We start from the raw sequence: 144,179 nt of genomic DNA on the forward strand, positions 1-144,179 counted from the left end.
AAAAGTGAAAATGCTGCCCCCTATCCCAAACAGGTAGCACTGTTGGTTAGAGCCTGTAAGTAAGCATTTCACTGTAAGGTGAAACACCTGTTGTATTCGGCACACGTGACAAATAAACTTTGATATGTTCTATACAATATTTGATTGGAGTGTTCCTGGTTACCGAGATTTACAACCCAAAACCACTCCTTTTTCCAGGGATAATTATTTTTGAGAAACTGGTAAATTGTAATACATTATTTAAATGAACAGCATGGCGTGAACTGTATCTGTTCAGTTATATGTCTAAATCTGGCTTCTCAACGGCTTCTGCATGATAAATCAACGCTCAGGGTGGGGAGAGACAGCCCATCTCAGGGTGGGGACAGACAACACATCTCAGGGTGGGGACAGACAGCCCATCTCAGGGTGGGGAGAGAAGGCCCATCTCAGGGTGGGGACAGACAGCCCATCTCAGGGTGGCGAGAGACAGCACATCTCAGGGTGGGGAGAGACGGCCCATCTCAGGGTGGGGACAGACAGCCCATCTCAGGGTGGGGACACACGGCCCATCTCAGGGTGGGGAGAGACGGCCCATCTCAGGGTGGGGAGAGACGGCCCATCTCAGGGTGGGGAGAGACGGCCCATCTCGGGGTGGGGAGAGACTGCCCATCTCAGGGTGGGGACAGACAGCCCATCTCAGGGTGGGGACACACGGCCCATCTCAGGGTGGGGAGAGACAGCCCATCTCAGGGTGGGGAGAGACGGCCCATCTCAGCGTGGGGAGACACGGCCCATCTCAGGGTGGGGAGAGACGGCCCATCTCAGGGTGGGGAGAGACGGCCCATCTCGGGGTGGGGAGAGACGGCCCATCTCAGGGTGGGGACAGACAGCCCATCTCAGGGTGGGGAGAGACGGCCCATCTCAGGGTGGGGAGAGACAACACATCTCAGGATGGGGAGAGACGGCCCATCTCAGGATGGGGACAGACAACACACCTCAGGGTGGGGACAGACAGCCCATCTCAGGATGGGGACAGACAACACATCTCAGGATGGGGACAGACAACACATCTCAGGGTGGGGACAGACGGCCCATCTCAGGGTGGGGACAGACGGCCCATCTCAGGGTGGGGAGAGACGGCCCATCTCAGGATGGGGACAGACAACACATCTCAGGGTGGGGACAGACAACACATCTCAGGATGGAGCAGCAGCTCACACTACATGTAGACCTATCATCTCACCATTGTAACTTTGTTTCTGCTGACAGGTAGGCCTACATCTTCTGCAGCAGTCTACGCTCCAGTAATATAAAGACTGAATGCACTAATTTACCCATCTCCCATCTGGCTTTCAGGGGTCACCTTGTTTTTTAATTGTAAAGATTATAATTGTTTTAATTGCAGCCCCCCCCCCCCCCCCACACACACACACACGCACACATACGCATACATCAACTCCATTCAAATTGCATCCAAAATAGATAATCCTGTTCTAGATTGATGTATAAATGCCCTAGCCTGCCTCTTTCAAGTAATATATTCAGGCTATAGCAGTTATTTATTCAGACCCCTAACCATTCAATTTTCATTAAAGGAATTGTAAGCCTTCTGCATCTAATTATTGTCCTATATTATTCAAGGATGTCATTAGAATGATGAAGATAAGGACAACGGAATGTATTTCATTTAACTGTTGAAAGCGAGAAAGAAATGAAGCAACATTAGAGAGAGAGAGAGGAGGCAGGCTAATAACATTAGGGGAAATATTATGCAAGGTATATATGCGTCAGCCTACTAATTATGCAAATAGGCCCAATTATATTTAAAAATGTCAATCAATCTAACTAGCCTATACTTGTAATTTTGTAGGCCGCAAGAGCTGCACCAGAAACACATGTTCTCCTCTGCTTCATCATGGTTTGAACGAGGTGCCTAATTCCAGTCCTTATAATACAGTATAATACGGTACAGTATTACAGTTCGCACTCCAAAAGATTAGCCTGCTGGAGCTAGTTTCATTTATTTACCCAAGAGAGCTTATAGCTAGCTACATAAATGGGCTTTTAATGCTTTTCTGTTGTGCGCAATGTGCAGTAGTCTATATCATATAGGTATTGGGCACATTAAATTTATTTAATATATAGTAGCATCGGGTTTGAATTTTCGTGCTGATCAAAGCTCTAATGAAATCCAGACATATGTATATTTATAGTTAGTTATATTTATATGAATGCCACTGTTGGTTTTCGCGGGAAATATCGGTTTACCAGGGAGAAAAGTGATTTATTCTCAGGATGGAACATTTGTAAAATACTAGGATATTTTTTTAACCCTATTCTATACAGTTGTCAACATTCTACAAGGAAAGAGTCACTCAAATCAATTATGTAATTATTACCCAGAATACCAGGCTTCAATGAGTGATAACTCAGTTCTAGAATGTTGTCATTTGATGAGAAGTAATCAAAAATATCTATTTGACATCCAGCCTGTATTATAGTTTCATGACCAGAGACACATCTTCAAAGGCAACGTATTTATTGATTATTGATTGGTACATGCATTCACATAGTCTTGATCTATTTTAAGTTATTTAATTAAACAATTATGGAAAATCTACACTTGTCCTCATGTGAAAATTTGAGTTTATTAAATATTCTACAGCTGTAATGTCATAAATCAAACTTCATTTATATAGCACATTTCTTACAAAAAAATAAATTTCAAGGTGTTCTAAATCATGCATTGAAAGACACGTAACACTTAACCTCCTTCCTGTTGGCAGGTCTCTACAGGTGACCACTTCCTGTTGGCAGGTCTCTACAGGTGACCACTTCCTGTTGGCAGGTCTCTACAGGTGACCAGGGGATTCTCTCTGCAATATATGACACTTAACCTCCTTCCTGTTGGCAGGTCTCAATGGGTGACCACTTCCTGTTGGCAGGTCTCTACAGGTGACCAGGGGATTCTCTCTGCAATATATGACACTTAACCTCCTTCCTGTTGGCAGGTCTCAATGGGTGACCACTTCCTGTTGGCAGGTCTCTATAGGTGACCAGGGGATTCTCTCTACCACACGTAAAAGCCTCCATGGAGCTCATCAGTGTAGCCATGCAACCTATTTTGGCGGTTTACAATATCGTCCGTACGGATGAGGAATGCGAGTGGAGGAAGCCAGCTGTTCCCAACCAGGTGCATTCAGAGGAGGACCTGTACCAGACTGAAGACTACAACCCTCTGTCCCAAGAGCCCACAGAGGAGGATCTCTACCAGACTGAAGATTACATCTGTCCTGAGAGCCCACCGTGGAGGACCTGTACCCGGCTGAAGGCTACAACCCTCTGTCCCGAGAGCCCACCGTGGAGGACCTGTACCCGGCTGAAGGCTACAACCCTCTGTCCCGAGAGCCCACAGAGAACGATCTTCCGTGGCTAAGGAACCGTCTCTGGGGTAGGTTTAGTGGAATGGCATGTCTCCTTGACAACCGCTACCCTCCCTGTCATCCCTGTCTGTAACGGACATTGTTAAAAAAACAAAAAACAAGGGCACCTTGAGCATGCAGGCATCCTGGCAGGCATCCTGGCAGGCATCCTGGCAGGCATCCTGGCAGGCATCCTGGCAGGCATCCTGGCAGGCATGGCACTATCGGTGGAGCAGCAGGAGGCTATACGGCAGGCAACAGTTGGACAGCGCCCCAACCCTCAACTAGCACACCATGAGAAGAAGGAGCTTGAAGGCCAGCAATTAGGACCAAGTGGTTAGGTCCTAGCAGTGGTTAGGACCAAGTGGGATACTCCTCCGTCGCTGCTAAAAGGGTCCTCAGATCACAGTGGTTATATGGGGTGTTGTCTGTAATGTGGGGAGGAGGGCATCAAGGCATCAAACATGTGTACAGGGATGGATGTGCAGGAGTCAGGGCTTTGAGTCACGGGGTCTGAGATCCTGGGATACTCACCGGATGGTCTGGTTTCCATGACAGCAGTGGTGGAGGTCAAGTGTCTCTATGGTGCAAGGGATATTACCATTTGAGGCAGTGAAGTCGAAGGATTTCTATATCAAGGAGTCTTACAGCCTCCGTGTAGACTATCCTTACTGGCACCAAGGACCTTACTGACACCAAGGACCTTACTGGCACCAAGGTCCTTACTGGCACCAAGGTTCTTACTGGCACCAAGGTCCTTACTGGCACCAAGGTCCTTACTGGCACCAAGGTCCTTACTGACACCAAGGTCCTTACTGGCACCAAGGTCCTTACTGGCACCGGGTCCTTACTGGCACCAAGGTCCTTGCTGACACCAAGGTCCTTACTGGCACCAAGGTTCGTACTGGCACCAAGGTCCTTACTGGCACCAAGGTTCTTACTGACACCAAGGTACTTACGGGCACCGGGTCCTTACTGGCACCAAGGTTCTTACTGGCACCAAGGTCCTTACTGACACCAGGTCCTTACTGGCACCAAGGTCCTTACTGACACTGGGTCCTTACTGGCACCAAGGTTCTTACTGGCACCAAGGTCCTTACTGACACCGGGTCCTTACTGGCACCAAGGTCTTTACTGGCACCAAGGTCCTTACTGGCACCAAGGTCCTTACTGGCACCAAGGTTCTTACTGGCACCAAGGTCCTTACTGGCACCAAGGTTCTTACTGGCACCAAGGACCTTACTGGCACCGGGTCCTTACTGGCACCAAGGTTCTTACTGGCACCAAGGTTCCTACTGGCACCAAGGTCCTTACTGACACCAGGTCCTTACTGACACCAAGGTCCTTACTGACACCGGGTCCATACTGGCACCAAGGTCCTTACTGGCACCAAGATCTTTACTGGCACCAAGGTCCTTACTGGTACCAAGGTCCATACTGGCACCAAGGTTCTCACTGGTACCAGGCTCCCATCAGCAGCCTCCACCGGTAACTACAGTTAGTGGTTATCTAGCTAATTTTCAAAAGCACCTTAGCTAACCACAGATCTTTAACCAAACCAAAATAGTTTTTTAGTAGCTAGCAAACAGGGCTTACCTTAACCTTAATCTCGCTTACAGAAGTCGGAAAAGTCACACTTATCCATGAGGTGACATCAAATCAAATACAATTTTAGCCAGTTAGCTACAAAGGCCAGGGTACTTATTTTTTTTTAATAGTAAATAAATAATGGTAAATAAGAATACATATGAGAAAAACGCAATATCAATTATTTACACAAGAAACTAAAAAGGCTATAATATATACGTCAATGAGAGTTTGTATGGAGAAATGTTGGGATTTTATCCACTCTGCACCTTGATGGATTACGTCAAAGCTATTGACAGGATGTGTAGTACCTGTAGGATAGCCGCATTAGCGGCTAATTAGCATTTCATTGTGTTTGGGGGAAATTACAGGCATATACTGTGTATTGATAAAAGTTACCTTCTCTGAGAGTGTAGACCAGGGTAAGCCTACACGAAACAAAGACCTAATATGCAGTAGTTATAAAATTAGTAGTTATAAAATTGTGGAAAAATAAATGTTGGATTTAAAAAATTTAAAAATATAATTTCGTGGTTTTACCGCTAGGTTTTTATGGGTATTATGACTCATACTGTGGTACTCAATAGATTAATGACAAAGAGGAATGGTTGCTCAAAACAATACTATAATATCCACTTCCTGCTAAATTGGGATGCAATGAGCAAAGAAACTGAAAAGTAGTCTATATGAGAATAGGATTTAATTGTCGACGAGTAACATGCGTTCCCTTTTACTCAGGTTCTGAGTCTTCCAAGATTCACATAGATTTAAGTCCTTAATGAAATGTTGTAATTTCTTTCTACTCTGCTAGTGGGAAGAGTCTAAACCAGAGGAGCGATCTAGATGAGGATCAAGAATCCATTTAAAATTCCCTGCCAATAAGACTTTACCAGAAGGGGAGGTTATCAATATAAATACATGATCAAATAATTTGGGATTATCATCATTAGGACCATAAACATTAACCAGATTAATACGCTCATTAATATGCTCACTGTTTCAAAATGTATTCTCCAGATTCATTAGTTATAATATTATCCACTTGAAATGGAACAGATTTGTGAATTAAAACCATAACACCACGAGAATGAGAGGAGAAACAGGATGCTATTACTTGTCCGCTAGACTGTAAACTGTCATGGTCAAAACATATTGAAACAACAGTAGATAAGAAGGGAGAGAAGTCTGTCCATAATAAAACGCTACTCTGCCTTCTTAACAACACAATCAACAAGGCCGGTCCTACAGGCCCTAGTTTTGTCACACCTGGAGAGGGACTTGACAGAACAGGTACCTCCGGATCCGATCTTGAATGGGACGCCCCCAAGGAAGAAGGCGCTGTAACCTCTGGATCCAGGGCGGCAAAGCTGTTACTGGTCTGTGTCAGGTCCGGGCTCAACATCTCCATGGAGACCCCCGTTGCCAGAGGACGCTTTCTCCGACTTCCACGGCGAGTGACGTACATCCATGGCTGGTTGGTTGGGTCGAGAACAGCTCCGTTCTCCAGGGAAGGGGGAGACCCCTACGGGGATGGAACCCTGCTGAGCACCGGCCAGTCGGCTGTGGAGTGCCGACACAGCGGCGACACTTCCACCAGACCAGAGTGGCATCCGGATACTGGGGTGGAAGACACGGAAAAATTAGGCGGGCGTGGATTCCCCAGTAGGGGAATTCTGTAGCTTCTGTAGGTTCGCTACTTGCTTGCTAAGAGTAGCCATTTCACTCCTGTAGTCCTCCGCAAGCAATCAGTTGCTGCATTGAAAGTCAGTGCGGTCCACATCGTCCCGGAACAAAGCAAAGTAAACACAGCTCCTGCAGTGCTGGAAACGTTCAACAGCGACCTCCATTTGAGACCGCTGAGCCAAGTAGGACAGCTGGGCTTCCGTATCTCTCCCCCTATGCAGAATCTGTCAGCATCTCGGGACAGACAGCAGCGCTCACAGCAACTAATCCCAACAGAGACGCAGGATCCAAAATAAAATAAAAGTACTTAAAAACACTGTCAGCTTTAAAAATAAATAAAAAAACAATAAACCAAGGTCTCTCGTTCAGCATTCCGGCGTTCAAGAGCGTTTCAACAAAAAACTTATGTCGCTCTTGGATGCTCTCCCTGTCTCCCTTACCAAGACATCCAAAACTTCCCCTCCCACCTCCCCCTAATCATGAAGTGCATTCTGGTGGACGACTGATCTTGTAAAGGAAGCGGTCTAACCTAAATGACGCTAAACAAACAAAGTCTATTCCATAGGCAATGTTGAGGGACCTGAGCTGGCGTTTGACCCCATCGTAGCGTTTTCTTTTTCGGGAGAGGTCCGCGGATAGGTCAGGCATGGTCTCAGCCACCGTACATCACTTTGTCGTTGGCCCTGGCTTTTTGCATCACTCTGACTTGTCTTGAATGTTGAGAAACTTTATGGTAAGGACTCGGAGAGAGGGGTGGCTTCTCGGGCATGTAGGATCTGGAAGCCAATGGGCACTTTCAATGCACAGTGGGTCCGGAAAAATGTTCGGCCACAATGCTTCAGGCAGCCATCTCTCTCAAAGCAACTGCGTCACCATTTTCCTATTTTTAGGGTAAATTAACCAGTCTTAAGTTTGATCTCTTGCGCTGGTTCTCGAGCGAGTTTACTTTTGAAGTTGGCCAACTGTTTTTCCAAATTTTCGGTTGTTGTTTTGACAGTGACAACAGTATCTTCCACCGTGCTAATGAGTTCCTCTGCTTCGTCCAATCACGAGGAGTAGGCCTGAAGGACACGTTTAACTTCACTAATCCCTGGAAGGACACCTTAGAGTTTGGTAGAAAAGTCCACCCTCATGTCAGAGATAGCTTCCAACACAACTTGGTTGGTTGCCGTGACAGACTCTTCATTGTGTAAGGGGCTAGCTGAGCATGCAGGACTAACTGGCCTAGCCTGGAGCACGTTGTCATGGCGAGTTGTTCCTCTTGAGTCAATTCACAATGGTTGTAGATACAGTACACCTGAAATTGACCAATGGGAATTGCTGTTTGTGTTACAACGATTTACATGGAGAGAACAAGAATTTAGTTAAAGTTGGCAGGAGAGCACCAAAAACAAGTTCAGTTCAACCCCATAACCATGCCCCCTTCCATTTTATTTTTACCCCAAAAATCTCCCTAGTCCTTGACGATGACAAGCATACCCATGCTTGAAGATATGAAGAGTGTTAATCAGTGATGATGTCCTGTTCCTCAACACTGACTCCTCAGAGCTGACATGTCCTGTTCCTCAATACTGACTCCTCAGAGCTGACATGTCCTGTTCCTCAATACTGACTCCTCAGAGCTGACATGTCCTGTTCCTCAATACTGACTCCTCAGAGCTGACATGTCCTGTTCCTCAATACTGACTCCTCAGAGCTGAAATGTCCTGTTCCTCAATATTGACTCCTCAGAGCTGACATGTCCTGTTCCTCAATACTGACTCCTCAGAGCTGACATGTCCTGTTCCTCAATACTGACTCCTCAGAGCTGACATGTCCTGTTCCTCAATACTGACTCCTCAGAGCTGACATGTCCTGTTCCTCAATACTGACTCCTCAGAGCTGACATGTCCTGTTCCTCAATACTGACTCCTCAGAGCTGACATGTCCTGTTCCTCAATACTGACTCCTCAGAGCTGACATGTCCTGTTCCTCAATACTGACTCCTCAGAGCTGACATGTCCTGTTCCTCAATACTGACTCCTCAGAGCTGACATGTCCTCTTCCTCAATACTGACTCCTCAGAGCTGACATGTCCTGTTCCTCAATACTGACTCCTCAGAGCTGACATGTCCTGTTCCTCAATACTGACTCCTCAGAGCTGACATGTCCTGTTCCTCAATACTGACTCCTCAGAGCTGACATGTCCTGTTCCTCAATACTGACTCCTCAGAGCTGACATGTCCTGTTCCTCAATACTGACTCCTCAGAGCTGACATGTCCTGTTCCTCAATACTGACTCCTCAGAGCTGACATGTCCTGTTCCTCAATACTGACTCCTCAGAGCTGACATGTCCTGTTCCTCAATACTGACTCCTCAGAGCTGACATGTCCTCTTCCTCAATACTGACTCCTCAGAGCTGACATGTCCTGTTCCTCAATACTGACTCCTCAGAGCTGACATGTCCTGTTCCTCAATACTGACTCCTCAGAGCTGACATGTCCTGTTCCTCAATACTGACTCCTCAGAGCTGACATGTCCTCTTCCTCATCAGTAATTGGACAGATGTGTAGATCCTTTGGGATGATTGGATCTTTGTGCATGATGCGGCTCAAGTAATGGACCATTGTGATTCACCGGCTACTCATTGTCTGGCCTTTCATAAAGAGTTTGATCTGAATTGACAAAAAAAACTGATCTGGAGAGAGTTTGTTCCGGGCTAAAAGACCACTGATCTGTAGAGAGTTTGTTCCGGGCTAAAACACCCGTGATCTGGAACGCACATTGCGACACCTGGAATAATGGGTAAAGATTGGCTCCAAAATATGAGGCCACCAGTCAGAGAATTAACCCTATGAGAACTATACATTAGCCTTAAGGCCAAGCACCACAGGATAAAATCACCTTTTTGCATGTACTTATCAAATTAGATATATTTGTTTGGGGGGGGGGGGGGGGGGGGGTGTTCCATTAATATTAGTATTTTCAAAAGTCATAATAAAAACTGTCAAAAAGTGGATGACAATATGTATTTTCAGTAGTTAGTTCAAAATGTCATGAATTGTAACCACATTTAAATGGACACACAGCACATCCATTTTAAAGCCCATTTCATAGAGAATGTAACAAACTGGACTATATATTGTAACTTCCAAAAGATGGCGATTGGGTCTAAATAGTTGTTTCGTCTTTGTTATTCTAAATTCAGTGTACTTGACTTTAGTTAACTGCCATTTCCTGAAAGTCAGACTGTGGTTATATTTAGACATATTCTCAATTTTTAGATGACATTTTCTTCTGAAACTTGTGGCCAAAATTATTTTTTACATACCTTTCTTTAGTATTTTACAAATAGAAACATAATATAATATAATCTAGTTGTCTGGGTTACATGTACAATATTAATATAATCTAGTTGTCTGGGTTACATGTACAATATTATAATATAATCTAGTTGTCTGGGTTACATGTACAATATTAATATAATCTAGTTGTCTGGGTTACATGTACAATATTATAATATAATCTAGTTGTCTGGGTTACATGTACAATATAATCTAGTTGTCTGGGTTACATGTACAATATAATCTAGTTGTCTGGGTTACATGTACAATATTATAATATAATCTAATTGTCTGGGTTACATGTACAATATTATAATATAATCTAGTTGTCTGGGTTACATGTACAATATTATAATATAATCTAGTTGTCTGGGTTACATGTACAATAGTATAATATAATCTAGATGTCTGGGTTACATGTACAATATTATAATACAATCTAGTTGTCTGGGTTACATGTACAATATTATAATATAATCTAGTTGTCTGGGTTACATGTACAATATTATAATATAATCTAGTTGTCTGGGTTACATGTACAATAGTATAATATAATCTAGTTGTCTGGGTTACATGTACAATATTATAATATAATCTAGTTGTCTGGGTTACATGTACAATATTATAATATAATCTAGTTGTCTGGGTTACATGTACAATATTATAATACAATCTAGTTGTCTGGGTTACATGTACAATATTATAATATAATCTAGTTGTCTGGGTAACATGTACAATATTATAATATAATCTAGTTGTCTGGGTTACATGTACAATATTATAATATAATCTAGTTGTCTGGGTTACATGTACAATATTATAATATAATCTAGTTGTCTGGGTTACATGTACAATAGTATAATATAATCTAGTTGTCTGGGTTACATGTACAATAGTATAATATAATCTAGTTGTCTGGGTTACATGTACAATATTATAATATAATCTAGTTGTCTGGGTTACATGTACAATATTATAATATAATCTAGTTGTCTGGGTTGCATGTACAATATCATAATATAATCTAGTTGTCTGGGTTACATGTACAATAGTATAATATAACCTAGTTTTCTGGGTTACATGTACAATATTATAATATAATCTAGTTGTCTGGGTTACATGTACAATATTATAATATAATCTAGTTTTCTGGGTTACATGTACAATATTATAATATAATCTAGTTGTCTGGGTTACATGTACAATAGTATAATATAATCTAGTTGTCTGGGTTACATGTATAATATAATCTAGTTGTCTGGGTTACATGTACAATATTATAATATAATCTAGTTGTCTGGGTTACATGTACAATAGTATAATATAATCTAGTTGTCTGGGTTACATGTACAATATAATCTAGTTGTCTGGGTTACATGTACAATAGTATAATATATTCTAGTTGTCTGGGTTACATGTACAATATTATAATATAATCTAGTTTTCTGGGTTACATGTACAATAGTATAATATAATTTAGTTGTCTGGGTTACATGTATAATATAATCTAGTTGTCTGAGTTACATGTACAATAGTATAATATAATCTAGTTGTCTGGGTTACATGTACAATATAATCTAGTTATCTGGGTTACATGTACAATAGTATAATATAATCTAGTTGTCTGGGTTACATGTACAATATAATCTAGTTATCTGGGTTACATGTACAATAGTATAATATAATCTAGTTGTCTGGGTTACATGTACAATATAATCTAGTTATCTGGGTTACATGTATAATAGTATAATATAATCTAGTTGTCTGGGTTACATGTATAACAAAATCTAGTTGTCTGGGTTACATGTATAACAACATCTAGTTGTCTGGGTTACATGTATAACAACATCTAGTTGTCTGGGTTACATGTATAACAACATCTAGTTGTCTGGGTTACATGTATAACAACATCTAGTTGTCTGGGTTACATGTATAACAACATCTAGTTGTCTGGGTTACATGTATAACAACATCTAGTTGTCTGGGTTACATGCATAACAAAATCTAGTTGTCTGGGTTACATGTATAACAACATCTAGTTGTCTGGGTTACATGTACAATAGTATAATATAATCTAGTTGTCTGGGTTACATGTATAACAACATCTAGTTGTCTGGGTTACATGTACAATATTATAATATCATCTAGTTGTCTGGGTTACATGTATAACAACATCTAGTTGTCTGGGTTACATGTGCAATAGTATAATAATCTAGTTGTCTGGAGTGTAGACTAGTGTGGTTGACATCAGATGTAATTACTGCGTTCTGTTGGAGTCTTTCGGACACACGCGGACGCGCAAATAATGAATATTAATTAGGAATGGTACATTTCTCTCCAAAGAGCACTAATGCTGACGCACTTTTTAGACTGACGGTTACGATGATTTGGAGCCGAATCTAAAGCTCTAACGATTTGCTCAGAGTCAGTCATCCACTGCCCGTGCTCAACGGATAGACAAAGTGCAGCGCTTCCTCTTTCTGTCATCCTGCCCACGGTAAATAGTAGCGAAACGCGACTGCCACTGTACACACACACGCACGCACGCACGCACACACACACACACACACACACACACACACACACATTCATCCTAGAATCAGACCCACGGCTGCGCTCCCTCCCGCCCTCCCTCCCTCCCACTCACCAAGTTTCCGTCTCTGTCTCGTTCATTCCGGTTCCAGGGACCAACACGGTGTGCCATGACAGAAAAAGGCTCTGTGAATATTATCGGCAATGCCTTTTAACAAGCATTAATGGCAGTAGGAGACACGTGGTGCTGACCGGAGTTGTGATGGTCAGGCTGTTGCGCTAGTCTAGGGCGGAGAAGGCGGCATGAATGGCAGGGCTTTCTCTCCTCAGTGAAGTGATTTGTTAAATGTTCATTCCTCTACCTTTCACGAACATGCTTTATTTTCAGCTGGTGATCATGGCGGGGACGGTCATGCTAGCATACTACTTCGAGTACACGGACACGTTCAACGTGCACGTCCAAGGGTTCTTCTGCTATGACAATGCCTACGTGAAGCCGTACCTCGGACCGGAGGAGTCCAGCGCGATCCCACCGACTTTACTGTATGCGCTCGTGGCAGGGGTCCCTACAGTTGTGGTGAGTTGATCTATATTCACTATTTCTATGATTTGTGTGTATTGGAATAGACTGCAGAATAATATATTAAGGATCATAGATTCGTTTCTGTTACAGTAGAGTTTACATTTCGTGACCAATTACATGTTGATAGGAAACGAATTTGCATATGAAAATACACTGAGCTTGGACGATGAATCACAATACTTGCTGACAGCAATTGATTCCTATTCTCGAGTTGCCATAGCAATTACTGGATACATGTTGATTCAGACTGGCATTTAATGTTACTGACATCTAATGTACTCTGCATCTTTATGTCGGGGTTGATGAATTCATAGATATTAAAGTCATAGATCGAACATACAAATGAGTTATGAAGTCCGTGCACGGCTAGAAGTCTGAACTCAATGGTGGCACAACACACACTTAGGGCAATGCTTTCCTTTTAATCACATTTAGAAAGTTGCCCTGGGCTCAACTAGACCCCCCTGTCAGGTATGCCTTCTTTGACTTCAGTACAGCCCTGTTCTAGATGACTTCATTACAGCCCTGTTGTAGATGACTTCATTACAGCCCTGTTCTAGATGACTTCATTACAGCCCTGTTCTAGATGACTTCATTACAATGTCCTGTTCTAGATGACTTCATTACAGCCCTGTTCTAGATGACTTCATTACAGCCCTGTTCTAGATGACTTCATTACAATGTCCTGTTCTAGATGACTTCATTACAGCCCTGTTCTAGATGACTTCATTACAGCCCTGTTCTAGATGACTTCATTACAGCCCTGTTCTAGATGACTTCATTACAATGTCCTGTTCTAGATGACTTCATTACAGCCCTGTTCTAGATGACTTCATTACAGCCCTGTTCTAGATGACTTCATTACAATGTCCTGTTCTAGATGACTTCATTACAATGTCCTGGTCTAGATGACTTCATTACAAAGTCATGTTCTAGATGACTTCATTATAATGTCCTGTTCTAGATGACTTCATTACAATGTCCTGGTCTAGATGACTTCATTACAGCCCTGTTCTAGATGACTTCATTACAATGTCCTGTTCTAGGTGACTTCATCACAATGTCCTGTTCTAGTTGACTTCATTACAATGTCCTGTCCTAGATGACTTCATTACAATGTCCTGTTCTAGATGACTTCATTACAGCCCTGTTCTAGATGACTTCATCACAGCCCTTTTCTAGATGACTTCATTACAATGTCCTGTTCTAGATGACTTCATTACAGCCATGTTCTATATGACTTCATTACAGCCCTGTTCTAGATGACTTCATTACAATGTCCTGTTCTAGATGACTTCATTACAGCCCTGTTCTAGATGACTTCATTACAGCCCTGTTCTAAATGACTTCATTACAGCCCTGTTCTAGATGACTTCATTACAATGTCCTGTTCTAGTTGACTTCATTACATTCCTGTTCTAGATGGCTTCATTACAGCCCAGTTCTAAATGACTTCATTACAGCCCTGTTCTAGATGACTTCATTACAGCCCTGTTCTAGATGACTTCATTACAATGTCCTGTCCTAGATGACTTCATTACAATGTCCTGTTCTAGATGACTTCATTACAGCCCTGTTCTAGATGACTTCATCACAGCCCTTTTCTAGATGACTTCATTACAATGTCCTGTTCTAGATGACTTCATTACAGCCATGTTCTATATGACTTCATTACAGCCCTGTTCTAGATGACTTCATTACAATGTCCTGTTCTAGATGACTTCATTACAGCCCTGTTCTAGATGACTTCATTACAGCCCTGTTCTAAATGACTTCATTACAGCCCTGTTCTAGATGACTTCATTACAATGTCCTGTTCTAGTTGACTTCATTACATTCCTGTTCTAGATGGCTTCATTACAGCCCTGTTCTAAATGACTTCATTACAGCCCTGTTCTAGATGACTTCATTACAGCCCTGTTCTAGATGACTTCATTACAGCCCTGTTCTAGATGACTTCATTACAATGTCCTGTTCTAGTTGACTTCATTACATTCCTGTTCTAGTTGACTTCATTACAGCCCTGTTCTAGTTGACTTCATTACAGCCCTGTTCTAGATGACTTCATTACAGTCCTGGTCTAGATGACTTCATTACAATGTCCTGTTCTAGATGACTTCATTACAGCCCTGTTGTAGATGACTTCATTACAGCCCTGTTCTAGATGACTTCATTACAGCCCTGTCCTAGATGACTTCATTACAGCCCTGTTCTAGATGACTTCATTACAGCCCTGTTCTAGATGAATTCATTACAGCCCTGTTCTAGATGACTTCATTACAATGTCCTGTTCTAGATGACTTCATTACAGCCCTGTTCTAGATGACTTCATTACAATGTCCTGTTCTAGATGACTTCATTACAGCCCTGTTCTAGATGACTTCATTACAATGTCCTGTTCCAGATGACTTCATTACAGCCCTGTTCTAGATGACTTCATTACAGCCCTGTTCTAGATGACTTCATTACAGCCCTGTTCTAGTTGACTTCATTACAGCCCTGTTCTAGATGACTTCATTACAGCCCTGTTCTAGATGACTTCATTACAATGTCCTGGTCTAGATGACTTCATTACAATGTCCTGTTCTAGTTGATGTCTTATTTAACTAGGTGATGTCAAAAACAATTTTATTTGTCACATGCTTTGTGAACAACAGGTGTAGACTAACAGTGACATGCTTATTTATGTGTCTTTTTCCAACGATGCAGAGAGAAAGATTAATATATATTAGATAAATAAAAATGGAAATAGTAACACAAGGAATAAATACATAGTGAATAACAAACAACAATAAGGATTACAACTATCATGTTTATATACAGGGAGTACCAGGTAATAACATGGTTATATACAGGAATTACCAGGTAATAACATGGCTATATACAGGAAGTACCAGGTAATAACATGGTTATATACAGGGAGTACCAGGTAATTACATGGCTATATACAGGAGTACCAGGTAATATCATGGTTATATACAGGGAGTACCAGGTAATAACATGGCTATATACAGGGAATACCAGTATCAAGTCCATGTGCAGGAGGGTCACAAGGTAATTGAGGTAGCTATGTACATATAGATAGGGGTGAAGTGACAAGGCAACAGATGGATAACACACTGAGCTTTAGCTGCAGCAAATGTGGAGGAATAGCATTAGCGTGTGTGTGTGTGTGTGTGTGTGTGTGTGTGTGTGTGTGTGTGTGTGTGTGTGTGTGTGTGTGTGTGTGTGTGTGTGTGTGTGTGTGTGTGTATGGCGTCAATATCCATGTGTGAGCATGTTATGTGTGTGGGCAGTGTGTATGTGTGTGTTGGGGTGTCAGTGTAAGTATGTGTAAGGGTAGAGTCCATTGTGTTTAAGGGTAGAGTCCAATGTGCGTGAGTGTAGAGTCCAATGTGCGTGAGGGTAGAGTCCAGTGTGCGTGAGGGTAGAGTCCAGTGTGCGTGAGGGTAGAGTCCAGTGTGCGTGAGGGTAGAGTCCAGTGTGCGTGAGGGTAGAGTCCAGTGTGCGTGAGGGTAGAGTCCAGTGTGCGTGAGGGTAGAGTCCAGTGTGCGTGAGGGTAGAGTCCAGTGTGAGTGAGGGTAGAGTCCAGTGTGAGTGAGGGTAGAGTCCAGTGTGCTTGAGGATAGAGTCCAGTGTGAGTGAGGGTAGAGTCCAGTGTGAGTGAGGGTAGAGTCCAGTGTGAGTGAGGGTAGAGTCCAGTGTGAGTGAGGGTAGAGTCCAGTGTGAGTGAGGGTAGAGTCCAGTGTGAGTGAGGGTAGAGTCCAGTGTGAGTGAGGGTAGAGTCCAGTGTGCGTGAGGGTAGAGTCCAATGTGCGTGAGGGTAGAGTCCAGTGTGAGTGAGGGTAGAGTCCAGTGTGAGTGAGGGTAGAGTCCAATGTGCGTGAGGGTGGATTCCAATGTGCGTGAGGGTAGAGTCCAGTGTGCGTGAGGGTAGAGTCCAGTGTGCGTGAGGGTAGAGTCCAGTGTGCGTGAGGGTAGAGTCCAGTGTGAGTGAGGGTAGAGTCCAGTGTGCGTGTGGTTAGAGTCCAGTGTGCGTGTGGTTAGAGTCCAGTGTGCGTGAGGGTAGAGTCCAGTGTGCGTGAGGGTAGAGTCCAGTGTGCGTGAGGGTAGAGTCCAGTGTGCGTGAGGGTAGAGTCCAGTGTGCGTGAGGGTAGAGTCCAGTGTGCGTGAGGGTAGAGTCCAGTGTGCGTGAGGGTAGAGTCCAGTGTGCGTGAGGGTAGAGTCCAGTGTGCGTGAGGGTAGAGTCCAGTGTGAGTGAGGGTAGAGTCCAGTATGAGTGAGGGTAGAGTCCAGTGTGCGTGAGGGTAGAGTCCAGTGTGAGTGAGGGTAGAGTCCGGTGTGAGTGAGGGTAGAGTCCGGTGTGAGTGAGGGTAGAGTCCAGTGTGAGTGAGGGTAGAGTCCAGTGTGAGTGAGGTTAGAGTCCAGTGTGAGTGAGGGTAGAGTCCAGTGTGCGTGAGGATAGAGTCCAATATGCGTGAGGGTAGAGTCCAGTGTGAGTGAGGGTAGAGTCCAGTGTGCGTGAGGGTAGAGTCCAATGTGCGTGAGGGTAGAGTCCAGTGTGCGTGAGGGTAGAGTCCAGTGTGCGTGAGGGTAGAGTCCAGTGTGCGTGAGGGTAGAGTCCAGTGTGAGTGAGGGTAGAGTCCAGTGTGCGTGAGGGTAGAGTCCAGTGTGCGTGTGGTTAGAGTCCAGTGTGCGTGAGGGTAGAGTCCAGTGTGCGTGAGGGTAGAGTCCAGTGTGCGTGAGGGTAGAGTCCAGTGTGCGTGAGGGTAGAGTCCAGTGTTATATAAAAGGTCAAAGCAGTCTGGATTAGCAGTCTGGATTAGGTGTCTAGATTAGCAGCCTGGTTTAGCAGCCTGGTTTAGCAGTCTGGTTTAGCAGTCTTATGGCTTGGCTGTAGAAGCTGTTCAGGTTCCTGTTGGTTCCAGACTTGGTGCACTGGTACCACTTGCCGTGAGGTAGCAGAGAGAACAGTCTATGGCTTGGGTGGGTGGAGTATTTAACATTTCTTTGGGCCTTCCTCTGACACCGGCAGGTATAGAGGTCACCGGCAGGTATAGAGGTCACCGGCAGGTATAGAGGTCACCGGCAGGTACAGAGGTCACCGGCAGGTACAGAGGTCACCGGCAGGTACAGAGGTCACCGGCAGGTACAGAGGTCACCGGCAGGTATAGAGGTCACCGGCAGGTATAGAGGTCACCGGCAGGTATAGAGGTCACCGGCAGGTATAGAGGTCCTGGGTGGCAGTGCCAACACTTTACATGTTTACTTTATATTTTTGTTCAGTATAGATGAAAACCCTCTTGTTAAATAGTATGGTCTACAGCACATATGTCAGAGTCAAGGCCCGCGGGCCACATCCGGCCCGCAAGAAGGTTTTTTACGGCCCCTGGGATGATCTTGATTTATTATTAGAACCGGCCCGCAGCAAGCCGGCAGCCCGCAGATCTTTTACACGCACCATTACTACATTTCCCACAATGCAAAGGTGACGCACCGAGCAGTAGGCTGCTTCATTTCAATATTTATTGGCACAGCAGTCGTCAGCATCACAGTAAAATTAACTTTCAGATACCCATCAAAAATGGCAAAACGGAAGGTGGATACTGAGAACCGGGGGTTTCAAACAAGGTGGGAGTCGGAGTATATGTTCACGAAGGTAGCTGGAAAACCTGTGTGTCTTCTGTGTGGAGAAAGTGTGGCGGTACTGAAAGAGTATAATCTGAGACGACATTATGAAACGAAACACGCGGACACACACGCGGACGCAACTGTCAAGGCCAGTTTTATTTTGGCAGAAGAGATCGCTAAATCAGCCCGGCCATTTACGGAGGGGGATTTCATCAAAAACTGCATGATTAAAGTTTGTGACGAAGTTTGCCCAGAAAAAAGGCAACTCTTTTTAAATGTGAGTCTGAGCAGAAACACCATTGCCGAGAGAGTAGACCAGTTGTCCATCAATCTAAAAGAGCAGCTTGTGAAAAAGGGAAAAGATTTTATTGCATATTCCTTGGCTGTGGATGAGAGCACCGACATTTCTGACATTGCCCAGTTGTCAATTTTCATCCGCGGAGTGGACTCCAACCTAAGCGTGACAGAGGAGTTTTTGGCTTTACGTCCTATGCATGGCACAACTACGGGGCATGATTTGTATGAAGAGGTGTCAAGATGTGTAAATGAGATGGAGCTGCCTTGGGAAAAACTTGTGGGTTTGACAACCGACGGAGCACCTGCGATGTGTGGACACAGGAGCGGACTGGTGGCGAAGATACGGGAAAAGATGCAAGAGGAAAACGCGACAGGTGAGCTGACAGCTTATCATTGTATCATACACCAGGAAGCGTTGTGCGGTAAAGCCTTGAAAATGGAGCATGTAATGAGCATCATCACGCGCACAGTTAACTTTATCAGAGCCAAAGGTTTGAATCACCGCCAGTTCAAGGCATTTCTGACGGAGTTAGAAACGGAGCATGGTGATTTGCCTTATCACACAGAGGTGCGATGGCTAAGCCAGGGAAAGGTGCTTCAAAGATGTTTCGAGCTTCGTGAGGAGATTTGTCTGTTCTTGGACAGCAAAGGGAAAGACACAACACAACTCCGAGACGAAATGTTTCTGTGTGAAATGGCTTTTCTGTGTGACATTACGAGTCATCTGAATGCAATAAACTTGCAGCTGCAGGGTCGGGATCGTGTCATCTCTGATATGTACAGTACAGTGAAGGCATTTAAAACCAAACTGACTCTGTGGGAGACGCAGACGCGGAAAGAAAATTTGAGCCACTTTCCCAGCTGCCAGACCATGAAAGAGAAGCTCTCTACCAGTGCGTTCCCGAGCACACAGTTGGCTGATAAAATAGGTATGCTTGCCGCTGACTTTCGACGCCGATTTGCTGACTTTGAAGCACAAAAAAGCAGGTTGGAACTGCTCGGTAACCCATTTGCTGTTGACGTGGAAAGCTCACCACCAAACCTCCAAATGGAGTTGATTGACCTCCAATGCAATGATGCACTGAGGGCAAAATATGCGGCAGTGGGTGCTGCGGAGTTCGCCCGTTTCCTCCCCGGCACAATGCCCCAGCTGCGCATCCAGGCTGCTCAAACGTTGTCTATGTTTGGCAGCACATACCTGTGTGAACAACTGTTTTCTTTGATGAACCTGAACAAAACATCACACAGAAGTCGACTTACTGCTGAACACCTCCACTCAATTCTGAGGATTTCTTCAGCTCAGAGCCTTACCCCGAACATTGATGAACTTGTGGAAAAGATGGGACACCACCAAGTATCACCCTCAACCTCAAACAAGTGAACATTACTGTGCAATCACATATTTAGAGTTTTTACTCAGTTCAAGTTTAAAAGTTAAAATTTAATATTTGTTTTCACTGCATGTTACTTCTCCTTAAACAAAGTGTTGTTTTTGATTAATAGATTTTTGCACTTTATTTTTTTGTATTTCAATCCAATTATATTTTAAAAATATTTCAGTTGAGTGGATGATAGAAAATTGCTATTATTGTTTTTTCTTTGAAGTAAATTTAGCCCACTTTTGCTAAAATAGAAAATATAGTCTACTGATGGTGCCTTGAATACCGGTTTCTTTCATTTAATGTTCATGTTATGGGGATATTTATATAAAGAAAATTTGTCTTTTGTGTCTGTTGAAAATTAAAGATTACTGACAGAGCCATAAGAAAATATTGCTTTATTTATCTGATCATATTGTAATATATTTGTTAGGTTTTCAGTAGGTTCAATTAGGTTCACTAGACTATATGCGTCATTTAAAAATTTTTCAATGAACATTCGAACAGTCCGGCCCTCGTCTTGTAGCTGATTTTTTTATTTGGCCCTCCGTCCATTTGACTTTGACACCCCTGGTCTACAGCATATCATGAGCTATTCTAATTCAGGGGTGTGGAAACATCGAGACTTTAATATTTCATATTAGAGATGTTAACAGTTGTTAACAAAGTGACCACCCCATCCTTGAGTTTTACAAAACACTGCCGTTCTGTCCTGACGATGTGTAGAAAAAAACAGCTAGATTCATATTTACCTTGTCCTCGTTCAGCCAACTGGCTCTATATCTTGCAAGTCAGTGTAGAATAACACATAAGGTTTAACAATAATGAAAATACCTTGGTTATTTTTGACTCTTATAACCCCAGCTGCTGAGCGTAGGATGTATGTCTAATGATCACATTTTGTAGTATCTTTTGAGGTTTAATAATGCCTTTAGAAAATCACTTCGTCTTGCCTATGAGATAAGATGTTTGGTGTCGAGTTTCCATATTTGAAAACAGTTGAAAATGAAGAATGATGGTTCTTTCTGCAAGCCGAACTGTAAGCCAAAACATTATAATGTCTTGCCACTGTTCTCCACGCATAGTGACATGCATTCATGTCACTACAGATGACATTTGAGCATTTGATTGGCAGAACGCACAAAGGGGAAGTTCCCTCTACCCAACTGCGTTTGTTCCCTATTCAAGAAAGAGATAATCACTTTCACTGGCATGAAACAGACAGATTCTATCGACGTGGGTAAAATATAGTCGTTTTAGAGGCTGCTGCTGCTCCACATGATCCCCTATTGGACAGAGGGTCGAGGACCATATGGTTGTCAGTCATATCTAACTCCTCTTTCATGTAATGTTTCGACTGGGCATCTCCAGTCTCCATTCAGAGATGCGTTGTGAATTCATGGACATATTTCAGATCTCGTCAACCACATTTCAATTAAAAGACAAAAATAAAAAAATAAAAACGTTATTTTCACTCCGCCAGTGTTAAGCCATGGTGTTGTGATATAAGGCTACAAACATATCTACGTGTTGTATATCTAGTCATTATATGACACTGACAACATCGTTGGGTTTTGTTGGAAACGGCAACACCTGTCCACATTTACCAATAAACCATTAAAAACCAAAGGAAAGTGTCTGCTAGATGGAGGATGAGCTAAAACAGAATCACACGTTGATTTCCATCCCTGGTGTGCTCAAGATCTGTCTATCTGTCACATACAGTGTGTGTGTGTGTGTGTGTGTGTACGTGTGTGTGTGATCTATATAGTAGTGTTAGCAGAAAATATATATTGCCTCCTTAAAATGTGCTGTTTGGAGATTTCTTATTTGATTTACATTGCACATCGGGTTGCCTATATACAGTAAATAGACACTCTCAAACTGTTAGACGCTACAACCTTCCTAGGTTGATCAGGGCAGTCGCAGTGCATTATAATCGTCACATGTAACGTGTGTAGTTTTACATTCAATCTGTTCAATTAAGAAATTGGTCCATTCCAGAATATACAGGGTCAGTAGTTATATACAAGGTCAGTAGTTATATACAGGGACAGTTCCAGGGTCAGTAGCTATATACAGGGACAGTTCCAGGGTCAGTAGCTATGTACAGGGACAGTTCCAGGGTCAGTAGCTATATACAGGGTCAGTAGCTATGTACAGGGACAGTTCCAGGGTCAGTAGTTATATACAGGGACAGTTCCAGGGTCAGTAGTTATATACAGGGTCAATAGCTATATACAGGGTCAGTAGTTATATACAGGGTCAGTAGTTATATACAGGGACAGTTCCAGGGTCAGTAGTTATATACAGGGTCAGTAGTTATATACAGGGTCAGTAGTTATATACAGGGACAGTTCCAGGGTCAGTAGTTATATACAGGGTCAGTAGTTATATACAGGGTCAGTTCCAGGGTCAGTAGTTATATACAGGGTCAGTAGTTATATACAGGGTCAGTTCCAGGGTCAGTAGTTATATACAGGGTCAGTAGTTATATACAGGGTCAGTTCCAGGGTCAGTAGTTATATACAGGGACAGTTCCAGGGTCAGTAGTTATATACAGGGACAGTAGGGTTAAGCACCAGCTGTCAGAGCAGATCACTGCACGTTTGAAGCAGGGCTTTCCTTTTCCCTCCTTAATTCTTTTATCCTCTACTTTTGAAAGGGCCCAAGCTGGTGTGTGGTGGTGGTGTGTCTGGCCCTGTCTGTACGGCTGGTTCTGTCTGTACGGTTGGTTCTGTCTGTACGGCTGGTTCTGTCTGTACGGCTGGTTCTGTCTGTATGGCTGGTTCTGTCTGTACGGCTGGTTCTGTCTGTATGGCTGGTTCTGTCTGTACGGCTGGTTCTGTTGGACTGGCTGGCTCGGTTGGTCTGTCTGTCTCTGTTGGACTGGCTGTCTCTGTTGGTCTGGCTGGTTCTGTTGGTCTGGCTGTCTCTGTTGGTCTGGCTGGTTCTGTCTGTACGGCTGGTTCTGTCTGTACGGCTGGTTCTGTCTGTACGGCTGGTTCTGTTGGACTGGCTGGCTCGGTTGGTCTGTCTGTCTCTGTTGGACTGGCTGTCTCTGTTGGTCTGGCTGGTTCTGTTGGTCTGGCTGGTTCTGTTGTTCTGGCTGGTTCTGTTGGTCTGGCTGTCTCTGTTGGTCTGGCTGTCTCTGTTGGTCTGGCTGGTTCTGTTGGTGTGGCTGGTTCTGTTGGTCTGGCTGTCTCTGTTGGTCTGGCTGGTTCTGTTGGTCTGGCTGGTTCTGTTGGTCTGGCTGGTTCTGTTGCTCTGGAGACAGAGGCTGGCTGAAAACATTTTTTGGTCTTTGCTATTTCTCCACACATGCTACATTCAATAGAAACATGATAGAGTTTTAATCAATTTGCAATAGAATGTAGTGTTTTGAATTGGCTTTGAATGAATCGTAGACCGATCATACATATATGCAAAATACCATTTAGATGAGTGTGGAAGGAAACAATCTGCCTTACTGATTGTCGACTATGTGTGCATCTGTTCATTCAGCAACTCGTCATCAGGGAGCTGGATGACGCAGACAACAGGGAGGTGATGAGGCTGATGCTTCAGCGAGAGCCAGGGGTTGTTTTTTGTTTGTTGATGTCCTAGAGATTTTCCGACGGCGGCACGGTGAGCCACCACCTGCACATTTTTTTTTTACCAGGTGGTAACCTTGGTAACTGCAAGGGGGGGATGCCTACAGACACAAGAGAGGAAGTGTCACGGTCGGGGACGAGACTTCTGTGTAAACCAGCCGCCACATTTCCCCCCATTACTGCCTCAACAACAGATATTTGCGTTCTGCAGAAGCGGTATAGGTGTTGATGTGTTGGCCGTGGCTGATGCAACAGAGCTTGGAGATGACTCCCGGGTAGCACCGGCATGCTGACTACACACAGTTTGTGATGTGGCGGCATGGAGCCCCTTGGTGCAGGAAACCCGAGTTTGTCATCCCCAGTTGCTGTGTTTGGAAAATCAGGGACACTCGATCCCCATTCACAGAACACTGGGTTCCACCCTGGGCGCTTGGATTCTCAAAGAGTGTCACATGATGACATACTAGTGTTATGACCAAAGAGTGTCACATGATGACACACTAGTGTTATGACCAGAGTGTCACATGATGACACACTAGTGTTATGACCAGAGTGTCACATGATGACACACTAGTGTTATGACCAAAGAGTGTCACATGATGACATACTAGTGTTATTACCAAAGAGTGTCACATGATGCCATACTAGTGTTATTACCAAAGAGTGTCACATGATGACCTACTAGTGTTATGACCAAAGAGTGTCACATGATGACACACTAGTGTTATGACCAGAGTGTCACATGATGACATACTAGTGTTATGACCAGAGTGTCACATGATGACATACTAGTGTTATGACCAAAGAGTGTCACATGACATACTAGTGTTATGACCAAAGAGCGTCCGTTGCCAGACACTTATCGGCACAACGTTAGGTACTGACATGTCACCTGCTGTGAACAGAACACATCCTCTCCCTCAGTTTGAGTTCTCCGCACACAAACACCTACCAGGTATGTCTTCAGGACATCAGAAACCTTCTAAACTGGGCACAACATGTCATATCAAAGATTGAAAAAGGTTGTTAGTTTATTTCTCACGCAAAAGTATCACCACTGCACTTTCTCCCAGTACAACAAATGTTAAAATGGGAAAATGTCTGAACTTTTATTTTTCATCTGAAAGTGAATAAATCATTTGACATTAGTTTGTTTTGCATATGTTTTTCTCTGGATATAAAGTGTTAAAACACACAATTTTACACGTTTTAGACAGTGTTTGTCTATATTAGAAATTGGTTACCGTTGACATATAATTTGTTGAAACGTCACCCTCAAAACAACAGCTAACACCAATGACTTGTGCCGGGTCTATGCAGATAAATGAGAACTTACTCCAAACCTTGCTATTCAAGGAGACATGAGATATCCAATGAAATAAGACATAGGCATGAAATGATTAGGTTATGGTACCGATATTCCAGAGGGGTTTTCAACTGGAATATAAAACACATAACTAACCCTGGACAAATGAACTCAGTGACATATTTAACGTGGTAACCAACGAGTCGTCCATGTCTCTCCCGCCTCTTGTGTTGTTTATATATTACAACCTGTGGTCGTGAGAGAGCGCTTGAGGATGAGGGAGTGGGCATGAGCGTGTGTCAAGAGAGCTAGGATGTAAACAGCTTATTTAAAGGATGGCTAAAACATTTATTGGTTAGTTAAAAGGGTTAACTTGCTTTTGATCATGTTCACATTGTATCTTAATATCTGAGAGCTGGAATCAGCGAGTCGTCCGCGACGCAACTCTTTTGTTATTTCATTCGTAAGGAAACCCAACACTCTCTCCCTTTTTTTTTCTTTTGTCACTTCTCTTTTCGTGTCGAGTCGATCCAATACTAATGATGATGATGCCTCTTCAGTAGAACATGTCTGAAACATGCTACCACAACTGTTCATCTACAACTAGAGCTCTGGCAGCTGACTGCTGTTGGGGAGGGGAGAGGATCTGCTCTGTGTTGTTTCAATTGGCTATAATCACATTGTCACTCTTATTTTGTCTTCTAAACCAATGATTCGGTTTGCAAGTAACGTCACTTTTTTTGTGAAGAGGCTTTTGGGAGGAGCTGCTTGGCAAATTAAAATGGGGGTGATCACGTGATGCCGGTGGGTGGGCCTTTAAGTAATGCACTATAAAAAGTATGGCCATATTTACAGAGCAAAGTAAACCTATGAAAATGGTCTGGCACTGCAGGCCCTCTGTACAGCATTATATCAATGCTAATGTCATCCCATTTCTTCACTATGCTAGCTGTCCATGTGTAGGTTTCTGTCACAGGTCTGTGTGTGTGGCCTGGTACATGGAGAAAGTGCTGTGTTTTGGGGTTGGGACTGGGAGGCAGGCAGGGAGGGAGGTCTCAGCCCTAGTTGCTTGATAATGGAGGCTTCAGAACGGGTCTTTAGAGAGGTCCAGCAGCAGGGGTCTTTACTGTTAATCTAGAGATGTATTCCAACAGATATAGCAGAACAAATATAATTGTTACTATGAGGGGTAAAGAATTATGTAGCACAAGAAACCTAAATTAAACCGCTTCTTTCAAATTCTGTCATTGTAATGTACATTGTGTAAAATGGTTTGAATGTATGTGGGTCTTTACCTGGGTTTCTCCAAGGGTTGCTGAGCTAGAGAATGATTATGTAGCTCCCGTATGGTCTCCAGGTTCACCTGTCTTTAATCTGTGGTTGACTTCCTCCTTCATCGACAGGAGGAGTTCTGCCTTTAATCTGTGGTTGACTTCCTCCTTCATCGACAGGATGAGTTCTGCCTTTAATCTGTGGTTGACTTCCTCCTTCATCGACAAGAGGAGTTCTGCCTTTAATCTGTGGTTGACTTCCTCCTTCATCGACAGGATGAGTTCTGCCTTTAATCTGTGGTTGACTTCCTCCTTCATCGACAGGAGGAGTTCTGCCTTTAATCTGTGGTTGACTTCCTCCTTCATCGACAAGAGGAGTTCTGCCTTTAATCTGTGGTTGACTTCCTCCTTCATCGACAGGATGAGTTCTGCCTTTAATCTGTGGTTGACTTCCTCCTTCATCGACAGGAGGAGTTCTGCCTTTAATCTGTGGTTGACTTCCTCCTTCATCGACAGGATGAGTTCTGCCTTTAATCTGTGCTTGACTTCCTCCTTCATCGACAGGATGAGTTCTGCCTTTAATCTGTGGTTGACTTCCTCCTTCATCGACAGGAGGAGTTCTGCCTTTAGTCTGTGGTTGACTTCCTCCTTCATCGACAGGATGAGTTCTGCCTTTAATCTGTGGTTGACTTCCTCCTTCATCGACAGGATGAGTTCTGCCTTTAATCTGTGCTTGACTTCCACCTTCATCGACAGGATGAGTTCTGCCTTTAATCTGTGGTTGACTTCCTCCTTCATCGACAGGATGAGTTCTGCCTTTAATCTGTGGTTGACTTCCTCCTTCATCGACAGGAGGAGTTCTGCCTTTAGTCTGTGGTTGACTTCCTCCTTCATCGACAGGATGAGTTCTGCCTTTAATCTGTGGTTGACTTCCTCCTTCATCGACAGGATGAGTTCTGCCTTTAATCTGTGGTTGACTTCCTCCTTCATCGACAGGATGAGTTCTGCCTTTAATCTGTGGTTGACTTCCTCCTTCATCGACAGGATGAGTTCTGCCTGGCCTTTAATCTGTGGTTGACTTCCTCCTTCATCGACAGGATGAGTTCTGCCTTTAATCTGTGGTTGACTTCCTCCTTCATCGACAGGATGAGTTCTGCCTTTAATCTGTGGTTGACTTCCTCCTTCATCGACAGGAGGAGTTCTGCCTTTAGTCTGTGGTTGACTTCCTCCTTCATCGACAGGATGAGTTCTGCCTTTAATCTGTGCTTGACTTCCTCCTTCATCGACAGGATGAGTTCTGCCTTTAATCTGTGGTTGACTTCCTCCTTCATCGACAGGATGAGTTCTGCCTTTAATCTGTGGTTGACTTCCTCCTTCATTGACAGGATGAGTTCTGCCTTTAATCTGTGGTTGACTTCCTCCTTCATCGACAGGATGAGTTCTGCCTTTAATCTGTGGTTGACTTCCTCCTTCATCGACAGGATGAGTTCTGCCTTTAATCTGTGGTTGACTTCCTCCTTCATCGACAGGATGAGTTCTGCCTTTAATCTGTGGTTGACTTCCTCCTTCATCGACAGGATGAGTTCTGCCTTTACTTCCTCCTTCATCGACAGGATGAGTTCTGCCTTTAATCTGTGGTTGACTTCCTCCTTCATCGACAGGATGAGTTCTGCCTTTAATCTGTGGTTGACTTCCTCCTTCATCGACAGGATGAGTTCTGCCTTTAATCTGTGGTTGACTTCCTCCTTCATCGACAGGATGAGTTCTGCCTTTATCGACAGGATCTGTGGTTGACTTCCTCCTTCATCGACAGGATGAGTTCTGCCTTTAATCTGTGGTTGACTTCCTCCTTCATCGACAGGATGAGTTCTGCCTTTAATCTGTGGTTGACTTCCTCCTTCATCGACAGGATGAGTTCTGCCTTTAATCTGTGGTTGACTTCCTCCTTCATCGACAGGATGAGTTCTGCCTTTAATCTGTGGTTGACTTCCTCCTTCATCGACAGGATGAGTTCTGCCTGGCCTTTAATCTGTGGTTGACTTCCTCCTTCATCGACAGGATGAGTTCTGCCTTTAATCTGTGGTTGACTTCCTCCTTCATCGACAGGATGAGTTCTGCCTTTAATCTGTGGTTGACTTCCTCCTTCATCGACAGGATGAGATCTGCCTTTAATCTGTGTTTGACTTCCTCCTTCATCGACAGGATGAGTTCTGCCTTTAATCTGTGGTTGACTTCCTCCTTCATCGACAGGATGAGTTCTGCCTTTAATCTGTGGTTGACTTCCTCCTTCATTGACAGGATGAGTTCTGCCTTTAATCTGTGGTTGACTTCCTCCTTCATCGACAGGATGAGTTCTGCCTTTAATCTGTGGTTGACTTCCTCCTTCATCGACAGGATGAGTTCTGCCTTTAATCTGTGGTTGACTTCCTCCTTCATCGACAGGATGAGTTCTGCCTTTAATCTGTGGTTGACTTCCTCCTTCATCGACAGGATGAGTTCTGCCTTTAATCTGTGATTGACTTCCTCCTTCATCGACAGGATGAGTTCTGCCTTTAATCTGTGGTTGACTTCCTCCTTCATCGACAGGAGGAGTTCTGCCTTTAATCTGTGGTTGACTTCCTCCTTCATCGACAGGATGAGTTCTGCCTTTAATCTGTGGTTGACTTCCTCCTTCATCGACAGGAGGAGTTCTGCCTTTAATCTGTGGTTGACTTCCTCCTTCATCGACAGGATGAGTTCTGCCTTTAATCTGTGCTTGACTTCCTCCTTCATCGACAGGATGAGTTCTGCCTTTAATCTGTGGTTGACTTCCTCCTTCATCGACAGGAGGAGTTCTGCCTTTAGTCTGTGGTTGACTTCCTCCTTCATCGACAGGATGAGTTCTGCCTTTAATCTGTGGTTGACTTCCTCCTTCATCGACAGGATGAGTTCTGCCTTTAATCTGTGCTTCACTTCCACCTTCATCGACAGGATGAGTTCTGCCTTTAATCTGTGGTTGACTTCCTCCTTCATCGACAGGATGAGTTCTGCCTTTATTCTGTGGTTGACTTCCTCCTTCATCGACAGGAGGAGTTCTGCCTTTAGTCTGTGGTTGACTTCCTCCTTCATCGACAGGATGAGTTCTGCCTTTAATCTGTGGTTGACTTCCTCCTTCATCGACAGGATGAGTTCTGCCTTTAATCTGTGGTTGACTTCCTCCTTCATCGACAGGATGAGTTCTGCCTTTAATCTGTGGTTGACTTCCTCCTTCATCGACAGGATGAGTTCTGCCTGGCCTTTAATCTGTGGTTGACTTCCTCCTTCATCGACAGGATGAGTTCTGCCTTTAATCTGTGGTTGACTTCCTCCTTCATCGACAGGATGAGTTCTGCCTTTAATCTGTGGTTGACTTCCTCCTTCATCGACAGGAGGAGTTCTGCCTTTAGTCTGTGGTTGACTTCCTCCTTCATCGACAGGATGAGTTCTGCCTTTAATCTGTGCTTGACTTCCTCCTTCATCGACAGGATGAGTTCTGCCTTTAATCTGTGGTTGACTTCCTCCTTCATCGACAGGATGAGTTCTGCCTTTAATCTGTGGTTGACTTCCTCCTTCATTGACAGGATGAGTTCTGCCTTTAATCTGTGGTTGACTTCCTCCTTCATCGACAGGATGAGTTCTGCCTTTAATCTGTGGTTGACTTCCTCCTTCATCGACAGGATGAGTTCTGCCTTTAATCTGTGGTTGACTTCCTCCTTCATCGACAGGATGACTTCTGCCTTTAATCTGTGGTTGACTTCCTCCTTCATCGACAGGATGAGTTCTGCCTTTAATCTGTGGTTGACTTCCTCCTTCATCGACAGGATGAGTTCTGCCTTTAATCTGTGGTTGACTTCCTCCTTCATCGACAGGATGAGTTCTGCCTTTAATCTGTGGTTGACTTCCTCCTTCATCGACAGGAGGAGTTCTGCCTTTAGTCTGTGGTTGACTTCCTCCTTCATCGACAGGATGAGTTCTGCCTTTAATCTGTGGTTGACTTCCTCCTTCATCGACAGGATGAGTTCTGCCTTTAATCTGTGGTTGACTTCCTCCTTCATCGACAGGATGAGTTCTGCCTTTAATCTGTGGTTGACTTCCTCCTTCATCGACAGGATGAGTTCTGCCTTTAATCTGTGGTTGACTTCCTCCTTCATCGACAGGATGAGTTCTGCCTGGCCTTTAATCTGTGGTTGACTTCCTCCTTCATCGACAGGATGAGCTCTGCCTTTAATCTGTGGTTGACTTCCTCCTTCATCGACATGATGAGTTCTGCCTTTAATCTGTGGTTGACTTCCTCCTTCATCGACAGGATGAGTTCTGCCTTTAATCTGTGTTTGACTTCCTCCTTCATCGACAGGATGAGTTCTGCCTTTAATCTGTGGTTGACTTCCTCCTTCATCGACAGGATGAGTTCTGCCTTTAATCTGTGGTTGACTTCCTCCTTCATTGACAGGATGAGTTCTGCCTTTAATCTGTGGTTGACTTCCTCCTTCATCGACAGGATGAGTTCTGCCTTTAATCTGTGGTTGACTTCCTCCTTCATCGACAGGATGAGTTCTGCCTTTAATCTGTGGTTGACTTCCTCCTTCATCGACAGGATGAGTTCTGCCTTTAATCTGTGGTTGACTTCCTCCTTCATCGACAGGATGAGTTCTGCCTTTAATCTGTGGTTGACTTCCTCCTTCATCGACAGGATGAGTTCTGCCTTTAATCTGTGGTTGACTTCCTCCTTCATCGACAGGATGAGTTCTGCCTTTAATCTGTGGTTGACTTCCTCCTTCATCGACAGGATGAGTTCTGCCTTTAATCTGTGGTTGACTTCTTCCTTCATCGACAGGATGAGTTCTGCCTTTAATCTGTGCTTGACTTCCTCCTTCATCGACAGGATGAGTTCTGCCTTTAATCTGTGGTTGACTTCCACCTTCATCGACAGGATGAGTTCTGCCTTTAATCTGTGGTTGACTTCCTCCTTCATCGACAGGATGAGTTCTGCCTTTAATCTGTGCTTGACTTCCTCCTTCATCGACAGGATGAGTTCTGCCTTTAATCTGTGCTTGACTTCCTCCTTCATCGACAAGATGAGTTCTGCCTTTAATCTGTGGTTGACTTCCTCCTTCATCGACAGGATGAGTTCTGCCCTTAATCTGTGGTTGACTTCCTCCTTCATCGACAGGATGAGTTCTGCCTTTAATCTGTGGTTGACTTCCTCCTTCATCGACAGGATGAGTTCTGCCTTTAATCTGTGGTTGACTTCCTCCTTCATCGACAGGAGGAGTTCTGCCTTTAATCTGTGGTTGACTTCCTCCTTCATCGACAAGAGGAGTTCTGCCTTTAATCTGTGGTTGACTTCCTCCTTCATCGACAGGAGGAGTTCTGCCTTTAATCTGTGGTTGACTTCCTCCTTCATCGACAGGATGAGTTCTGCCTGGCTTTTAATCTGTGCTGTCTAGATATGATAATAATTGCAACACTGGAGCAACATCGTCGCATCAAAGAGTCAAAAAAATATATACATGTATACTGTAATATCTATAATTAAATACTCACTGCATGGAATTACTTGGCCAGGTTCTTGGCTCCACATATCGAGAGAATATTTCACTGTCTTTATAGGTTCCTTCCGCTGGGTCTGAAAAAAGATGAGAAATACACTAAATCAAATCAAATCAAATGTATTTATTTATATAGCCCTTCGTACATCAGTTGATATCTCAAAGTGCTGTACAGAAACCCAGCCTGAAACCCCAAACAGCAAGCAATGCAGGTGTAGAAGCACTAGTGCCGTTCAAAAGTTTGGAGTCACTTAGATATGTCCTTGTTTTGGAAAGAAAAGCAACTTTTTTTGGGCACATCAAATTGATCAGAACTACAGTGTTGTTAATGTAGCTGGAAACGGCAGATTTCTTTTAAATGGAATATCTACATAGGCGTACAGGGGCCCATTATCAACAACCATCACTCCTGTGTTCCATTGACACGTTGTTTTAGCTAATCCAAGTTGATCATTTTAAAAGACTAATTGATCATTAGAAAACCCTTTAGCAATCATGTTAGCACAACTGAAAACTGTAGTCCTGATTAAAGAAGCAATAAAACTTTCCTTCTTTAGACTAGTTGAGTATCTAGAGCAACAGCATTTATGGGTTTGTATACAGGCTCAAAATGGCCAGAAACAAATAACTTTCTTCTGAAACTCGTCAGTCTATTCTTGTTCTGAGAAATGAAGGCTATTCCATGTGAGAAATTGCCAAGAAACTGAAGATCTCATGCAACACTGTGTACTACTCCCTTCACAGAACAGCGCAAACTGGCTCTAACCAGAATAGAAAGAGGAGTGGGAGGCCCCGGTGTACAACTGAGTAAGAGGTCAAGTACATTAGAGGGTCTAGTTTGAGAAACAGCCGCCTCACAAGTCCTCAACAGGCAGCTTCATTAAATAGCTCCTGCAAAACACCAGTCTCAACGTCAACAGTGAAGAGGCGACTCCGGGATGCTGGCCTTCTAGGCAGAGTTGCAAAGAAAAAGCCATATCTCAGACTGGCCAATAAAAAGAAAAGATTAAGATGGGCAAAATGAACAAAGACTTTAGACAGAGATATGGCTTTTTCTTTGCAACTCTGCCTCGAAGGCCAGCATCCCGGAGTCGCCTCACTGTGGGCTGAGACTTCTATTTCCAGATGCAGTGACCTTTAGATCAGATCTGTAAGATAAAGACAGCATTCAATAGTTTCCATACTACCATATATATATATATATATATATATATATATATATATATATATATATATATATACATTTGAGACACAACCTGGATAAAATATATTATATCCAAATTATAATCTAAAAATACACACTATTACAGCTTTTGATTTTACAAATACATTTGTGCAAGAATCCTTACTTTTGGTGGATGCCAACCAATGTTTAAATAGCTTCAGGAAGATGAAAGATACAAGTCTGACATTCTTCATTGCATGTAGAGAAGTACAACAAACCCACGTTAGGATTGGATTAACTCACCCATTCAATGGTGCTCGCTGTGCGTCTCCAATTGATGTGGTCCACAAAAGGGTGGAAGGACGTGTCGATTTTTATCTGTTCCCCCGGTTGTGGAACGGGCACTGATCAACAGGCAGCACAAGAGAGTTAATCAGATCTATTGAACTGACTTCAGAAGGGATGGATGTATGCTTGCCAATGATGTCATCCTCGCAAATCACTTGATGTGGGTCAGGCGTGTCTGTGGCTGGAGTTGCGTCTGTCCATGGACGGAGGCGCGTCTGTCTGTGGACGGAGGGCGTTTGTCTGTCGATGGAGGGCGTTTTGTCTGTGGACGGAGGCGCGTCTGTGGATGGAGGGCCGTCTGTCTGTGGATGGAGGGCCGTCTGTCTGTGGATGGAGGGCGTTTTTCTGTGGATGGAGGGCCGTCTGTCTGTGGATGGAGGGCCGTCTGTCTGTGGACGGAGGCGCGTCTGTGGACGGAGGGCCGTCTGTCTGTGGATGGAGTTGCGTCTGTGGCAGAAGAGTCTTCTAAAAGGATGTAGTCGTGCACTGTCTCTTCCACGCTGATGACCGGTAGTCCATCAATGCGCAGCGGTAGATGGAGAGATTCACCCATTCCGTTTTAAACGGCTAGAAAATTACGTGGATACATTTCTTTCGAAAAACGGTACCGATGTAGCATAAAATGCAAATGTAAACATGTATACATGGCTAAAGGTATAGAATAATAATCATACCGGACACAACGTGAAGGAATGTATTCTTCGTCCGAGATGCTGTCCCCAGAATCTTCAAACTCGTCAAACTCCTCTTCATCAGTATCATAATTCACCTGTGAGTTATATGAGGGACTCCAGGTCTCATCAGCCCACTCTCATCAGCACCACAGCACCACTCTCATCAGCACCACTCTCATCAGCACCACTCTCATCAGCACCACTCTCATCAGCACCACAGCACCACTCTCATCAGCACCACTCTCATCAGCACCACAGCACCACTCTCATCAGCACCACAGCACCACTCTCATCAGCACCACAGCACCACTCTCATCAGCACCACTCTCATCAGCACCACAGCACCACTCCCATCAGCTCCACTCTCATCAGCACCACAGCACCACTCCCATCAGCTCCACTCTCATCAGCACCACAGCACCACTCTCATCAGCACCACTCTCAGCAGCACCACAGCACCACTCTCTGCAGCACCACTCTCTTCAGCACCACTCTCATCAGCACCACTCTCATCAACACCACAGCACCACTCCCATCAGCTCCACAGCACCACTCCCATCAGCACCACTCTCAGCAGCACCACAGGACCACTCTCTTCAGCACCACTCTCTTCAGCACCACTCTCATCAGCACCAATCGATGCAATCACAAATAAGACAGAATACTAATATAAAAGGTAAATTGTAAATACAAACAACAAAAGTACACTAGCACATCACAAATACTAAGAACAATGTTACACTTCCCCACTATTCATTAGGGCATTGATCTCATCTTCATTTACTTCTACGGTCTGTTCGGAGATGCTCATATTCATCAGGCTAAATAGAACATAGAACACAACAAGTTAATTCACTGAATAAGATATGGCAAAACACATATAGGGTGATAAAGTCTGGGAACAGTTAACTGAAAAAGACTGTAGTGTAGCCTGTTTCGCCTTCTGTTGCCTCCATGGTACTCCCATCTAGCTGAACCTCTCCCGGCTCCTCCACAGTGCTCTCCTCTATCTCATCCCCTCTAGGCTCCTCCACGGTGCTCTCATTTAGCTCAATCACTCCAGGGTCGTCCACGGTGCTGTCATCTAGCTCAATCACTCCCGGCTCCTCCACGAGGCTCTCATCTAGCTCAACCCCTCCAGGCTCCTCTCATCTGGCTCAACCCCTCCAGGCTCCTCCCGTCTAGCTCAACCCCTCCAGGCTCCTCTCATCTAGCTCAACCCTTCCAGGCTCCTCTCATCTAGCTCAACCCCCCTCCAGGCTCCTCTCATCTAGCTCAACCCCTCCAGACTCCTCCCATCTAGCTCAACCCCTCCAGGCTCCTCCCGTCTAGCTCAACCCCTCCAGGCTCCTCCCATCTAGCTCAACCCCTCCAGGCTTCTCCCGTCTAGCTCAACCCCTCCAGGCTCCTCCCATCTAGCTCAACCCCTCCAGGCTCCTCCCATCTAGCTCAACCCCTCCAGGCTCCTCCCATCTAGCTCAACCTCTCCAGGCTCCTCCCATCTAGCTCAACCCCGCCAGGTTCCTCCGGAAACTCATCCCCCCTTTAGAAAAAGACAGTCGGTTATACTCCAAGCATATAGTATCTTCATTACTGGCAAACATGTTAACTACTAGAGAGGGAGACATGACAGTACCAGAGAGATAAACCTACACATAGCCCATTCAATGAAGGCAGGCTCAAAGAAAGTAGAGAAACCAACCAGAAATGATTCACCCACAAGAAAGTTCACACTACCCAATAGCCATCATTGAAAGGAATAGGAAAAAGGTATCTAGCTATTCTCCTAATGAAATGAAGCATGTGTTCTCAACCTATCTGACAGCGTGATGGTGGACGCCACTTTAACGCTTGATAAAGCAGGCAGCAGTAACACTTACCTTGGAGTGGATTGTTGTGTGGTCTTTTAATAACTACATTTTTTATTTTTATTTTGGGCATGTCCCATTATTATATAACATTATATCTGTCACGTTCTGACCTCTATTTCCGTTGTTTTGTATTTATTTAGTATGGTCAGGGCGTGAGTTGGGTGGGCAGTCTATGTTTGTTTTATCTATGTTTTGGGGCATTTCTATGTTTTCGGCCTAGTATGGTTCTCAATCAGAGGCAGGTGTCATTAGTTGTCTCTGATTGAGAATCATACTTAGGTAGCCTGGGTTGCACTGTTTGTTTGTGGGTGATTGTCTATGTTAGTGGCTTGTGTCAGCACAGGTCTCATTTTGTAGCTTCACGGTCGAATTTGGTTTATTGTTTTTGTTACTCTTTTGTATAGTGTTCAGTCTTTCTTTATTAAAGATTTTACCATGGACACTTACCACGCCGCATATTGGTCCTCTGATCCTCCTCGCCTCTCCTCTTCAGACGAAGAGGAGGACGACCGTGACAATATCTAGCTAGCTAGCTAACTTGCTAATGTATGTCACAAAACCTAGCCAACTCGCTAATGTATGTCACAAAACCTAGCTAACTCGCTAATGTATGTCACAAAACCTAGCTAACTTGTTAATGTATGTCACGAAAACTAGCTAACTCGCTAATGTATGTCACAAAACCTGGCTAACTTGCTAATGTATGTCACAAAACCTAGCTAGCTCATTTGCTTGTCAACTCTCTACCAAGCCACATAATGTGAGCTAGCTAGCTAACCTTGTTTCTCAGTAATGTTCTGTAATAAAGTTATTCACTTGGAAGTCTCCAAAAAGACAAGGCAACATTACAGCCAAGCGCTATTCCAGTTCTATCACTCTCGAACAGAGAAATACACATGAAACGTTAGCGTAACGTTTAGCTAGCTTCCAACAAAACACAAGTATGTTCTAAATGATCATGACTCTCAAAAACACACATGCCGATGTCAATATCCTGACTGGTGTTATTTAATAAAGACAGCCATATCATTTAGAAAGCGTAAAGCTAACCCGGATTCTACATTTAGGACCCGCTGGTATGGACGTGGTGACAGTATTTAGGACCCGCTGGTATGGAAGTGGTGACAGTATTTAGAACCCGCTGGTATGGATGTGGTGACAGTATTTAGGACCCGCTGGTATGGACGTGGTGACAGTATTTAGGACCCGCTGGTATGAATGTGGTGACAGTATTTAGGACCCGCTGGTATGGACGTGGTGACAGTGTTTAGGACCCGCTGGTATGGAAGTGGTGACAGTATTTAGGACCCGCTGGTATGGAAGTGGTGACAGTATTTAGGACCCGCTGGTATGGAAGTGGTGACAGTATTTAGGACCCGCTGGTATGGATGTGGTGACAGTATTTAGGACCCGCTGGTATGGACGTGGTGACAGTGTTTAGGACCCGCTGGTATGGAAGTGGTGACAGTATTTAGGACCCGCTGGTATGGAAGTGGTGACAGTATTTAGGACCCGCTGGTATGTGAGTGGTGACAGTATTTAGGACCCGCTGGTATGGATGTGGTGACAGTATTTAGGACCCGCTGGTATGGACGTGGTGACAGTGTTTAGGACCCGCTGGTATGGAAGTGGTGACAGTATTTAGGACCCGCTGGTATGGAAGTGGTGACAGTATTTAGGACCACTGGTATGGACGTGGTGACAGTATTCAGGACCACTGGTATGGACGTGGTGACAGTATTCAGGACCCGCTGGTATGGAAGTGGTGACAGTATTCAGGACCACTGGTATGGACGTGGTGACAGTATTCAGGACCACTGGTATGGATGTGGTGACAGTATTCAGGACCACTGGTATGGAAGTGGTGACAGTATTCAGGACCCGCTGGTATGGAAGTGGTGACAGTATTCAGGACCACTGGTATGGACGTGGTGACAGTATTCAGGACCCGCTGGTATGGAAGTGGTGACAGTATTCAGGACCACTGGTATGGACGTGGTGACAGTATTCAGGACCACTGGTATGGATGTGGTGACAGTATTCAGGACCACTGGTATGGAAGTGGTGACAGTATTCAGGACCTGCTGGTATGGACGTGGTGACAGTATTTATGTGTTTTAGCAGAGCATAGCTGAGTGGTGCTGAATGTTTTTAAAACAGGGCTTGCTTCTTGACACACCACTCAGAGAGACAACATGAATAATGCATGGTAGAGATAGTCAGGGTAATGCTCTTTCTTCTGTTTTCTGGTGTACTACCAAAACACATAGCAATTCCTGCTAAACGGCTTTCCTAAACTAGTGCAAGTGGAAAGTTTTCAAGTCATTAAAGCTATATTCATTCAGAGAGAGTACTATGGTTCAGTTGTTGTTTTAGCACATTGTTTTATGTTTTGAATGATAAGTAGTAATCATTTTTCTCCCAAACCAATCAGGGATTCTGTTCGGTTACAAGTCCCTCCCTTCAACTCTCGGTGTTTGGTTGTGATTAAAACCCCTGGCCACTCAATCTCAACTGCAATCTTTAATTTATGACGAATATGCAAATCTCCAGCTTCTTCTACCAACAAGTGATTAGCTTTTCTGGGCACACAATGTTTTTAGTTTAGGATTCTGAGATGATGTGGTGGTGGTGTGCTTATAAAGTCAGTCATGAGGCAGAAAGGAAGGAGGAGGGCGGTGGGGTGACTTAGCCCGAGAGCAACACACAGCTAGCTAGATAACTTTCAAAGGATTCACATTCAGACAGAATATATCCTTCCTCATATGAAACATCATTAACCTCCACTGGTTTGCAAAGGGCGGCAGGTAGCCTACAGGTTTTAAGAGCATTGGACCCGTAACCGAAAGGTTACTGGTTTGAATGAACGCCAGCCGAGTAAAACGTCTTGAACGAGCCCAGTAAAGTCAGTCTAAACAGACACCAGGAACCAGCCCAGTAATGCCAGTCTAAACAGACACCAGGAACCAGCCCGGTAAAGTCAGTCTAAACAGACACCAGGAACCAGTCCAGTAATGCTAGTCTAAACAGACACCAGGAACCAGGCCAGTATTGTCAGTCTAAACAGACACCAGGAACCAGCCCAGTAATGCCAGTTTAAACAGACACCAGGAACCAGCCCAGTATTGCCAGTCTAAACAGACACCAGGAACTGGCCCAGTAATGCCAGTCTAAACAGACACCAGGAACCAGCCCAGTAATGCCAGTTTAAACAGACACCAGGAACCAGCCCAGTATTGCCAGTCTAAACAGACACCAGGAACTGGCCCAGTAATGCCAGTCTAAACAGACACCAGGAACCAGCCCAGTAATGTCAGTCTAAACAGACACCAGGAACCAGCCCAGTAATGCCAGTCTATACAGACACCAGGAAAATGCCCAGTAATGCCAGTCTAAACAGACACCAGGAACCAGCCCAGTAATGCCAGTCTAAACAGACACCAGGAACTGGCCCAGTAATGTCAGTCTAAACAGACACCAGGAACCAGCCCAGTAATGCCAGTCTAAACAGACTCCAGGAACATGCCCAGTAATGTCAGTCTAAAGAGACACCAGGAACAAGCCCAGTATTGCCAGTCTAAACAGACACCAGGAACCAGCCCAGTAATGCCAGTCTAAACAGACAGACCCTGTAGCAGAGCCTGGGCTCAGATCTAGGAGGGTTCTCAGGGTAGAGAGTCTCAGTGAAGGCAGAATTAACACTTCAAACTAAACTTAATAAACTTAACTTTTGTTAGTTCAAGTTCTACTTTTATCTTAAACAGAGAGTCTTTCAGCCTCAACATGGCTGCTGCTGTCTCCAGTACTCTCCTTCAAACGGGAGCTGCGGCAGCCTAATCAAATGTTGGAGCTGATCGTCCAGTCAATTACCCTCAGCTGGGCTCCATCAGCCTCCCAATAGGGAAGGCTTGTCTCCTCTAGAGCCACACATCTCCACTAATCACGTTTCCTCTTTAGTTCTCTATTGCTCCTCTGTTGTTCCTCAAGCAAGAATGGGGAAGGTTGATGATGTCACAATAGACCATCAGACCAATTCCATTATGTTTTCAGTTGTGTAATCATTAAAAAAAATTAAAAACATGTAAACGCTGTTTTAACGCAAAACGTATTATTGTACCCTTCAGTGTGTGTGTACTTTACTGTATTTATACCTGCGATATCGCTTTTCAACAGTGAAAGTTTTTAAGATTCTTGAACAGGACAGCGTAAGGACTCTTGGAAGTACCCATAGAAATAACATTAGTCATCCCAGGCTGAGATGTGATCGTTTTCACTTCGTGTGTCCTTTTGTAATGGTAGGGTGGTAACAACAGATGTTATTACCAAATGTGGTAACACTTTACTTGACACCCAGCGTGTCATAATGTCACATCATGTGACAGGGTCATAACCATGTCATATGTCATAACAGCTGACATTGCTTGTCATAACCGTTGGACTAGTCACCGAAAGGTTGCAAGTTCCTATCCGCGAGCTGACAAGGTACAAATCTGTCGTTCTGCCCCTGAACAAGGCAGTTAACCCACTGTTCCTAGGCCGTCATTGTAAAATAAGAATTTGTTCTTAACTGACTTGCCTAGTTTAAATAAAGGTAAAATAAAAAATGATGTGGTCATAACACTGTTCTGACCCATATTTACGCCACAAACCCTACCGAAAAATGCAAAACATTCCATGACATCATACTCCACTTGTCAACACTATGTTAAATAACGTTTTCTGAAATGTACCATATTAAATGATCGTTGTAATTGCGTACACGTTGATGTCAGACATGCACCTAACCCAATGCTCTGTTGCTAATGACTGGGATGAATGCAGGAGCAGACTTCAGGAGCAGGACAAGACGCCCTCTTTTTTGACGGATGCACATGATAGGCCTATCTGGCTAATATGATTACGATGGTCATAATGCCTCATGACAGTGTCGTGAAGTGTGTTTTCTTAGTCCAAGTAAAGTGACACAGGACGGTCATAATGCCTCATGACAGTGTCGTGAAGTGTGTTTTCTTAGTCCAAGTAAAGTGACACAGGACGGTCATAATGCCTCATGACAGTGTCGTGAAGTGTATTTTCTTAGTAACAACAACAACAACAACAACAACAACAACAAAGGATTGAAGAAACAAACTTTCAAATGAAAGTAAACTTCTTGGATTTTTTTGTTTGTTAAATAAATGTGGGGTTTTGACACTCTTATGTAGGTGTCATAACCAGCCATAAAATAACACTATGTCACAACAGGTGTAAATGTATGGGGTCATGACAGTGAAATGACCGTGTTATGTCAGCCGTTATGAGATATGACATGGCTATGACCTGTGTCATGACGTGTTATGACAGCCGTTATGACATGGTTATGACCTGTGTCATGACGTGTTATGACAGCCGTTATGACATATGACATGGTTATGACCTGTGTTATGACATGTTATGACATATGACATGGTTATGACCTACGTCATGACGTTTTATGACAGCCGTTATGACATATGACATGGCTATGACCTGTGTCATGACGTGTTATGACATATGACATGGTTATGACCTGTGTCATGACGTGTTATGTCGTATGACATGGTTATGACCTGTGTCAGCCGTTATGACATATGACATGGCTATGACCTGTGTCAGCCTTTATGACATATGACATGGCTATGACCTGTGTCATGACGTGTTATGTCAGCCGTTATGACATATGACATGGCTATGACCTGTGTTATGACGTGTTATGTCAGCCGTTATGACATATGACATGGCTATGACCTGTGTCATGACGTGTTATGTCAGCCGTTATGACATATGACATGGCTATGACCTGTGTCATGACGTGTTATGACAGCCGTTATGACATATGACATGGCTATGACCTGTGTCAGCCGTTATGACATATGACATGGTTATAACCTGTGTCATGACGTGTTATGTCAGCCGTTATGACATATGACATGGCTATGACCTGTGTCAGCCGTTATGAAATATGACATGGCTATGACCTGTGTCTGCCGTTATGATATATGACATGGCTATGACCTGTGTCAGCCGTTATGACATATGACATGGCTGTGACCTGTGTCATGACGTGTTATGACAGCCGTTATGACATATGACATGGCTATGACCTGTGTCATGACGTGTTATGACATATGACAATGTTATGACCTGTGTCATGACGTGTTATGTCATATGACATGGTTATGACCTGTGTCAGCCGTTATGACATATGACATGGCTATGACCTGTGTCAGCCGTTATGACATATGACATGGTTATGACCTGTGTCATGACGTGTTATGTCAGCCGTTATGACATATGACATGGCTATGACCTGTGTCATGACGTGTTATGTCAGCCGTTATGACAAATGACATGGCTATGACCTGTGTCATGACGTGTTATGACAGCTATTATGACATATGACATGGTTATGACCTGTGTCATGACGTGTTATATCAGCCGTTATGACATATGACATGGCTATGACCTGTGTCAGCCGTTATGACATATGATATGGCTATGACCTGTGTCATGACGTGTTATGTCAGCCTTTATGACATATGACATGGCTATGACCTGTGTCAGCCGTTATGACATATGACATGGTTATAACCTGTGTCATGATGTGTTATGACAGCCGTTATGACATATGACATGGCTATGACCTGTGTCAGCCGTTATGACATATGACATGGCTATGACCTGTGTCAGCCGTTATGACATATGACATGGCTATGACCTGTGTCATGACGTGTTATGTCAGCCGTTATGACATATGACATGGCTATGACCTGTGTCAGCCGTTATGACATATGACATGGCTATGACCTGTGTCAGCCGTTATGACATATGACATGGCTATGACCTGTGTCATGACGTGTTATGACATATTACATGGTTATGACCTGTGTCATGACGTGTTATGACATATGACATGGTTATGACCTGTGTCAGCCGTTATGACATATGACATGGCTATGACCTGTGTCATGACGTGTTATGACATATGACATGGTTATGACCTGTGTCATGACGTGTTATGACATATGACATGGTTATGACCTGTGTCAGCCGTTATGACATATGACATGGCTATGACCTGTGTCATGACGTGTTATGACATATGACATGGTTATGACCTGTGTCATGACGTGTTATGACATATGACATGGTTATAACCTGTGTCATGACGTGTTATGTCATTGAGTACCATTAAGGCCTGTGATAATGACGGATTGTATAGTAGATGTATAGTAGATTGTATAGTAGATGTATAGTAGATGTATAGTAGATTGTATAGTAGATGTATAGTAGATGTATAGTAGATGTATAGTAGATTGTATAGTAGATTGTATAGTAGATTGTATAGTAGATGTATAGTAGATTGTATAGTAGATGTATAGTAGATGTATAGTAGATTGTATAGTAGATTGTATAGTAGATTGTATAGTAGATGTATAGTAGATTGTATAGTAGATGTACAGTAGATGTATAGTAGATGTACAGTAGATTGTATAGTAGATGTATAGTAGATGTATAGTAGATGTATAGTAGATTGTATAGTAGATTGTATAGTAGATTGTATAGTAGATTGTATAGTAGATGTATAGTAGATGTATAGTAGATTGTATAGTAGATTGTATAGTAGATTGTATAGTAGATGTATAGTAGATTGTATAGTAGATGTATAGTAGATGTATAGTAGATTGTATAGTAGATGTATAGTAGATTGTATAGTATATGTATAGTAGATTGTATAGTAGATGCATAGTAGATTGTATAGTAGATGTATAGTAGATGTATAGTAGATGTATAGTAGATTGTATAGTAGATGTATAGTAGATTGTATAGTAGATTGTATAGTAGATGTATAGTAGATTGTATAGTAGATGTATAGTAGATTGTATAGTAGATGTATAGTAGATTGTATAGTAGATTGTATAGTAGATGTATAGTAGATGGTATAGTAGATGTATAGTAGATTGCATAGTAGATGTATAGTAGATTGTATAGTAGATGTATAGTAGATTGTATAGTAGATGTATAGTAGATTGTATAGTAGATTGTATAGTAGATGTATAGTAGATGTATAGTAGATTGTATAGTAGATGTATAGTAGATGTATAGTAGATTGTATAGTAGATTGTATAGTAGATTGTATAGTAGATGTATAGTAGATGTATAGTAGATTGTATAGTAGATGTATAGTAGATTGTATAGTAGATTGTATAGTAGATTGTATAGTAGATGTATAGTAGATGTATAGTAGATTGTATAGTAGATGACGCATAACGATGATTCAACATCATTGGATAGCATATATACCACTTTCCCAGTGGTGGAAAATGTACTTCATTGTCATACTTGATTAAAATGAAAAGATAACTTAATAGATAATGACTCAAGTAAAAATGAAAGTCACCCAGTAAAATACTACTTGAGTAAAAGTCTAAAATTATACACTTAAGTATCAAAAGTTAAAGTATAAGCCGCTTCAAATTCCGTATATTTAGCAAACCAGACAGCACCATCATTAAGTGTTTTTGTATTGACAAATAGCCAGGGGCACATTCCAACACTCTAGACATAATTTACAGATAGCCAGGGGCACGCTCCAGCGCTCAGACATAATTTACAAACTAAGCATTTTGTGTTTAGTGAGTCCGCCTGATCAGAAGCAGTAGGGATGACCAGGGATGTTCTCTGTTTAGGGAGTCCCCCAGATCAGAGGCAGTAGAGATGACCAGAGATGTTCTCTGTTTAGTGAGTCCTCCAGATCAGAGGCAGTAGGGATGACCAGGGATGTTCTCTGTTTAGTGAGTCCGCCAGATCAGAGGCAGTAGGGATGTTCTCTGTTTAGTGAGTCCTCCAGATCAGAGGCAATAGGGATGACCAGGGATGTTCCGTGTTTAGTGAGTCCTCCAGATCAGAGGCAGTAGGGATGACCAGGGATGTTCTCTGTTTAGTGAGTCCGCCAGATCAGAGGCAGTAGGGATGACCAAGGATGTTCTCTGTTTAGTGAGTCCTCCAGATCAGAGGCAGTAGGGATGACCAGGGATGTTCTCTGTTTAGTGAGTCCGCCAGATCAGAGGCAGTAGGGATGACCAAGGATGTTCTCTGTTTAGTGAGTCCTCCAGATCAGAGGCAGTAGGGATGACCAGGGATGTTCTCTGTTTAGTGAGTCCGCCAGATCAGAGGCAGTAGGGATGACCAGATATGTTCTCTGTTTAGTGAGTCCCCCAGATCAGAGGCAGTAGAGATGACCAGGGATGTTCTCTGTTTAGTGAGTCCGCCAGATCAGAGGCAGTAGGGATGACCAGGGATGTTCTCTGTTTAGTGAGTCCTCCAGATCAGAGGCAGTAGGGATGACCAGGGATGTTCTCTGTTTAGTGAGTCCACCAGATCAGAGGCAGTAGGAATGACCAGGGATGTTCTCTGTTTAGTGAGTCCACCAGATCAGAGGCAGTAGGGATGACCAGGGATGTTCTCTGTTTAGTGAGTCCACCAGATCAGAGGCAGTAGGGATGACCAGGGATGTTCTCTGTTTAGTGAGTCCTCCAGATCAGAGGCAGTAGGGATGACCAGGGATGTTCTCTGTTTAAGGAGTCCACCAGATCAGAGGCAGTAGGGATGACCAGGGATGTTCTCTTGATAAGTGAGTGAATTGGACAATTTTCCTGTCAAAATGTAACGAGTACTTTTGGCTGTCAAGGAAAATGTAAGGAGTAAAAAGTACATTATTTTCTTTAGGAATGTAGTGAAGTAAAAGTTGGCAAAAATATCAATAGTTAAGTCACGTACAGATACCACAAAAAAACAACTTACTGGACAAATTCTTATTTTCAGTGACGGCCTAGGAACAGTGGGTTAACTGCCTGTTCAGGGGCAGAACATCAGATTTGTACCTTGGGGGTTTGAACTTGGAACCTTCCGTTTACTAGTCCAACGCTCTAACCAATAGGCTACCCTGCCGCCCCGAGTATCTGCTACAGTATAAGCTTCTGTGTCCTCATGAATTTTATTCTTCAATATACTATACACCATTATTATCTATTTATGTCAAGAGGAAAAAAATAATGTGACAAAATGAAGCACGTACAGTATGACATCTTGCTGAAGTGGTTTAGTTGGAATTGAGTGTGGATCTCAATGTGTGTAACCTAGATTCTGGTGGCCGTGGTCCTCAGCAAGACCCTGGGCTGTTCTGTTCCCCTGCCTTACATAGAGAGGAGGAAGATGAGGAGGAGGGTGAGGAAGGATCTATATCACTGTATCCTCAACTTGGACCTGATGCATCAGACCTTAGGTTCTCTCTCTGTCTGTCTCTCTGTCTCTCTCATTGTCAAAGTATACATTTAACAAAAAATGGTGTGATCAACAGCAGTAATACTGGGATTACCATTATCAGCAACTACAACAACAATATTAATGAGAATAATAATACATTAAAGCAATAGTAGTAGACCAGTCTCAACCTGACTGAGAAGACACATGACCTGGTAGTAGACCAGTCTCAACCTGACTGAGAAGACACATGACCTGGTAGTAGACCAGTCTCAACCTGACTGAGAAGACACATGACCTGGTAGTAGACCAGTCTCAACATGACTGAGAAGACACATGACCTGGTAGTAGACCAGTCTCAACCTGACTGAGAAGACACATGGCCTGGTAGTAGACCAGTCTCAACTTGACTGAGAAGACACATGACCTGGTAGTAGACCAGTCTCAACCTGACTGAGAAGACACATGACCTGGTAGTAGACAAGTCTCAACTTGACTGAGAAGACACATGACCTGGTAGTAGACCATTCTCAACTTGACTGAGAAGACACATGACCTGGTAGTAGACCAGTCTCAACCTGACTGAGAAGACGCATGACCTGGTAGTAGACCCGTCTCAACCTGACTGAGAAGACGCCTGACCTGGTAGTCGACCAGTCTCAACCTGACTGAGAATACGCATGACCTGGTAGTCGACCAGTCTCAACCTGACTGAGAAAGCACATGACCTGGTAGTAGACCCGTCTCAACCTGACTGAGAAGACACATGACCTGGTAGTCGGCCAGTCTCAACCTGACTGAGAAAGCACATGACCTGGTAGTAGACCAGTCTCAACATGACTGAGAAGACACATGACCTGGTAGTAGACCAGTCTCAACCTGACTGAGAAGACACATGACCTGGTAGTAGACCAGTCTCAACCTGACTGAGAAGACACATGACCTGGTAGTAGACCAGTCTCAACTTGACTGAGAAGACACATGACCTGGTAGTCGACCAGTCTCAACCTGACTGAGAAGACACATGACCTGGTAGTAGACCAGTCTCAACCTGACTGAGAAGACACATGACCTGGTAGTAGACCAGTCTCAACCTGACTGAGAAGACACATGACCTGGTAGTAGACCAGTCTCAACCTGACTGAGAAGACACATGACCTGGTCGTAGACAAGTCTCAACATGACTGAGAAGACACATGACCTGGTAGTAGACCAGTCTCAACTTGACTGAGAAGACACATGACCTGGTAGTAGACCAGTCTCAACCTGACTGAGAAGACGCATGACCTGGTAGTAGACCCGTCTCAACCTGACTGAGAAGACGCCTGACCTGGTAGTCGACCAGTCTCAACCTGACTGAGAATACGCATGACCTGGTAGTCGACCAGTCTCAACCTGACTGAGAAAGCACATGACCTGGTAGTAGACCCGTCTCAACCTGACTGAGAAGACACATGACCTGGTAGTCGACCAGTCTCAACCTGACTGAGAAAGCACATGACCTGGTAGTAGACCAGTCTCAACATGACTGAGAAGACACATGACCTGGTAGTAGACCAGTCTCAACCTGACTGAGAAGACACATGACCTGGTAGTAGACCAGTCTCAACCTGACTGAGAAGACACATGACCTGGTAGTAGACCAGTCTCAACTTGACTGAGAAGACACATGACCTGGTAGTCGACCAGTCTCAACCTGACTGAGAAGACACATGACCTGGTAGTAGACCAGTCTCAACCTGACTGAGAAGACACATGACCTGGTAGTAGACCAGTCTCAACCTGACTGAGAAGACACATGACCTGGTAGTAGACCAGTCTCAACCTGACTGAGAAGACACATGACCTGGTCGTAGACAAGTCTCAACATGACTGAGAAGACACATGACCTGGTAGTAGACCAGTCTCAACCTGACTGAGAAGACACATGACCTGGTAGTAGACCAGTCTCAACCTGACTGAGAAGACACATGACCTGGTAGTAGACCAGTCTCAACATGACTGAGAAGACACATGACCTGGTAGTAGACCAGTCTCAACCTGACTGAGAAGACACATGACCTGGTAGTAGACCAGTCTCAACCTGACTGAGAAGACACATGACCTGGTAGTAGACCAGTCTCAACCTGACTGAGAAGACACATGACCTGGTAGTAGACCAGTCTCAACCTGACTGAGAAGACACATGACCTGGTAGTAGACAAGTCTCAACCTGACTGAGAAGACACATGACCTGGTAGTAGACCAGTCTCAACCTGACTGAGAAGACACATGACCTGGTAGTAGACCAGTCTCAACCTGACTGAGAAGACACATGACCTGGTAGTAGACCAGTCTCAACCTGACTGAGAAGACACATGACCTGGTAGTAGACCAGTCTCAACCTGACTGAGAAGACACATGACCTGGTAGTAGACCAGTCTCAACCTGACTGAGAAGACACATGACCTGGTAGTAGACCAGTCTCAACCTGACTGAGAAGACACATGACCTGGTCGTAGACCAGTCTCAACCTGACTGAGAAGACACATGACCTGGTAGTAGACCAGTCTCAACCTGACTGAGAAGACACATGACCTGGTAGTAGACCAGTCTCAACATGACTGAGAAGACACATGACCTGGTAGTAGACCAGTCTCAACATGACTGAGAAGACACATGACCTGGTAGTAGACCAGTCTCAACCTGACTGAGAAAGCACATGACCTGGTAGTAGACCAGTCTCAACATGACTGAGAAGACACATGACATGGTATGAAAGACAAAACAAAACTAAATTGGAAATATTATGGACATTACATTGCACTTTTCACTGGCTGTCCCTCAGGTTGTGGCAGGAGGACACATATTTGGCTTTTCACCCAATAAATATTTGATTTCTTCTTCAGCTTTAATAGTTTCAAATTCTTTGTACTCAATGATAGTTTTCGGAAAGAAAGATTATCTTAGGTCTGAGTATTTGTCACCTTGTAACAGAAATGCAGCTCCGTCTCTACATCTCTCCTAGAGCAGAGTGTGCACAGCCTGTTCTCTCTGGGCAGCCAGGTTTGTCTGTGACGACCGGTCTCTATGGCCAGACTGTGCTAACTGAGTCTGTACCTAGTCAGTGTTTTCCTCAGTTTTCTATCAGTCACAGTGGTCAGATAGTCTGCCACCATATACTGTTTGTTTAGAGACAAATAGCATTGAAGTTTACTTAGATGTGTCTTTCCAATAGGTGATATATTTTTATTTTTGCCTTGTGATGATATGTTTGGGCCAGATTTTCTGAGTGCTGTCCTGAGGCTCTATGGGGTTGGTTTGGGTTGGTGAACTGAGCCTCAGAATCAGCTGGCTGAGGGGACTCCTCTCTTGTTTCATCTCTTGACATTGTGGAACTGTGTGATGAAATGTTTTGGGGTCAATTGTTTTTAGATGGTTGTAACGTTTGAGTGCTCTTTTATCTATTTGAATGAGGAGGGTTTTGGCCCAATTCTGCTCTACATGTGTTATAAAGTTTTGCAGTAAATGCACATGTAAATGTACATGTGCAGTAAAGTTTTGCAAAACTCTGCATGCAGTAATTCGATTGGATGTTTCTTCCATTTGGTAAATTCATTATTAGAGAGCGGATACCATACTTCACTACCATATAGAGCAATTGGTTCCATAACTGATTGGAAAATGTATGTTAGAATGCAGTTCATTGATTATAGCTCAGCCTTCAGCACCATAGTACCCTCCAAGTTCATCATTAAGCTCGGGTACTGGGTCTGAAACCCGCCCTGTGCAACTGGGTCCTGGACTTCCTGACGGGCCGCCCCCCAGGTGGTGAAGGTAGGAAACGACACCTCCAGTAATGCTGATCCTCAACACAGGGGCACCTCAAGGGTGCGTGCTCAGCCCCCTCCTGTACTCCCCGTACTCCCTGTTCACCCATGACTGCGTGGCCACTCAATCATCAAGTTTGCAGATGACCCATTAGTAGTAAGCCTGATTAACCAACAATGACGAAACAGCCTACAGGGAGGAGGTGAGGGCCCTGGCAGAGTGGTGCCAGGAAAATAACCTCTTCCTCAACGTCAACAATATTAAGGAGCTGATCGGGGACTTCAGGAGACAGCAGAGGGAGTGCGCCTCCATCCACATCGAGAGGGTTTCAGTGGAGAAGGTGAAAAGCTTCAAGTTCCTCAGCGTGCACATCACTGACAATCTGAAATGGTCCACCCACACAGACAGTGTGGTGAAGAAGGTGCAACAGCACCTCTTCAATCTCAGGAGGCTGAAGAAATTTGGTTTGTCACCTAAGATCCTCACAAACTTTTACAGATGCACCATTGGGAGCATCCTGTCGGGCTGTATCACCGCCTGATATGGCAACTGGACTGCCCACAACCGCAAGGCTCTCCAGCGGGTGGTGCGATAAGCCCAACGCATCACCGGGGGCACACTGCCTGCCCATCAGGACACTTACAGCACCCGATGTCACAGGAAGGCCAAACATATCATCAAGGACGTCAACCAATCGAGCCACGGCCTGTTCACCCTGCTATCATCTAGAAGGCGAGGTCAGTACAGCTGCATCAAAGCTTGGACGGAGAGACTGAAAAACAGCTTCTATCTCAAGGCAATCAGTCTGTTTCAAAGTTATTACTAGTCAGCTGCCACCCAGTTCCTCAACCCTGCACCTCAGAGGCTGCTGCCCTATGTACATAGACATGGAATCACTGGTTACTTTAATAATGGAACACTAGTTACTTTAATAATGGAACACTAATCTCTTTAATAATGGAACACTAGTCTCTTTAATAATGGAACACTAGCCACTTTAATAATGGAACACTAGTCTCTTTAATAATGGAACACTAGTCACTTTAATAATGGAACACTAGTCACTTTAATAATGGAACACTGGTCACTTTAATAATGGAGCACAGGGCACTTTAATAATGGAACACTGGTCACTTTAACAATGGAACACTGGTCACTTTAATAATGGAACACTGGTCCCTTTAATAATGGAACACTGGTCACTTTAATAATGGAAAACAGGGCACTTTAATAATGGAACACTGGTCACTTTAACAATGGAACACTGGTCACTTTAATAATGGAACACTGGTCACTTTAACAATGGAACACTGGTCACTTTAATAATGGAACACAGGGCACTTTAATAATGGAACACTGGTCACTTTAACAATGGAACACTGGTCACTTTAATAATGGAACACTGGTCCCTTTAATAATGGAACACTGGTCACTTTAATAATGGAAAACAGGGCACTTTAATAATGGAACACTGGTCACTTTAACAATGGAACACTGGTCACTTTAATAATGGAACACTGGTCACTTTAACAATGGAACACTGGTCACTTTAATAATGGAACACTGGTCCCTTTAATAATGGAACACTGGTCACTTTAATAATGGAACACTGGTCACTTTAACAATGGAACACTGGTCACTTTAATAATGGAACACTGGTCCCTTTAATAATGGAACACTGGTCACTTTAATAATGGAACACTAGTCTCTTTAATAATGGAACACTGGTCACTTTAATAATGGAACACTGGTCTCTTTAATAATGGAACACTAGTCCCTTTAATAATGGAACACAGGGCACTTTAATAATGGAACACTAGTCAGTTTAATGATGTTTACAGGCTGTTTTACTAATCTCATATGTATATACTGTACTCCACAGTATTTTAGTCAATGCCACTCCGACATTGCTCGTCCTATTTATATTTTCTTAATTCCATTTGTTTACATTTGTGTGTATTGTTTGAATTGTTAGATACTACTGGACTGTTGGAGCTAAGAAACACAAGCATTTCACTACACCTGCAATAACATCTGCTAAATATGTGTATGTGATCAATACAATTGATTGATTTTAGGAGATGTGGGATGTGTGTGTGTGTGTGTTAGGGTGTGTTAGAGGAGATGTGTGTGTGTGTGTGTGTGTGTTACAGTGTGTTAGAGGAGATGTGTGTGTGTGTGTGTGTGTGTTACAGTGTGATAGCGGAGATGTGTGTGTGTGTGTGTTACAGTGTGTTAGAGGAGATGTGTGTGTGTGTGTTACAGTGTGTTACAGTGTGTTAGAGGAGATGTGTGTGTGTGTGTGTTACAGTGTGTTACAGTGTGTTAGGGGAGATGTGTGTGTGTGTGTTACAGTGTGTTACAGTGTGTTAGAGGAGATGTGTGTGTGTGTGTGTGTGTGTGTGTGTTACAGTGTGTTAGAGGAGATGTGTGTGTGTGTGTGTGTGTGTGTGTGTTACAGTGTGTTAGAGGAGATGTGTGTGTGTGTGTGTGTGTGCTACAGTGTGTTAGAGGAGATGTGTGTGTGTGTGTGTGTGTGTGTGTGTTACAGTGTGATAGCGGAGATGTGTGTGTGTGTGTGTTACAGTGTGTTAGAGGAGATGTGTGTGTGTGTGTTACAGTGTGTTACAGTGTGTTAGAGGAGATGTGTGTGTGTGTGTGTTACAGTGTGTTACAGTGTGTTAGGGGAGATGTGTGTGTGTGTGTTACAGTGTGTTACAGTGTGTTAGAGGAGATGTGTGTGTGTGTGTGTGTGTGTGTTACAGTGTGTTAGAGGAGATGTGTGTGTGTGTGTGTGTGTGTGTGTGTTACAGTGTGTTAGAGGAGATGTGTGTGTGTGTGTGTGTGTGCTACAGTGTGTTAGAGGAGATGTGTGTGTGTGTGTGTGTGTGTGTGTGTTACAGTGTGATAGCGGAGATGTGTGTGTGTGTGTGTTACAGTGTGTTAGAGGAGATGTGTGTGTGTGTGTTACAGTGTGTTACAGTGTGTTAGAGGAGATGTGTGTGTGTGTGTGTTACAGTGTGTTACAGTGTGTTAGGGGAGATGTGTGTGTGTGTGTTACAGTGTGTTACAGTGTGTTAGAGGAGATGTGTGTGTGTGTGTGTGTGTGTTACAGTGTGTTAGAGGAGATGTGTGTGTGTGTGTGTGTGTGTGTGTGTGTGTGTGTTACAGTGTTTTAGAGGAGATGTGTGTGTGTGTGTGTGTGTGTGTGCCATCTGATATTTTTGACTTCACATTTAAATGAAAACTCAAAACGTTCATCATAAGAAGCAAAATACATCATACAGGGATGATTTCTGTATTTTAAAAGTTACATATCTTAAAAACTTAACTGCTGACAAGTAAAACATGTTGGGACTGTGTCAACAATGGACTAATGAAACAAATACCAAAATATAGTTTAGGGTGGAGTTTTCCTTAAAGTGAGGAGACATGAATATCAGATTTTGGGATGATTTTTTTGGGGAGGGGTGGAATTTTTCTTTAAAGAAAGGATGCTTATTTGTTAATAATCTCTTTCTTTTCTTTTCTAGATGATGATCTCAGAGGCTGTCCTGTTTTTGATACAGTACTCCTCTAAAGAGCTGGACGGTCAGGAGAAGACCATCCAGACCGGAGACTGCTGCTATCTCAACCCACTAGTGCAAAGGACCTTTCGCTTTCTGGGTACGCCATAGAGTCATTATCATTATTATCTAAACATTAAATTAATATGTGTGTCTGGATACACCATAGATTCATTATGAAGGCCAGGCACCACAGGCAAAAAGGAAAGATTATGCTTCCATCTGTCAATTTTCTGTTTTTCGAACTATCACTTCCTTACTTTCATAAAATGTACAACTAAATCGTCAATAATGTATATAAATACTTGATTTGTATAATTTCATCCGTCAACTACACCTAGCCTATATTTCATTATTGTTAGCATGTTTCATGTGGAGCTTTAACGCTATTTTTAAAGTTTCCATGTTGAATCATATATCATTCAAAAGCTTATTTTTCCGGAGCATATCGATAGCTAGTCCATAAATGGGTATATCATTTGTAGACGTAGAGGCTCGTGCTGAAAGATGACTCGCTACCTGGTTAAATAAAGGTGAAATAAATACATGTTTAAAATAATTTCCTCACATCCGATTGGTTACTGGCATTAAAATACCCTTTCCGACAACCTGATTGGTTACAATACCTCACGTGTCGCGCAGCACTTCCTTGTTTGAAAATATCTCCTGCGAAGTATCCATGTAAAGAGAGACAAAATGAGAAAATCTCAAAGAATATACCTACAGTATGTGAATAAAAAAATTGGCGATCTCAGTTAGCCAATGCGAGAAAGACAATGAAGTGAAAAGATTTACCTGATCAGCCGATTGAGGCCGTACAGGTAGACGAGGACAAGGAGGTTGAGATAAAGAAGACAACTGGCAGCAATCAACCAGACAGCAGCCAGCCAACAGTGGCTTTTATTCCACATGTCACAAATAAAACAAAATTGTACAGAATTCCATTTCCCCCTACGTGTCTAAACACTGGACTAAAAACCACCATAGACCCCACCAACCAGGGATTCTGTCATTCTGAAGGAGATCGTGATGAATTTAGTAAGAGTTTTTACACTTCCTCCAGGCTGCAGGAGTGCTCCAGGGGATGATGTGGCATTTGATATAAATATCAGGATGGTTCCCCCAAAAAAACTGTACTTGGTTATGCAACTCTAAAGAAAATGGTGAAAGTCCTAGCGATTCCTTCCCTGCGTCTCAGCTCATATCAGAGACATGACAGGAGAGTGACAGGTGAATAGTAGCACGTTATTGTCAGGTGACTTGCTGTGTATAAATAATATTTATTTCCTGGCTCCGGCAAAACGTATTCAAAGTGAATAAACCAGAGCAACACAACGAGACTGTCACTTAGGCCTACAGTGTCATAGAGCTGTAGTCTACTGTGTTTTAGGGCTGTAGTCTACTGTGTTTTAGGGCTGTAGTCTACTGTGTCATAGAGCTGTAGTCTACTGTGTCATAGAGCTGTAGCCTACTGTGTCATAAGGCTGTAGCCTACTGTGTTTTAGGGCTGTAGTCTACTGTGTTTTAGGGCTGTAGTCTACTGTGTCACAGGGCTGTAGTCTACTGTGTCACAGGGCTGTAGTCTACTGTGTTTTAGGGCTGTAGTCTACTGTGTCACAGGGCTGTAGTCTACTGTGTCACAGGGCTGTAGTCTACTGTGTTTTAGGGCTGTAGTCTACTGTGTCACAGGGCTGTAGTCTACTGTGTCATAGAGCTGTAGCCTACTGTGTTTTAGGGCTGTAGTCTACTGTGTTTTAGGGCTGTAGTCTACTGTGTCACAGGGCTGTAGTCTACTGTGTCACAGGGCTGTAGTCTACTGTGTTTTAGGGCTGTAGTCTACTGTGTCACAGGGCTGTAGTCTACTGTGTCACAGGGCTGTAGTCTACTGTGTTTTAGGGCTGTAGTCTACTGTGTCACAGGGCTGTAGTCTACTGTGTCATAGAGCTGTAGCCTACTGTGTTTTAGGGCTGTAGTCTACTGTGTTTTAGGGCTGTAGTCTACTGTGTCATAGAGCTGTAGCCTACTGTGTTTTAGGGCTGTAGTCTACTGTGTTTTAGGGCTGTAGTCTACTGTGTCATAGAGCTGTAGTCTACTGTGTTTTAGGGCTGTAGTCTACTGTGTTTTAGGGCTGTAGTCTACTGTGTCACAGGGCTGTAGTCTACTGTGTCATAGAGCTGTAGCCTACTGTGTCATAAGGCTGTAGCCTACTGTGTTTTAGGGCTGTAGTCTACTGTGTCATAGGGCTGTAGTCTACTGTGTCATAGAGCTGTAGCCTACTGTGTCATAAGGCTGTAGTCTACTGTGTCATAGGGCTGTAGTCTACTGTGTCATAGAGCTGTAGCCTACTGTGTCATAGGGCTGTAGTCTACTGTGTCATAGGGTTGTAGTCTACTGTGTCATAGAGCTGTAGCCTACTGTGTTTTAGGGCTGTAGTCTACTGTGTCACAGGGCTGTAGTCTACTGTGTCATAGAGCTGTAGCCTACTGTGTCATAAGGCTGTAGCCTACTGTGTTTTAGGGCTGTAGTCTACTGTGTCATAGGGCTGTAGTCTACTGTGTCATAGAGCTGTAGCCTACTGTGTCATAAGGCTGTAGTCTACTGTGTCATAGGGCTGTAGTCTACTGTGTCATAGAGCTGTAGCCTACTGTGTCATAGGGCTGTAGTCTACAGTGTCACAGGGCTGTAGTCTACTGTGTCACAGGGCTGTAGTCTACTGTGTCACAGGGCTGTAGTCTACTGTGTCACAGGGCTGTAGTCTACAGTGTCACAGGGCTGTAGTCTACTGTGTCACAGGGCTGTAGTCTACAGTGTCACAGGGCTGTAGTCTACAGTGTCATAGAGCTGTAGTCTACAGTGTCACAGGGCTGTAGTCTACAGTGTCACAGGGCTGTAGTCTACAGTGTCACAGGGCTGTAGTCTACAGTGTCATAGGGCTGTAGTCTACTGTGTCATAGGGCTGTAGTCTACAGTGATTACTGACAAATTAGCTTCATATTAAGTAAATACATGCTGATATGCTGATATTTAAATAGGGTAACATTCTGATATTTAGGGTAACATTCTGATATTTAGGGTAACATTCTGATATTTAGGGTAACATTCTGATATTTAGGGTAACATTCTGATATTTAGGGTAACATTCAAATATTTAGGGTAACATTCTGATATTTAGGGTAACATTCTGATATTTAGGGTAACATTCTGATATTTAGGGTAACATTCTGATATTTAGGGTAACATTCAAATATTTAGGGTAGCATTCTGATATTTAGGGTAACATTCTGATATTTAGGGTAACATTTTGATATTTAGGGTAACATTCTGATATTTAGGGTAACATTCAAATATTTAGGGTAACATTCTGATATTTAGGGTAACATTCTGATATTTAGGGTAACATTCTGATATTTAGGGTAACATTCTGATATTTAGGGTAACATTCAAATATTTAGGGTAACATTCTGATATTTAGGGTAACATTCTGATATTTAGGGTAACATTCTGATATTTAGGGTAACATTCTGATATTTAGGGTAACATTCTGATATTTAGGGTAACATTCTGATGTTTAGGGTAACATTCTGATATTTAGGGTAACATTCTGATATTTAGGGTAACATTCTGATATTTAGGGTAACATTCAAATATTTAGGGTAACATTCTGATATTTAGGGTAACATTCTGATATTTAGGGTAACATTCTGATATTTAGGGTAACATTCTGATATTTAGGGTAACATTCTGATGTTTAGGGTAACATTCTGATATTTTTATATAGGGTACCATTCTGATATTTAGGGTACCACTCTGATATTTAGGGTACCACTCTGATATTTAGGGGAACATGCTGATATTTACACAGGGTAACATGCTGATATTTACACAGGGTAACAAGCTGATATTTAGGGTAACATTCTGATGTTTAGGGTAACATTCTGATATTTAGGGTAACATTCTGATATTTAGGGTAACATTCTGATGTTTCGGGTAACATTCTGATATTTTTTATATAGGGTACCATTCTGATATTTAGGGTACCACTCTGATATTTAGGGTACCACTCTGATATTTAGGGGAACATGCTGATATTTACACAGGGTAACATGCTGATATTCAGACCTACGGTGATGAATGTAATGTCGAACAGACATAATAATAATAATTACTCCCCCCCCCCCCCACACACACACACACTTTAGTTGCAGAGATTCAGAGAGGGAGGAAGTCATTGGAGAGTGCTGCAAAGATAATTAGAAGAGCAGAGATGCTGAAGGAGGAGGAGGATATAGACCCAGACATAACAGAGATACTGAAGGAGGAGGAGGATATAGACCCAGACATAACAGAGATACTGAAGGAGGAGGAGGATATAGACCCAGAAATAACAGAGTTACTGAAGGAGGAGGAGGATAAGACCCAGAAATAACAGAGTTACTGAAGGAGGAGGAGGATATAGACCCAGACATAACAGAGTTACTGAAGGAGGAGGATATAGACCCAGACATAACAGAGATGCTAAAGGAGGATGATGATGCCATCATAGACATTCATGTATTCTTCGATGGCACTTGGCACAAGAGAGGATCCACTTCCAACTACGGGATAGGTGTGTGCAGTGGTGCTGGTACCAGCCAGCCATAGAAAATGATAGAGATCCACCTTGTCACATAAAACCTTGGAGGACACACATGTTTTAATAGAGAGGTTGCACAGAAAATGGTACCGGTACATCGTAGGGTGTCAAATGATAACCTCCTCAAAAGAATGTAGCACGGAGGAACCCAGAATATGCAAATTAACTTGATGCCCCAAAACCTTCTTCGTGTTGCAACAGCCGCATTGACGGAGCAGCCAGTATGGCAGCAGCCACGTTCAATGAGGGAGCCACTGCTATATCAAATGTGTTGAACAAATGTTGGCTTGACAGCACTCTGGGTGACACTGTAAGCAATATCAGAGGGGAGTTGCGTGAGAGCTGATGCTGTGTCAAGCGCAGGCGAAGGTCCCATGACACAGGCCAGAAAGTAAAGAGGAGCCTTACATATGGGGCTGGCATAGCTGATTCATGTTCAGCACATTTCATCAGCCATACAAAAGCCTTTTGATCAAAGGGATGTGAGAATTTGCCCAAAACTGCACATTTGCCCCTACAGACCAGTACTCAAAGCAAATTCTCTATTGCTTGAAACTAATTTATTAAACTAATATATTAACCCTGCTAATGTATTAACCCTGCTAATATATTAACCCTGCTAATATATTAACCCTGCTAATGTATTAACCCTGCTAATGTATTAACCCTGCTAATGTATTAACCCTGCTAATGTATTAACCCTGCTAATGTATTAACCCTGCTAATGTATATGTCGAAGGTATATTTGATGTTTATTTGTCAGTTTAGAAGTGATATGTGAATAAGAGATTAATTAATGTGACATAAATTGTCATATTTATGGAAAGTACTTTCTCGAGTCATTTTCTCAAAATGAAATGGTTCCCCGTACGTACGCCAATTCATTTTTCTCAGTCTTTTTTCAAAGGGAAGTACATTTCACATTATTCCACACAGAGGAGGTTGGTGGCCCCTTAATTAGGGAGGACGGGCTCGTGGTAATGACTGGAGTGGAATCAGTGGGAATGTTGATGCCGTTCCATGTGCTCCGTTCCTGATTTTATCATGTGCCGTCCTCCCGTCAGCAGCCTCCACTGACACACACATATATAATATATAGACTACTTTGGATAACAGCATCTGCTTAGTGGCATATATTTTATGTATTAAATCCTCTGTGTCTTGTCCCTAGCCATAGTGCAATGCATGCTGGTTATTGCAATGCCTCTCTGTCTTGTCCAGAGCCATGGTGCAAATTCATGCCGGTTAGCCATGTTGCAATGCCTCTCTGTCTTGTCCCTAGCCATGGTGCAATGCATGCTGGTTAGCCATGTTGCAATGCCCCTCTGTCTTGTCCCTAGCCATAGTGCAATGCATGCTGGTTATTGCAATGCCTCTCTGTCTTGTCCCGAGCCATGGTGCAATGCATGCTGGTTAGCCATGTTGCAATGCCCCTCTGTCTTGTCCCTAGCCATAGTGCAATGCATGCTGGTTATTGCAATGCCTCTCTGTCTTGTCCCTAGCCATGGCGCAATTCATGCAAAATAGGTCTATATGGACAGTGTCTCCTCATATTTGATCACATGCATTGAAAGGAATGAATGGGCAGTACTGAGCCCTGAAGGAAGTGGTACAGTACTGAGCCCTGAAGGGAGATAATGGACAGTACTGAGCCCTGAAGGGAGATAATGGGCAGTACTGAGCCCTGAAGGGAGTGGTACAGTACTGAGCCCTGAAGGGAGATAATGGACAGTACTGAGCCCTGAAGGGAGATAATGGGCAGTACTGAGCCCTGAAGGGAGTGGTACAGTACTGAGCCCCGAAGGGAGACAATGGACAGTACTGAGCCCTGAAGGGAGATAATGGGCAGTACTGAGCCCTGAAGGGAGATAATGGACAGTACTAAGCCCTGAAGGGAGATAATGGGCAGTACTGAACCCTGAAGGGAGTGGTACAGTACTGAGCCCTGAAGGGAGACAATGGACAGTACTGAGCCCTGAAGGGAGATAATGGGCAGAACTGAGCCCTGAAGGGAGTGGTACGGTACTGAGACCTGAAGGGAGATAATGGACAGTACTGAGCACTGAAGGGAGATAACGGACAGTACTGAGCCCTGAAGGGAGATAACGGACAGTACTGAGCCCTGAAGGGAGATAATGGACAATACTGAGCCCTGAAGGGAGATAACGGACAGTACTGAGCCCTGATGGGAGTGGTACGGTACTGTGCCCTGAAGGGAGATAATGGACAGTACTGAGCCCTGAAGGGAGATAATGGACAGTACTGAGCCCTGAAGGGAGATAATGGACAGTACTGAGCCCTGAAGGGAGATAATGGGCAGAACTGAGCCCTGAAGGGAGTGGTACGGTACTGAGACCTGAAGGGAGATAATGGACAGTACTGAGCACTGAAGGGAGATAACGGACAGTACTGAGCCCTGAAGGGAGATAACGGACAGTACTGAGCCCTGAAGGGAGATAATGGACAATACTGAGCCCTGAAGGGAGATAACGGACAGTACTGAGCCCTGATGGGAGTGGTACGGTACTGTGCCCTGAAGGGAGATAATGGACAGTACTGAGCCCTGAAGGGAGATAATGGACAGTACTGAGCCCTGAAGGGAGATAATGGACAGTACTGAGCCCTGAAGGGAGATAATGGACAGTACTGAGCCCCGAAGGGAGATAATGGACAGTACTGAGCCCCGAAGGGAGATAATGGACAGTACTGAGCCCTGAAGGGAGGTAATGGACAGTACTGAGCCGTGAAGGGAGATAATGGGCAGTACTGAGCCCTGACGGGAGGTAATGGACAGTACTGAGCCGTGAAGGGAGATAATGGACAGTACTGAGCCCTGAAGGGAGATAATGGACAGTACTGAGCCCTGAAGGGAGATAATGGGCAGTACTGAGCCCTGAAGGGAGATAATGGACAGTACTGAGCCCTGATGGGAGTGGTACGGTACTGAGCCCTGAAGGGATTTAATGGACAGTACTGGGCCGTGAAGGGAGATAATGGACAGTACTGAGCCCTGAAGGGAGATAATTGACAGTACTGAGCCCTGAAGGGAGGTAATGGACAGTACTGAGCCGTGAAGGGAGATAATGGGCAGTACTGAGCCCTGAAGGGAGGTAATGGACAGTACTGAGCCGTGAAGGGAGATAATGGACAGTACTGAGCCCTGAAGGGAGATAATGGACAGTACTGAGCCCTGAAGGGAGGTAATGGACAGTACTGAGCCGTGAAGGGAGATAATGGGCAGTACTGAGCCCTGAAGGGAGGTAATGGACAGTACTGAGCCGTGAAGGGAGATAATGGACAGTACTGAGCCCTGAAGGGAGATAATGGACAGTACTGAGCCCTGAAGGGAGATAATGGACAGTACTGAGCCCTGAAGGGAGATAATGGATAGTACTGAGCCCTGAAGGGAGGTAATGGACAGTAGTGAACACTGAAGGGATTTAATGGACAGTACTGAGCCCTGAAGGGAGATAATGGACACTACTGAGCCCTGAAGGGAGATAATGGACAGTACTGAGCCCTGAAGGGAGTGGTACACAGGCCGAACACAGCTGCCTGCATTGTATTGTAGTGCACCAATACAGTAGCTCTTCAACCCATTACAGGTTAACAAAGACAGAGGTACTGTATCACAGAGACACAGCATCATTTTATTCTCTTGTGTTCTATAATGATACGGCCCTAGCTTTCCTGGAACCTTCTGATTGGCTGCTCTTGTTGTATAATGATACGGCCCTAGCTTTCCTGGAACCTTCTGATTGGCTGCTCTTGTTGTATAATGATACGGCCCTAGCTTTCCTGGAACCTTCTGATTGGCTGCTCTTGTTCTATAATGATACGCCCTAGCTTTCCTGGAACCTTCTGATTGGCTGCTCTTGTTGTATAATGATACGGCCCTAGCTTTCCTGGAACCTTCTGATTGGCTGCTCTTGTTGTATAATGATACGGCCCTAGCTTTCCTGGAACCTTCTGATTGGCTGCTCTTGTTCTATAATGATACGGCCCTAGCTTTCCTGGAACCTTCTGATTGGCTTCTCTTGTTGTATAATGATACGGCCCTAGCTTTCCTGGAACCTTCTGATTGGCTGCTCTTGTTGTATAATGATACGCCCTAGCTTTCCTGGAACCTTCTGATTGGCTGCTCTTGTTGTATAATGATACGGCCCTAGCTTTCCTGGAACCTTCTGATTGGCTGCTCCTGTTGTATAATGATACGGCCCTAGCTTTCCTGGAACCTTCTGATTGGCTGCTCTTGTTCTATAATGATACGCCCTAGCTTTCCTGGAACCTTCTGATTGGCTGCTCTTGTTGTATAATGATACGGCCCTAGCTTTCCTGGAACCTTCTGATTGGCTGCTCTTGTTCTATAATGATACGCCCTAGCTTTCCTGGAACCTTCTGATTGGCTGCTCTTGTTGTATAATGATACGGCCCTAGCTTTCCTGGAACCTTCTGATTGGCTGCTCTTGTTCTATAATGATACGCCCTAGCTTTCCTGGAACCTTCTGATTGGCTGCTCTTGTTCTATAATGACAGCACTAGCTTTCCTGGAACCTGATTGGCTGCTCTTGTTCTATAATGATACGCCCTAGCTATCCTGGAACCTGATTGGCTGCTCTTGTTCTATAATGACGGCCCTAGCTTTCCTGGAACCTTCTGGTTGGCTGCTCTTGTTCTATAATGACGGCCTTAGCTTTCCTGGAACCTTCTGATTGGCTGCTCTTGTTCTTTAATGATACGGCCTAGCTATCCTGGAACCTGATTGGCTGCTCTTGTTCTATAATGATACGCCCTAGCTTTCCTGGAACCTTCTGATTGGCTGCTCTTGTTGTATAATGATACGACCCTAGCTTTCCTGGAACCTTCTGATTGGCTGCTCTTGTTCTATAATGATACGCCCTAGCTTTCCTGGAACCTGATTGGCTGCTCTTGTTCTATAATGATACGGCCCTAGCTTTCCTGGAACCTGATTGGCTGCTCTTGTTCTATAATGATACGCCCTAGCTTTCCTGGAACCTGATTGGCTGCTCTCTGATTCTGTTTATTTGATCATCAGATTTCTTTATTCAGTTCATATTACTAGAGGTGAGAAACACAGGTGTGTGTGTGTATGTGTGTGTGTGTGTGTGTGTGTGTGTGTGTGTGTCTGTGTGTGTGTGTGTGTGTGTGTGTGTTCTTGCTTGCTTGCATGCATGCGTGATGCCATTATTTTCCCTTCAGAGCAGGAAAATACATCACAGGAAGGAAACTAGTCATCTCATCGATGTCTTTTATTTAGACTGACTTTGCATAATGACTCACATGTCAATGCTCTGTGGGTAAAGATTACACTTGGACCATAACAACACGCTCGCTCTTAAAAGTACTTGCCTTTCTTCACGCTCTTATTGTGAAGGGATCAGCTAGTTTTCAGGGCACCACTCTATGGTCTCTATATGGATGACTGTTAGAGATGAGAGCCATCCTGGAGGGCAGCCCTCCAGCTCAGTTCTGCCCATTCGTTCCCTTCAGGGCTCAGTACTTCCCATTCATTCAATTCAATGCATGTAACATCATGTGATTAAATATGAGGAGACACTGTCCATATAGACCTATTTTGCATGAATTGCACCATGGCTAGGGACAAGACATTAAATGTCTCACAGGTCTTTCAAGGTTCAAAGCGGAGCGATGTTGTGCGTTTGTTATAGACAAGTCAAGACATACTTTACCACCCCCCCAAAAAAAGGGAATACTTTGTCGAATTCAAATAAAATGTTATTGGTCACGTGCACGTGTTTAGCAGGTGTTATTGGTCACATGCACGTGTTTAGCAGGTGTTAATGGTCACGTGCACGTGTTTAGCAGGTGTTATTGGTCACATGCACGTGTTTAGCAGGTGTTAATGGTCACGTGCACGTGTTTAGCTGGTGTTATTGGTCACGTGCACGTGTTTAGCAGGTGTTATTGGTCACATGCACGTGTTTAGCAGGTGTTATTGGTCACGTGCACGTGTTTAGCTGGTGTTATTGGTCACGTGCACGTGTTTAGCAGGTGTTATTGGTCAGCAAACTCCCCATACAGCACCAACCGACCACACACCACACCCAGATGGTAAAAAATGGGATCAATTACACAAAAAAGAGATTGTCTTTGAAATTTTAGTTTTTTGATTGAATACTGAACAGTTTGATTAAATATATCTGCTTAATAAGAGTATGATTTCCCCCGTCTACATTGCCAGCTAAGTAATTATTTAGCTAAACCCCATACACAGCCTTTCCACAGACAGGCGATCCGCCCGGAGTATTTGTGCTGCTACTAAGTGGAACATTGGCAGGCTTCTGAAATCTACTGCCAAATACTTGAGTCTTGTCTGAGTCTTGTCTTGTCTGAGTCCTTTCTGAGTCTTGTCTGAGTCTGGTCTGAGTCTTGTCTGAGTCTTGTCTACTAATCTTGTCTTGTCTGAGTCATGTCTGAGTCTTGTCTGAGTCTTGTCTGAGTCTTGTCTACTAATCTTGTCTTGTCTGAGTCTTGTCTGAGTCTTGTCTGAGTCGTGTCTGAGTCTTGTCTGAGTCTTGTCTGAGTCTTGTCAACTAATCTTGTCTTGTCTGAGTCTTGTCTGAGTCTTGTCTGAGTCTTGTCTGAGTCTTGTCTACTAATCTTGTCTTGTCTGAGTCTTGTCTGAGTCTTGTCCGAGTCTTGTCTGAGTCTTGTCCGAGTCTTGTCTGAGTCTTGTCTGAGTCTTGTCCGAGTCATGTCTGAGTCTTGTCTACTAATCTTGTCTTGTCTGAGTCTTGTCCGAGTCATGTCTGAGTCTTGTCTGAGTCTTGTCTGAGTCTTGTCCGAGTCTTGTCTGAGTCTTGTCTGAGTCTTGTCCGAGTCTTGTCTACTAATCTTGTCTTGTCCGAGTCTTGTCCGAGTCTTGTCCGAGTCTTGTCCGAGTCTTGTCTGAGTCTTGTCTGAGTCTTGTCCGAGTCTTGTCCGAGTCTTGTCTGAGTCTTGTCCGAGTCATGTCTGAGTCTTGTCTACTAATCTTGTCTTGTCCGAGTCTTGTCCGAGTCTTGTCCGAGTCTTGTCCGAGTCGTGTCCGAGTCGTGTCCGAGTCGTGTCCGAGTCTTGTCCGAGTCTTGTCCGAGTCTTGTCCGAGTCTTGTCCGGGTCGTTGTCCGAGTCGTGTCTGAGTCGTGTCTGAGTCGTGTCCGAGTCTTGTCCGAGTCTTGTCCGGGTCGTGTCCGAGTCGTGTCCGAGTCTTGTCTGAGTCTTGTCTGAGTCTTGTCTGAGTCGTGTCTGAGTCATGTCCGAGTCTTGTCTGAGTCATGTCTGAGTCTTGTCTGAGTCGTGTCTGAGTCTTGTCTACTAATCTTGTCTTGTCTGAGTCTTGTCTGAGTCTTGTCCGAGTCTTGTCTGAGTCTTGTCTGAGTCTTGTCCGAGTCATGTCTGAGTCTTGTCTTGTCCGAGTCTTGTCCGAGTCTTGTCCGAGTCTTGTCCGAGTCGTGTCCGAGTCGTGTCCGAGTCGTGTCCGAGTCTTGTCCGAGTCTTGTCCGAGTCTTGTCCGAGTCTTGTCTGGGTCGTGTCCGAGTCGTGTCCGAGTCGTGTCTGAGTCGTGTCCGAGTCTTGTCCGAGTCTTGTCCGAGTCTTGTCCGAGTCGTGTCCGAGTCGTGTCTGAGTCTTGTCCGAGTCTTGTCCGAGTCTTGTCCCAGTCTTGTCCGGGTCGTGTCCGAGTCGTGTCCGAGTCTTGTCCGAGTCTTGTCTGAGTCTTGTCTGAGTCTTGTCTGAGTCGTGTCTGAGTCGTGTCCGAGTCTTGTCTGAGTCATGTCTGAGTCTTGTCTGAGTCGTGTCTGAGTCTTGTCTGAGTCTTACCTAGTGAGTCACTGTTGAAGTAATGCATCTGACAGAAGTAATAATCAGTCCGTCAGCATCTACCCTCCTCTAATCTCATCCCATCTCTTGTCTCACCCCCTCCTCTCGTCTCATCCCATCTCGTCTCACCCCCTCCTCTCGTCTCATCCCATCTCTTGTCTCACCCCCTCCTCTCGTCTCATCCCATCTCTTGTCTCACCCCTCCTCTCGTCTCATCCCATCTCTTGTCTCACCCCTCCTCTCGTCTCATCCCATCTCTTGTCTCACCCCTCCTCTCGTCTCATCCCATCTCTTGTCTCACCCCTCCTCTTGTCTCATCCCATCTCTTGTCTCACCCCCTCCTCTTGTCCCATCCCATCTCTTGTCTCACCCCCTCCTTTTGTCTCATCTCATCCCTCGCTCCCTTTAATTAAGAATACAGAAGATGAGAAAGCAGTGACTAGAATGTAAAACAAGGAGACAGGGAGACAAAACAGAAAGCCACTCAACAATAATGAAGCCTTTTTTCTCTACTCTTCCAGCTAAGTGGGCTTCAAAGCTGAACGTCACATTAAGATGCAGAGACACAGAGTCCAACTGATGCTAGAGCACCAGCCTCTGCCATATGGACACATTGATAGACCGTAATCCATTGGTGGCTAAAGAAATGAACACATGGTACTCAGAAATAGCCCATGGGCCAATGCAGCAGTATGCCTGTAACTTTTTAATTAAGTAATCAATCAACTGGGTTTGGCCTGAAGCTGTCTCTAGCAAACTTGCAACATTGTATCAAGAATCAACAACAACTCCGGGTCCTCAGAGTTTCCCAGACCAGTGAACTCGGGACAGCTGTTTTTTTCCCATTATTTTACGAAGTTTCCACTGGATATATGGCATCATCAGATGATGATATGTTGCTCTTTCACACCGAGGCTTGGTGAGGCCGGGAAAGTGTTTTTCAAATACTGTGAGAAACTATTATCATTCGCAAAATGGATGTTACAAAAACATTCCAGAGAGTTGAGAGCATTCTGGAGATATGAGAGCATTCTGGAGAGTTTAGAGAATTCCGGAGATATGAGAGCATTCTGGAGATATGAGAGCATTCTGGAGATATGAGAGCATTCCGGAGAGTTGATGTCACACCCTGACCATAGTTTGCTTTGTATGTTTCTATGTTTTGGTTGGTCAGGGTGTGAGCTGGGTGGGCATTCTATGTTACATGTCTAGTTTGTCTATTTCTATGTTTCGGCCTAGTATGGTTCTCAATCAGAGGCAGGTGTCATTAGTTGTCTCTGATTGAGAATCATACTTAGGTAGCCTGGGTTGCACTGTTTGTTTGTGGGTGGTTGTCTATGTCAGTGGCTTGTGTCAGCACAGGTCTCATTTGTAGCTTCACGGTCGTCATTTGTTTATTGTTTTGTATGCAGTGTCAGTACTTTCTTTATTAAAGATTTACCATGGACACTTACCACGCCGCATTTTGGTCCGACTCTCCTTCACACCTAGACAACCGTGACAGTTGAGAGCCTTCCGGAGAGTTGAGAGCATTCTGGAGAGTTGAGAGCATTCTGGAGAGTTGAGAGCATTCTGGAGAGTTGAGAGCATTCTGGAGATATGAGAGCATTCCGGAGAGTTGAGAGCCTTCCGGAGAGTTGAGAGCATTCCGGAGAGTTGAGAGCATTCTGGAGAGTTGAGAGCATTCTGGAGAGTTGAGAGCATTCTGGAGATATGAGAGCATTCTGGAGATATGAGAGCATTCCGGAGAGTTGAGAGCCTTCCGGAGAGTTGAGAGCATTCCGGAGAGTTGAGAGCCTTCCGGAGAGTTGAGAGCATTCCGGAGAGTTGAGAGCATTCTGGAGAGTTGAGAGCATTCTGGAGATATGAGAGCATTCCGGAGAGTTGAGAGCCTTCCGGAGAGTTGAGAGCATTCCGGAGAGTTGAGAGCCTTCCGGAGAGTTGAGAGCATTTCGGAGAGTTGAGAGCATTCTGGAGAGTTGAGAGCATTCTGGAGAGTTGAGAGCATTTTGGAGATATGAGAGCATTCTGGAGATATGAGAGCATTCCGGAGAGTTGAGAGATTTCCGGAGTTGAGAGCCTTCCGGAGAGTTGAGAGCCTTCCGGAGAGTTGAGAGCATTCCGGAGAGTTGAGAGCATTCTGGAGAGTTGAGAGCATTCTGGAGAGTTGAGAGCATTCTGGAGAGAGACACTCCTATATCTTCGCCTCCTCCTCTTCTTCTTGTCTCAACATTTTAAATTATTGTCAACAGAAATTATCTGCACATGTATTTTAGATGGTTTTCACTGACAACCACAACATAATAATCATCTTGTCCTGTTGCCACGTGCTTTGCCCAAATTGCAGGCTTCCAAAATCAAATTGAATCAAATTCCATTAGTCATATGGGCCGAATACACCTCACAGTGAAATGCTTAATTACATCCCCCTAACCAACAATGCAGTTTCCAAAAAATATGGATAAGAATAAGAGATAAAGGTAACAAGTAATTAAAGAGCAGCAGTAAAAAATAACAATACATACAGGGGGTACCGGTACAGAGTCAATGTGGAGACGATATACAGGGTATTACGGTACAGAGTCAATGTGGAGGCTATATATAGGAGGTACCGGTAGAGAGTCAATGTGGAGGCTATATACAGGGGGTATCAGTACAGAGTCAATGTGGAGACTATATACAGGGGGTACCGGTACAGAGTCAATGTGGAGACTATACAGGGGGTACTGGTACAGAGTCAATGTGGAGGCTATATATAGGAGGTACCGGTAGAGAGTCAATGTGGAGGCTATATACAGGGGGTATCAGTACAGAGTCAATGTGGAGACTATATACAGGGGGTACCGATACAGAGTCAATGTGGAGGCTATATACAGGGGGTACCGGTACAGAGTCAATGTGGAGGCTATATACAGGGGGTACCGATACAGAGTCAATGTGGAGGCTATATACAGGGGGTACCGGTACAGAGTCAATGTGGAGGCTATATACAGGGGTACCGGTACAGAGTCAATGTGGAGACTATATACAGGGGGTACCGGTACAGAGTCAATGTGGAGACTATATACAGGGGGTACAGGTACAGAGTCAATGTGGAGGCTATATACAGGGGGGTACAGGTACAGAGTCAATGTGGAGGCTATATACAGGGGGTACCGGTACAGAGTCAATGTGGAGGCTATATACAGGGGGTATCAGTACAGAGTCAATGTGGAGACTATATACAGGGGGTATCGGTACAGAGTCAATGTGGAGACTATATACAGGGGGTACCGGTACAGAGTCAATGTGGAGACTATATACAGGGGGTACAGGTACAGAGTCAATGTGGAGGCTATATACAGGGGGGTACAGGTACAGAGTCAATGTGGAGGCTATATACAGGGGGTACCGGTACAGAGTCAATGTGGAGGCTATATACAGGGGGTATCAGTACAGAGTCAATGTGGAGACTATATACAGGGGGTATCGGTACAGAGTCAATGTGGAGACTATATACAGGGGGTACCGGTACAGAGTCAATGTGGAGGCTATATACAGGGGTACCGATACAGAGTCAATGTGGAGGCTATATACAGGGGGTACCGGTACAGAGTCAATGTGGAGACTATATACAGGGGGTACTGGTACAGAGTCAATGTGGAGGCTATATATAGGAGGTACCGGTACAGAGTCAATGTGGAGGCTATATACAGGGGGTACCGGTACAGAGTCAATGTGGAGACTATATACAGGGGGTACAGGTACAGAGTCAATGTGGAGGCTATATACAGGGGGTACCGGTACAGAGTCAATGTGGAGGCTATATACAGGGGGTATCGGTACAGAGTCAATGTGGAGACTATATACAGGGGGTATCGGTACAGAGTCAATGTGGAGACTATATACAGGGGGTACCGGTACAGAGTCAATGTGGAGGCTATATACAGGGGTACCGATACAGAGTCAATGTGGAGGCTATATACAGGGGGTACCGGTACAGAGTCAATGTGGAGGCTATATACAGGGGGTACCGGTACAGAGTCAATGTGGAGGCTATATACAGGGGGTACCGGTACAGAGTCAATGTGGAGGCTATATACAGGGGGTACCGGTACAGAGTCAATGTGGAGGCTATATACAGGGGGTACAGGTACTGAGTCAATGTGGAGGCTATATACAGGGGGTACCGGTACAGAGTCAATGTGGAGGCTATATACAGGGGGTACCGGTACAGAGTCAATGTGGAGGCTATATACAGGGGTACCGATACAGAGTCAATGTGGAGGCTATATACAGGGGTACCGATACAGAGTCAATGTGGAGGCTATATACAGGGGGTACCGGTATAGAGTCAATGTGGAGGCTATATACAGGGGGTACCGGTATAGAGTCAATGTGGAGACTATATACAGGGGGTACCGGTACAGAGTCAATGTGGAGACTATATACAGGGGGGTATCGGTACAGAGTCAATGTGTAGGCTATATACAGGGGGGTATCGGTACAGAGTCAATGTGGAGGCTATATACAGGGGTACCGATACAGAGTCAATGTGGAGGCTATATACAGGGGGTACCGGTACAGAGTCAATGTGGAGGCTATATACAGGGGGTACCGGTACAGAGTCAATGTGGAGGCTATATACAGGGGGTACCGGTACAGAGTCAGACCTCCTCTGAGGAAAACAACATGTTGTTTATCTAACCACATGGAGACGGTCTCTGGTCTCTTTGTTGGTTTAGGAGCAACAGTCATGGGCATTGTGTCTCCACGTCTCTCGTCTCTATGACACATGTTTGTTGTGTGTGTGTGTGTGTGAGTGTGTGTGTGTGTGTGCTTGTGTGTGTGCGTGCGTGCGTGCGTGTGCGTGCGCGCGTGCGTGTGTGTGTGTGCGTGTGTGTGTGTGCGTGTGTGTGTGTGTCCAGCTATGAGATGTCCTTTGAGGAAAGTGTTACATTAAAGGATCTGTCTGTCCTGTATATGTTTGAGCATCACACTGCTTTATGCAGAAACAGAGCGGTCATGAGGAGAATGACATTTAGCTGATGTTTAGCACACAGGGTTGTTTGTAGCATGCAGGGAATTGGGGTCTAACCAGTGTCTATCTCCCCCTCTAACCAGTGTCTATCTCCCCCTCTAACCAGTGTCTATCTCCCCCTCTAACCAGTGTCTCTCTCCCCCTCTATCCAGGCGTCTAACCAGTGTCTCTCTCCCCATCTAACCAGTGTCTCTCCCCCCTCTATCCAGGCGTCTACACGTTCGGCCTGTTCACCGTGGACATCTTTGTGAACGCCGGACAGCTGGTGACGGGGAATCTGGCCCCACACTTCCTGACGGTGTGTAAGCCCAACTACACAGCCCTGGGCTGCCAGCACGCCCTGATCTACATCAGTCAACAGGAGGCCTGCACGGGGAACCAGGAGGATGTCCTGCGCGCACGCAAAACCTTCCCCTCCAAAGAGGCAGCGCTCAGTGTCTACGCAGCCTTCTATCTTGCGGTGAGTGGGAACTAAAGATTAGTAGGAACCAAAGATTCAAGTTGAATAATTGAGTCGGCTGTGTTACAACTACTAACTAACGGAATAAAATAACTGCAGGAAGTGTTTCCATATTGATGATATGTGCAGAATAGTAGGATTTCTGACATTACAGACATCCCTGGGAAATCTAGAACATTCTATGAGGGCCTTTATAACAGATCTTGAAGACTTAGTAAGTTGTCCCAATAGATGCCGGTCTTGAATGTGCTGCTGTTCAGCTGCTTCTTTTGATGGCTATGACGAGATGTGGAGAAGGCTGCTAAATAGATCCCGTTAGTGTGTAAATCCCTTATAAACCATTCATCAATTCCTGTCAGATTTGGGCTTAACTCTCGTGTCTGTTGGAAATCTTGTTTTCGTTTTGGACGCTGGATTCGAGTTGAAGAGTGTCTGGTGGTGAGATACAATTGGTTGAAGATTTCACATTTGATATGTAACTTTGTAAAAATCCAATTTCTTCCATGAAGCCCCGCAGAACGCAGATCTATTTTCTCTGCATTGTTTAGGACTGGGGCTTTGGTTATTGTCATGCAAAAGACTGTCGGTCTCACAGTAATTGACCAGAAATTAACATAAACACGTTTAGCTTCTCCAGGCCTACAAGCCACGTAAAAGGCTCTGAGTGCATACACACACACACACACACACACACACACACACACACACACACACACACACACACACACACACACACACAGTAACAGTGCTGACTGATTCTTGGATGTATTTTTCTATCTTGGCTACGAATATCCTGTTTGGCCACTGAATGCATTCTGTTTGTCTGTTTGTCTGTAGATCAGAGAAAGGGGTTAGTATATCACTCTGACAGACACGTCTATTCTTAATCCATTCCTTACTTCCATTTGTCTATTTTGGGTTATATATTGTGAAACTGTTAGATATTACTTGTTATATGTTGTGAAACTGTTAGATATGACTTGTTAGATGTTGCTGCGCTGTCGGAACTAGAAGCACAAACATTTCACTACACTCGCATTAACATCTGCTAAACACGTGTATGTGACCAATAAAATTGATTTGATTTTCATTTCGATAAACTTTGAATAATAGCCTGGCCGTTTATTTCCGTTAATCACTGAACACAACAGGCTTTTATTAGTGGCAGGCTTCTATTTGTGCCAGGCGTCTATTTCCTTTTTTGTACATTTGTACATTTGTACATTTTGTACATTTGCATAAACATATATATTTTTAAATTACAGCATTCACTTCCATCATTTTAATCAATTTCTTACATTTCCTGCACTGTGTCATCATTTACAAACTATAGCTGGTTTCCATTGGCGACGACAGATTTGCATACGAATATTCTAAATTCTGCATAAATCAATATGCGCATTTTCCCACCTGAGATTTGTTTCCATTAAACAGACTTTATGTGGATGAAGACTGCGCGTGAAGACATAGTGCACATAAACATGACTTTTACCGGTAAATTCCCATGTACTGAATAAAAATAAACGTTTTAAATGGGTTTCCATCTCATTTTTTAAAAATCTACTGATGGTTTTGTCACAAAAACTGTTGAGTTATAAAACGAATGTGCCAACAGCCTTGGCACAGATGCTCTACAGTGCGGGTAGACTACCTACATTATGAGATTATCATGGATAAGAGCCATATAATTTGTTTTTGTTAAATGGTAGCCAAGCATCCATCGTCATGTCACCAGTATAAGATCTGTAGCCTAATAAACTACATGCTTTCCTGAGTCGTAGTGGGAAGACCACAGAACAGACCTGTAGCCTAATAAACAACATGCTTTCCTGAGTCGTAGTGGGAAGACCACAGAACAGACCTGTAGCCTAATAAACTACATGCTTTCCCGAGTCGTAGTGGGAAGACCACACAACAGATCTGTAGCCTAATAAACAACATGCTTTCCTGAGTCGTAGTGGGAAGACCACAGAACAGACCTGTAGCCTAATAAACTACATGCTTTCCTGAGTCGTAGTGGGAAGACCACACAACAGATCTGTAGCCTAATAAACTACATGCTTTCCTGAGTCGTAGTGGGAAGACCACACAACAGATCTGTAGCCTAATAAACTACATGCTTTCCCGAGTCGTAGTGGGAAGACCACACAACAGATCTGTAGCCTAATAAACTACATGCTTTCCTGAGTCGTAGTGGGAAGACCACAGAACAGACCTGTAGCCTAATAAACAACATGCTTTCCTGAGTCGTAGTGGGAAGACCACAGAACAGACCTGTAGCCTAATAAACTACATGCTTTCCCGAGTCGTAGTGGGAAGACCACACAACAGATCTGTAGCCTAATAAACAACATGCTTTCCCGAGTCGTAGTGGGAAGACCACAGAACAGACCTGTAGCCTAATAAACTACATGCTTTCCTGAGTCGTAGTGGGAAGACCACAGAACAGACCTGTAGCCTAATAAACTACATGCTTTCCTGAGTCGTAGTGGGAAGACCACACAACAGATCTGTAGCCTAATAAACTACATGCTTTCCTGAGTCGTAGTGGGAAGACCACACAACAGATCTGTAGCCTAATAAACTACATGCTTTCCCGAGTCGTAGTGGGAAGACCACACAACAGATCTGTAGCCTAATAAACTACATGCTTTCCCGAGTCGTAGTGGGAAGACCACACAACAGATCTGTAGCCTAATAAACAACATGCTTTCCCGAGTCGTAGTGGGAAGACCACAGAACAGACCTGTAGCCTAATAAACTACATGCTTTCCTGAGTCGTAGTGGGAAGACCACAGAACAGACCTGTAGCCTAATAAACTACATGCTTTCCTGAGTCGTAGTGGGAAGACCACACAACAGATCTGTAGCCTAATAAACTACATGCTTTCCTGAGTCGTAGTGGGAAGACCACACAACAGATCTGTAGCCTAATAAACTACATGCGAGTCCCGAGTCGTAGTGGGAAGACCACACAACAGATCTGTAGCCTAATAAACTACATGCTTTCCTGAGTCGTAGTGGGAAGACCACACAACAGATCTGTAGCCTAATAAACTACATGCCAGTCCCGAGTCGTAGTGGGAAGACCACACAACAGATCTGTAGCCTAATAAACTACATGCTTTCCTGAGTCGTAGTGGGAAGACCACACAACAGATCTGTAGCCTAATAAACTACATGCTTTCCTGAGTCGTAGTGGGAAGACCACACAACAGATATGTAGCCTAATAAACTACATGCTTTCCTGAGTCGTAGTGGGAGGACCACACAACAGATCTGTAGCCTAATAAACTACATGCTTTCCTGAGTCGTAGTGGGAAGACCACACAACAGATCTGTAGCCTAATAAACTACATGCTTTCCTGAGTCGTAGTGGGAAGACCACGCAACAGATCTGTAGCCTAATAAACTACATGCTTCCTGAGTCGTAGTGGGAAGACCACACAACAGATCTGTAGCCTAATAAACTACATGCTTTCCTGAGTCGTAGTGGGAAGACCACACAACAGATCTGTAGCCTAATAAACTACATGCTTTCCTGAGTCGTAGTGGGAAGACCACACAACAGATCTGTAGCCTAATAAACTACATGCGAGTCCCGAGTCGTAGTGGGAAGACCACACAACAGACCTGTAGCCTAATAAACTACATGCGAGTCCCGAGTCGTAGTGGGAAGACCACACAACAGATCTGTAGCCTAATAAACTACATGCTTTCCTGAGTCGTAGTGGGAAGACCACACAACAGATCTGTAGCCTAATAAACTACATGCTTTCCCGAGTCGTAGTGGGAAGACCACACAACAGATCTGTAGCCTAATAAACTACATGCTTTCCTGAGTCGTAGTGGGAAGACCACACAACAGATCTGTAGCCTAATAAACTACATGCTTTCCTGAGTCGTAGTGGGAAGACCACACAACAGATCTGTAGCCTAATAAACTACATGCTTTCCTGAGTCGTAGTGGGAAGACCACACAACAGATCTGTAGCCTAATAAACTACATGCTTTCCTGAGTCGTAGTGGGAAGACCACACAACAGATCTGTAGCCTAATAAACTACATGCTTTCCTGAGTCGTAGTGGGAAGACCACACAACAGATCTGTAGCCTAATAAACAACATGCTTTCCCGAGTCGTAGTGGGAAGACCACACAACAGATCTGTAGCCTAATAAACTACACGCTTCCTGAGTCGTAGTGGGAAGACCACGCAACAGATCTGTAGCCTAATAAACTACATGCTTTCCCGAGTCGTAGTGGGAAGACCACACAACAGATCTGTAGCCTAATAAACTACATGCTTCCTGAGTCGTAGTGGGAAGACCACACAACAGATCTGTAGCCTAATAAACTACATGCTTCCTGAGTCGTAGTGGGAAGACCACACAACAGATCTGTAGCCTAATAAACTACATGCGAGTCCCGAGTCGTAGTGGGAAGACCACGCAACAGATCTGTAGCCTAATAAACTACATGCGAGTCCCGAGTCGTAGTGGGAAGACCACACAACAGACCTGTAGCCTAATAAACTACATGCTTTCCTGAGTCGTAGTGGGAAGACCACACAACAGATCTGTAGCCTAATAAACTACATGCTTTCCTGAGTCGTAGTGGGAAGACCACACAACAGATCTGTAGCCTAATAAACTACATGCCAGTCCCGAGTCGTAGTGGGAAGACCACACAACAGATCTGTAGCCTAATAACCTACATGCGAGTCCCGAGTCGTAGTGGGAGGACCACACAACAGATCTGTAGCCTAATAAACTACATGCTTTCCTGAGTCGTAGTGGGAAGACCACACAACAGATCTGTAGCCTAATAAACTACATGCTTTCCTGAGTCGTAGTGGGAAGACCACACAACAGATCTGTAGCCTAATAAACTACATGCGAGTCCCGAGTCGTAGTGGGAAGACCACACAACAGATCTGTAGCCTAATAAACTACATGCTTTTGCTTCCATATGATGTTCCTTTTCACAGGAGGTTGATGACACATGAATTGGGGAGAACGGGCTTGTGGTACCGACTGTAGTCGGATCAGTGGACTGGTATCAAATACATTAAAAACAAATGATTTCTCTGTGTTTGATGCCGTTCCATTCCCCCAGTTCCAGTGTTGTGAGCCGTTTTCCCCTCAGCAGCCTCCACTGTGTTAATTATATCAATATTTGTGCATCAAAAGGCATTTCCACCGCCAATTTCTCGCATAATTAATTTTACAGATGCTAACAGATACCACCATGTCAAACGAACAAATTCTCTGTCAGCATTTATGAAATTGTAACCACATTTCATGTTTCCATCATCCCAATTATTATTATTTTATTTTCATTGCATCAGACAATTCAGCTTCATGAAAATGTTTGATGTAAATGTGGTTTGTATCACATTTCATTTGCTTTAGCACACCTAGCCTGAATAATTATTCTCCTGTTTAACTGGGACGGCAGGGTAGCCTAGTGGTTAGAGCGTTGGACTAGTAACCAGCAGGTAGCCTAGTGGTTAGAGCGTTGGACTAGTAACCAGCAGGTAGCCTAGTGGTTAGAGCGTTGGACTAGTAACCAGCAGGTAGCCTAGTGGTTAGAGCGTTGGACTAGTAACCAGCAGGTAGCCTAGTGGTTAGAGCGTTGGACTAGTAACCAGCAGGGTAGCCTAGTGGTTAGAGCGTTGGACTAGTAACCAGCAGGTAGCCTAGTGGTTAGAGCGTTGGACTAGTAACCAGCAGGTAGCCTAGTGGTTAGAGCGTTGGACTAGTAACCAGCAGGTAGCCTAGTGGTTAGAGCGTTGGGCCAGTAACCAGCAGGTAGCCTAGTGGTTAGAGCGTTGGACTAGTAACCAGCAGGTAGCCTAGTGGTTAGAGCGTTGGACTAGTAACCAGCAGGTAGCCTAGTGGTTAGAGCGTTGGACTAGTAACCAGCAGGTAGCCTAGTGGTTAGAGCGTTGGACTAGTAACCAGCAGGTAGCCTGGTGGTTAGAGCGTTGGACTAGTAACCAGCAGGTAGCCTAGTGGTTAGAGCGTTGGACTAGTAACCAGCAGGTAGCCTAGTGGTTAGAGCGTTGGACTAGTAACCAGCAGGTAGCCTAGTGGTTAGAGCGTTGGACTAGTAACCAGCAGGTAGCCTAGTGGTTAGAGCGTTGGACTAGTAACCAGCAGGTAGCCAAGTGGTTAGAGCGTTGGACTAGTAACCAGCAGGTAGCCTAGTGGTTAGAGCGTTGGACTAGTAACCAGCAGGTAGCCTAGTGGTTAGAGCGTTGGACTAGTAACCAGCAGGTAGCCTAGTGGTTAGAGCGTTGGACTAGTAACCAGCAGGTAGCCTAGTGGTTAGAGCGTTGGACTAGTAACCAGCAGGTAGCCTAGTGGTTAGAGCGTTGGACTAGTAACCAGCAGGTAGCCTAGTGGTTAGAGCGTTGGACTAGTAACCAGCAGGTAGCCTAGTGGTTAGAGCGTTGGACTAGTAACCAGCAGGTAGCCTAGTGGTTAGAGCGTTGGACTAGTAACCAGCAGGTAGCCTAGTGGTTAGAGCGTTGGACTAGTAACCAGCAGGTAGCCTAGTGGTTAGAGCGTTGGACTAGTAACCAGCAGGTAGCCTAGTGGTTAGAGCGTTGGACTAGTAACCAGCAGGTAGCCTAGTGGTTAGAGCGTTGGACTAGTAACCAGCAGGTAGCCTAGTGGTTAGAGCGTTGGATGAGTAACCAAAAGGTTGCAAGTTCAAATCTCCTCTGTCGTTCTGCAAGATCAAATCCTGAGCTGATAAGGTAAAAATATGTCGTTCTGCCCCTGAACAAGGCAGTTAACCCAATGTTCCTAGGCCGTCATTGAAAATAAGAATTTGTTCTTAACTGACTTGCCTAGTTAAATAAAGTTAAAATAAAAACACTGCATTTTTAGCAGTTCTTACTTTCGCCACTGTTCAACCAATTTCTTTGGGTCTGTACTCCCAGAGTTGACGGTTTTATTTGCTTGGCAGTTAACTAGCAGTTGTCAGTTGTTAGCGACTAATGGATAGCAGTTTCATACTGGCGATGAAAACGGATGATTGTCATTACTGAATTATTTAATGTAACAAATCAAACATTAAACCTTGTAAACAAGTCATGGCAATTCATGGTAACCTCGTAAATAATGTCATTTAGACCAGGTGTTTTTTTGAAAAAGGTGTTTATTTCCTGAAATGTGTGCAGTTGCCCAGCTATTAAAAGGGACAGGCGGCTGTTTGACACAACGTTTAATTAAAGTTTTATGGCAACGAGGAAAAGGAAATTCTCCACTGACTCATAGCAGACTAAGCCTGGTACTTTACATAAAGAGGATTTCTGCTGATTCACCCTACTCACGCTAGAAAGCCTGCTAGTTAATTAAATTATTTCAGGGTGAGAGGACAGTATTAATCACAGGGAAAATAATGTTAGCAGACTGATGCTGTCTGAAACCTTATTCACTATATAGTACACTTATTTTGACCAGGGCACTCTGGGTAATGCACTTCTGTTGACCAGGGCACTATGGGTAGTAAACTACTTTTGACCAGGGCACTATGGGTAGTAAACTACTTTGACCAGTGCATTATGGGTAGTAAACTACTTTTGACTAGGGCACTCTGGGTAATGCACTACTTTGACCAGGGCACGCTGAGTAATGCACTTATTTTGACCAGGGCACTCTGGGTAATGCACTACTTTGACCAGTGCATTATGGGTAGTAAACTACTTTTGACTAGAGCACTATGGGTAATGCACTACTTTGACCAGTGCATTATAGGTAGTAAACTACTTTTGACTAGAGCACTATGGGTAATGCACTACTTTGACCAGTGCATTATGGGTAGTAAACTACTTTTGACCAGGGCACTCTGCAGGAAATAAGGTGCATTTTGGACGCAGGCATGGTTAATATATTCAACATCACAACAGATCATGACAAACGTATTGATGATAAACATTTATGCCAGTAGCATACCACCCTGCACCCATACCACTGCTGGCTTGCTTCTGAAGCTAAGCAGGGTTGGTCCTGGTCAGTCCCTGGATGGGAGACCAGATGCTGCTGGAAGTGGTGTTGGAGGGCCAGTAGGAGGCACTCTTTCCCCTGGTCTAAAAAAATATCCCAGTGACACTGCCCTGTGTAGGGTGCTGTCTTTCGGATGGGATGTTAAACGGGTGTCCTGACTCTCTGCGGTCATTAAAGATCCCATGGCACTTATTGTAAGAGTAGGGGTGTTAACCCTGGTGTCCTGGCTAAATTCCCAATCTGCCTCTCAAACCATCACGGTCACCAAATAATCCCCACTTTACAATTGGCTCATCTATTCCCCAGGTTGTTGCTACAAATGAAAATGTGTTCTCAGTCAACTTACCTGGTAAAATAACAAATAAATAAAAACATTGTGTGTGAACACACATACTGTATATCCTACTGGTATATGTGTTTGATTCTTAAAAGATTTGATTTTCAATGTAATATTCAACATTCGTTTTGAATGAATCACCCTCAAGACAAGAGTTTGGAACCATGAACTCAGTTCTCTGAAACAAAAATTAGACAGCGTGTCATCATGTCATCATAACACAATCAGCTCATTAAAAACACTTGAAATCATCTTTCACTCGACCGTCTATTTAAAAAAAAAAACATGCTGCCCTTTCGTGATTATAAATACGGTAAACAGCTTCGGAGGCAAAAAAATCCAAAACGGATTCAGAACAGTCTAGTTTGATGTCACTTCAGTTGTTGCTTGTCCCTTCTTGACATGCCAGTTCATCAGTGGTGGAAAAAGTACTTCATTGTCATACTTGAGTAAAAGTAAAGATATATTAAAAGAAAATGATTCAAGTAAATGTGAAAGTCAACCAGGAAAATACTACTTGAGTAAAAGTCTAAAAGTATTTGTTTTTTAAATATACTTAAGTATCAAAATATTAAATATTTTAAAATGTCTTATTTTAAGCAAACCAGACATAACACTGTTCTTGTTTTTTTAAATTATGGATAGCCAGGGCCACACTCCAACAGTCAGACATCATTTACAAACAAAGCATTTTGTGTTTAGTGGGTCTGACAGATCAGAGGCAGTAGGGATGACCAGGGATGTTCTGTTGATAAGTGGGTGAATTATACACTTTTCCTGTCCTGCTAAGCATTGTACAATGTACAGAGTACTTCTGGGTGTCAGGGAAAATGTAAGGAGTAAAAAGTACATCATTTTCTTTCGGACTGTAGTGAAGTAAAAATTGTCCAAAATATAAATAGTAAAGTACAGATATCCCAAATAACAACTTAAGTAGTACTTTAGAGTATTTTTACTGAAGTACTTTACACCACTGCAGGTCGTTTGGGGGGATACCCTGCCTATTACAGACCAAACCACTACTGGATGTTATTCACTATGATTTTAAAGGGAAAGCTGATCCCAGATCATCACTCATACACTGAGTCACTGTGTGAATATGAACCCTTGTAATAAAAGAGATCCACTGAGATGTGAGGAAATAACCGTATGTTCATTATTATCTTCTAGAGTTACATCACATGTACAGTGGAAGTCAAAGGAACGCGGCTAGCCAAGCCTGTGCTGTCCCTGGGTCTGATGTATCTGGCTTTCCTCACGGGACTCAACAGAGTGGCTGAGTACCGGAACCACTGGTCTGACGTCATGGCTGGATTCATCATAGGAGTGGCCATCGCCACTTTCCTGGTAAGAACCTGTCCTGCAGCAGCATCACAATCCTCACAGTGTACGGGTGGGCATATTTTGGACAGCCTCGTTCACCAACTCCTTGTGATTCTGACGCTGTCGTAATTTGGACACCGTTCTACAACTTTTGTTGTAGAACCTGGACCGGCATCGCTATGGGTTGTGTTCAAAATGGCAGCCTATTCCCTGGTGGTGGTCCACCAGGGGGGTCCCTCAAGGCTTGGTCCTATTGTCTTGTATCTGCATGCTGCCACTGGGAAACATAATTAGGAAACACAAACTGAGCTTTAACTTTAAATGCTATTGACACTCAGCTGTGCGTCATTCACAAACACTGACACTGACTGCACTCCCGGTCAGCTGCCTGCAGGACATCCTATGCAGTTTCCTGGAGTTAAACTGCAAAAGACACGGGTCGCACTGATTGGCAACAACAGCAGCAGTGACAGCCTTAATATTGATGGTGTCAAGGTCCTTCCCTTCCAGGCAGGTTCAGCAGCTACAGACTCAATACTGATAGTGTCAAGGTCTTCCTCTTCAGGGAGGTTCAGCAGCTACAGACTCAATACTGATGGTGTCAAGGTCCTTCCCTTCCAGGGAGGTTCAGCAGCTACAGACTCAATACTGATGGTGTCAAGGTCTTCCTCTTCAGGGAGGTTCAGCAGCTACAGACTCAATACTGATGGTGTCAAGGTCCTTCCCTTCCAGGGAGGTTCAGCAGCTAGAGACTCAATACTGATGGTGTCAAGGTCTTCCCCTTCAGGGAGGTTCAGCAGCTACAGACTCAATACTGATGGTGTCAAGGTCCTTCCCTTCCAGGGAGGTTCAGCAGCTACAGACTCAATACTGATAGTGTCAAGGTCTTCCTCTTCAGGGAGGTTCAGCAGCTACAGACTCAATACTGATGGTGTCAAGGTCCTTCCCTTCCAGGGAGGTTCAGCAGCTAGAGACTCAATACTGATGGTGTCAAGGTCTTCCCCTTCAGGGAGGTTCAGCAGCTACAGACTCAATACTGATGGTGTCAAGGTCTTCCCCTTCAGGGAGGTTCAGCAGCTACAGACTCAATACTGATGGTGTCAAGGTCTTCCTCTTCAGGGAGGTTCAGCAGCTACAGACTCAATACTGATGGTGTCAAGGTCCTTCCCTTCCAGGGAGGTTCAGCAGCTAGAGACTCAATACTGATGGTGTCAAGGTCTTCCCCTTCAGGAAGGTTCAGCAGCTACAGACTCAATACTGATGTTGTCAAGGTCCTTCCCTTCCAGGGAGGTTCAGCAGCTACAGACTCAATACTGATGGTGTCAAGGTCTTCCCCTTCAGGGAGGTTCGGCAGCTACAGACTCAATACTGATAGTGTCAAGGTCTTCCCCTCCAGGTAGGTTCTCAACATGGGTAGGATATTTGACAGTCAACTCTCGTTTGAGGCCCACATCAAAAGTGTGATCAAGTTGTATTTGTCCATCTATGGAACATTGCCAGGTTACGACCTATGCTGTCACAGCCTGCAGCTGTGCGACTTTATACCATGCCGTCTGGACTATTGTAATGCCTTGTTAGTTGGCACAAGAAGGCTACAATATGTCCCGAACTGTGCTGCACTTGTCCTCAACTACACCTCCCCTGTGAGCACATACCTCCAGTGCTGTTCAACCCTCCATTGGCTCCCCAAGTACCTGTCTGTCCTCATTCTACCTACCAAGCTGTCCACAACTCTGGACCCAAGTACCTGTCCTGGTTCACACCTATCAAGCTATCCACAACTCTGGACCCAAGTACCTGTCTGTCCTCATTCTACCTACCAAGCTATCCACAACTCTGGACCCAAGTACCTGTCTGACATCATCCTACCTACCAAGCTATCCACAACTCTGGACCCAAGATCCTGTCTGACATCATCCTACCCTCCTGCCCCACACAGCCTTCACTCATCCAGGTCCATCTCCCTTCATCAGCTCCACAGCAGACCACCCTTCACTCCTCCAGGTCCATCTCCCTTCATCAGCTCCACAGCAGACCACCCCATCACTCCTCCAGGTCCATCTCCCTTCATCAGCTCCACAGTAGACCACCCTTCACTCCTCCAGGTCCATCTCCCTTCATCAGCTCCACAGCAGACCACCCTTCACTCCTCCAGGTCCATCTCCCTTCATCAGCTCCACAGCAGACCACCCCATCACTCCTCCAGGTCCATCTCCCTTCATCAGCTCCACAGCAGACCACCCTTCACTCCTCCAGGTCCATCTCCCTTCATCAGCTCCACAGCAGACCACCCATATTGTAGCTTTAGGCACACCATTGTCGTATATAGGGGAAACTTCTACTGTCACTCAACATCGTAACTCTTCATCCTAGTGCTCCTGTCCCACTCTGGAGGTGACTGGGCCAGGGGTGTGGTTCTGGCTTTGAAGTCCAATGGATGTTCATGAGGCTGGATGGTCCCAGATGTCTGAACCAGCCATCGACCTGTCCATATCTGTACAGTACACAGAACGGGATAAACCTAATGTTGATGCAGCCACCCCATTCCCCCTCAGTTAAACTCTATAAGATCCAATATCCTCTGTCTTTCTCTCCTCTGTCTCTCTCTATTCTCTCTCTTTCTCTCTCTCTCTGTCTCTCTCCTCACACACTCTATCCTCTCTCTCTCTCTCTCTCTCTCTCTCTCTCTATCCTCTCTCTCTCTCTGTCTCTCTCTCTATCCAGTCTCTCTCTCTCTCCTCTGTCACTCGCTCCTCTTTTCTTTCTCTCTCTTCTCTTCTCTCTCTCCTCTTCTTTCTTTCTCTCTCCCCTTTTCTCTCTTCTCTCTTTCTCTTTTCTCTCTCCTCTTCTCTCACTAGCACATGGAAGCGGAGATGAATAGGGTAGTGGGCTGGGCTAGGCTAGGAGAGTAGGATGTTCACTCTAAAGAGACACAGCACCATTAAAACTGAACCCACCAAACTGTTGAGTGCTATTAGTGGTTACTGCTCACTGCTGAAATGAACCACCTTTCATAGAGGATTCTAATGGATTCTAACTTTGTGCGAGCTAAAAACATGGCTGGTGGCACTTTAAATTGGATGACAAGATTATAGTAATAACTGGAACATGATGGGCCTCCTATTGGATAACCCTGATATAGAGCGTCATTGACGCCTCTCGGTATTGCATTGAAGTGAAAGAAGTTTAGATCGATTAAACTCTGGTCGATTAATGTGCCATGATGCTACTACTAACCCGTTCCAAGGTTGGAGCTTAAGCATGTGATTGAGCATCAGATGTTACTTTAACAAGTTGTCTGTGATTCACGTTGATTGATGAATTGATTGATGAATTGATTGATGAATTGATTGATGATTTGATTGATGATTTGATTGATGATTTGATTGATGATTTGATTGATGAATTGATTGATGATTTGATTGATAATTTGATTGATGAATTGATTGATGATTTGATTGATGATTTGATTGATTAATTGATTGATGATTTGATTGATGAATTGATTGATGATTTGATTGATGATTTGAAGAACTATAGTACTTTCTATGTCTGATGCCAGAGAATCTAGGGCAGGCAAGCTTATACACTGAGTGTACAAAACATTAGGAACACCTTCCTAATATTGAGTTGCACGCCCTTTTATCCTCAGAACAGACTCAATTCATCAGGGCATGGGGACTCTACAAGGTGTCAGAACAGCCTCAATTCATCAGGGCATGGGGACTCTACAAGGTGTCAGAACAGCCTCAATTCATCAGGGCATGGGGACTCTACAAGGTGTCAGAACAGCCTCAATTCATCAGGGCATGGGGACTCTACAAGGTGTCAGAACAGCCTCAATTCTTCAGGGCATGGGGACTCTACAAGGTGTCAGAACAGCCTCAATTCATCAGGGCATGGACTCTACAAGGTGTCAGAACAGCCTCAATTCATCAGGGCATGGACTCTACAAGGTGTCAGAACAGACTCAATTCATCAGGGCATGGGACTCTGCAAGGTGTCGAAAGCATTATACAGGGATGCTTTCCAATGTTGACTCCAATGCTTCCCACAGTGTCAGGTTGGGAAACTGTTGAGTATTAAAAAAAAACAGCAAAGTTGCAGTTCTTGACACACTCAAACCGGTGCGCCGGGCACCTAGTACCAGACCCCATTCAAAGGCACTTTGAATATGGTGTCTTTCCCATTCACCCTCTGTCTGAATGGCACACATACACAATCCATGTCTCAATTGTCTCAAGGCTTAAAAATCCTTCTTTAACCTGTCTCCTCCCTTTCATCATCGATTTAACAAGTGACATCACTAAGCGATCATAACATTCACCTGTTCAGTCTGTCATGGAAAGAGCAGGTGTCCTTATAATGCTTTGTACACTCAGTGTATAAGGTTAGGTTATACACAGTTTGGTTAAATAAGGTTTTATTTAAGTCCCCTTTCCATTGGCACTTAGAAGTCAACTCAGGTTGGGCTGTCCTTGGTGGGCTAGCTCAAATAGAACTTCTACTGCCTCCAGAAATGTGAAATGATGTTATGTTGCGAGGTAGCCATTATGTGACTGCAGCTGGCTTCACTAATGTTGCTAAAAGATGTTGAAGAATGTAATTCACCCTCACCATGTTGTAACTAACGTTACCCCATACTCCTGCCAGTACCAGCCAAATTTAGAGCCATGTATTTAGCTTGCTGACTTTAGTTAATAACTAGCTAAATGGTTAGCATTGTCACTAGCATAACAGGCTAGCTAACTAGATTCCCACTTTACTTTCCATGGCGTTGGCTATTAGCTAGCTTGCTAACCAAGCAAAGCAGACGACGGGTTTGATATGACGTAGCTAGCTAGCTTATTTCAACTCTGATTTGCTATTTTAACATCAGGATCTAGCTATGGTGGGCATTTGTGTCATATCTGACTACTGCAGTAGTGCTTGTCAATGTTGTAGCTAACAACAACAAGCCCAGGTGAGCTAGCTAAATGATGTGTCAGCATTCAGCAGTGATCAGCTTGGCGGTTGCGTAGTAATGGTGTCACAAGCCCAAATTCTAATTGAGCTGACACCAGTTGTGAAACTGGTCTGCGCTGGTACGGGTTTCCCTCGATCCAGATTGAATTTGAGAATTCCATTGTAGTCTGCTCGAATTTGGCCCTAATTTTAAGTGTCAGTGGAAATGGGGATTTAGTGTCTGGAAGTAAGTCACCTAATTAGAGTCTTCCTTAAGCACATGTGTCTAAACAAGAAGGTCAAGAGGAACCACTGCACTACACCACTATGACATCACTGTGTCACAGTCTACCATCCTCCACTACACCATTATGACATCACTGTGTTACAGTCTACCGTCCTCCACTACACCACTATGACATCACTTTGTCACAGTCTAACGTCCTCCACTACACAATTATGACATCACTATGTCAGTCTACTCTCCTCCACTACACCACTATGACATCACTGTGTCACAGCCTACCGTCCTCCACTACACCATTATGACATCACTGTGTCACAGTCTACCGTCCTCAACTACACCACTATGACATCACTGTGTCACAGCCTACCGTCCTCAACTACACCATTATGACATCACTGTGTCACAGTCTACCGTCCTCAACTACACCACTATGACATCACTGTGTCACAGTCTACCGTCCTCAACTACACCACTATGACATCACTGTGTCACAGTCTACCGTCCTCCACTACACCATTATGACATCACTGTGTCACAGTCTATCGTCCTCCACTACACCATTATGACATCACTGTGTCACAGTCTACCGTCCTCCACTACACCACTATGACATCACTGTGTCACAGTCTACCGTCCTCCACTACACCATTATGACATCACTGTGTCACAGTCTATCGTCCTCCACTACACCATTATGACATCACTGTGTCACAGTCTACCGTCCTCAACTACACCACTATGACATCACTGTGTCACAGTCTACCGTCCTCCACTACACCATTATGACATCACTGTGTCACAGTCTACCGTCCTCCACTACACCATTATGACATCACTGTGTCACAGTCTACCGTCCTCAACTACACCACTATGACATCACTGTGTCACAGTCTACCATCCTCCACTACACCATTATGACATCACTGTGTCACAGTCTACCGTCCTCCACTACACCATTATGACATCACTGTGTCACAGTCTATCGTCCTCCACTACACCACTATGACATCACTGTGTCACAGTCTACAGTCCTCCACTACACCATTATGACATCACTGTGTCACAGCCTACGGTCCTCTATGTTGCAATAACTAAGTAACATACAATACTGTAACAGCCCTAGCTTTTTGGGAGTGCTGGACTGTGGTTAGCCATCTTGCCCTGTAGCCCGGGGTTCCAAGGTAATGCACGTGTGTGCTTTTTCTATAAAAGTTAATCAAATAGAGCAACAGCAATGAGAAAACAATCTGTGGTTGTATTTGATTAACATTTATTGAAAAAGTATCGATTTCAGCAAACAAAAAAGGCACTACAGAGAACAAACATAGGTACAAAGTGGGCGTTTCATAATTGACATTTTCTGAAGAATTGACCTTTGTGCGAATCGATGTAGTCATGGCTAGAATCCACAAATCCTGGTCTGGGTTCAACGTCGTTGGTGAAATTCATCATACATTTCCTACACCATGGAGTGGAGTTTAGCCCTTATAATCCTCCATGAACATGGTAAAGTTACATTTGTACCTGTCGTAGCTAGCTAGCTAATGTTTTGACATTTTGATATCTGTTTAGTTAATGAGAGAGAGAGAGATAGATTAGTGAATACAGGAAACCGTGTGTGTGAGACATTGTAAGCTAGCCTACATTTTTTTTTTACTTGCACAATATGGATGTAATGTCTTTCTTGAATTATCAGTGATCCTTGTATTTTTGTGTATTTTTGACAATACAATACATTTTGCCTATCCATACTCCCCCTCAACACTCATTCTAATGTTACAACTCTTATCTACCCGTTTCAATTCTTGATTCTCTTTTCTTCCAGGAATCTTCTATCTTGGATGGAAGGAAGGAGAAACTGCAAAGGGCAGAAGTTCAGAAGTTATCCAGCCTGCTGAATAAGAAATGGAAAAATACCTGTTTTTATGTCTCTCTCTCTCTCGCTCTCTCTCTCTCTCTCTTTCTCTCTCGCTCTCCTCTGACTGCCAGATTGATCGGTGGCAACATACTGTAGTTAATGTACTTGCTAGGCTAAGTCTAACTTAGTTAAGACCTTAGGTAATGGTTAATCATGATATGTCTCTGTCTTTACAGTTCCTTACACATGTCAATGACCTGATGCATGGCCTCTACATCAGTGCTTGGCCACACACTCAGTTACCAGTGACCTATTCTGCCACATCCCAGGTGAAGGAGACAGTAGACCCACCCCTCTTTAAATCCATAGTCATTGACAAATGTTACATTTTATTCTGTTTGATACGGATCTTTAATAGGAGCTAGGTTGGTAAGAGCTAGGTTGGTAAGAGCTAGGTTGGTAAGAGCTAGGTTGGTAAGAGCTAGGTTGGTAGGAGCTAGGTTGATAAGAGCTAGGTTGGTAAGAGATAGGTTGGTAAGAGATAGGTTGATAGGAGCTAGGTTGGTAAGAAATAGGTTGATAGGAGCTAGGTTGGTAAGAGCTAGGTTGATAAGAGCTAGGTTGATAAGAGCTAGGTTGGTAAGAGATAGGTTGGTACGATCAAATCAAATCAAATTTATTTATATAGCCCTTCGTACATCAGCTGATATCTCAAAGTGCTGTACAGAAACCCAGCCTAAAACCCCAAACAGCAAGCAATGCATGTGTAGAAGCACGGTGGCTAGGAAAAACTCCCTAGAAGAGATAGTAAGATATAGCTTGATAGGAGCTAGGTTGGTAAGAGCTAGGTTGGTAAGAGCTAGGTTGGTAAGAGCTAGGTTTGTAAGAGCAAGGTTTGTAAGAGATAGTTTGGTAAGAGCTAGGTTGGTAAGAGCTAGGTTTGTAAGAGCTAGGTTGCTAAGAGCTAGGATTGTAAGAGATAGTTTGGTAAGAGCTAGGTTGGTAGGAGCTAGGTTGGTAAGTGCAAGGTTTGTACTAGCTATGCTGATGATCATTGCACATTTTTTCTCTGCATCAGGTCTCACTGAGACTGGATTCCCCAGGAGACATGCTATTCAGCTGCCCATGACTGCCTTATCTTAAACGCTTGCTATCTAGAACCTAAAAGCGTTTATCGGCTGTACCCATAGGATAACCATTTGAAAAATATTTTTTTTCATGTAGAACCCTTTCCACAGAGTATACCAAATATTAACACAATCCTAATATTGAGTTGCACCCCCTTTTGCCCTGTGAATAGCCTGAATTTGTCGGGGCATGGATCCTACAAGCTATCGAAAGAGTTCTACAGGGATGCTGGCCCATGTTGACCCCAATGCGTCCCACAGTTTTGCCAAGTTGCCTGGATGTCCTTTGGGTGGTGGACCATTCTTGATACACACAGGAAACTGTTGAGTGTGAAAAACTCAGCAGCGCTGCAGTTCTTGACACAAACCGGTGCGCCTGGCATCTACTACCATACCCCATTCAAAGGCACTTCAATCCTTTGTCCTGCCCATTCACCCTCTGAATGGCACATACACAATACATGTCTCAAGGCTTAAAAATCCTTCTTTAACCTTTCTCCTCCCTTTCATCTACACTGATTGAAGTGGATTTAACAAGTGACATCAATAAGAGATCATAGCTTTCACCTGGATTCACCTGGTCAGTCTATGTCATGGAAAGAGCAGGTGTTTAGTATACTCAGTGTACTTGGAACCTAAAAGTGTTTTACCTGGAACCTAAAAGTGTTCTACCTGGAACCAAAAAGGGTTCTCCCTGGAACCTAAAAGTGTTCTACCTGGAACCAAAAAGGGTTCTCCCTGGAACCAAAAAGTGTTCTACCTGGAACCTAAAAGTGTTCTACCTGGAACCAAAAAGGGTTCTCCCTGGAACCAAAAAGTGTTCTACCTGGAACCAAAAAGGGTTCTCCCTGGAACCAAAAAGTGTTCTACCTGGAACCTAAAAGTGTTCTACCTGGAACCTAAAAGGGTTCTCCTATGGGGACAGCCGAAGAACCCTTTTAGATTCTGACTGAAGATACTGTGTGTTACTGTTCAGTCGTGTCCTGCACGTCCACATTATGCCAATCATTCATTTATTTTCTTCTCTTTTTATTCTTACAGTAAGTGTCATGAAAAGCCAGGAAACTCAGGAGATGGATGTGTTGCGGGCCCTCTGGAAAGTCCTAAAATATGCCCCTGACAACCACGGTGTCCACAAAGTTTCTTCAGGAATGTCCTGTACCAGTTATCTTTTAAAATCTCTAATTGATAAAGTTGTAATTTGCTGATTCTCTTCATTGCAGATCTGACCCCTCCCACTCTTCAAGATGACCACTACGCTCCGGGATCGCCCCCTCTGTGTTCAGAGGTCCTTGATGAGGATCTGACCCCTCCTACTCTTCAAGATGGCCACTACGCTCCGGGATCGCCCCCTCTGTGTTCAGAGGTCCTTGATGAGGATCTGACCCCTCCCACTCTTCAAGATGGCCACTACGCTCCGGGATCGCCCCCTCTGTGTTCAGAGGTCCTTGATGAGGATCTGACCCCTCCCACTCTTCAAGATGGCCACTACGCTCCGGGATCGCCCCCTCTGCGTTCAGAGGTCCTTGATGAGGATCTGACCCCTCCCACTCTTCAAGATGGCCACTACGCTCCGGGATCGCCCCCTCTGTGTTCAGAGGTCCTTGATGAGGATCTGACCCCTCCCACGACTCTTTTTAATCATTAATCAAATAAAATAAATCTGCCTGTATTTGTTCTGTGTCCCAGTCTTTCTGTGTCTGTGGGTGAATTATGGTATAATTACTGTATAATCAGATATGCAAAAAAGTGTGATGTAGATATGTTTGTGTCATTGCTTGATCTATTTTAAATGTAAGACGTATTTTGCAGATTTAAACTTTAAAAGTTGCTATGGAAACAGAAATGCCACGAACAATGTTTTCTGTATCCAACTGCTATTGTCTGTAGGTAATACGCTGTATTCAGCTGGTCATTACCAGGTTAGGATGAGGTCTTAACTATGACCAGTAGGCTAAGTAATATAGGACATAATATAATTGTCACAATTATGACCAACTGGTCAGATAGAGGTCACAATTATTACCAGCTGGTCAGATAGAGGTCACAATTATTACCAGCTGGTCAGATAGAGGTCACAATTATTACCAGCTGGTCAGATAGAGGTCACAATTATGACCAGCTGGTCAGATAGAGGGCACAATTATGACCAACTGGTCAGATAGAGGGCACAATTATTACCAACTGGTCAGATAGAGGGCACAATTATGACCAGCTGGTCAGATAGAGGGCACAATGATGACCAACTGGTCAGATAGAGGGCACAATTATTACCAACTGGTCAGATAGAGGGCACACTTATGACCAACTGGTCAGATAGAGGGCACAATTATGACCAACTGGTCAGATAGAGGGTACAATTATTACCAACTGGTCAGATAGAGGGCACAATTATGACCAACTGGTCAGATAGAAGGCACAATTATGACCAGCTGGTCAGATAGAGGGTACAATTATTACCAGCTGGTCAGATAGAGGGCACAATTATGACCAGCTGGTCAGATAGAGGGCACAATTATTTCCAGCTGGTCAGATAGAGGGCAGAATTATTACCAGCTGGTCAGATAGAGGGCACAATTACGACCAGCTGGTCAGATAGAGGGCACAATTATTACCAGCTGGTCAGATAGAGGTCACAATTATTACCAGCTGGTCAGATAGAGGGCACAATTACGACCAGCTGGTCAGATAGAGGGCACAATTATTACCAGCTGGTCAGATAGAGGTCACAATTATTACCAGCTGGTCGTACGGTGGTCAGAAAAAGCCTTCATATTTGTTGTTGTAAATTAGTGTATAACTCCTGTCTCTCTGCTGTGTGTTCTAGATGGTGTATATCTCCTGTCTCTCTCTGCTGTGTGTTCTAGATGGTGTATATCTCATGTCTCTCTCTGCTGTGTGTTCTAGATGGTGTGGTGTTTAACTCCTCTCTCTCTCTGCTGTGTGTTCTAGATGGTGTGGTGTTTAACTCCTCTTTCTCTCCGCTGTGTGTTCTAGGTGGTGTATATCTCCTGTCTCTCTCTGCTGTGTGTTCTAGGTGGTGTTTATCTCCTGTCTCTCCATACTGTGTGTTCTAGATGGTGTGGTGTTTATCTCCTGTCTCTCCCTACTGTGTGTTCTAGATGGTGTTTAACTCCCGTCTCTCCCTACTGTGTGTTCTAGATGGTGTTTAACTCCTGTCTCTCCCTACTGTGTGTTCTAGGTGGTGTGGTGTTTAACTCCTGTCTCTCCCTACTGTGTGTTCTAGGTGGTGTGTGTGGTGCATAACTTCAAAGGCAAGCTGTTGCTGAGTGGTGAAGACCCCCCACAGGAGAACATGTCTAGAGTGGAGAGCCCACTGGAGAAGTACATCACTTTGCAGGTATTCAACCCTATACACTTTTCCCTACTCGACCCTACACCCTGTAGAAACACCCTACACCCTGTAGAAACACCCTACATACACCCTGTAGAAACACCCTACACACTACACCCTGTAGAAACACCCTACACCCTGTAGAAACACACTACACCCTGTAGAAACACCCTACACCCTGTAGAAACACCCTACACCCTGTAGAAACACCCTACACCCTGTAGAAACACACTACACCCTGTAGAAACACCCTACATACACCCTGTAGAAACACCCTACACCCTGTAGAAACACCCTATACCCTGTGGAAACACACCACACTGAATTCATGTAAATATTACACCATAATTTGCAAATAAATTCATAAAAAATCCTACAATGTGATTTTCTGCATTTTTTTTCTCTCATTTTGTCTGTCATAGTTGAAGTGTACCTATGATGAAAATTGCAGGCCTCTCTCATATTTTTAAGTGGGAGAACTTGCACAATTGGTGGCTGACTAAATACTGTTTTGCCCCACTGTATGTATATAATGTATTATATGTATATAATATATCAGAGAGATATATTATATATTTCCCTTGACGGAGTGATGCTGAATGTAAAAAATGTCTCAATAAAATGTTCCTACTAATGTAATGAATAAACCTAGCACTATATGATGCACCAATACACCACATCAATATATTCTCTGAATTCTATACTTTTTTGGTGAAAACCAGCCAATTGGAAGAGTGTACTGGCATAAAATAATGCATTAAACAGAACATGGTATCCCCCAGTTTCCATGAGGCTGTGTTGTGTGGAAGCAGAGCACTGACCCTGACAATACTGTGTCTTTCTCTACCAGTGACTCACTCGCATAGTTATCTTACTGTGGTTGGTGAAAATGTATTATAAACCCTTCCTGACAACCACAATATTGACCTGTGGGTCATGTTCTTCCACTGCATCAAGCTCTTCAGAGCTGTTTTACTGTGGGAGGTAGTAGTTAGCTACTCAACGTTGTCAATGTCTACTGTAGGGAGGTAGTAGTTAGTTACTCAACATTCTCAATGTTTACTGTAGTGAGGTAGTAGTTAGTTACTCAACATTCTCAATGTTTACTGTAGTGAGGTAGTAGTTAGGTACTCAACGTTCTCAATGTCTCAGGTGCTCAAGAACATTTATCATACTGTTATATAGCGACTAGTTAGTGAGCGGTGCTATGAATTATGTGATGTGACTAAGCTTGTTACCGTGACCACATTACCACCACACCGGCGGTCATGAGCCATGACCACAATCAATTCCAACGTGACCGTCACGGTAACAAGGCTTCTCCAAGCTCTTATGCTGCTGATGGTCATTAGCAGTGGTATGCAGCACTCTATTGTCCCTCTAATCACTCTGACATCAATGCAAATGTTTTTGAAAATGTAATCAAACACTTCATGAGAGCCCATGAGCTCATGTTGCGCAACATTTCTATAGGCGATGAAATGATTGCGAGAAAGATCAGAGTGATGGCCTCTATTAAAAAGAGGAGGATCCCATCAGCTTTCTGTAGGCTAGGCCTACTATATTTATGTATCTACTTTCCTATTATTAAGCACATTGCTTCTCTTTACAACAAGAGTAATAGGCTACCTGGCTGGCATTAAAATGAACATTAGGAAAAGTGACCTCCATTCACTATGTAAGTGCATAGACGACATGTACGTGTGTGCATTGCAGCGCTTATAATGTGAATAAATAGCCTAATAGTTGATCAGAATGTTAAGCCAAGAGTTGTGATCTGTTGCATCAGCCTCATTGATTTTGAAAGGTTTCTTGATAATAGTGGTTGTATTAATTCGGGATCTATCACTGTCCCACAACTGTCCCAGACTATGTTTTGAATAGAATAGGTCAACTTTTCTACTATGGGGGAAGAGTAGATTAACATAGGCTAGTGCAAATATGGACAGTTCTTCCAACATCTTCCATATGTGCCTCGGGAATTCGATAAGGACGCACGTCCTGATGCGTCTGTCTTCACTTGTAGCCTGTGAGAAGGACCCGATCACATGACAGGCATTGGCTAATAAGAACTGAGATATCTGAGAGAGCCATGTGAGTGAGAGGTACTTCTGAGCATGCAGACGGGAGCAAGGACTTATAATTATTATATTCAGCTCAAAGGCACAACGGACACTGGCCACAAAATACGTGTATTTTTTCTAGGGGGCGTTACGGCCATACAAATGGGATGCCCCCGGGATATTCTGGGGCGTTATCAAGTGCTTGTCAAATTGTGAATGAGAGACTGATGAAGAGTGTGCAGCCTTCGCAAAAAAAAACTAAGTAGAGCTCATGCCTATCATGCGATTTTCATCAAACTAGCCACATCATGCAGCCTTAGAATGTATTTAAAAATCAAAACATATAGCCCAATGTTTGAATAAACAACTAAAGTTGCATAAATAGTTCTAAATGAAGCATACAGGAGGACCTGTTTCACGTACGCACTTCTTCAAATAGTTTGTAGAAAGTGTCCTATTTTATTCAGCGAAGTTCAATTGTAGTGTTCATACTATAAAATAATGCCACGGAATTCTAAGCAAATCTTGTCTGCTAAATGAACTAGTGTAGCCCGTAGCCATATGGCATAGCCAGATCGGGACCTGACATAAGGACAACTCAGACGAAGCTGTTCTATTCTAATGAAATAGACTACATTTTCTTCATATCATGTTTCTTTAGACGTGTCTAAAATAAATTATGGATTTAATGTTACGGTGTAGGCTATAATACATAGGTTTATTATACTTTTTAAAATGTAGAGGTTCCAAAGGTCTGCATCAGTGGCTGGTTGGCTATGTTTAGAAGCCAAGAGATGTTTAATGTGTTTATGTTAATTAACCTTAGATGTGAGGCATTACCAACCTCTTGTACGACATCAGTCGGTCGCTGTGGTGGGGTGACTCCCTCCTCTCAGTCCACCATCTTTCTTTACCCAGCAACACTGAAACAAATAACTGCATCGGTCTTCAGTCATATTTGAAACAAATACAACACTTAAGGGTTTAATGAAGCATTCCTAAAACCTTATTTGTTATAAGTGTTGTTGTGTAAAGTGATTAAGAATGCTTTTTGAATGCCACATGAATCCTGCATCTGACACAGAGAGGGGTTAAATGACAGTTGATCTAGATTATCAAGGTAGCATATAGCTAGAGTACACTCCGCACACACCGCACACCCCCATTCACCCACCCTATGAACCCCATTCACCCCCCCATTCCCACCCATTCACCCATTCACCCATATTAACCCCCCCATTCACCCCTATTCAACCTCCGCATTCCCACCCATTCAACCACCCTATTCACCCATATTAACCCCCCCATTCACAAATTATTCACCCCCCCATGTATCCTCTATTCCCCCCACCCTATTCACCCCCCATTCTCCCATATTAAACCCCCCATTCACCCCTTATTCATCCCCCCATGAAACCTCTATTCAACCCTCGATTTATCCCCTATTCACCTACCATTCACACCTATTCATCCCCCTATTCACCCCCTATTGTCCCACCAATTCACCCCCCATTCACCCTCCCATTTATCCCATATTCACCCCCATTCCTCCTCTATTAACCCACCTGTTCACCCCCCCATTTATTCCCCATTCACCACCCCCATTTACCCCCCATTCACCCCCTTATTCACTCATCTATTCACATCCCTCCTCGCTCTAAGGCTCCCACGTTCATCTTGAAGTGCTTCTTTTTAAAAGTGTACTGTATTACTACTAAAACACACAGATTCCTCCTCCCCTTTTTAAAAGTGAACTGTATTACTACTAAAACACACAGATTCCTCCTCCCCTTTTTAAAAGTGTACTGTATTACTACTAAAACACACAGATTCCTCCTCCCCTTTTTAAAAGTGTACTGTATTACTACTAAAACACACAGATTCCTCCTCCCCTTTTTAAAAGTGTACTGTATTACTACTAAAACACACAGATTCCTCCTCCCCTTTTTAAAAGTGTACTGTATTACTACTAAAACACACAGATTCCTCCTCCCCTTTTTAAAAGTGTACTGTATTACTACTAAAACACACAGATTCCTCCTCCCCTTTTTAAAAGTGTACTGTATTACTACTAAAACACACAGATTCCTCCTCCCCTTTTTAAAAGTGTACTGTATTACTACTAAAACACACAGATTCCTCCTCCCCTTTTTAAAAGTGTACTGTATTACTACTAAAACACAGAGTCCTCCTCCCCTTTGCTTTACTCCCAAATCTGTGTTGAGCAAAGCCCTCTGACGATAACTTCCTCCCTGCTCATAGGCATGCTGAACGGCAGCCGTGGTCTTCATTGACGATAACTTCCTCCCTGCTCATAGGCATGCTGATCGGCAGCCCGTGGTCTTCATTGATGATAACTTCCTCCCTGCTCATAGGCATGCTGAACGGCAGCCGTGGTCTTCATTGACGATAACTTCCTCCCTGCTCATAGGCATGCTGAACGGCAGCCGGGGTATTCATTGACGATAACTTCCTCCCTGCTCATAGGCATGCTGAACGGCAGCCGTGGTCTTTATTGACGATAACTTCCTCCCTGCTCATAGGCATGCTGAACGGCAGCCGGGGTATTCATTGACGATAACTTCCTCCCTGCTCATAGGCATGCTGAACGGCAGCCGTGGTCTTTATTGACAATAACTTCCTCCCTGCTCATAGGCATGCTGAACGGCAGCCTTGGTCTTCATTGACGATAACTTCCTCCCTGCTCATAGGCATGCTGAACGGCAGCCCTTGGTCTTCATTGACGATAACTTCCTCCCTGCTCATAGGCATGCTGATCGGCAGCCCGTGGTCTTCATTGATGATAACTTCCTCCCTGCTCATAGGCATGCTGAACGGCAGCCGGGGTATTCATTGACGATAACTTCCTCCCTGCTCATAGGCATGCTGAACGGCAGCCCTTGGTCTTCATTGACGATAACTTCCTCCCTGCTCATAGGCATGCTGATCGGCAGCCCGTGGTCTTCATTGATGATAACTTCCTCCCTGCTCATAGGCATGCTGAACGGCAGCCTTGGTCTTCATTGACGATAACTTCCTCCCTGCTCATAGGCATGCTGATCGGCAGCCCGTGGTCTTCATTGATGATAACTTCCTCCCTGCTCATAGGCATGCTGAACGGCAGCCCTTGGTCTTCATTGACGATAACTTCCTCCCTGCTCATAGGCATGCTGAACGGCAGCCCTTGGTCTTCATTGACGATAACTTCCTCCCTGCTCATAGGCTCATCGTCAAGGAACAGAAGAATCATCTATCATAACGCGTTAAGTATTTTTTTTAAATGAAAGAACCAGGAAATAAACTGCCATATTGTTGCCAGTGTCGGCATTGGGAGGAAACGTGGGCTAAGAATATACTATTTGATTTGATTTGATTTGACTAGAATAAACCAACAATAATCTGGATCGGGTGCCTTTCAGCTTCGTAATGATTTACATTTCTTAATTTCTAAAAGCTTTTTTTATTTCTTCAGAGAAAAAAAACGAAAGTAACTTTTTTATTTCTGTAACTTGTCTTTATATTGATATTTTCTCCTTTTTTTTAGAATCACATCGCCTTCGCTGAGGTCACATGACGCTGAATCGGCTGTTTGGCAAACCCATTGGACATCCACGCACTTCACCGTCCAATCAAAAATCGAATAGCTCTTCACCGTCCAATCCCCCCCCAAAAAATGGAATAGTCAAGTTGCAACGCTAACTCATTATGCATGGCTACTGTATGAGGTCTGTTAGTGTTGTTGTCTGTTAAGTCCCTGTATCATGGCCTATACAGCAGTCAGGGAAAACTCCTCAAAAGCATGATAGGAAAGGCCTTACTGGGTTTCTCCATTTATTTAATATATTTTGGGACTAAATCCCCCAATGAAGAAAATCAACTGGAATCAACTTGAATTGAACTGGACTCTTCTTTACACGACATGACCTGCTGTGACCCAGATGCCTCTATCTACTGAAGCAGAGAGGTGATTCATCCATTTTCCCACAATGTTGGTCAAATGGGTTCTTATTCATCACTTCTAAATAATAATGTTGTGTCTTTTCCATCAGTAGAGAAGAACAGAGCAAATTATCGATGTCCCCTGTTATGTTTCCCCTTGAAAACAATATTTTTTGTAATGCTCACTAATGCACTTAACTGTCACAAAGGACATAGCGACACACACCAGCACTTTAAAATCAAACCCGAGTCAAAAACTGCAGGCAAGATGGCCGCCCATACTGCTGCTGCTTGAAAAATATATTAAATATAATAAAATATGTCAATTCAGGATTAGTCAAATCTGCTAATGTGTGCGTTGCAAGACTTAACTGTTTAGTGTTATTATATTCAAATTATGAAAAAAATATAGCTGTATATAGTGTATTTCAATTTCCTTTTGCCAAACATTGCTGTCTATTTTCTTATGGTTGTGTACTGTATGTACTGTGTGTATTGTGTGTACTGTGTGTGTTTGTTCACAAAAATTACTGTCCACGTGTTGTTTATTTTATCAATTGACTATTAGTACTTGATTGTTTTGCTATCATGAGATACCATGATACACTCTACAGGATCGGTCCCCCCCCCCGCGGACGGTTGAGCTTACGTGCTAATGTGATTAGCATGACATTGTAAGTAAAAACAACATTTCCCAGGACATAGACATATCTGACATGGGCAGAAAGCTTAAACTGCACTGTCCAATTTACAGTAGCTATTACAGTGAAAGAATACCATGCTGTTGTTTGAGGAGAGTTGTACAGTTATGTATCAATAAACATGTATCAATAAACCAATTAGGCACATTTGGGCAGACTTGATGCAATATTTTGAACAGAAATGCAATGGTTCATTAGATCAGTGTAAAACTGTGCGCGTTCACTGCTGCCATCTAGTGGCCAAAATCTAAATTGCGCCTGGACTGGAATAATCATTGCAGCCTTTTTTTGGGCTTTTCAAAGATGATGAAAAAAACATGATCTTTAATCAGATCGAATGTGTTCTATTCTCCTACATTAATTTCACATTTCCACAAAACTTCAAAGTGTTTCCTTTCAAATGGTATCAATAATATGCATATCCTTGCTTCAGGTCCTGAGCTACAGGCAGTTAGATTTGGTCATGTCATTTTAGGCAAAATGTAAAAAATAAAACATTTAAAAAAGGGGTTGGATCCTTAAATATACATCTAGGCTACACATGGCTATGTTCTGATTTTTTTATACTTTTGAATAGTGTTAATATTTCCTGTTTTTATGTTATATTATAAAAGTCTACTACATATTTCATAATTTTTTTTTTATTCTTAAAACAAGTTTTGGTCAATATGCAAGACTTTTCAATCTTTCATGATCCTTTTTTAAATGGTGGATTTGTAGTTTATTCTTCTTTTTCGTCTTCTTCCTGGTTTGAAGTCAGATTGTCACATTGTCGTTATAGCATAGCGATTCATTTTGTGTGGATGCTATTGATAGTATTCCCACCCAGTGATTTTACCATACTTGTATTTCATTCCTTTCTCTTTTTTTAACTTTAACATCAATTAAATCATGACCCTTTACACTGTAAGCAAAGTGACATGTACAGTCTTTCAATAAAAAAAATATCTAAATTGGTTGCTGCCATGCTTTCACTAACATACGCTGGACACTGAATTTCTTGCTATTAGTTTGTTGTGAATGATTGTGTTGAAAAAGACCATTGAAAAAGACCATTAAAACGTCCCTAACATCAGACAGACTGATTGAGCTCCACTGTATAAGGTAGACAATATGCAGTAGGGTGACATCACAGTCTGTTGTTGTAGAGGACTCGTTGGAGCCATTGGCTCCTTGACTGACTCCTACGGTCCAATGAAAGACAAACAAACAAAGAGGGAGCAAAGTAGCAGAGAGCCATATATAATTGTTAGTTAAGTAGCAGAGAGCCATATATAACTGTTAGTTAAGTAGCAGAGAGCCAAATATAACTGTTAGTTAAGTAGAAGAGAGCCATATATAACTGTTAGTTAAGTAGCAGAGAGCCATATATAACTGTTAGTTAAGTAGCAGAGAGCCATATATAACTGTTAGTTAAGTAGCAGAGAGCCAAATATAACTGTTAGTTAAGTAGAAGAGAGCCATATATAAGTGTTAGTTAAGTAGCAGAGAGCCATATATGAATGACCTGCAGAGAGCTGGGACCAAAGTAACAAAGCCTACCATCAGTAACACACTACGCCGCCAGGGACTCAAATCCTGCAGTGCCAGACGTGTCCCCCTGCTTAAGCCAGTACATGTCCAGACCCGTCTGAAGTTTGCTAGAGAGCATTTGGATGATCCAAAAGAAGATTGGGAGAATGTCATATGGTCAGATGAAACCAAAATATAACTTTTTGGTAAAAACTCAACTCGTCGTGTTTGGAGGACAAAGAATGCTGAGTTGCATCCAAAGAACACCATACCTACTGTGAAGCAATTGTTGGAGACATCATGCTTTGGGGATGTTTTTCTGCAAAGGGACCAGGACGACTGATCCGTGTAAAGGAAAGAATGAGGCCATGTATCGTGAGATATTGAGTGAAAACCTCCTTCCATCAGCAAGGGCATTGAAGATGAAACGTGGCTGGGTCTTTCAGCATGACAATGATCCCAAACACACTGCCCGGGCAACGAAGGAGTGGCTTCGTAAGAAGCATTTCAAGGTCCTGGAGTGGCCTAGCCAGTCTCCAGATCTCAACCCGATAGAAAATGTGATTTTCTGGAATTTTTTTCTCTCATATTGTCTGTCATAGTTGAAGTGTACCTATGATGAATATTACAGGCCTCTCTCATCTTTTTAAGTGGGAGAACTTGCACAATTGGTGGCTGACTAAATACATTTTTGCCCCACTGTAAGTAGCAGAGAGCCATATATAACAGTTAGTTAAACAGCAGGAAGCCATATATAACAGTTAGTTAAGTAGCAGAGAGCCATACCTGTATATAACAGTTAGTTAAGTAGCAGAGAGCCATATATAACTGTTAGTTAAGAAGCAGAGAGCCATATATAACTGTTAGTTAAGAAGCAGAAAGCCAATTTAATGGTTAGTTAAGTAGCAGAGAGCCATTTAGGATAGTTAGTTAAGTAGCAGAGAGCCAGTTTAATGGTTAGTTAAGTAGAAGAGAGCCAGTTTAATGGTTAGTTAAGTCGCAGAGAGCCATTTAGGATAGTTAGTTAAGTAGTGGAGAGACATTAATGGTTAGTTAAGTAGCGGAGAGCCATTAATAATGGTTAGAACCTCTTAAGTCTACCCCCTCCTTTTTCGAATATTCTGTTAAAAATCGCGCAACTTTTCAGCGTCCTGCTACTCATGCCAGGAATATAGTATATGCATATGATTAGTATGTGTAGATAGAAAACACTCTGAAGTTTCTAAAACTGGTTAAATCACGGCTGTGACTATAACAGATCGTGTGTTTCATTGAAAAGCGCAAGAAAAACTGCTCTCTGAAAGCTAAAAATTATTTCCATGCGTCACTTTCATGAGTTGTTAAAAGGGCACAAAATTAATTATCGACCTGCATGCAATTCCTACAGATTCCACACGATGTCGCCATTGTCGTCATTTTCAAGGGACTTTTTTCTTTGTAAAGCCAACTAACTGGATTCCATTTCTTCCGGTCTCCACCAGGATGTTTTGAAAGTGCACATTGGCAGCCATTGATTTGAAAACGAGGAGCTATTGAATATACATCGCCCTGTAATCATTTTGATAGATTATAAACGTTTACTAATACCTAAAGTTGGATTACAAAAGTATTTCGAAGTGTTTTGTGAAAGTTTATCGTCGACTTTTTTAATTTTAAAAAATGACGCAGCGTTTAAAAGCAATGTTTTTTTCTGAATGACACAGCTTCCATAGAAAGCTATTTTGGGTATATATGGACCGATTTAAACGAAAAAAAGACCCAATAGTGATGTTTATGGGGCATATAGGAGTGCCAAGAAAGAAGCTCGTCAAAGGTAATGAATGTTTTATATTTTATTTCTGCGTTTTGTGTAGCGCCGGCTAAGCTATATCTTTGTTTACATCGCATTCAGGCATTTTGGGGTGTTGCATGCTATCAGATAATAGCTTCTCATGCTTTCGCCGAAAAGCATTTTAAAAATCTGACTTGTTGGCTAGGTTCACAACGAGTGTAGCTTTAATTCAATACCCTGCATGTGAATTTTGATGAAGGTTTGACTTTTAACGAGTACATTTAGCATTTAGCGTAGCGCATTTGCATTTCCAGGTGTCTACTTGAGACATCTGCGTCTCAAGTAGGAGTAAGAAGTTAAGTAGAAGAGAGCCATTTAGGATAGTTAGTTAAGTAGCAGAGAGCCATTTAGGATAGTTAGTTAAGTAGCGGAGAGCTATTAACCTCTAATAACTCCCCATCCCGCATGAGGGAGCGTAATCATCGACTGACACTAATTAGCATAACGCAACAGACATAAATATTCCTAGAAAATATTCCTATTCATGAAAATCACAAGTGAAATATATTGAGACACATCTTAGCCTTTTGTTACTCACCCTGTCATCTCAGATTTTCAAAATAGGCTTTACAGCCAAAGCTAGACAAGCATTTGTGTAAGTTTATCGAAAGCCTAGCATAGCATTTTGTCCAGCTAGCAGCAGGTAACTTGGTCACGGAAATCAGAAAAGCAATCAAATTAAAGTGTTTACCTTTGATGAGCTTCGGATGTTTTCACTCACGTGACTCCCAGTTAGATAGCCAATGTTCCTTTTTTCCAAAAATATTATTTTTGTAGGCGTGTTCCTCACGTTTGGCTGAGGAATCACCCGGATAAAAATATTCCAAATTAGCTCCATAATATCGACAGAAACATGGCAAACGTTGTTAATAATCCATCCTCAAGGTGGTTTTCAAATATATATTCGATAATATATCCACCGGGACAATTGGTTTTACAGTAGGACCGATTGGAATAATGGCTACCTCTGTATTTTACGGGAGAATCACTCTGAGAGCCATCAGGTGACCAGTTGCGCAATGTAGCCGCTTTCGGGTATTCTTCAACATGAATGCGTAAAACTACGTCACAATGCTGTAGACACCTTCGGGAATATGGAGAAAAAGTAATCTGGTTGATAGCCCATTCACTGCTCAATAGGGACGCATTGGAACGCAGCGCTTTCAAAACATGAGGCACTTCCGGATTGGATTTTTCTCAGGCTTTCGCCTGGAACATCAGTTCTGTTATACTCACAGACAATATTTTTACAGTTTTGGAAACTTTGGAGTGTTTTCTATCATAATCTGACAATTGTATGCATATTCTAGCATCTTGTCCTGACAAAATAACCCGTTTACTACGGGAACGTTATTTTTCCAAAAATGAAAATACTGCCCCCTAGTCACAAAAGGTTTTAATAACGGTTAGTTAAGTAGCAGAGAGCCATTAGTAATGGTTAGTTAAGTAGCAGAGAGCCATTAGTAATGGTTAGTTAAGTAGCAGAGAGCCATTAGTAATGGTTAGTTAAGTAGAAGAGAGTCATTAGTAATGCTTAGTTAAGTAGCAGAGAGACATTAACAATGGTTAGTTAAGTAGACGGAGAGCCATTAGTAATGGTTAGTTAAGTAGCGGAGAGTCACTGCTAACTGAGAGTCACCAGAGTGGAGGGACATAATGTAGAACACAGCATTACTGGAGTTGTATCAAATTCTAGTGCTTTGGTGAAAAGTAGTGCACTATATAGGGAATAGGGTGCCATAGGGCTTTGGTCAAAAGTAGTGCACTATGTAGGGAATAGGGTGCCATAGGGCTCTGGTCAAAAGTAGTGCACTATATACGGAATAGTGTGCCATTTGGGACACAGTGTTTTCCCTTATTGGATTATTATTAATCTTTTGGTACACTGCTCTATCTGTCCCCTGTGTGGAAGGACTTCTGTCAACTTTTACTTACTAGTGGAGTTTGGCAGACCTAATGTATTGATGATCAATTTTGCCTGTTAGATTAGTGAATAAGACTTTTTTTAAATGTTTAATTTTTTTTTTTAATATAACCTTTATTTAACTAGGCAAGTCAGTTAAAGAACAAATTATTATTTACAATGACGGCCTACAAGGACAGGGGGACCGGATCCTAGATCATCACTCCTACTCTGAATCGCTTGAGGTTTTTCGCTCTCTCTAAAGATTCAAACCTTGTTTTGTTAGTTTTCGTCTGTCTGTCTGAAAATACTTACAGTCCTATAGTAGCGCTTAGTGGAAGAAACATACCAGAAGAAAATATGTGATAATGTTTCATCATTTTGTTCCCGCCACAGAAGGTATGTGATGAATTAGTTGTCACAGGAACAGAAAACATTCTGTCTCAGGCTTACTATTAATGTCACCATACAATGCTGTCAATTAAGTAAAATCTCTCTGTTCAGCCATATGTGCACATTCGTCTCCAAAGACTTTCACAGCGTATGTGTGGTTTGATACAAAATATATGTTGCCATGGAAATGAATTATGTATTGTGCAAAATGGATCCGGGTGTTTCTAAAGAGCCCAGTAAAACACACCAAGAGACTGGGCCTCAATGGGACCTGGTCAGTAAAACACACCAAGAGGCTGGGCCTCAATGGGACCTGGTCAGTACAACACACCAAGAGGCTGGGCCTCAATGGGACCTGGTCAGTACAAAACACCAAGAGGCTGGGCCTCAATGGGACCTGTTCAGTACAACACACCAAGAGACTGTGCCTCAAGGGGACCTGGCCAGTACAACACACCAAGAGACTGGGCCTCAAGGGGACCTGGCCAGTACAACACACCAAGAGACTGGGCCTCAAGGGGACCTGGTCAGTACAACACACCAAGAGACTGGGCCTCAAGGGGACCTGGCCAGTACAACACACCAAGAGACTGGGCCTCAAGGGGACCTGGCCAGTACAACACACCAAGAGACTGGGCCTCAATGGGACCTGTTCAGTACAACACACCAAGAGACTGTGCCTCAAGGGGACCTGGCCAGTACAACACACCAAGAGACTGGGCCTCAATGGGACCTGTTCAGTACAACACACCAAGAGACTGTGCCTCAAGGGGACCTGGCCAGTACAACACACAAAGAGACTGGGCCTCAAGGGGACCTGGCCAGTACAACACACCAAGAGACTGGGCCTCAATGGGACCTGGTCAGGAAAACATAAACATCTTTAATGTTTGTTCAGATTGTGTTGAGGAGCATCTTTGGCTTTGAGCAACGTTTGTGTTCTTGTGGGAAGGAGGATGGTGGGAGGCCGTTTGGAAATGTGTCTGAGCACAATTGGAGTTGGACCTGTTTAACCTCTCCCAGCAGTTGGTTTCGGCATGTTTAATCTCTCCTAGTAGGGGTTGGTTTGGACCTCTTTAATCTCTCCTAGTAGGGGTTGGTTTGGACCTCTTTAATCTCTCCTAGTAGGGGTTGGTTTGGACCTGTTTAATCTCTCCTAGTAGGGGTTGGTTTGAACATGTTTAATCTGTCCTAGTAGGGGTTGGTTTGGACCTCTTTAATCTCTCCTAGTAGGGGTTGGTTTGGACCTGTTTAATCTCTCCTAGTAGGGGTTGGTTTGAACATGTTTAATCTGTCCTATCTCACATTCCAGTGTTCAAACTTGTAGACAAGGTTGTATGGGATTTCTGTTAATGGGACACCTTGCAGCCAATGGCAATTTCCGCTTTAGGTATAATGCCAGAAGCCACATGTGGATTTGACAGCTCTAATGCAGTTCCACCTTCGACGCCACCAAAACAACAGCTATGCGGATGTCGGATAAATCGGATCTGATTGAATACAGACCCTAATCTTGTCATACTCCTGAGCTGTGGAAGTGTGTTAGACGTAGGGCTATTGCAGTGTCACATATTACCGACACACCGGCCGTCATGAGACATGATCTCAGTAAAATTGGCAGAGCGTTTTCTGCATACTGTACCTTTAAGGATTTAATGATATTGATAAAACAGGAGCTGTAGTACAATGTTTGGACACCTGCGTCAGTGACGTTTACCTTCAGCTTTTTACTGAAGCTTTGTTTAGATCACAAATACATATACATACATATTTGTTTAGATCACAAATACATACAGTCTTTGACAGGTGTATAAAATTGAGCACACAGCCTTGCAATATCCCTAGACAAACATTGGCAGTAGAATGGCCCTTACTGAAGAGCTCAGAGACTTTCAACGTGGCACTGTCATAGGATGCCACCTTTCCAACAAGTCAGTTCCTCAAATTTCTGCCCTGCTAGAGCTGCCCCGGTGCTGTTTTTGTTAAGTGGAACACATCTAGGAGCAACAACAGCTCAGCCGAGGAGTGGTAGGCCACACAAGTTCACAGAACAGGACCTCCGCGCACTGTGTAAAAATCTTCTGTCCTCGGTTGCGACACTCACTACTGAGTTCCAAACTACCTCTTGAAGCAACGTCAGCACAATAACTCTTCGTCGGGAGCTTAATGAAATGGGTTTCCGTGGCCGAGAAGTCACACACAAGCCTAAGATCACCATGTGCAATGCTAAGCGCCGACTGGAAGGGTGTATTATTATTTAACCTTTATTTAACCTTTATTTAACCTTTATTTAACCTTTATCTAACCTTTATTTAACCTTTATCTAACCTTTATCTAACCTTTATTTAACCTTTATTTAACCTTTATTTAACCTTTATCTAACCTTTATCTAACCTTTATTTAACCTTTATTTAACCTTTATTTAACCTTTATTTAACCTTTATTTAACCTTTATTTAACCTTTATTTAACCAGGCAAGTCAGTTAAGATCAAATTCTTATTTACAACGACCAAAAGGCAAAAGGCCTCCTGCGGGGACGGGGGGCTGGGATTAAAAATAAATAAATAAATACAATATAAATATACGTCAAACACACGTCACAACAAGAGAGACAACACAACACATAAAGACCTAAGACAACACAACACATAAAGACCTAAGACAACACAACACATAAAGACCTAAGACAACACTACACATAAAGACCTAAGACAACACAACACATAAAGACCTAAGACAACAACACATAAAGACCTAAGACAACAACACATAAAGACCTAAGACAACACAACACATAAAGACCTAAGACAACACAACACATAAAGACCTAAGACAACACAACACTACATAAAGACCTAAGACAACACAACATAAAGACCTAAGACAACACAACACATAAAGACCTAAGACAACACAACATAAAGACCTAAGACAACAACACATAAAGACCTAAGACAACACAACACATAAAGACCTAAGACAACAACACATAAAGACCTAAGACAACAACACATAAAGACCTAAGACAACACAACACATAAAGACCTAAGACAACACAACACATAAAGACCTAAGACAACACAACACTACATAAAGACCTAAGACAACACAACATAAAGACCTAAGACAACAACACATAAAGACCTAAGACAACACAACACTACATAAAGACCTAAGACAACACAACATAAAGACCTAAGACAACAACACATAAAGACCTAAGACAACACAACACTACATAAAGACCTAAGACAACACAACATAAAGGCCTAAGACAACACTACATAAAGACCTAAGACAACACTACATAAAGACCTAAGACAACACTACACATAAAGACCTAAGACAACACTACATAAAGACCTAAGACAACACAACATAAAGACCTAAGACAACACTACATAAAGACCTAAGACAACACTACATAAAGACCTAAGACAACACTACACATAAAGACCTAAGACAACACTACATAAATACCTAAGACAACACTACATAAAGACCTAAGACAACACTACATAAAGACCTAAGACCTAAGACAACAACACAGCATGGCAGCAACACAACATAACAACAACATGGTAGCAACACAACATGACAACAACATGGTAGCAACACAACATAACAACAACATGGTAGCAACACAACATGACAACAACATGGTAGCAACACAACATAACAACAACATGGTAGCAACACAACATAACAACAACATGGTAGCAACACAACATGACAACAACATGGTAGCAACACAACATAACAACAACATGGTAGCAACACAACATGACAACAACATGGTGCAACACAACATAACAACAACATGGTAGCAACACAACATGACAACAACATGGTAGCAACACAACATGACAACAACGTAACACACAACGGTAGCAACACAAAACATGGTACAAACATTATTGAGCACAGACAACAGCACAAAACATGGTACAAACATTATTGAGCACAGACAACAGCACGAAACATGGTACAAACATTATTGAGCACAGACAACAGCACGAAACATGGTACAAACATTATTGAGCACAGACAACAGCACAAAACATGGTACAAACATTATTGAGCACAGACAACAGCACAAAACATGGTACAAACATTATTGAGCACAGACAACAGCACAAAACATGGTACAAACATTATTGAGCACAGACAACAGCACAAAACATGGTACAAACATTATTGAGCACAGACAACAGCACAAAACATGGTACAAACATTATTGGACACAGACAACAGCACAAAACATGGTACAAACATTATTGGACACAGACAACAGCACAAAGGGCAAGAAAGTAGAGACAACAATACACCATGCAACGCAGCCACAACTGTTAGTAAGAGTGTCCATGATTGAATCTTTGAATGAATAGATTGAGATAAAACTGTCCAGTTTAATGCAGGGAAACTTAAATCAGTTCTACCAAATTTCTATCAACATGTTAAATGTGAAACCAGAGGGAAAACAATTCTAGATCACCTGTACTCCACACACAGAGACGCGTACAAAGCTCTCCCTCGCCCTCCATTTGGTAAATCTGACCACAACTCTATCCTCCTGATTCCTGCTTACAAGCACAAATGAAAGCAGGAAGCACCAGTGACTCTGTCTATAAAAAAGTGGTCAGAGGAAGCAGATGCTAAACTACAGGACTGTTTTGCTATCATAGACTGGAACATGTTCCAGGATTCTTCCGATGGCATTGAAGAGTACACCACATCAGTCACTGGCTTTATCAATAAGTGCATCGAGGATGTCGTCCCCACATTGACTGTAAGTTCATACCCCAACCAGAAGCCATGGATTACAGGCAACATTGGCACTGAGCTAAAGGGTAGAGCTGCAGCTTTCAAGGTGTGGGACTCTAACCCGGAAGCTTACAAGAAATCCCGCTATGACCTGCGACGAACCATCAAACAGGCAAAGCATCAATACAGGGCTAAACTTGAATCATATAACACCGGCTCCAACGCTCATATTTTTGTGGCAGGGCTTGCAAACTATTACAGACTACAAAGGGAAGCACAGCCGCGAGCTGCCCAGTGACACGAGCACGACCAGACGAGCTAAATCACTTCTATGCTCGCTTCGAGGCAAGCAACACTGAGGCATGCATGAGAGCAGCTGTTCCGGGCGACTGTGTGATCACGCTCTCCATAGCCGACGTGAGTAAGACCTGTAAACAGGTCAACATACACAAGACTGCAGGGCCAGACGGACTACCAGGACGTGAGTAAGACCTGTAAACAGGTCAACATACACAAGGCTGCAGGGCCAGACGGACTACCAGGACGTGAGTAAGACCTGTAAACAGGTCAACATACACAAGACTGCAGGGCCAGACGGACTACCAGGACGTGAGTAAGACCTGTAAACAGGTCAACATACACAAGGCTGCAGGGCCAGACGGACTACCAGGACGTGAGTAAGACCTGTAAACAGGTCAACATACACAAGACTGCGGGGGCAAGATGGATTTCCAGGACGTGTGCTCCGGGCATGTGCTGACCAACTGGCAGGTTTCTTCACTGACATGTTCAACATGTCCCTGATTGAGTCTGTAATACCAACATGTTTCATGCAGACCACCATAGTCCCTGTGCCCCAAAACACAAAGGCAACCTGCCTAAATGACTACAGACCCGTAGCACTCACGTCCGTAGCCATGAAGTGCTTTGAAAGGCTGGTGATGACTCACATCAACACCATTATAGAAGATCTGCTACGCTGATCCTCAACACTGGAGCCCCCCAGGGGTGTGTGCTCAGCCCCCTCCTGTACTCCCTGTTCACCCACGACTGCATGGCCAGGCACGACTCCAACACCACCATCACGTTTGCAGACGACACAACAGTGGTAGGCCTGATCACCGACAACGACGAGACAGCCTATAGGGAGGAGGTCAGAGTCCATGCAGGGTGGTGAGAGAATAACAACCTATCCCTCAACGTAACCAAGACTAAGGAGATGATTGTGGACTACAGGAGAAGGAGGACTGAGCATGCCTCCATTCTCATCGACAGTGCTCTAGTGGAGCAGGTTGAGAGCTTCAAGTTCCTTGGTGTCCACATCAACAACAAACTAGAATGGTCCAAACACACCAAGACTGTTGTGAAGAAGGCACGACAAAGCCTATTCCCCCTCAGGAAACTAAAAAGATTTGGCATGGGTCCTGAGACAAACAAAAGGTTCTACAGCTGCAACATCGATAGCATCCTGACTGGTTGCATCACTGCTGGTACGGAAATTGTTCAGCCTTCGACCGCAAGGCACTACAGAGGGTAGTGCGTACGGCCCGGTACATCACTAGGGCTAAGCTGCCTGCCATCCAGGACCTCTACACCAGTCGGTGTCAGAGGAAGGCCCTAAAAATTGTCAAAGACCCCAGCCACCCCAGTCATAAACTGTTCTCTCTACTACCGCGTGGCAAGTGGTACCGGAGTGCCAAGTCTAGGACAAAAAGGCTTCTCAACAGTTTTTACCTCCAAGCCATAAGACTCCTGAACAGGTAATCAAATGGCTACCCGGACTATTTGCATTGTGTGACCCGCTCAACCCCTCTTTTACACTACTGCTACTCTCTGTTTATCATATATGCATTGTCACTTTAACTATACATTCATGTACATACTACCTCAATTGGGCAGACCAGCCAGTCTCCCGCACATCGGCTAACCGGGCTATCTGCATTGTGTCCCACCACCCACCAACCCCTCTTTTAAACTACTGCTACTCTCTGTTCATCATATAGCATAGTCACTTAAACCATATCTACATGTACATCCTACCTCAATCAGCCTGACTAACCGGTGTCTGTATGTAGCCTCACTACTTTTATAGCCTCGCTACTGTATATAGCCTCTCTACTGTATATAGCCTCGCTACTTTTATAGCCTCTCTACTGTATATAGCCTCGCTACTGTATATAGCCTCTCTACTGTATATAGCCTCGCTACTTTTATAGCCTCTCTACTGTATATAGCCTCTCTACTTTTATAGCCTCTCTACTGTATATAGCCTCTCTACTGTATATAGCCTCTCTACTGTATATAGCCTCGCTACTTTATATAGCCTCTACTTTTATAGCCTCTCTACTGTATATAACCTCTCTACTGTATATAGCCTCTACTGTATATAGCCTGTCTTTTTACTGTTGTTTCATTTCTTTACTTACCTATTGTTCACCTAATACCTTTTTTTGCACTATTGGTTAGAGCCTGTAAGTAAGCAATTCACTGTAAGGTCAACACCTGTTGTATTCGGCGCACGTGACAGAAGGTTTGGGAATTGTTTCCTTTTAGGTGGATGTATAATTTAATAAAGGCTCTTTTCTGGATTTTGATAATTAGCAGGAATCGGTATAATTCTGCTCTGCATGCATTATTTGGTGTTCTACGTTGTACACTGAGAATATTTTTGCAGAATATTTTTGCTCTGTCTCTTTCTCTCTCTCTCTCTCCTCTCTCTCTCTCTCTCTCTCTCTCTCTCTCTCTCTCACACACACACACATATGTGTATATTGCCAAAGCAAGTGAAATAGATAATACACAAAGTAAAATTAAAAATGAAACACACACACACACGCTCCCACTGCATCTGTTGACTACCTTCATGAGCCAGTGATGTTTTCCTTTTATCCTGCTGTGATGAAGCTCTGCCTCGTTCAGCTCCCAGTCATTATATTACTGTTCAGGTACGAAAGGCAAAGGTAGGAATAGTGATTTTGAATGTTTGCTAGGCTGTGAGTCTGAATGAAACAGAGGAGGAATCAATTCTGAGTTTTGTTAGGTTGTAAGGCTGAATGAGAAGAGGAATCATGATTCTGAGGTTTGTGAGGCTGTGAGGCTGAATGAAACAGAGGAGGAATCATGATTCTGAGGTTTGTGAGGCTGTGAGTCTGAATGAGAGGAGGAATCATGATTCTGAGGTTTGTGAGGCTGTGAGGCTGAATGAGAGGAGGAATCATGATTCTGAGGTTTGTTCGGCTGTGAGGCTGAATGAGAGGAGGAATCATGATTCTGAGGTTTGTTCGGCTGTGAGGCTGAATGAAACAGAGGAGGAATCCTGATTCTGAGGTTTGTTCGGTTGTGAGGCTGAATGAGAGGAGGAATCATGATTCTGAGGTTTGTTCGGCTGTGAGGCTGAATGAAACAGAGGAGGACTCATGATTCTGAGGTGTGTTCGGCTGTGAGGCTGAATGAGAGGAGGAATCATGATTCTGAGGTTTGTTCGGCTGTGAGACTGAATGAAACAGAGGAGGAATCATGATTCTGAGGTTTGTTCGGCTGTGAGGCTGAATGAGAGGAGGAATCATGATTCTGAGGTTTGTTCAGCTGTGAGGCTGAATAAAACAGGTTTGTTCGGCTGTGAGATCTGGTACTTACAGCTGGGTCCATTATCTAGCTCCCTCCCAAGTAATATGGACAGATAATTATTCCTCTCTTTTCATATTTTCTGAGACGAGGGATAGGGAGGAAGATTAGGCGTCACATTCAGAGAATATTATCCCTGTCGATCAGGTTTTAAACCGCCACAGCAGTTAGTATTCACGTGTGTCAAGTGGAAATGACCAACAGTCAGTAGTCCCTGGGAACATTTTAAAAGAACAACGTACAGTGTCACACAAGATCATGCTGTTGTAAATCAAAACGTCACTATGAAAACAGTCTATCAGGAAACACCACAAGAATTGAAGAGAACACTCTCACACTTATTATTCATCTGGATCATTATGTGACCGCTCCTTCATATTATCTAGCTCCACAACAGGTCAACAGGTCAACAGGTCAACAGGCCAGCAGGTGGTAGGAATTGAAAGGTCCAATAGATGAATAGAAGGTTCAGGTACTGACGGACATTGGCTATTCTCTACGCATAAACACGTTCTCCATTGTCTTCGCCAAGGCCATCACTACCGTTGTGTTGGTAACAGTTGTGTTGTGTTGGTAACAGCTGTGTTGTGTTGGTAACAGTTGTGTTGGTAACAGTTGTGTTGGTAACAGTTGTGTTGTGTTGGTAACAGCTGTGTTGTGTTGGTAACAGTTGTGTTGTGTTGGTAACAGTTGTGTTGTGCTGGTAACAGTTGTGTTGTGTTGGTAACAGCTGTGTTGTGTTGGTAACAGTTGTGTTGGTAACAGTTGTGTTGTGTTGGTAACAGCTGTGTTGTGTTGGTAACAGTTGTGTTGTGTTGGTAACAGCTGTGTTGTGTTGGTAACAGTTGTGTAGTGTTGGTAACAGTTGTGTTGTGTTGGTAACAGCTGTGTTGTGTTGGTAACAGTTGTGTTGTGTTGGTAACAGTTGTGTAGTGTTGGTAACCGTTGTGTAGTGTTGGTAACAGTTCCTCTGGTCTAAATCTTGACTAACTTGCTGACTGCCATTATAAGAGAGTTAGTTATAAACAGCAGCAAGCTGTTAATTAACTGTAAATAGACAATAGTTTACTGTTGGGGTTGTTCTTTACTAAATAACCCACAGTGTGTGATACTAACAGACTGTAGAGGGCAGGTTTACCCAGACTCAGTGGGCTCCTCCCACTAGGGAAATAGGGTTCAGTTTGGGTCGCAACCAATGTCTAATAGAAACACATTGAAGAACATCAGAGCGACACAAGCGACTGCCAGGACAACAACCTCTCTCTCGATGTGAGCAAGACAAAGCAGCTGATCGTGGACTACAGGAAAAGGAGGGTCGAACAGGCCCCCATTAACATTGACGGGGCTGAAGTGGAGCGGGTCGAGAGTTTCAAGTTCCTTGGCGTCAACATCACCAACAAACTATCGTGGTCCAAACACACCGAGACAGTCGTGAAGAGGGCACGACAACACCTTCATCCCCCTCAGGACACCCAGATCCTCCTCCCGTTCGGCACTAGGAAATAGGCGAATGGAAACACATTGAAGAACATCAGAGCGACATACGGTAGTAGTTCATCATGGTTCTAGTGGGCCCAGTTCGTAAGATCACATTACAGTAGAAAGAGAGTATGGGCCTTGTGTTTTTATGGACCAACTCTCTACACTGACCTTGGATTGAATATGCTGATTACAATACAAAATAATTATATTTATCCATGTTTGTATACTGAAGTATAAGCACACAAATGTTTCATTGCTTTGTCATGTATACAGGCACATTTTGACATATTACAACAATCCCATTCAAATAAGAAAATAGACAAGTAAATAATGAGAAACTATAAGCTACCTTTACCCTCTCTAGACTGTGCTCTGCCAGAGCCTATCTCTCTCTCGCTCTCTCTCTGTAATGACACTGTCCAGCTGTCTGCACATTGGAACATTCCGGGGATTGTGTTGGTAAACACAGATGGTGACATTGGAGGTGATGTCAAAAATATAAAGTTTTGTTAATTCAACGTTGTCACCTTGAAAAGCCCTCAGTCAATTAATTGTTTCTGGAAAACCTGGGAGGGAGGCAGGCAGGCAGTCAGGGAAGCAGGTAGGCAAGGAGGCAGGTAGGCAAGGAGGCAGGTAGTGGGACAGGGATGGAGGCAGGTATGCATGCAGGGAGGCAGGTAGTGGGACAGGGATGGAGGCAGGCATGCATGCAGGGAGGCAGGTAGTGGGACAGGGATGAAGGCAGGCATGCATGCAGGGAGGCAGGTAGTGGGACAGGGATGGAGGCAGGCATGCATGCAGGGAGGCAGGTAGTGGGACAGGGAGGGAGGCAGGTAGGTAGTGGGGCAGGGAGGCAGGCAGGTAGTGGGACAGGGAGAGAGGCAGGCATGCATGCAGGGAGGCAGGTAGTGGGACAGGGATGGAGGCAGGCATGCATGCAGGGAGGCAGGTAGTGGGACAGGGAGGGAGGCAGGTAGGTAGTGGGGCAGGGAGGCAGGCAGGTAGTGGGACAGTGAGGGAGGCAGGCATGCATGCAGGGAGGCAGGTAGTGGGACAGGGAGGGAGGCAGGTAGGTAGTGGGGCAGGGAGGCAGGCAGGTAGTGGGACAGGGAGGCAGGCAGGGAGGCAGGCAGGCAGGCAGTTGGGCAGGAAGGCAGGAAGTAGGGCAGGGAGGCAGGTAGTGAGCAGGTAGTGGGGCAGGGAAGCAGGCAGGCAGGTTGTGAAGCAGGAAGTGGGGCAGGGAGGTAGTGGGGCAGGCAGTGTTGCAGGTAGTGGGGCAAGCAGTGGTGCAGGTAGTGGGGCAGGCAGGTAGTGGGGCAGGCAAGTAGTGGGGCAGGCAGGTAGTGGGGCAGGCAGGTAGTGGGGAAGGCAGGTAGTGGGGCAGGCAGGTAGTGGGGCAGGCAGGTATTGAGGCAGGTAGTGGGGCAATAAGTGGGGCAGATAGTGGTGCAGGTAGTAGGATAGGCAGATAGTGGTGGAGATAGTGGTGCAGGTAGTAGGATAGGCAGATAGTGGTGCAGAATGGCAGGTAGTGGGGCAGGCAGGTAGTGGGTCACGCAGGTAGTGGGGCAGGCAGGTAGTGAGGCAGGCAGGTAGTGGGTCAGGCAGGTAGTGAGGCAGGCAGGTAGTGGGTCACGCAGGTAGTGGGTCAGGCAGGTAGTGAGGCAGGCAGGTAGTGGGGCAGGCAGGTAGTGAGGCAGGCAGGTAGTGAGACAGGCAGGTAGTGGGGCAGGCAGGTAGTGGGGCAGGCAGCTAGTGAGGCAGGCAGGTAGTGGGTCACGCAGGTAGTGAGGCAGGCAGGTAGTGGGGCAGGCAGGTAGTGAGGCAGGCAGGTAGTGGGGCAGGTAGTGGGGCAGGGAAGCAGGCTGCTAGGTAGTGAAGCAGGTAGTGGGGCAGGCAGGTAGTGGGGCAGGCAGGTAGTGGGGCAGGCAGGTAGTGAGGCAGGCAGGTAGTGGGGCAGGCAATCGGGCAGGTATTGGGGCAGTTAGTCAGATAGGTAGTGGGGCAGGCAGGTAGTGAGGCAGGCAGTCAAGCAGGTAGAGGGGCAGGTAGGTAGTGGGCCAGGCTGACAGGTTGTAGGGCAGGCAGGCAGGAGTCTTGAAAAGCCCTGCCATACTGCCCTGCTTGGCTGGATGCTCACCCCACCTCACCCCACCTCACCTCTCCTCACATGGACGTTGATCTGAGCTAGTGGAATATTCATAACCACATTGTAGCAGGGGCTGCTGTTCACTACAGAGAAAGCAGGTTGGATGCACCCTAAATGACAACCTACTCCCTGTATAGTGCACTACTTTTGATCAGATCCCTATGGGTCTGGGAATAGGGAATAGTGTTCCATTTCAGACACAGGTTGTCTGTGGAGGAGGTGATAAATGCTATATTTTCCTCCTCACACCTCAAGGGTATACCATTAGTTAGTCAGAATGACATGACCAAAATGAAACGGGATGGGACCTGTGGAAGTGGTAGAGGAGTCGGTGAGAAACATCCAAACATGGTCCTTGACGTTGAACTACAACACAATCTAATCTGATGTTCTAACTGGACGCTTCAGAACACTGAACCTGCGGAGCAAGTTCCCAAATGGAAGCCTATTCCCTATGTAGTGCCCTACTTTTGACCAGAGCCCTATGGACCCTGGACAAAAGTAGTGCATTGTATAGGGAATAGGATGCCACTTGGGATGCATCTCTCGGTTATAACTCAGGTGTTGGTTAACAAGCATAATGTGTTTTTCTTTCCTCTCGCTGCTCATTCTACAGTCAACAAAGTGCTGATGAGGGCCTCATTTCAGGACACTGTGTTATTTGAAGAGGGTTTAATGTTTAATGTGATTAGGGTTAGGGTTAGGGTTTAGGGGTTAGGGTTAGGGTTAGGGTTAGGGTTAGGGGTTAGGGTTAGGGTTAGGGGTTAGGGTTAGGGTTAGGGTTAGGGTTAGGGCCTTTAGAGTGCGTAACCTAGTTTGGCAGAGAACATGCAGCTCTACTCTACAGTACTGTCAGTTCTCACACACACACGTACAGCGTGAAGATCAATCCCCAGACCCACAAAGAAAAACAAAATAAATGCCATGTTTACACCGTCACGCCCTGTTGGAAGTCAAAGGAGAGGAGATATGGGATCTCCCTATCCAAATTCACAAAGGAATGTGCTTTATCAGATAGAGACTTTTCCCACTGAAACTTTAACACGTCCTAAAGTGACTACTGGAACAATATTTCTAACAGAGAACGTGGTTAGAGGCGAGCTATAGAAAACTAATATCATGTTCTTTGTTATTTTGTGATGTCATTAACAATGCTTTAGAGTAAATACTGTACCTTTGAAAGTATACACACTACATGTTTGATGTGTCCATCCTTTACGTTGTGTATGAACAACATTGAAAGTGTTTCTGTTAACCTTTCTAGCGCAGTCGTTCAGTCGTTTGAGAAGGCAGAGCGCGAAGTTCAAAAATATATTTTTTTAACATGTAACTTTCACACATTAAAAAGTCCAGTACAGCAAATGAAAGATAAACATCTTCTTAATCTACCCATTGTGTCCGATTTCAAAAAGGCTTTACAGCGAAAGCACAGCAAATGATTATGTTACACGACACGTCACCGAACCGCCGCCTGTTTGGAGTAAGAAATCATGAATGTATTTATGGGTAAATTACTCTTGTAATGCTCTGATTGTCCAAAAGGAGTCTACACCGGTCTCTTCCATTGTTGCTCTCCTCTGCCGTTGTCCTGTATCCGGTGGCGGAAAGGCCCAACCAAACCCGTTTCCAAGAAGGCTTGGTTCCGACAGAGATACCCGCCGAACGAAGGATTTAAACGTAAATATATTCATGATTTCTAACTCCAAACGGGCGGCGGTTCGTTTTGCAAAGTATATGGTTACTGTGCGAGTAGTTTCTAAAATGTACCAACATTAAGAGTCTCTGTCTCTCTCTCCCCCCTATCCATCTCTTTTGTAACAAGCCGCCATATTATGTCAGTCCCCTCGGGATCTGTTTTAATGTGTTAAGTGTGTATGTTTATTCTCTGTTACCATTTAGATAGTTAGTAAATAAATAATTAAACCAATTTCTGTAGTACTGAATCATAAGTAAGGCTGGGATTTTTTGATGAAGATTTAAGGAGGATACGACTGTTCAGAGTGATGACATGATGTTATGATTAATAAATTGAGTGTTTTATGGATGAAATAGGAAAAACCTTTAGAGTTTAATTCGGGAGTTGGTAACTCTTTAAAGAACCACTCTTGTTGTGCCCCAAATCCTAATGAGTTAATTGTTGCATGATTCATTTAATCGGGTAACAATTAAACGTAGTTAGTTGATTAGAAAAATAACAGTCAGCAGATGAATTAATGTCACCAAAACATAATTCACAAAATGTATGTCTGTCCTGAAACACCATGTAACCCTGGAGCTATTAGGTTTAAGTGCCTTGTTCAAGGGCACAGACGGATGAACCTTGTCGGTTCTAAGATTTGAACTAGCGGCCTTTCAGTTACCTGCTGCGGAATGATGAGGGTTAAAATCCAGGGGTCCTCTGTGTTGCGTTGGAAGGTGTCTTTGACTGCTTGTGCCCCCTGGGTAGGGTGGGGGTTATGGATAAGGAAGAGGTGCATTGTAGGGGTTAGGAGGTGGTGTCTCTTTCGTTCTTCTCGCTAGTGTCCGTTCTCTGGGAGAGAAGTGAGAACTCCCACACTGCCAGACACCGGAGGAGAGAAGTGAGAACTCCCACACTGCCAGACAGTGAAGGAGAGAAGTGAGAACTCCCACTCTGCCAGACAGTGGAGGAGAGAAGTGAGAACTCCCACACTGCCAGACAGTGGAGGAGAGAAGTGAGAACTCCCACACTGCCAGACAGTGGAGGAGAGAAGTGAGAACTCCCACTCTGCCAGACAGTGGAGGAGAGAAGGGAAAACTCCCACACTGCCAGACAGTGGAGGAGAGAAGGGAAACTCCCACACTGCCAGACACTGGAGGAGATAGAGAGAACACAATACATCAGGATATGACAGACAGCTAGTGAAATGACAGACAGCTAGTGATATGACAGACAGCTAGTGATATGACAGACAGCTAGTGATATAACAGACAGCTAGTGATATGACAGACAGGTAGTGAAATGACAGACAGGTAGGAAACACACACTCACGACAGACACTACAGAGGCACGCACACAAACACACACACACACACACCACAGACACTGCTGACTCACACACATGACAGACACACACAAGCAATCATCCGTAGACAGGTCTGTGACCTTCTGTCAGTCCGTTTCCACATCAATAAAACCTTCTACTCTGTCGTCTAAACTTCCAAAGTAATAGCTGTCTGTTAAAAGGCGTCCATAAGTCAGACCCACACATTGCCAGCTCAATTTAGCAGCCAGTTTCATTCACACGCTCCGACTGCTCCTTGGCCTCCTTTGAGTCCTGTCTCATCTATTTGTCTCTTGCCAAGGTTGTGATAAATGTTATGACCCAAACAGAGCCAAGCACCCCCCCCCCCCCCCACCCCATCCAAACACCCCATCATTGTTTAAATCTCTAGTTTGAATCCTCCATCATCGTTTATTAAATCTCTAGTTTGAATCCTCCATCATCGTTTATTAAATCTCTTGTTTGAATCCTCCATCATCGTTTATTAAATCTCTAGTTTGGATCCTCCATCATCTTTTAAATCTCTAGTTTGGATCCTCCTTCATCTTTTAAATCTCTGATCCTCCATCATCGTTTAAATCTCTGATCCTCCATCATCGTTTAAATCTCTGATCCTCCATCATCATTTAAATCTCTGATCCTCCATCATCATTTAAATCTCTGATCCTCCATCATCATTTAAATCTCTGATCCTCCATTATCGTTTAAATATCTGATCCTCCATTATTATTTAAATCTGATCCCCCATCATTGTTTAAATCTCTGATCCTCCATCATCGTTTAAATCTCTGATCTCCATCATCATTTAAATCTCTGATCCTCCATCATCATTTAAATCTCTGATCCTCCATCATCATTTAAATCTCTGATCCTCCATCATCGTTTAAATCTCTGATCCTCCATCATCGTTTATTAAATCTCTAGTTTGGATCCTCCATCATTGTTTAAATCTCTGATCCTCCATCATCGTTTATTACATCTCTAGTTTGGATCCTCCATCATTGTTTAAATCTCTGATCCTCCATCATCGTATAAATCTCTGATCCTCCATCATCGTTTAAATCTCTGATCCTTCATCATTGTTTAAATCTCTGATCCTCCATCATCGTTTAAATCTCTGATCCTCCATCATCGTTTAAATCTCTGATCCTCCATCATTGTTTAAATCTCTGATCCCCCATCATCGTTTAAATCTCTGATCCTCCATCATTGTTTGAATCTCTGATCCTCCATCATCGTTTAAATCTCTGATCCTCCATCATTGTTTAAATCTCTGATCCTCCATCATCATTTAAATCTCTGATCCTCCATCATCATTTAAATCTCTGATCCTCCATCATCGTTTAAATATCTGATCCTCCATTATTATTTAAATCTGATCCCCCATCATTGTTTAAATCTCTGATCCTCCATCATCGTTTAAATCTCTGATCTCCATCATCATTTAAATCTCTGATCCTCCATCATCATTTAAATCTCTGATCCTCCATCATCATTTAAATCTCTGATCCTCCATCATCGTTTAAATCTCTGATCCTCCATTATTATTTAAATCTGATCCCCCATCATCATTTAAATCTCTGATCCTCCATCATCATTTAAATCTCTGATCCTCCATCATCATTTAAATCTCTGATCCTCCATCATCATTTAAATCTCTGATCCTCCATCATCGTTTAAATATCTGATCCTCCATTATTATTTAAATCTGATCCCCCATCATTGTTTAAATCTCTGATCCTCCATCATCGTTTAAATCTCTGATCTCCATCATCATTTAAATCTCTGATCCTCCATCATCATTTAAATCTCTGATCCTTCATCATCATTTAAATCTCTGATCCTCCATCATCGTTTAAATCTCTGATCCTCCATTATTATTTAAATCTGATCCCCCATCATTGTTTAAATCTCTGATCCTCCATCATCGTTTAAATCTCTGATCCTCCTTCATCGTTTAAATCTCTGATCCTCCATCATCGTTTAAATCTCTGATCCTCCATCATCATTTAAATCTCTAGTTTGGATCCTCCATCATTGTTTAAATCTCTGATCCTCCATCATCGTTTATTAAATCTCTAGTTTGGATCCTCCATCATTGTTTAAATCTCTGATCCTCCATCATCGTTTATTAAATCTCTAGTTTGGATCCTCCATCATTGTTTAAATCTCTGATCCTCCATCATCGTATAAATCTCTGATCCTCCATCATCGTTTAAATCTCTGATCCTTCATCATTGTTTAAATCTCTGATCCTCCATCATCGTTTAAATCTCTGATCCTCCATCATCGTTTAAATCTCTGATCCTCCATCATTGTTTAAATCTCTGATCCCCCATCATCGTTTAAATCTCTGATCCTCCATCATTGTTTGAATCTCTGATCCTCCATCATCGTTTAAATCTCTGATCCTCCATCATCGTTTATTAAATCTCTAGTTTGGATCCTCCATCATCGTTTAAATCTCTAGTTTGGATCCTCCATCATTGTTTAAATCGCTAGTTTGCGAACATTTAGACCCTTATTCTGATTATTAGTGGACCTCCTAGACCTAAGCTGTGTTTCGAATACTAACATACTAACATACTGTATCCTACATACTTTATCAGTATATACTTCATACTGTATACTAATGGTTCTTTTTAGTATACTATAAATGTCCTTCCAGTTGAGGGGACTTGCATGACGCCTGTCTACAGGAAGTTGATGCCCTTGCTTTTCAACCTTTTGCTAGTTTGTAAGCATAACAAATTACTAGCTAAACATTTTACAACTTCGGGTGTGTTCGTAAATTCAATCTGGAGTGCCAGAGTGCGCATATAGTTAATATACTGGCAAGTTTGATGTATTAGTAGCCAACTAACGTTAGGTAGCCAGCTAGCTAGCCAACCTACCTGGTACATACTGCTGTAATGATATGCTATGTGGTTCGTAAGGATAGCGTAGCTAACAAATTCTCATGTCAGCCAACGTAACTTAACTTTATTACACCAGATTCTAAACACGTGTCATAATTAGTTAATTAGCATTGAATTGGTATCCGCTCTCGTCGGACTTCGCCTGCATTTAGTCCTCCATTTTCTTCAAAATGTTGCGATTAGTCAAAACTAATCCAACACAACACCTGCCTCCTTCTGATGGTCAAAACTAATACAACACAACACCTGCCTCCTACTGATGGTCAAAACTAATACAATACAACACCTGCCTCCTACTGATGGTCAAAACTAATACAATACAACACCTGCCTCCTACTGATGGTCAAAACTAATTTAATACAACACCTGCCTCCTACTGATGGTCAAAACTAATACAATACAACACCTGCCTCCTACTGATGGTCAAAACTAATACAATACAACACCTGCCTCCTACTGATGGTCAAAACTAATACAATACAACACCTGCCTCCTACTGATGGTCAAAACTAATACAATACAACACCTGCCTCCTACTGATGGTCAAAACTAATACAATACAACACCTGCCTCCTACTGATGGTCAAAACTAATACAACACAACACCTGCCTCCTACTGATGGTCAAAACTAATACAACACAACACCTGCCTCCTACTGATGGTCAAAACTAATACAATACAACACCTGCCTCCTTCTGATTGTCAAAACTAATACAACACAACACCTGCCTCCTACTGATGTTCAAAACTAAAACAACACAACACCTGCCTCATTCTGATGGTCAAAACTAAAACAACACCTGCCTCCTTCTAATGGTCAAAACTAATACAACACAACACCTGCCTCCTTCTGATGGTCAAAACGAATACAATACAACACCTGCCTCCTACTGATGGTCAAAACTAATACAATACAACACCTGCCTCCTTCTGATAGTCAAAACTAATACAACACAACACCTGCCTCCTTCTGATGGTCAAAACTAAAACAACACAACACCTGCCTACTTCTGATGGTGTGCACAGAAAATATATTGAAAGATCATCGTGGCCTCTTCACTTTCCTTAGCGTACACATCACTGACGATCTGAAATAGTCCACCCACACAGACAGTGTGGCGTAGAAGGCGCAGCAGCACCTGTTCAACCTCAAAGTGCTGAAGTCATTTGGCTTGGCACCTAAAACCCTCAAACTTTTACAGATGTAGAATTCAGAGTATCCTGTTGGGCTGTATCACCGCCTGGTACGGCACCTGCACCGGCCACCACCGCAGGGCTCTCCAGAGAGTGTTGCGGTCTACCCAAAGCATCACCGGGACACCTACTGCCCAACCTATTCCTCCAGGACACCTACAGAACCCGATGTCACAAGAATGACAAAAAGATCATCAAGGACATCAACCACCCAAGCTTATAGCCTCTATCATCCAGAAGACGAGGTCAGTACAGTTGCATCAAAGCTAGGAACTAGAAGCAGAAAAAAACATTTCCATCTCAAGGCAATCAGACTGTCAAATAGCCATCACTAGCCGGCTACCACCCGGTTACTCCACCCTGCAGCTTCGAGGCTGCTGCCCTATGAGCATAGACATTGAATCACTTATCACTTTAAATGGAACACTAGTCTAACCTCTAAAACCCAGATTTGGAGCCACTCTGGAGCCCAGCATTCGGGGCCACTCTGGAGCCCAGCATTGGGGGCCACTCTGGAGCCCAGCTTTGGGGCAACTCAGAACCAGAATTATGAGGGTCAGTGTCACAATTGTGATATTCAGAGGCCCTGCGGGAGGAGAAGAGAATAACAGTAGACATATGGGAATGTATATTTCACCCAGGCAACATGTTTTCTACATGAATTTAAAACAAAACTAAATGTCAATGATGTGATACAGTTATAGTGAACAAACTGAAGTCTTGGGTTTCTGACTATCCAATGTCCACCGACTAAAACATATCCATAAGATGAGACATCATGTTATATCTGCATTTACAACCTTTATAAACGGCTGTAGTTTTTGAATGAAGTAATACCTCCATCTACTGGCAGTTGTGCAGAAAGAGACTAGAAAATACACAGCACAAACAACAATATTTCTGGCCAAATTGCAATGCATAATTTACTGTTAGAATTCATCCCAGACATATCTATAAAATATAAAAAAGCAAATAACCACTATAACAATTTTATAGTAGTTTTTGTTTAGATTTCTCCTAAATTGATAGTTCGGGGGAGTTGTCTCTCACTGACAGTCTACCACTACCATACCTCTACCCCCTACCTCTACCCCTTACCTCTACCCCCAACCACGACCCCGTCTCTCACTGACAGTCATTATGTCTGTTCTGTTATATCTCCAACTGCTTTTCAGTCTCTCATGCTCTTTACCCCTTACCTCTACCCTACCTCTACCCTACCACTACCATACCTCTACCCTACCTCTACCCCTAACTCTACCCTACCTCTACCTCTACCCATACCCTATCTCTCCCTGAAAGTCATTATTTATATTCTGTTATATCTCTACCCTACCTCTACCCCTACCTCTACTCTACCCTTACCTCTACTCTACCCCCTAGCTCTACCCTACATCTACCCCCTACCTCTACCCCTACCCTACCTCTACCCCTACCTCTACTCTACCCTTACCTCTACTCTACCCCCTACCTCTACCCTACATCTACCCCTACCCCTACCTCTACTCTACCCTTACCTCTACTCTACCCCCTACCTCTACCCTACCTATACCCCCTACCTCTACCAATTACCTCTACCAATTACCTCTATCCTACCTTGACCATACCTCTACCCTACAGTACCTCTACCCCTACATCTACCCTACCTCTACCCTACAGTACCTCTTCCCACTACCTCTACACTACTTCTACCCTACCTCTACCCCCTACCCCTACCTCTACCCCTACATCTGCCCCTACCTATTGCCCCTAACCAATTGCCCTTACCTCTACTCCCTACCTCAACCCCCCACCTGTACCCCCAACATCTACCCCTACCTATTGCTTCTACCTCGACCCTCTACCTCTACCCTAGCAATTTCAGACTCACTTAGATAATTCATTTGATGATACAATAGTAGCAATACAAGGATATAACATTTATATAAGATACAGAACTGCTTATGGGGGAGGTGTTGCTGTATATTTTCAGAACCATATCCCTGTAATGCTTAGAGGATTTCTTATGTCAAGTGTTATTGAAGTGTTGTGGTTGCAGGTTCACTTGGCACCTCTAAAGCCTTTTCTTTTGGGGTGTTGCTATAGGCCACCAAGTGCTAACGGTCAGTATCTAAATAATATTTTTGAAATGCTTGATAGTGTATGTGATGTTAACAGAGAGGTCTACTTTCTTGGGGACCTGAATATTGACTTGTTTTCATCAAGATGTCTGCTTAAGAGGAAGCTTCTCACTGTAACCAGTGCCTGTAATCTGGTTCAGGTTATTAAGTTAACCTACCAGGGTGTTTACAAAAACGACACGAACACGATAATCCACATGTATTGATCACGTTATTACTAATGCTGTAGAACTTTGTTCTGGAAAGTTTTAAGTTTCTCGGCGTACACATCACAGACAAACTGAAATGGTCCACCCACACAGACAGCGTGGTGAAGAAGGCGCAACAACGCCTCATCAACCTCAGGAGGCTGAAGAAATTTGGCTTGTCACCAAAAACAATTTCAAACTTTTACAGATGCACAATCGAGAGCATCCTGTTTGGCTGTATCACTGCCTGGTACGGCAACTGCTCCGCCCACAACCGTAAGGCTCTCCAGAGGGTAGTGAGGTCTGCACAACGCATCACAGGGGCGAACTGCCTGCCCTCCATGACACCTACATCACCCGATGTCACAGGAAGACCAAAAATATCATCAAGGACAACAACCACCCGAGCCTCTGCCTGTTCACACCGCTATCATCCAGAAGGCGAGGTCAGTTCAGATACATCAAAGCAGGGACCGAGAGACTGAAAAACAGCTTCAAATCTCAAGGCCATCAGACTGCTAAACGGCCATCACTAACATTGAGGTGCTGCTGCCAACATACTGACTCAAATCTCTAGCAATTTTAATAATAAAAAATTGGATGTAATAAATGTATCACTAGTTACTATAAACAATGCCACTTTATATAATGTTTACATATCCTACATTACTCATCTCATATGTATATTCTGTACTCTATACCATCTACTGCATCTTGCCTACGCCGTTCAGCCAACGCTCATCCATATACATATTCTTAATCATTCCTTTACACGTGTGTGTAAGGTAGTAGTTGTGAAATTTTTTAGATTACTTGTTAGATATTACTGCACGGTCGGAACTAGAAGCACAAGCATTTCGCTACACTCGCATTAACATCTGCTAACCATGTGTATGTGACCAATAAAATTCGACTTGATTTGATTTGTTCTAAAGCTATATCCATACCCATTGAATGCAGTGATCACAATATAGTGTCTGTATCCAGGTAAGCCAAAGTTCCAACAGCTGGGCCTAAAATAGTGTATAAGAGATTCTGCTGTGACTCTTATGTGGATGATGTTACAAACATTTATTGGTCTGCTGTGATTAATGAGGAGCATCCAGACGCTGCACTTGATGATTTTATGTAATTGCTTCTTCCAATTATTGATACACATGTACCTGTTAAGAAACTGACCGTTAGAACTGTTAAGGTTCTGTGGATTGATGAGGAATTGAAAAACTGTATGGTTGAAAGAGATGTGGCTAATAAGTCTGGCTGGACATCTGACTGGCTGACTTACTGCAAATGTAGAAAATATGTGATTCAACTCAACACAAAGAAGAAGAAACTTTATTATGAATCCAAGATCAACGATATAAAGCGGGCAAACTTGTGGGCAGGAAATGCCCACAATGAACACTGAGCAATTGTATTTATGCATAAAAAAATGAATAATGAAAAAAAAGCAGTGCTAGATATAATTTTGTAAAGTTAGTGTGGGAGAGTTGGAAAAATGATTGTAATCGATCAATAATTACAAACCTGCTGGCATTGACAACTTAAATGGAAAGCTACTGAGGATGGTAGCTGACTCTGTAGCTCGTATCTGTCATATTTTTAATCTGAGCCTAGAGGGAAGTCTTTGTCCTCAGGCCTGGATGGTAGCCAAAGCAATTCCTCTACCCAAGAGTGGAAAAGCGACGGGAAAGGCACTCAACATGTACTGCACTGACACAAATGACCGATGATTGGTTGAAAGAAATTGATAATAAGAAGATTGTGGGAGCGGTACTGTTAGATTTTAGTGCAGCCTTTGATATTATTGACCATAACCTGTTGTTGAAAAAACGTATGTGCTACGGCTTTTCAACCTCTGCCATATCGTCTATTCAGAGCTATCGATCTAATATAACTTAGAGGGTTTTCTTTAATGCTTCTCTAATGTAAAACATGTAAAGTGTGGTGTACCGCAGAGCAGCTCTCTAGGCCCTCTACTCTTTTCTATTTTTACCTGCCTCTGGCATTAAACAAAGCATGTGTGTCTATGTATACAGATGATTCAACCATATAAGCATCAGCAACCACAGCTAATGAAGTCACTGAAACCCTTAACAAAGAGTTGCAGTCTGTTTTGGAATGGGTGGCCAGTAATAAACTGGTCCTGAACACCTCTAAAACTAAGAGCATTGTATTTTGTACAAATCATTTCTTATGTTCTAGACCTCAGCTGAATCTGGCAATGAATGGTGTGGCTGTTGAACAAGTTGGGGAGACTAAATTACTTGGCGTTACCTTAGATTGTAAACTGTCATGGTCAAAACATATAGATTCAGTGGTTGTAAAGATGGGGAGAGGTCTATCCGTAATAAAGAGATGCTCTGCTTTTTTGACACCACACTCCAAAAAACAAGTTCTCCAGGCTCTAGTTTTCTCTAATCTGGGTTATTGTCCAGTCGTGTAGTCCAGTGCTGAAAGGGAAAGACCTAGTTAAGCTGCAACTGGCCCAGAACAGAGCGGCACATTTTGCTCTTACTTGTAATCAGAGGGCTGATATAAATACTATGCTGCCAGTCTCTCTTGGCTAAGAGTTGAAGAGACTGACTGCATCACGTCTTCATTTTATGAGAAACAATGTGTTGAAAATTCCAAATTGTTTGCATTGTCAACTTACAAACAGCTCTGTCACGCACAATTATCCCACCAGACATGCCACCAAGGGTCTTTTCACAGTCCCCAAATCCAGAACAAATTCAAGAAAACGTACAAGAAAATGTATTATATAGAGCCCTTATTGCATGGAACTTCCTTCCATCTCATATTGCTCAAATAAACAGCAAACCTGGTTTTAAAAAACAGATAAAGCAACACCTCGCAGCACAAAGCCTCTCCCCTATTGGACCAAGACAGGTTTTGTGTATGCATTGATATGTAGGCTGGGTGTGCCTTTTAAAAATGTGTGTAGTTCTGTCCTTGAGCTGTTCTTGTCTATTAATGTTCTGTATTATGTTTCATGTTCTGTGTGGACCCCTGGAAGAGTATCTGCTGCTTTTGCAACAGCTACTGGGCATCCTAATAAAATACCGAAATACTCTACCTCTACTCTACTCTACCTCTACTCTACTCTACCTCTACTCTACCTCTACTCTACCTTTACCTCTACTCTACTCTACCTCTACTCTACCTCTACTCTACCTCTATTCTACCTCTACTCTACTCTAACTCTACTCTACCTCTACTCTACTCTACCTCTACTCTACCTCTACTCTACCTCTACTCTACCTCCACTCTACCTCTACTCTACCTCTACTCTACCTCTACTCGACCCCTACTCTAACTATACCTCTACTCTAACTCTACTCTACCTCTACTCTACCTCTCCTCTACCTCTACTGTAACTCTACTCTACCTCTACTCTACCTCTACTATAACTCTACCCTACCTCTACTGTAACTCTACCCTACCCTACCTCTACCGCCTACCTCTATCTCCTACCTCTATCCCCTACCTATTGCCCCTACCTCTACCCCTTACCTCTACCCCCTACCTCTACTCTACCCTTACCTCTACTCTACCCCCTACCTTTATCCCCTACCTCTACCCCCTACCTCTACCCCCTACCTATTGCCTCTACCCCCTACCAATTTCCCCTACATATTTCCCCTAAATATTTCCCCTACCTCTACCCCTACCTCTACCCCCTACCTATTTCCCCTACCGATTTCCCCTACCTCTACCTCTACCCCTACCTCTACCGCTACCCTACCTCAGTAAATGTACTGAAGAAGACACTCATTCCTTTCAATATCCTTTCAACTAATATATCACTAGCCACTTTAAACAATGCTACTTAATATAATGTTTACATACCCTACATTATTCATCTCATATGTATATGTATATACTGTACTCTATATCATCTACTGCATCTTTATGTAATACATGTATCACTAGCCACTTTAAACTATGCCACTTTGTTTACATACCCTACATTACTCATCTCATACAGTGCCTTGCGAAAGTATTCGGCCCCCTTGAACTTTGCGACCTTTTGCCACATTTCAGGCTTCAAACATAAAGATATAAAACTGCATTTTTTTGTGAAGAATCAACAACAAGTGGGACACAGTCATGAAGTGGAACGACATTTATTGGATATTTCAAACTTTTTTAACAAATCAAAAACTGAAAAATTGGGCGTGCAAAATTATTCAGCCCCCTTAAGTTAATACTTTGTAGCGCCACCTTTTGCTGCGATTACAGCTGTATGTCGCTTGGGGTATGTCTCTATCAGTTTTGCACATCGCAGCACAAAGCCTCTCCCCTATTGGACCAAGACAGGTTTTGTGTATGCATTGATATGTAGGCTGGGTGTGCCTTTTAAAAATGTGTGTAGTTCTGTCCTTGAGCTGTTCTTGTCTAATAATGTTCTGTATTATGTTTCATGTTCTGTGTGGACCCCTGGAAGAGTATCTGCTGCTTTTGCAACAGCTACTGGGCATCCTAATAAAATACCGAAATACTCTACCTCTACTCTACTCTACCTCTACTCTACTCTACCTCTACTCTACCTCTACTCTACCTCTACCTCTACCTCTACTCTACTCTACCTCTACTCTACTCTACCTCTACTCTACCTCTACTCTACCTCTACTCTACCTCTACCTCTACTCTACTCTACCTCTACTCTACTCTACCTCTACTCTACCTCTACTCTACCTCTACTCTACCTCTACTCTACTCTAACTCTACTCTACCTCTACTCTACTCTACCTCTACTCTACCTCTACTCTACCTCTACTCTACCTCTACTCTAACTCTACTCTACCTCTACTCTACTCTACCTCTACTCTACCTCTACTCTACCTCCACTCTACCTCTACTCTACCTCTACTCTACCTCTACTCTACCTCTACTCGACCCCTACTCTAACTATACCTCTACTCTAACTCTACTCTACCTCTACTCTACCTCTCCTCTACCTCTACTGTAACTCTACTCTACCTCTACTCTACCTCTACTATAACTCTACCCTACCTCTACTGTAACTCTACCCTACCCTACCTCTACCGCCTACCTCTATCTCCTACCTCTATCCCCTACCTATTGCCCCTACCTCTACCCCTTACCTCTACCCCCTACCTCTACTCTACCCTTACCTCTACTCTACCCCCTACCTTTATCCCCTACCTCTACCCCCTACCTCTACCCCCTACCTATTGCCTCTACCCCCTACCAATTTCCCCTACATATTTCCCCTAAATATTTCCCCTACCTCTACCCCCTACTCCCTACCTCTACCCCCTACCTCTACCCTACCTCTACCCCCTACTCCCTACCCCCTACCTCTACCCCTACCTCTACCCCCTACCTATTTCCCCTACCGATTTCCCCTACCTCTACCTCTACCCCTACCTCTACCGCTACCCTACCTCAGTAAATGTACTGAAGAAGACACTCATTCCTTTCAATATCCTTTCAACTAATATATCACTAGCCACTTTAAACAATGCTACTTAATATAATGTTTACATACCCTACATTATTCATCTCATATGTATATGTATATACTGTACTCTATATCATCTACTGCATCTTTATGTAATACATGTATCACTAGCCACTTTAAACTATGCCACTTTGTTTACATACCCTACATTACTCATCTCATACAGTGCCTTGCGAAAGTATTCGGCCCCCTTGAACTTTGCGACCTTTTGCCACATTTCAGGCTTCAAACATAAAGATATAAAACTGCATTTTTTTGTGAAGAATCAACAACAAGTGGGACACAGTCATGAAGTGGAACGACATTTATTGGATATTTCAAACTTTTTTAACAAATCAAAAACTGAAAAATTGGGCGTGCAAAATTATTCAGCCCCCTTAAGTTAATACTTTGTAGCGCCACCTTTTGCTGCGATTACAGCTGTATGTCGCTTGGGGTATGTCTCTATCAGTTTTGCACATCGAGAGACTGACATTTTTTCCCATTCCTCCTTGCAAAACAGCTTGAGCTCAGTGAGGTTGGATGGAGAGCATTTGTGAACAGCAGTTTTCAGTTCTTTCCACAGATTCTCGATTGGATTCAGGTCTGGACTTTGACTTGGCCATTCTAACACCTGGATATGTTTATTTTTGAACCATTCCATTGTAGATTTTGCTTTATGTTTTGGATCATTGTCTTGTTGGAAGACAAATCTCCGTCCCAGTCTCAGGCCTTTTGCAGACTCCATCAGGTTTTCTTCCAGAATGGTCCTGTATTTGGCTCCATCCATCTTCCCATCAATTTTAACCATCTTCCCTGTCCCTTCTGAAGAAAAGCAGGCCCAAACCATGATGCTGCCACCACCATGTTTGACAGTGGGCATGGTGTGTTCAGGGTGATGAGCTGTGTTGCTTTTACGCCAAACATAACGTTTTGCATTGTTGCCAAACAGTTCAATTTTGGTTTCATCTGACCAGAGCACCTTCTTCCACATGTTTGGTGTGTCTCCCAGGTGGCTTGTGGCAAACTTTAAACAACACTTTTTATGGATATCTTTAGGAAATGGCTTTCTTGCCACTCTTCCATAAAGGCCAGATTTGTGCAATATACGACTGATTGTTGTCCTATGGACAGAGTCTTTCACCTCAGCTGTAGATCTCTGCAGTTCATCCAGAGTGATCATGGGCCTCTTGGCTGCATCTCTGATCAGTCTTCTCCTTGTATGAGCTGAAAGTTTAGAGGGACGGCCAGGTCTTGGTAGATTTGCAGTGGTCTGATACTCCTTCCATTTCAATATTATCGCTTGCACAGTGCTCCTTGGGAAGTTTAAAGCTTGGGAAATCTTTTTGTATCCAAATCCGGCTTTAAACTTCTTCACAACAGTATCTCGGACCTGCCTGGTGTGTTCCTTGTTCTTCATGATGCTCTCTGCGCTTTTAACGGACCTCTGAGACTATCACAGTGCAGGTGCATTTATACGGAGACTTGATTACACACAGGTGGATTGTATTTATCATCATTAGTCATTTAGGTCAACATTGGATCATTCAGAGATCCTCACTGAACTTCTGGAGAGAGTTTGCTGCACTGAAAGTAAAGGGGCTGAATAATTTTGCACGCCCAATTTTTCAGTTTTTGATTTGTTAAAAAAGTTTGAAATATCCAATAAATGTCGTTCCACTTCATGATTGTGTCCCACTTGTTGTTGATTCTTCACAAAAAAATGCAGTTTTATATCTTTATGTTTGAAGCCTGAAATGTGGCAAAAGGTCGCAAAGTTCAAGGGGGCCGAATACTTTCGCAAGGCACTGTATATACTGTACTCGATACCATCTACTGCATCTTCCCAATGCTGTTCTGTACCATCACTCATTCATATATCTTTATGTACATATTCTTTATCCCTTTACACTTGTGTGTATAAGGTAGTAGTTTTGGAATTGTTAGTTAGATTACTCGTTGGTTATTACTGCATTGTCGGAACTAGAAGTACAAGTATTTCGCTACACTCGCATTAACATCTGCTAACCATGTGTATGTGACCAATACATTTGATTTGATTTGATTTGATTTTTACCCAGATTTTAGCAGAGATGCAGAGAAGCATATTTAGTTTTTTAAAAACATATTCTTAGATGTGCCGAAAAATAAATATATATAAATATATTTTTATAGAATTAAGCATCATGATTATGGCTCTATGATTACACCCTAGATCAGCTAAACGCAGGCAAGAGTGGGCAAGGCGGTATTGAATGTGTCACTGTCTGTCACCTTGATTACTCCAATTGTCTCTCGACATTTATAATCTACATTATAACCTTTAATTCGTAGGCTAGGTTGTAGCAACCTCACGATGGTTATATAGGGAGAATTCTAGTATCATGTAGAAGGCAAAAACTGCCACTGTTCCGTTGAGCTGGGTGACTGGAATCTGAATGTCTCATTGTTACCAGACACATTTACTCCATTTATTCTTGTTGTAGATCAGTTAAGATCATCTAAATAATAATGATTGTCATCTTTAATATGATTACCGAACAACAATAACATAGTAATACAGAATAATTGATCATATGTGGACCTGGATCTCACACATCCTTCGTCAACTACCAGCAGGGAAATATTGAACCAAAAGATGTCACTGTTGCACAAAGGATATTACCTTGTTTTCTGAGCGGTAGGACTATGGGCACAGTGCTACAATGTATGTAGTGACTCCATTATATAAAGAGGCATTGGCGGATACATTAATGTAACAAATGATCTTACTGTATTTTTAAAAAAAGGATCTGGTCACTAAAATCTGGTCACTGGTCACTGTTTCCTGATGAGGAAACATATTTGGGAATGTGTCATTGATTGTTTTCAACGGCCACAACATTTAAAATTCCCAAAGATGCAGGCTACGTTTCTATCTTGACCATTCCAAATGAATTGATCTTTAAATGATAATGCAGCGAAACAGAACTCGAAACAGAACTCATAAACAGAACTTGCTCAGCTTCACCTTGTGCTCCACAACAGTCTACAGTATTGCCATTCGCTACACACCACAGCCTCTCTTGCATACTAGCAATATAACAGAACGTTTAACTTGGGCAGGAGCTCACCAGAGCTGAGTACCGGCACCCAATAGGAGCACGTATTTCAGTCCAAGTCAAGCACGGATTCTAACATAACGTTTGCTGAATACATTCCACCACAGACACACTGCTACGTCTCGAGAGCAAAACAATATTTAAATGCTCTCTCTTATCTGACTATTTTAAAATGCACACGATAACGAACTTGGATGGCTCTCAGATATTGTGTTGATTCCATTCTAGAGGGCACAAATTTCCACAGGTAGTTAGATAGAGAGGCAGGAATCCCATGAAATGTTGCCATTATCATCCTGCATAGTCCTACCCTTTCCACCAAGCAGGAAAGGAAGGCCATATCCACAGCAACTATTCAGAACAGAAGGTATTTTAATGATTCAGATTAGAAGGTATTATAATTATTCAGATTAGAAGGTATTTTAATGATACAGATTAGAAGGAATTTTAATGATTCAGATTAGAAGGTATTTTAATGATTCAGATTAGAAGGTATTTTAATGATTCAGATTAGAAGGTATTATACAAAAATAAATATCAGAAGGTATTTTAATGATTCTTCAAAGGTCAGGGTTTTGTTGCATAGGATCTAGACTGTAGATCACGGAATGCAGAGAAATGTCACATACAGGCATCACAATCATATCACCTCACCAGCTGCTGCCATTTTATGTTGAATATCATTTGTCTGACTCTGATTTCCAGCTGCATGTGAAGAATGTGTAATATTTTTGAGATGTGATGACAAAGAATGTCTCTCTGAATGTGTGTAGCCAGAAGCTGTTGAAACAGGCTGCACTACAGCATGTTGAAGTTTTTCCTAGAGTAAATCCTCTGACATGGATTCATATAATACAGAGATGATTTCAATTGCTTCGTAAAATATGGGATGCTTGGGCTCTCTCCAATACAGAGATAACAACATACAAACACACTATTGAATTAGCATGGGGAAATAACATGGGGAAATAGAATGGGGAAATAGAATGGGGAAATAGCATGGGGAAATAACATGGGGAAATAATATGGGGAAATATCATGGGGAAATAACATGGGGAGATAACATGGGGAAATAAAAAGGGGAAATAGCACAGGGAAATTACATGGGACAATTACATAGGGAAATAACATGGGGAAATAACAAGGGGAAATAGCACAGGGAAATTACATGGGACAATTAAAAAGGGAAATAACGTGGGGAAATAACAAGGGGAAATAGCACAGGGAAATTAAATTGGACAATTACAAAGGGAAATAACATGGGGAAATAACATGGGGAAATAGCATGGGGGGATAACATGGGGAACAGCACAGGGAAATAACATGAGGGAGATAACATGGGGAACAGCACAGGGAAATAACATGGGGAAATAACATGGGGAACAGCATGGGTAAATAACATGGGGAAATAGCATGGAGAAATAATATGGGGAAATAACATAGGGAAATGACATGGGGAGATAACATGGGGAACAGCACAGGGAAATAACATGGGGAGATAACATGGGGAAATAACATGGGGAAAAGCACAGGGAAATAACATGGGGAGATAACATGGGGAAATAACATGGGGAACAGCATAGGGAAATAACATGGGGAGATAACATGGGGAACAATATGGGGAAATTACACGGGGAGATAACATGGGGAAATAAGATGGGGAACAGCATAGGGAAATAACATGGGGAAATAACATGGGGAGATAACATGGGGAACAGCATGGGGAAAAACATGGGGGAAATAACATGGGGAGATAACATGGGGAGATAACATGGGGAAATGACATGGGGAGATAACATGGGTAAATAACATGGGGAGATAACATGGGGAAATAACACGGGGAGATAACATGGGGAAATAACATGGGGAGATAACATGGGGACATAACATGGGGAAATAACATGGGGAACAGCACGGGGAAATAACATGGGGAAATAATATGGGGAACAGCATGGTTTTTATAATTTCACTCCCTTAAATTTTTTTTTAGTATTTCACAGAGAGGCTATATAATAGAGAAATGCCATCATCCCAGTGTGTGGAACAGACCCCAGGGCACTGTGACAGTACACTATTAGATACATCCTCACTACATCCCCAATGGCACCCTACTCACCTTCTGTTGCACTCTATCTGACCAGGGCACATTGGGCACAGGTCGATAGTAGTGCACAATATAGGGAATGGGTTGTCAATTGGTAAGCAGCACTTGACTGAGCTGACACCCATCCTGACATCACCACTGCTGTCTATCCCCTGTCCCAGTAGTCTATAGGGACACTCCATTCCCCCTGCTGTCTATCCCCTGTCCCAGTAGTCTATAGGGACACTCCATTCCCCCTACTGTCTATCCCCTGTCCCACTAGTCTATAGGGACACTCCATTCCCCCTGCTGTCTATCCCCTGTCCCAGTAGTCTATAGGGACACTCCATTCCCCCTACTGTCTACCCCCTGTCCCACTAGTCTATAGGGACACTCCATTCCCCCTGCTGTCTATCCCCTGTCCCAGTAGTCTATAGGGACACTCCATTCCCCCTACTGTCTATCCCCTGTCCCACTAGTCTATAGGGACACTCCATTCCCCCTGCTGTCTATCCCCTGTCCCAGTAGTCTACAGGGACACTCCATTCCCAACTACTGTCTATCCCCTGTCCCAGTAGTCTACAGGGACACTCCATTCTCCCTACTGTCTATCCCCTGTCCCAGTAGTCTTCAGGGACACTCCATTCCCCCTACTGTCTATTCCCTGTCCCAGTAGTCTACAGGGACACTCCATTCTCCCTACTCTCTATCCCCTGTCCCAGTAGTCTACAGGGACTGTCAATTCCCTGTCCCAGTAGTCTATAGGGACTGTCTATTCCCTGTCCCAGTAGTCTATAGGGACACTCCATTCCCCCTACTGTCTATCCCCTGTCCCAGTAGTCTATAGGGACTGTCTATTCCCTGTCCCAGTAGTCTATAGGGACTGTCTATTCCCTGTCCCAGTAGTCTATAGGGACACTCCATTCTCCCTACTGTCTATCCCCTATCCCAGTAGTCTATAGAGACACTCCATTCCCCCTGCTGTCTATCCCCTGTCCCAGTAGTCTACAGGGACACTCCATTCCCCCTGCTGTCTATCCCCTGTCCCAGTAGTCTACAGGGACACTCCATTCTCCCTACTGTCTATCCCCTGTCCCAGTAGTCTAATTGGACACTCCATTCCCCATACTGTCTATCCCCTGTCCCAGTAGTCTATCGGGACTGTCAATTCCCTGTCCCAGTAGTCTATAGGGACTGTCTATGCCCTGTCCCAGTAGTCTATAGGGACACTCCATTCCCCCTACTGTCTATCCCCTGTCCCAGTAGTCTATAGGGACTGTCTATCCCCTGTCCCAGTAGTCTATAGGGACTGTCTATTCCCTGTCCCAGTAGTCTATAGGGACACTCCATTCTCCCTACTGTCTATCCCCTGTCCCAGTAGTCTACAGGGACACTCCATTCCCCCTACTGTCTATCCCCTGTCCCAGTAGTCTACAGGGACACTCCATTCCCCCTGCTGTCTATCCCCTGTCCCAGTAGTCTACAGGGACACTCCATTCCCCCTACTGTCTATCCCCTGTCCCAGTAGTCTACAGGGACACTCCATTCTCCCTACTGTCTATCCCCTGTCCCAGTAGTCTACAGGGACACTCCATTCCCCTACTGTCTATCCCCTGTCCCAGTAGTCTACAGGGACACTCCATTCTCCCTACTGTCTATCCCCTGTCCCAATAGTCTACAGGGACACTCCATTCCCCCTACTGTCTATCCCCTGTCCCAGTAGTCTACAGGGACACTCCATTCCCCCTACTGTCTATCCCCTGTCCCAGTAGTCTACAGGGACACTCCATTCTCCCTACTGTCTATCCCCTGTCCCAATAGTCTATAGGGACACTCCATTCCCCCTACTGTCTATCCCCTGTCCCAGCAGTCTACAGGGACACTCCATTCCCCCTGCTGTTTTGGCTCTGTCCCAGAAGTCGAAAGTGATGCTACGTGATTTCTCTGTGCTGCAATAAATGGAGAAAGTGATGCTACGTGATTTCTCTGTGCTGTAATAATTGGAGAAAGTGATGCTGCGTGATTTCTCTGTGCTGTAATAAATGGAGAAAGGAATACAGACAATTAAAGCCAGACTCTGATTCTCTGCTTCCTCTTCTTTCTTTTTTTCCCTCCCTTCCCCAGTGTTTAATCTATCACTCTTCTTCTTCTTCTTCTCTTCTTCTTCTTCTCTTCTTCTTCTTCTCTTCTTATTCTTCTTCTCTTCTTCTTCTTCTCTTCTTCTTCTTCTCTTCTTCTCTCTGAAATGGCTGCTTTCGTCATTTCAGCTCTAAACATGTTGCATTAAATAAAGGGAAGAGAGAAAGACAGAGATAGAAATTACAAATGAGGGTAGACTTGTGAATGAATGCGGAAAAGTGAACGATTAAAAATAAATTTACAGTCAAAAAAAGCTTTTCTTTCCAATTAAAGCCACATGGGAGCTTTTGCGACTGATTTGTATCCGAGGGCACACACTGTTGTTCCACACATTGTTTCATATTTGAATTCTGTAAATTGAGTGATGAAGAGGTGAAACAATTATTGTTGTCTATCAACAATGACAAGCCACCGGAGTCTGACGACTTGGACGGAAAATGACTGAGGAATATGGCGGATGATATTGCCACTCCTATTGGCCATCTCTTCAATCGAACTTACAGGAAGTGTGTTCCCTCAGGCCTGGGCGGAAGCTAAAGTCTACCTAAGAATAGTAAAGCCCCCCGTTAATTGGCTCAAAATAGCCGACCAATCAACCTGTTACCAACCCTTAGTAAACGTCTGGAAAAAATTGTGTTTGACTACATACAAAGCTATTTCACAATTAAAAAAATGTATAATTACAACAGACTTTTGCGACGCTTTATAAGGCACGGCATTCAACATGCATGGCACTTGCACAAATGACTGATGATTGTCTGAGAGAAATTTATGATAGATAGATTGTGGGAGCTGTTTTGTTAGGCTTTTGACATTATAGATCGTGGCACGCTGCCGGAAAAACGTTTATATGTTATTTCTTTACACACCCTGCTACACTGTGGATTGTCAATTACCTGTCGAACAGAACACAGACAGTGTTTTTTTAATGGTCGCCTACCCAACAAAATCCAACGTAGACTCAACACTGTGCACATCAGTTACCACAGCAAGGAAAATCCTTGTGACACTTAAACAAAGAGCTGTAGTCAGTTTCAGAATGGGTGGCAAGAAATAGGTTAGTCAAAAAAGTAAAAGCATTGTATTTGGGAACATATAATTCACTAAACCCTAAACCTCAACTACATCTTGTAATACATAATAGTTGAGGAAATTGAGCGAGTTGAGGTGACTAAACTGCCTGGAGTAACCCTGGATTGTAAAACTGTCATGGTCAAAACATATTGATACAACAGTAGCTGAGATGGGGAGAAGTCTGACCATAATAAAGTGCTGCTCTACCTTCATAACAGCACTGTCAACAAGGCAGGTCCTACAGGCCCGGGGTCAGACCTGGACTACTGTTCAGTCGTGTGGTCAGGTGCCACAAAGAGAGACTTGGGAAATGTGCAAATGGCCGAGAACAGGACAGCCCTTGGATGTACACGGAGAGCTAACATTAATAATATGCATGTCGATCTCTCCTGGCTCAAAGTAGAGGAGAAATTGACTTCATCACCGCCTGTTCTTGTAAGAAGTGTTGACATGTTGAACGCACCGAGCTGTCTGTTTAAACTACTAGTGTAACGGATGTGAAATGGCTAGCTAGTTAGCGGTGTTTGCGCTAAATAGCGTTTCAATCGGTGACGTCTGAGACCATGAAGTAGTAGTTTCCCTTGCGTAGCAAGAGCCGCGGCTTTTGTGGAGCGATGGGTAACGATACTTCGTGGGTGACTGTTGTTGATGTGTGCAGAGGGTCCCTGGTTCGCGCCCGTGTATGGGGGAGGGGACGGTCTAAAGTTATACTGTTACACTAGCACACAACACAGACGCCCATGTATAGCCCACAAGACAGGCCACCAGAGGTCTCTTCACAATCCCCAAATCCAGAACAGACTATGGGAGGCGCACAGAAACTCACTCAAGCAGTAAAATCTGAATTTAAAAAACAGATAAAAATACACCTTATGGAACACAAGGACTGTGAAGAGACACACACACAAGTACAAACACACATATACAAACACACATAACATACCTACACACATAACATACCTACACACATGTACACATGGATAGTGTGTCGTAGAAGAGGAGTGGCCAGAGGGCACACACTTAATGTATTGTGAAATCTGTTGTAAAAGGTATTTTACTGTTAAACAATTGAATTATAATGAATATTACTGCCTTAAGAGTAGCTGCTGCCTTGCCAGGAACTAATGGTGATCCATAATAAACACAAACACAACAATATTTGTCTTCCTGTTTATTCTGATGATCCCCATGTTCCCTTTACCCAATCTGTTACGTTCCCCAGTTTGTGTTGTAGTTTGTGTACTTGCATGTGTTTATTTCAGGAAATGGCTTCCTGAAATCCCTCAAGCAGCTGATTGGTCTACTCCAGGGCTAATTGGAAAGCTGACCCCGCCCCCTCGTCAAGACACAGCTGTCTCCAGTTACACATTCATTCAGCAGCTATATAAAAGCCAGTGTTCTGTTCAGGAGAGAGAGATTTTGGAGGTAGGGATTGCTGAGAGAGATTTTGCTAGAGAGATTTTGGAGGTCATTGCATAGAGATTTGCTAGAGATATTTTGCTGGGAGGTCAATGCTGAGAGTGGGTATGTTCTGTGAGTTTGTTGCTCAGAGCTCACAGCTCATGATGAGGGGCGAACTTCATCAACATTAGATATGATGGTTATTTGATGTCCTCTGTTTCTTAGTTTGTTTGTAAAATTGTTTAATATTCTGTTTCATTTGTTCCCAGGGGAGAAGGGGAAGGCACCTTGGGAGTGCTTAGGCAAGAGGCCCGCGGGCATACATATACCCGTAGTATATTCACTGTCTAGGCACACTAGGTAAGACCTGGGTGGACCACTCCCTGTATTTTGGTTAGGGCACCAGGTGGTGCTAAATTAGGTAAGTAGTGGGTAGGCAGGTAAGATGGGAGAGGGGGGGCTTTGAGATTTACTTTCTTTGCTTTGGTTCCGTCCAGCCACTTTTCCCCATATTACCGTATAAAGGAATAAAGTCCTTGTAAACGGTACCACATTCTGCCTGTTGTCATCCTTACTCGCACCTACAGTCCATACCTTTTTTACTTCACAGAGTTTAGTTGTAGCAGGGTGTTGCGTTCCCTCTTCATAGAGGCGTGCGTAACATAATGGGGGCTCATCCGGGATTTTTCCATTAAACCCACCGGACCCTGATGCTCTGAACTCTCTGTGGTTAGTGATTGAGGTGTGATGGTAGGTTGTGAGTTTGGATGACTTGTTTAGTTAGTGTGTTCACGAGACTGCATTGTATAAGATAGCTGCATCAGCCATCTCTAAGTTTTTTGAAGTGCCCTCTATTGATTGTTTGGTGAGGTTTCGTAAAGTAGACCTTATAGCTATAGCTGACCAGTATGGATTTGTTGTCCCTGAGAAAGCCCTAAAGGCTGAGCTTTTGGTGCTAGTCAGGGAGGGTTTAGTGAGAGAACGGATTCTCTCATTGCAAGGAGAGGAGACGGGTAGACCTTCTGATGCCAAGTCGGAGGACAGGGCGGAGGAAGGGGTTCCTCGTACCCCTTTTACATTGCCCCGATTCGATCCTTTATCTTCTGCTTCGGGTCGTTCAGATGGAACTGCTAGGCTGAAGGTGAGGCTGGCTCGGTTAGAAATGGAGCAAAAAGATAAAGAGAGACAGATGAATTTTGAACTTGAAATTAGGAGAATAGAAGCTGACAAGGAGGTGAGGATCCGACAACTGGAGCTAGACGCTCGCTCCAGTGCGACTCCACAAGCTGCTCATCATCCAACCCACTTCGATGTGAGTAAAAACATAGCTTTAGTCCCTCCATTCCGAGAGTCGGAAGTTGATTCTTATTTCTCTGCGTTTGAGCGTGTAGCCGCTCCGCTGCATTGGCCACTCGCGGTTTGGCCGCTCCTGTTACAATGTAAATTGTCTGGGAAAGCCCAGGAAGTAGTAGCTGCTCTCTCCCTGGAAGACAGTTTACACTACGATACAGTTAAAACTACCGTGTTGCGGGCTTATGAGTTGGTGCCTGAAGCTTATAGACAGCGCTTCAGGAACCACAAGAAACTCTCTCAACGTACATTTGTTGAATTTGCTAGGGACAAAGAGTCTCTGTTTAGTCGCTGGTGTTCAGCCAGCAAAGCTAACACCTTTGCTGATATTAAGGAGTTGATGCTGTTGGAGGACTTTAAAGGCAACCTCCCAGATAGAATTGTAGTTCATTTAAATGAACAGAAAGTGGTGACATTGGCCCAAGCAGCAGTGTTGGCAGATGAGTACGCTTTGACACACAAGACTGTCTTTGGTGCACCACGTTTTGAAGGCCGGACGATTACGTCATCAGTTCCTCGTTCAGGTCGCTATTCCTCTGAAAACCCTAAGCTTTTTCATGAAATCCGTGAATGTTTTTACTGTCACCAAAAGGGTCACGTGATTGCGGACTGCCCAGTTTTGAAAAATAAACCGAAACAGTCCCAGTCACCGTCCCCAAAAATGAAAAGTTTGGGTTTAGTCAAGTCTTTGGCTCGTCCATTGGATCGAGTTGTTGATTCAG

The 144,179-nt window shown here is 43.6% G+C and overlaps 1 protein-coding gene across 1 annotated transcript; it reads left to right on the forward strand.

Annotated features, from left to right (window-relative positions):
• The first annotated feature begins 12,876 nt into the window (after window positions 1-12,876).
• On the forward strand, window positions 12,877-98,756 carry LOC139366662 (phospholipid phosphatase-related protein type 5-like). The gene is made up of 6 exons (XM_071104341.1): window positions 12,877-13,107; window positions 53,840-53,972; window positions 71,576-71,826; window positions 81,350-81,526; window positions 92,926-93,039; window positions 98,641-98,756. Exons 1-6 carry the CDS (start codon window positions 12,877-12,879, stop codon window positions 98,668-98,670), a joined length of 936 nt encoding a protein of 311 aa, XP_070960442.1. The 3' UTR covers window positions 98,671-98,756.
• Window positions 98,757-144,179: the final 45,423 nt, after the last annotated feature.

This window comes from Oncorhynchus clarkii, chromosome 15 (assembly GCF_045791955.1).
Source record: "Oncorhynchus clarkii lewisi isolate Uvic-CL-2024 chromosome 15, UVic_Ocla_1.0, whole genome shotgun sequence".
NCBI classification, from domain to species: domain Eukaryota; kingdom Metazoa; phylum Chordata; class Actinopteri; order Salmoniformes; family Salmonidae; genus Oncorhynchus; species Oncorhynchus clarkii.

Coding starts and splice junctions, on each gene's coding strand:
- LOC139366662 (XM_071104341.1), top strand. CDS start 12,877: ATGTTCATTCCTCTACCTTTCACGAACATGCTTTATTTTCAGCTGGTG. Junction 53,973..71,575: donor AAGGACCTTTCGCTTTCTGG/GTACGCCATAGA, acceptor CCCTCTATCCAG/GCGTCTACACGTTCGGCCTG. Junction 81,527..92,925: donor TGGCCATCGCCACTTTCCTG/GTAAGAACCTGT, acceptor TGTGTGTTCTAG/GTGGTGTGTGTGGTGCATAA.